Genomic DNA, 132,323 nt, shown 5'->3' on the forward strand with positions numbered 1-132,323 from the left:
CTATGTAGTTCTACACCTAGTCCTTGTTAGTCCCTTTTTTGAGACCAACCAATCGGAACTGCGTGATTCTAGTTAATCCCTCTTTTAGGATTACTTAATCACTAGTTGGATCCTTTCTTCCAATTCATATCAAAGGCTCATGGTATGTTGTTGTTGTTGTTGTTTCCTTTTTCTTTTCTTTTTTGTTTTTTTTTTACGCGTTTTTTGTTTGGTGTGGGATTTTATTATTTTGTTAGTTACACCCGTGAGTCCCGCCAAAGGCGGGGCTTACGCCCCGGGCCCCGTCAGAAGTGCAGTGAAGGTCAAATTTAGGGATAAATATAAATCCGATCAACTTTGACGTTTCAAGTCATTGATAAGCATTTTTGAAGCTAACACGTTTATGCAGTAAAAGTCGTAACGACTGCTAAGAAATTAAACTATGATTTAAACAATGGATGTAAAGCTAAAGCATCCTTTTAGTATACTCGTTAGCTGTTTAAGAGGTGCAGAGAAATCTGTTTTTTGCCCAAAATCTTATCAAATACAGAAATTATGTTTTCGATAAAGAGTTTGATAGAATATTATGGTTGATCACCAAGCATCAGGAAGATCTTTTAGAAAGGTTGAAGTCCTACTTTCAAACCGTAGAATATGTAATTGGTTTGCCCGCCGATCTTGATGAAATGTTCGACAAATCGAAAAACAATCTGCAAAGGTGTTTATCACAAAGTGATGACTTGAAACGTCAAAGTTGATCGGATTTATATTTATCCCTAAATTTGACCTTCACTGCACTTGTGACGGGGCCCGGGGCGTAAGCCCCGCCTTTGGCGGGACTCACGGGTGTAACTAACAAAATAATAAAACCCCACACCAAACAAAAAACGCGTAAAAAAAAAAACAAAAAAGAAAAGAAAAAGGAAACAACAACAACAACAACATACCATGAGCCTTTGATATGAATTGGAAGAAAGGATCCAACTAGTGATTAAGTAATCCTAAAAGAGGGATTAACTAGAATCACGCAGTTCCGATTGGTTGGTCTCAAAAAAGGGACTAACAAGGACTAGGTGCAGAACTACATAGTCCCAAAAGAGGATCATGTAAGACTAGATTTCTCAAGCTAGTCCCCAAATGAGGATTAGTTGGTCCCAAAGAGGGACTAGGTAATCCCAAATGAAGATTAGTTGATCCCAAAGAGGGATTAGGTAATCCCAAATGAGGAGTAGTTGATCCTAAAGAGGGATTAGGTAATCCCAAATGAGGATTAGTTGATCCCAGAGAGGGATTAGGTAATCCCAAATGAGGATTAGTTGATCCCAAAGAGGGATTAGGTAATCCTAAATGAGGATTAGTTGATCCCAAAGAGGGATTAGGCAATCCCAAATAAGGATTGGTTAGTTCCAAAGAAGGATTAGGTAATCCCGTTAATCCTAAGGATAATTAAGCTAGGACTATGCAGATACAAAAGAGGATTAGATACTCATGAAGCTTAAATTGGGTATCTTAAAAAGGATTTAGCTAATTCCGAAAACGATTTATCAAAACTAAGTAGTCCGAAACAGGAATGGGGTAGTCCTAATAGAAGTCTAAAAGGGACTATGTCGACACAAAAAAGGATTACTTTTTGCAGCCACCAATAATAATTGGTTGGTCTCAAAACAGGGACTAACAAGGACTAGGTAAAGAACTACTGGAGTCCCAAAAGAGGATCAAGTAAGACTAGATTTCTCAAGCTAGTCCCGGACCAAGAAACGAACGTGGACCAATAAAGACTAGGTAATCTGGAAGAAACAAAGATCTTAGAGAGAAACCAGGCTCCTAAAGAGAAACCCGATATCGGATTACTCTTGTGTTTTGCATATAAATTCGTAAGTAAGGATGCTACTTCTTCAAATAAGTTTAAAACCAGCGGGAGAAACACGATGTATGAATGCGACGATTGCGAAAAGACCTTTTCCAATAAAAGCAATTATAATCGACATGTTGCAAAGGCCCACCCTGAAGAATCTGAAGAAGAAGATGAAGAGTCTGATGAAGACTTTACAGACAGCGAGCCCATGTCCAGTGATAGTGAAGAATCTCAAGGTGTTAAAGAAACATTTAATATTTGGGAGAGCATGTTGAACGAATGTCAAGAGACTGACTTATCAATTCATGAGATTTATAAATACAAAATCCTTTTTCTTCGAGCAATGAAAAAGGATAAAACACATAAATCTGTGATGGAAACTTTACAAAGGGTTAGAGATGAGGAAGATATGGATTTTGAAGAAGCATTAGATTTCGCTGTTGAAAAACGTCGCTTTCTAATTAATCGACAAATTCCAAATGATGCAATGAAAGAATGAGATTTGATCCTTGTAAATGATAACATTGTTTTTATAAGCTAGAAATATATTACCATCAAGCAAAGAATATTTTTGTTTTCTTAGTTCTTTTTATTGCCTCTACGATTTTAGCTCAAAGTAGTGTTACATAGGGTTTTTGGATTATAGTAATAACTTAAATACATTCGTTTACACATCTTTTATTTGGTGTATCCACGTTCAATTTTGTTACCAATGTTGTTTTTTTCTTCTCAAATAAACTATTTCATTCATTCCCTATTTAACAATCTAAAATTTTTGTAATCTTAGATTTTTAATCCATCGATCATCAGCTAAGAGTTCCAACTTTATATACTCAATTTCTCCATCCATCCAGCGTACTATTGCAAATATATCGTTTGATTCCCGTTCATTAACAACTTTCGTGAAGTTCGAAAAACCATCTTCTATGAACACTTGTTTCCAGTGGCTAGACAATAGTGGTAATTTAATTGACTCTGGGTACTCCTCTGAGCCTCCTTCACGAATTTTCTTTGGACTTCAAATGTTGGGTCGTTGAATTATGATAAAAAATTCCTCCTTGTCTTTATTAAAGTAGTTTTCAACATCAAAATTTAATGTTCTTTTGTTCTTCCAATTTGAGAATTTCACTTTGATTTGCTTAATTCATCAACCTCGACTTGTTTATACCTGACTCGATTTTTACATGTGCAGCAGTGTTGCTTACCTCAAAAAATGTACAAGCTTAATAAATGTACAAACGCTTCAAGAATTTTCAATCAAATGCCTTGAAGACTTTCAAAAAACGAACGTTTCCAAATTCATCTTTTACAATTAGAAATAAGACTTGGTTATTTTCTTTAATAAGAATTGTTGCTATCTCGCATATGTTTCCTGTTACTGATAAAATTACCTATATATCAAATCTTTCACATGGTGATGGTGTTATTGTCAACAATGTACTCAGTTTTTATGATTTATGAATAATTAGACTAAGAAGCTCAGTGCTTTAATAGATAACCAGAAAATTATTTACCACTTGGAACTTATTCTTTAGGTAGTGCTGGAGGTGTTGAATTTGACCCATGTGTTGCAATTTTAGTAACACTCATTGGTCAAATTCCGGTGTTTTCGGGTGTTTCCGATAGGGAAAATGACTTTAGTGCTTTTGTACATAACCAGAAAATTATTTACCACTCGAAACTTATTCTGTGGTGACACTCACTTTCTGTAAGGTGTCAATCACGTTCTGTCGTGTACTCACTTTCTGTAGTGTCACTCACTTTCTGTAGTGTCACTCACTTTCTGTAGTGTCACTCACTTTCTGTATGTGCCAGCTCTATCATAAATCTACTACTTGATTGGACTGAGTAGCCCCCCGAAAAAGACTTGTGGAGCAGTGTGGGCGATTTTTTTCCTATAAACCTGCACTTTATACATGTGATATTTGCTGTGAATAAGGAACATACCTTAGCCACGTATGGTTCAAGCCCATTCTTGAACTCGACCCGATCAGTTTTGTTTTTTCGACGAACTTTGTGTTTCAATTGATTTTCTGAAAATTAGAAATATGTACCACAATCTTACAAACAGCCAAAAAATAGTTATGAAAACGGGGTATAGGAAAATTTCTACACCTAATGCCGTTCAGAAAATGCAAATAAATCTGTGACTTTAGAGGCTGGGTAAAAGATATAGCATCTTGAAGGTCAACCAGTATTTTGGAGCCCTAGAATCAGCATTGACAAAACCGAAAATTCTAAATATGAGAAAAAGCAAAAAATCTTGGAATTCTATTCCTATCACCTTGAGTTACAAGTTTAGAACAAACAAGTGATACTTTTATGGACCTACCTTGTTATGTATATAACACATATAATTGATATCTACGTGACGTGACCATTAAACAATCATTCAGAACATAAACAGTGACGAACTTTTAAAATTAGTCGTTTGTTTCTTATAAAAAAACGTTTAGAAAACAAAATTTCATGCTCTTGAAATATTCTTTCATATTCAAGACTTCGTGAGCAAAAAAAAACATCTATCTCATAAAAAAATTGAGTAATTTGGCTAAGAACATTGATGTATGCTTATTGATAGTGATTCTTATAGATAAACATGCGCTTTTTCAGCCAACAAAATTTTTTTGCAAAAATCTGCTTGAGTCATCTTTTACCTATGATAGTACCCTACTTTCATGCAAAAAATCAGAAATAATTAATGATCCAATTTTTCACAAGTGTCCAAAAAAACCCGTTTTTTAGCCGTTTTTTGGCCCAAATTTGCCCAAGAAAATTTTTTCCCGAAAATCGGGCTCCGTCACATTTTGGCCACCACTATTTTGCACCTTTGTACCAAAAATCAAAAGATTCCTATGATTCAATCCTGAGAAAAGTTGGTAACAGACGAACGGACGAACGGACGAACGGACGAGCTGACAAACGAACGAACACAGGTTAATTTATAGGACCTCCACCTCACCGGGGTAGGTCCAAAAATTAACATTATATATAAAATTTTTTGCAGAATCAGCAAAAACGGCAAATTCTGTCATTTTTTGCAAAATATAGGAGAAAAATATCTTTAAAGCTTAATATTTTCAGTTTCAGTTAAGCTTTTTTTCTAAAATTTTCACAGCTTATTCCATACATGAATGGAACTATTTTCAAAAGAGATTTGCTTTCAAAAACTTGATTAAGACGTTGTTAAATCAAAATTGTCATTTTGAAAATTTCTAAATTTTCAGTTTGGACTTTGCAATATCGAAAATCTTGAAATATTTCATAAAAATCATAAATTTTACATCCATCGTATTGCCTAACATTAGATTGCGACAAGCTATAGCTTCTCTTTACTTTGCAAAAGGATGTATTAACAGGCCTTTTGGATGTTGGCGTGCAATATGTAATACCTCTGTGTCACGGACCCGGTGGGATTCCACCTCACTGGAATGTTTTTTTCTAAAAAATTTTCCACAGTGGCAGAAGTACCCTACATTCAGTCCCACTGGGAAATTAATTAGCTTTCTTGTTATCCCTTTTTAGAATTCAATACCAGAAAAAATTGCGCTGTGAGACAGGGGTAGTAATGAATGTTATTAGGATTTTTAAACTAAATTCGAGAAGACCTATATCTCCACAAGGGGAGCTCCACGATTCTAGAAGGGTCAGATTGAATTATAGTGTTATAAAACAGTGACTGTCGGTGAAAAAACTGTCAAAAATGGCCTAATTTTAAGCCCCAGTGGGATAATGAGTAACCCGGTCAAAATTTATTGAAATTCTCTACTCCGGTCAAAACTTGGAAATTTTATCGTCTTACCCCGGTCGAAAATCGTGTAAATTAGAGGACCCGGAGAAAGTAAAAGAAAAAAAATACACATTAGTGAATAATAGGAAAACTAGACTCGTCAATTCTTTAAAATTAAAAATCGTTCCCTATCCCGGTGAAAATCGAGCTAAAAATTCTCACCCCAGTGAGTTTTTGAGATCTGAAATTCAAACCCGGTGAATTTTCTTTCTCTTCATAGCCTCCACGGGTGGATTTCAAGAAGTTACCGGATCACTGAGACAGGGATGTCTTAGAGTCACCTTCCTTCTGTTTATTTTTCACTTTCGGCAACCCCCCGTACGCGTTCATTAAGCTTTATAAATGTTAACAGTGGTAACAAGGATACCCCTAAGTCTAAATTTTGGGGCAGCATGCAGAAGTATACCCTGAACGAAATGGCCCAACAATGGTCTACAAATAACAAGATTTTACTTAGACTGTACTTACCATTTGAAGAAGAGATTGCTTTTTGTGTATAGGCTGTTAAATTTTGATTACACTGCTCAATTATATGTAAAGTTAACTTTAAAAACAAGGTCTAACCATACAAATTTTATGTACAAGTACTACCACTAACTCTATATCTGATACTTTATCTGATATTTTAAATGTATGACACGCCGTGTTGCCTTCTATCAATTACTTACAACCTGTATTAGAAGACTAATTGCTTATCCACAATTTGACTTGAAATCAATTCCCACGGGAAAGCTTCCATGTTCATTACACGGAAAGGCCTTTTCACATCACTCGAGTCTTATTTTGCTGTAGAAAAATTATCTAAATAGAAGTTGACAAAATTATTCATTACGACTTTAAATTTATTTCAATTCCCGAGTATGTCTCCGGCATTTTCGAATGCTTACGTCATAGAAATAAAAATACTTATCTAATCTCTACATTGTGAAAACAACCGCCCGCCTGGATCGTAACGTGCAGATTTACAGTCCTCGCGGACATCAGGGGAAAACGAAAGTGATTGATATTCTTCGAAAGAAGAACTTGCCAAAAAAAACCCTAGACAAAAAGATGTCTTTTGAGGTTGAGAATGGCTCCTGCGAAGATGAAAAATTGACTAGAGGTTTGTTTGGCAAGCCCAAAAACTCTAATTCTATTCTTCGCGCTCAAGCTAAAAAGGTTACGGGTTTTGGGCAATCGAGACACAAATCAGCAAAAAGCTGGTGTTTTCCGTAATCTGAGAATCGCGATAAGATCCTCACTGCTGAGCACGAACGTGCGTGAGTGCAATGAAAGTCCAATGTAATGAATGAAATTAATGAAAATCCAAGTTTTGAATAAATATTTGAAATGTCAAATAACTACTAAACTACTGCTTACCAGATTGCCCAAAAATGTAAACTTTGAATGTAAAATCAAATTTAAAGTAAAAGCGATGTCAAAAATTGTCAAAGAGCACAATCAAAAAAAATGTCCGTACCATACGTGTTTTCTCATAGCTCTCATGTAACTGATGTGACAAAACAGAAAATGTGATGATGGGCGAAAAGACTCTCAAGGGACGATGACGTAATGAAATGAACTAAAAAATGTATTAATTTTGCGTAATGAAATAATAAATTTCATTAACTATGCAATGATAAACTAATGATTTGATGTCATTTGACAGTTCTTTAACAGAAGGAGTCCCAGTGGGTCTGTGAGTGAGAAGTGGCTGTTAATAAGAAACCAATTTATAAACTTCGAGCTAATAATTATCAACTTTCAGTGGTTGCGTTTAGACCAACTGGCATTTGTAATTTGGCATTTGCTCATGAGGGATTCGATTTTAATAGCTTTTCCATTGTATTTTCTGTCATGGCATTTAAGGAATCGTCTTTTTAGAGCCATTACTGAAAAGGTGATTCCCTCAAGTTCAACTTTGACAGATCAAACAATGAAAAACATGGAATTTCTCAAAAACTGCAGTCATTAAGTTTAAGACTGAAACTTTTTGCCGTAGGGCTAGGCTATGGCAAATCTTGCAAATTTTACAATCTATAGAAAGAACTGAATAAAAAACGTGCAAATACTTTAAAAAATCAAAAATGTCATTTCTTCTCTTTGTTTTGGTTCTTTTGTTTGATTTGAAATGCCAGAAAAGGGGATTCCTTTGCTCAAAATGGCATTTCAAATGCCAACGAAATGCCAACACGCTGGCATCATTAGGCATTTGACAAACCGAACAATTGCGCGGGACAATAGAATTCAAAAGAATACTGCAAGCAATAGCATACCGTAGTGATTCTAAAAATAGACATCAAAATTACTATTTGTCCGACTTTTAATCCCATCATCCCTTGCATTAATTGCTTTTGCAAGTCAATTACACTTAATGACAATACAAAAGTAATAACTTGCACGCATTACGAATCAATATGAAAAGGATTGTGGGATTGAATTTCGGTCAAAAATCAAAAGTAATAATTATGACGTTTGCATACCGGTGTGCTATTACAAATGCCAGGCTGGTCTAAACGCAGCTAGTGACGTGATTTGTTTTTTTCAAGCGACTATGGGATCGTGCCGAGAGAAAACATTTATTTATTTAGCATATAGATATTTAAGCATAAGGATCCAAAAAGTAAAATAACGGGCCAATAAGGCGAGAAATCCACATCGCCCAGGCCACCAAAAATTTGAATTTATGCAGAAGATCCACTTCAATCAAGAAAATATATCTTTTTTAGCCAGTACCCGACTTTCGCAAGCTTTTCCCTCTCCAGACGGCAAAAAGTGTGTTACTGGTATAAAGCGCCGTTTCTACCAAAACGGACACACAGAAGGAAACACGGAAAAAAAATAGTGACACTCTCTTTAAAGGCCCACTCGCTAGCGCTGGGCCAACTATTATTAACTGTTTCGTTATTGCTGACTGTTAAGGAAAAAAAAATACGCAGAAAGATAGGGTGCGTAAAATTGCTATTTACAAATAACTTCATGCAAAATAGTTGAATATATTATCTCTATATTTGAACAAAAACCTTTGTATCTGAAATAAATTTTATTTGTGTTTTTTTCAGTTTTCTGTAACCGGTTTGATTCGCCTAACAAATTACAAACTGTATAAAAAGTGAAAGGCATTTGTACCTTAGAAAGGGTTAAAACAAACCGACATATTTCAACTTTTTGATAATACACCCCCTTTCCCACAGACCCACTGGGAACCCTTCGCACTGGAAAAAATGGTCAAAAGATTGTCCCCAGTGGGATATTATACTTTAGTTTTTGTTCCGCTGAAAGTTATCACATCAGAAAATCCTCACTGCAAAAAATTGTGCTATTTTTTACCACCTCAACTGAATTTTCAGGCTAGAAAACAATGTAATTCAAATCCCCAGCCATAGAAAACAGGAGTATATCAATCCCCATCGAGTTTCAGCCCGTTTTTTTATACCTGGTGGCTGAAAGAATTCATCCGGGTTTGTGAGGAGGGGGTGTGATCATGAGTAAATGATAATGAAAGCATAAACATTTTACCAAATCTAGTGGAAAGCTTTGTTAAACAGTATGAAAAATTATATATTTTAAATTTTTGTGATAGAAGTTTTTATAATATTCATCGGAATGGAGTTCTTCTGCTGTTCAATATTTATAACACTTCTTTGTTTAGGTCTTCCTCTCAAACTCGTTGATTGGTTAGAGCTTTTGTACGACCTTCGATTGAAAATCAAAAAAGCATACCGCATTTACTGGACAGTGACATAAAAAAAACAAGAGGCAGGTGTAGAATACAATAGCTCTTAGTTCATAATCGATTGAATCTTTATTAGGTACCAGAAAGTAAACGAGAAGATTCAATATCATTGGTAAACTGAAAATCACATCTGTCGTGATATACAAGGAAGCGAGTCTTGTCAACGGTAGTGCCTTTTTGTTCTTGAAAGCCATTTTTAAGTTTTGAACATATTTTCGTAAAATCAAAATAGATTTTCCATATAATACAATCACTATAATTAACATCAAAACGTTAATGGGTAGCGCCACAAAGATGGCCGACAGCTCAAAAAATCGTGACACAGCACTGAGAATGACTTGTATTAGAATCAATACGTATACAAAGGCTAGACTATTCTTGAAACGTAACCCTGTGTAAACTTGATTATACAAATTCTGGTACCTAATTCTTAAGTACCGGTCAAATCCGAGCATTGCAGTTAAATAAGTCGAGCTGTATAGGAAGAACTCAATAACCAATATAAAGAGCCTCATTTCTGTGCATCCAACCTCGCTTCCATCATTAAGAATCACTGCTAAAACAGGTTGGCCAGTGAGAGCGAAGACTACGTTTGAGATTGATAGATAGTAAATCAATTTTATTGATTGGTTTCGATTGTTCTTTGGTTTCGAGCGAATTGATTTGATGACAAGAATATTGGTGATAAAATTAAACACAGTGATAGAAATGTCTGATGCAAAAAGCCAAATCTTTTGTTGCTGACTCAGCATTATTATTGTGCCATACGTTGATGTGCATCTTCTTGTTGAGTCCATCTTAAATAAGTCTTGTTGATTGTTTCCGCGCTAAAAGATTAAACAATAAAACAAAACCTATTGTAAAAAGGGGGGAAGAGACTGTCACCAGAAACGGCGTCAAAGTTGAGGTGAATTGAAGAAGTCAGTGAAACAACCCTCCACAATATCACAATATTGACGGAATCAGTTGCAATTATCTAAAGTTGGGATTTTGGCACCCCCTTTGAAAGTAAAAGCTCCCCTGCCACCATGCTACTGAGAGTAATAGCTCAAACTTTAATCATGTACTACTCTGTACCAGAGTGTATCGTGGTGTATCTCACGTTTATTGTTTCGTAGTGCACTCTGTGTGCATTTTTTAGAAACCTCTGCGATGTAGATTGACTTATATCTTATAGACAGTAACACTTCTCTCGTCGTCTCCCCTCTCTCTCATCTGCACTCCATCGTAGTGGTTCGGTTTGAAAAATATCAAAGCAGAAAAGACATTGACAACAGACCATAATTATACGGTAATGAATTTTGAGCCATAGATATCAGATCTGTGTACAGACTAATCATGTGCAGGTTTTCTTAATCTGTAAACCCTCTACATGTGATTAAACCAACTTTTGATTACTGAACATTCATAGTATAGAAAACGAGCTTGTTGAATCGAGATATTGTATTGATAAATCCTTTGCTATATTTCACGTTCCCTAAGCATGCGTTTTAAGAAAAAAAGACCTGATACAGCTCATTATTTGCAGGTCAAAGTTCCAAACGAGGTAATTTGGGTCTTATGGTCTCATCCAGAGAAATTATTCAATAGTACCAGCAAATGACGTCATTAACATTTGAATACTTGGGGAAATGTTTGCCGAAAATATTCAAAGTTTCTTCTTAATTTATTGAAAATTATTTTATAGGTTCCGGGAATGGATAAGAAAATTTGTAATTTTGAAATTTGTCGATCTTACTCCCCTTTTTCTATTGTTTTCAGCAAACCAGAGGAAGTATTATTTTTAGAATAATTTACTGAGCTACTAATGATGAAAGCAAGTAATTTTCTCATAAAAGAAAATATAAACTGGGACGAGTGATGCAACCTTGAATTGGAACATTTTGAGAAATATGGAACCCCGGGGGGGGGGGTACTTAGGCAAAACGGGTGCCGGGTATGTGCGAGCCATAAGGATACCTTTTCTCATTCCTCAAAAGTCTCTCAAAGGGGTACAAATTCAAAAGTTAGTCTCTGAAAGGGTCCCAAAATCACAAAAATCTAAAACTTCTCTCTCAAAGGGTCACGATTTCCAAAAATTTTGACCAAAATTTGGTGAAAATCAAACCAAAATTTGGAAAAAATGGACCAAAATTTAGGAAAAAGTCTCTCAAAGGGTCCCAAAATCACCAAAATTTTGTCTCTCAAAGGGTCGATTTTCGTTTTTCGGCTCGGACATACCCGTCACCTCGCAAACCTAGTACCCCCCGGATGGAACCGAACATATTACCATCTCCCAACGTATATTGTATATTGTTTTGACAAAGTTTATTGTTATCTCGAGTTTGGCACCACAACAGCAATCTGTTCAAACTTGAAAAACTAGGTCACAATAAAGATTTCGAGAGCTTGAAACTTGAGGCGCTGAGTATTTTGAGCTGTACCGTTAACATACCAGAAGCCAAATCACACATGTTCTGTTCATAGTGGCCCTTCGTGGAAACAATTCTCCAGCTGCCTAAAGCTTTTGAATTTTTCGGAGCATGCCACTTAAAACATATGTTATGTTGTTTGCCAAAATCAAAATCTTATAACATTGCCTGCCCAGTTTGCTCAAATTTTAGTCGACGCTACTGCACGTTGTACAAACAATTAACCATTTGAGATTATATATAGGTCCTATTGGGAAAAAAGGCTAAAGGTGTGAAAGAAGACTAAAACCGACTAAGCTCCCTAATGAGAAAGATAAAAAATGAATAATCAAATGTTATGGCCATTGGAAAACTATATTGACCTGTCATCCCTTACAAGAAAGATTTCGCTCAACATCACTCATCCATTACTTCAATTCAAACTTGATATCATTTCAGGCCACTAAAGTCTATTTCAAATCAGCTGGCAGTGTTTTTTCAAACCTCAGTAACTTTTGATAGAATTTGAATTAGCTAGCGGTTTTGTGCTCGTTAAAAAGATAATCCGGAGTGGAATATTATCAAAAAAGAAAAAAAAAATCAAAACATGGAAAAATGAAGACGAAAAATGATGAAGAAGAAAATCAACTTCTTCAATCATTGTGCTATAATTATCATTTTCACATGAATGATTGAAAAAACACTTCCAGCTAATTTGAAATAGACTTTAAATTTTAAAATGTTCCCTAAAAGAATCTTAAAAAAAACAGGAAAGATGAAAAATGAAGTAGGAAAATGCATTTTGCATCATTTTGTTCTAAGAACTTCATTTGTTTCTAAGTACAAAAATATACTTTGAACCTTGCTGATCCCCAAAAAATACATTTAATGCTCCACTGCATCAAAAGTTACTTACAGCCCTTTACTAAAAAACTCCGTGTTCTTCCTGTTGCTGACCGTAGCGGGTCACCTCCTGGAGCACGTGCTGTAACTTTTAATTCAATAAAAATGATTTTGAAATTATTTTTTTTCAAAATGATATCGTGCTCTGAAATAGCTTTTCAACGTTATATAATATTTTACTGTTAGAATATATAAGCGTTAACTCAAAAATAGAAACCTCTTATTATTCTCATTGGATAAGGAATTAGCCTGGTCACTGGGACAGGGGTGTAATCCAGTCTGATGTGAACTAGATATGATAGATATAAGCCCTCCGAATGCATTCGGGATGGATCCTACCCACGAAGGAATAGGAATCACGGCGCTGACAGACACTGCGTCTTGACAGAGGTGAGCTGTCAAGCCATGGCGTAAACCATGACACTCGAACGACACTGGGAGAGCGATGCTCACGCGAGGCCGAACCTTATGAGTGCCACGGCACGTCACAATGTCTGTCTAGTCTACCCACACTCTTATGGATTGACCCGGGAGAAGGTATATTCACTTGCCAAGTGAATCGTAGAGACACGGTGGGTATCGAACTCGGGCCTCCCAGGCGGGAGTCAAATATGATAATTTGCGAAAAAAGTGACCCTGAATGGGACTGAAATTCCAAAATGTTCTCAAATTTTCTACTTTTTCCCCAAATTTTCCAAAAATAGGCACCCTACGAGGGACTGATTTTTCTATTTTGGTGTTTTTGCGACCCTACATGGGACTCGTGGAGGTTAAAAAAGGTACCCTGACCAGTGGAGCATCCCTGTAACCCATCTTGCCCTAGTACCCCCCCCCCGGGCGCCACGTTCTATAAATGTGAATTCATAAAACCTTATTTTTATCACCCATTGGTTTTCTGTAAATGTCATCACTACTTGGTCCCTGTTGAAATATTTATCTTTTTCAATTCTTTACTGTGGCACTGTGGTTAATTGAATTTGCAGACTTTTTTTCGAACTGGCAATATATTAACTGACAATGGATTTTTCAAGCACTGGAAAGCTTTTTTAAAGATCCAAATTTTCAGCCTTTTAAAAATGGAGCAACATTCTGATTTTAAAACCCTAAAGAATGGGACCCTTACAATACAGAAAAATTTTAACCAAATTTGAGTCTAAAATTCTACCGTTACGGCGCATTTTCTATAAATTTTGCACTTTCTCTCATTTTGAACCTCACAATTTGAACTCCTCAAAAACGCACCCTTAAGGGCTGTAACGCACGCCTACCATACCCCACCCGGGCAATGATCAAACCGAAATCCGAAAAACTCGTTGAAAAACATGAACAAAATATAATTGAAACCCTTTCAGGCAAATAATCAATACGACACCATATTGTACGAAACAATTTCTTTGACTACGTATAGTTTGACAAATGAAAGAACTAAAGAAAAAATGTGTTAAAAAAACTACATCCGTGTGTCAAGTACAGGGCTTGATTGACTCTTGCTGATTATTGTGTCATTTTGGTTATTGTAACTTGAACTATTATTCAGTGCGTCCGTTGATTTCCGTTTTTTCCCGACCAATCTTGATTTGGCTTTCTTGTTAACAAACAAAAAACACACAGCATTGATAGGACAATGACATAAGAAAAACAAAAAACATGTGTAGAAGATGATAGCTTTTAGTTCATAATCGATTGAGCTCTTCTGTATAAAATAGTAAGCACTCAAGGTTATGACCAAAGGTAGACATAGGATAGTGTCTGTAGCTATGTATAACGAAGCGAGTCGAGTCAATGGTACCTTTTTCTTATGTTTAAAAAGTCTTTTAGCGGTTTGTTCATACTCTCGCAGAATCAGGATCGATTTCCCATACAGGCAAGCGACGATCAAAAACATTATTACGTTAACTGGTAAATTAATCAGGACTGCTGACAGGTTTAAAAAACGTGACATTGTGCCTAATCCAGCCTGTAGAACGATCAGTATGTAAAGTATAACCAGGCTAAGGTTGAACCGAAGACGAGAATAGACTTTGTTATAAGTGCTTTGATAGCGTATGCGTATATAGCGGTCAAACCCTAGCATCCCAGTCAAATAGGTCGAGCTATACATAAAGAATTCGATAACCAGTAACAACAGCCTCATTTCTGTGCATCCAACCTCAGTTCCAAGATACAAAATGGCGGCAAAAATAGGTTGACCAATTACAGCAAACAGTACATTTGAGATTGATAAATAATAAACTAATTTTATTGATTGGTTTTTAATTTGTTTTGTTTTTATGATGATGATAATGACGCATAGATTGGTGATCAGGTTAACGAAGGCGATAAGGATGTTGGTGATCATGTATCCGATTCGCTGGTTCTCACCGAGCATCGCCAATGTCCCAAACGTGGAAGTGCAGTGTGTTTTATTCATCATAATGTTGTTGTTGAAGACAAAAAGCTTGAACTTGAATTTCGGTTATAGAGTTTTTGCACTAACTCTTTGACGAATAAAATCTTGATTCTGCTACTGTTGAATCATTCTCCTCCTCGAATAACGTTTTTCCTTTGTTTCTCTCTCTACAGAACTTCAGAAATTTGATTTCCAGCAAATTGTCATGTTGTCGCTAAGTGAATTGATAATACAATTTTTTTGCAAATACGTCTTACTATCCTCAATCAAATAAATTCAATATTTTGTGACGATTTCTTTTAGATATGTTAGACTTCCTCGAAAATTGATTTTCACCGCTTTATGTTAAATTCCAACTGCAAGGTCAAAACAACAAAGTGAAACTAATCGATGATTCTACTCCACAAAATCCTTTTTGTGTATCAATGCAGATATAGAGATTTACTACTACAATGTTTGCTCTGTGATATCTATAAAAATCAAGTCAAAAATAATCTGTGAAATGTCAATATGGAATTTGAGATAGCAGTGAATTGGTGTAGAATTACAATCAATCACATAAGCAAAAGGAGGGATGCGAAAAGCTACAAGAAGCTTATATTAAGGGATGGAAAAAAATTTTTTTGTGGTTTACTCATGGCTCAAGACAGGAAGATATAGACCATATATGTCAGTCGAATATAAAGTGGTTTGAAAATAGTAACATACTAGTACACGTTTTTTTTTATAAGGAACCTTAACTTTGCTCTGAGCCTGGAGTTCCTTATTTTTACAGAGAATTTCAGTCTCAAAGTTCCTTATCGAGTTCCTTACTACATAGGAAATTTTGAGCTTTTTGCCCCTTGAAAGATCAAAATTTGAACAAATTAGTCCCAATAAGGTACATTATTTTCAAATCCACTTATTCTCAGCCTGAGCAGTTCCTTAACAATTCCTTATTTTTTGAACCATTTTCAGCCTCGAGTTCCTTATAAACGTGTTCCTTATAAAAAAAAAAAAAAACGTGTATTAGACTCTCTATGTAACTCATGGTTTCAAATTTCTCCATAATTCGAACACGCGCAAAATTGCTTGTCAAAAACTTTCTTTTACTCGACCCTTCCATTGATAGAGAAAATTAAGTTTCTTGTGAGCGTTAAAGAGAATCCCCTCTTTTTATGAAGGTCGCATAAGCAATGTAAGAAAAAAGGTTCGCAACTCCTTATTATCAGACTCAACACACAGGCTAAATAATCAAGTGAAGATTGATAAAAATTCGAAAAAAATCCCAGCCAGATATCACTGAACTTACAGCTACCAAGTGTCTTAAAATTTAAAGAAGAATGAATGAAGTATAGCCGTAAACTGAGTACATAACCATAAAACTGCGAAACTGTTCCCTAAATGCGAAATACGGCGCACATTTACTTTATGTTGTTGTCATTTCCTATCCGCAAACAGTAACACTGATTCATGAAGTCTCGTGTCAGACTACATATGAAGCAAGAGGAAAATTCATAAATTGAATTAGCAAGCATCATCATATGACAATAACTTTGTTCTCTATAATAAATAGCTCTATTTTACATTTGTGGTTTCCCTCAATAACTTTTAAAACACTCAGCAATTATAGTTTTTATCGATTAGATGTTTACTTCGAAAACTAGACTAGAAAAACGTCATCGTCTCAGTCTAGCTGATTTTCTAATTGATAGACTAGATGATCTCTCTTTTTGTCTTATTCTAAGAATGCTGAGAGCATCAAGTTTCAAGCTATAAATCTCCGTATTAAAGATATAAAAGATTAGTAAATCATTTCCTTACTGATATTACAACAAATATTCAAAAGTCATTTTTGAGCTTTGCCAAGTTTTAGATACATAGAAAGAAAAACTACAGTTGACTTTCTCTAATTCGACCTTCAAGGGACCAAGAATTTTCTTCGAATTAGAGAAAGATTCGAATTATATAGAGTAATTTAAACCACTTTCTAGCTGAGGGGACCAATATTTCAGTTCGAATTATGGAGAGATCCGAATAGTAGAGGTTCGAATTAGAGAAAGTTGACTGTTAGAGGTATAAAAAAGAAAGTTTGAATCAAGCTTTGAAAGATTCAAAGGACCAATAATTTCTATCCAATAGACGATATCGGGTTTAAATAAATGCAATGCATTCTGGTTTCTCGGGGACTCTCAAAGGAATTATAATGTCGATTATATAAGGTTCTGGAATAGATTATAATTCCCTTGAGGGTCCCCGAGAAACCAGAATGCATTGCATTTATCTAAACGCGATATCGTCTATTGGCAACCCTTGTGGCCTCTTTTTGAGATATCAGAAGGACAGCGACCATAGTTTTGAATTCATTTTTGCAGTTGAAATAAAAATGGGAAATTGTTAGCCCCTTTTATCTTACGATATAACTAGATAAATAAAAAATTCTTCAAAATTGTTATAAATATTTATCAATTTAAAAAAAAAATCTTATTTTTAGACTTTTTTTATTCAAAAATACGATCTTCCTTATTGGAGAATTCAATCAATCATCAATATATTGAAGATGAATTTTCTCAGGACTTCAATCGATTTGAAGTCTCTATAGGAAAAGGTTAGAAAATAAAATTTAAGAAGATTAATACAGAAAATATAACCCAGACTTTGAGGGAATAGGATTCAGCCGTTTCATCCCATCTCTTACCATTGGAACTAAGGAGGATCCAAAATTTATTAAAGAAAGTGTTTTTTATATCCGTAAACTTTCTATGGAAGTAAACGATCATAATTATAGTATTTGATTTCGATGTGACATCCACCGTGATTTGTTGCCAAGCCCTAGATCGTGAACATGATACAACATGCGAATTTCCATTTAAGCAACTCAGTTATAGACAAACATGGTAACTCTTTAACAAGGTCATCGTTGCCAACCCGTACCCACAAAATGTTCTAACTTTGTAAGCCCTTGTAAAAATAGTAATCCTGAGTAACTTTCCTGAGATTTTTCAACCAACACTGGACTCAACATCTTAAGTTTTTCAATTATTTCTAATAATTCATTTTCAAAGTCCGGAACTGGAACTCATGCTTTTAACCGATTCAGGCGCAGCGGCGTTGACGTTTACGTTAGGTGTTTGGTAACGTGCAGACGCGTGGCTGCATTTACGTGACGTCCCGTAGTTAGATGATGCAGGACTTTGAGAGCGTTGCGGCGTATTGATACTTGGTACAGCGTAATTTTTACCAAGACAAGGGTGAGCGTGATGGAAAACTTCGTGTGATTGGTAGATTGGTTCGTGATGCACGGAACGTTGGAGAGTTCCGGCGCGTGACATCGTTGCTACGTAAAACTCTTTACGTAACGGACTGAAAGATTGCATGTTACGCTTCTCCACTTCATCACGGATACATTTTTCGGTCGGTAACAAATCTAAAAAAAGAGTGAAATAAGCGAGTTGACTTCTTGAAAACGTTAATTTTTGAAAGCTAGCATGAGGAAAATTAAAGGAAGAAAATTACCCTTGATCCCTGAGTTTTCACATGAAAAAAATTACAATTGATTGCCAGTTTGCATTTCTTAGAAATTTGATAAAAGTAGTGCTATTCGATCATCTTCTTGATATGAGACTGCAAATTCCTTGAGCGAGCTTCTATCCATAGTTCTGTCACCCCTTTTCATACAGGCAAGGGTGGGGTCACTTTCTCCCACTGGAAACATTAGACAAACTATCGTCCCCAGTGGAAAATTATACTCTAATTTTTTCTTCATTGAAAATAACTAAATAAACAAATCCTCACTGCAAAATATTGTGCTATTCTTCCCCACTGAATTTTCTGACTCGAAAGCAGTGGAATTCAAATACCCAGCTATAAAAGACATGGGACTTTATCAATGCCATCAAGTTTCAGATCGTTACTTTCATTTTCCCACTGGCTGAAAGATTTCTGGGCCTGTGAGGATGGAGTATCACGATCAGACTCGTAAAATAACTTCTCAACTTAGTCACGTCGTAATATTGATCCAGAAATGGGCTTTTCCAGAAAAAAACCATACACCCCCCGTTAAGGAGGTCTAACCCTCTGTGGCTGGAAATGCAACCCCCTGGAATTCCAGGCAATTTCAGGTTTAAACCCCTCTGGAATTCTGAATTTTAGTAGGATTTGAAAAGCTACCCCAATGGAATTTCAGTTATTTTTGACAGATTTTTGTATTCCCCTATGGAATTCCGCCATATATCAAACCTCCTTGGAACGGTAATGGACCTCTTTAACAGGGAGTATACGGTCTTTTCTGGAAAAGCCCAATTCATCTTACCTTCTCTTTCGACACGCATAGCGGTTTGTCGAAGATAATGATCACGATATCGTCTATGTTCTTCCTTACGTTTCTTGATATGTCGTACGACGAGACAAACGACGATCATCAAAACGATCAAACTGACGCACGACCCGACGATGATCCACAACAAGGATTTGGAATCTTCTTCATCATTCTAAATAAAACATCACGTCAGAACAATCAAAATCACTTCCATGACTATGTTCTCATCTAATGACTTAGAAATTCTCACATAGCCTTCTACTACAAAAATGCTAAATTTTTTAGAGTCTCTTACTCCTCTAAAGTTGTCGAGCTTCTGATTTGAAGTAGCTAAGAAGAAACAATCGTTTGCGCAGATTAAAGAAAAATTCAATTAATGACACTTCTGATGCATAGATTTATAAAGCCCGAAGGACTAGATCGCGTTCTTTGGCTGAAAAGTGTGCCGAGGTTAGGTAGGACATTCTACCTAGGTCACGTGACATTACAATAGTTTCAGCGCTTGGCCAATTAGAAGCTTCACGGGTTTTCGAAAACAATAGCAGTAATATTTTTTGCAATATTCACTTTCTTTTGCTTGGAAGAGCAAAAATGATGCTGATGAATTATTATGAGGTTTCTTCGCTTCGAAACAGGCCCCTTGTTGCTAACATATCTTTTTAGAATCTTCACCTCCAACAAAAAAGTCATGGGTACTAATGAACATACCTGTGCAGACAAAAGGTTACTAAGTGTCTTGTTATGCAATGTTTCGGTGAAAGTGTGTGGTGTAATGAATTCTTCTACTCGTGGTGTTGGTGTCTGTTTACTACCTATAACTGGAAGGGATAGTCGTTTCTCTCTAATTCGATCTTCAGTAGATTTCCTCGAATTTAAGAAAGTGTTTCATATGACTTTCCAGCTGAGGAGTCCAATATATAGGTTCGAATGATACAGGTTCAAATTAGAGAGTTAGTTGACTGTAGTTACTATATGAAGAAGAGTGTCGATATATTTATCTTCAAAATTATCTGCTTGAAATACTGTGTCATTTTCGTGTTTTATTTTCGAAGAGAAGCACTTGGAATATTAAAAACAACTAAGGGTGGCATAAGATAGCACTAAAACGAGAGTTTTTGCCAAATGGCAGTGGGGCTTGGGTCCCAGTGGGTCTGTGACACAGGGTTGTAATATAATTTCTGAGCGACCCCTCGTATGCATCAAACTAGAAAAATAATTGTAATTGTTTTTTTTTACCTGGTAATACTTTACAAGCGCCTTTCTGAAGAGATCCACCAAATAAGCTGATTGACTTGTCATTTGGTGAACGACTTGCTATGTTCTCCACAAGATCAAACTGTTTCGAAAATAGAGATAGATTTTCCTGATAAACTATGCAGACAGGAACCGAAAAGCTCAATAAGAAAATCCGGACACAAAAACCTGAGAATCTTCATAAGCCCAAGGAAGCCCAATTTTGACATCAGTAAATTTGACAAATTCTTAAAAGAAAAATCTGTTTGCTGGATATTTAAACGCCTAATTTGTCAGCGAAAAGGGGGCGTACAGCTGTAGAAAATCAGTGTTCCAAGACTTTGAAAAATACTTTTGTGTGACTTTTACCTGATTTACATCAACATTTTGAAGACATCCAATAAAATTGATTTTACTTTCAGATTTCCGAAGAGCAAAATCACCATCTCGAAGCTTGTCAACGCCACCAAAGTAAATCTTCTTAATTATGAATTTCACGTGAACCACTTTGTTCTCCAGTTGCTTGACTGAGTTGGTGTATTCATGAACACTAGAGAGAAAATGGAAAATTCTTTACAAGAAGTGTACAGTAAGTAAGTCTGCTTTCACAGTCGGAGACGACCCAAATGCTCTTCTTTGTACAAAGTCTTTGGTATGAACCGGCCGGAGAACCCACGAATTTGCGCACCGTAGCAGAAAACGTATCAGGGGATCAGGGTCAGAATTCACCGGAAACTTTGGCGTCGAAATAGTTCCTCGGTCGGCGGAATAGTCATCCGGCCAGCGGAAATGTTATCCAGACGGTGAAAAAGTGGCTGTCAGAATAATCATCCGGCCGTCGGAATAGTTACTCGGCCGCCGAAATAATCATCTTGCCTGCGGAAAAATTGGCCGTCGGAAAAAATTCGGTCCACGGAAATTGCGGCCCAGTTATTTTTTGCGAGTTATTTTCGACTAAATCAATGGAAGTAGGAGATGCATGGTAAGATAATTAAGGATACTGATATAGCCAGTCTATATTAGTTTGCGAACTAACAAAAGCAATTGTAGCGAAAAAAAACAAAACTATGTACTATTAAAGTTCTTTGGGGTACAGAACGACTGGTGATTTTAAATTTTGAAAAATCATTTGAAAAGAAATTCAATATTTTCAGTAAAATTTCTCCTTCAAATAAAATTTTGACCGATTTTTCAAGGACATTGCTTTTTACCCTGGGATTTTAGGAGGTAGGAAAAATTCCATGATTTTTACCTATTTTTACATATTTCTTACCCATCGTCCATTGCTATAGTGATGCTAGCGCCCATTCTTGAGAATGATACCATTTGCCAGTATTCTGCTTTCTCATTGGTTGATTTGGGGATTTTGAAAACTTTCTCATCGTAACCTGAAGGAGTAAGACATTGGAAACAGATGATCACATCGTCCGTTGAATACCATATTTCGAGGAGCGATGGCTAAGAAAATACCAAAATACCTTATTTGCTCAAAATTGATTTCTCAAAGAGAGCTTTACATTTTTTCTTGAAAAGTTCGGAGCCAGCGACATTCATCCAATCAACTACCTAAAGAAGCCCTCTCCAGCGGACCTTCAATTCACGCAATCGCGCAATGTTTTTTCGCAGTGAAATAAAAATATACCATTTATTTTGATTTTCAGTACCAAAGTACGTTCATAAAGCTCCAACAACATGAATTCACTTGTACTTTGTCCAGTGATGAATAAAATGATTCCTGAAGGTTGATTGCTTTTAAAGCGAACAAAAATATTGGTCACTAGGTTATTCATGCTGGTTTGTGGTACCCATGTGACGTACTGCTCACCAAAAAATGTGACTGCTAATTTGGCTGGAAATAAAAAAGAGTGATTTACAATTACTGGCTACATGTTTTTTTTTTTATAAGCATAACGCTTATAAGCATATGAAGGCTCAGATTTGCAGAATTCCTAAGCATAACATGAGCATATATGTCAGCCTAAAATAATTTTTAAGTGGTCATTTTTATCTGTTTTGTTTCATTTTTATCTGGTTTGGTAGAGGCCAAGTAAAAAATAAGACATTCCACGGCTAGCTACATATTTCCACTGCTCCCAAAATTTGAACAAATTTTTTACAAAATTTCTGAAATTTCATTAAAAAACTTGGCTCGGGGTGAATCATAAGCATAATTCTTAAGCATGTAATAAGCATAAACTATGCCTGGATGCTTTGAGAACTTAAGCATACACGAGCCTGACCAAGGGGCATACACTTGCTTATAAAAAAAAAACATGTATTTTCACAAGCAGGGATAGCTTTCTGTGTAATAAAGAAACCAAGCGTGATGTGCGTGATATGTGATTCTGGTAAATATTGTTGGTAGGTTTATAAAAAAATGTCATCGTTTATTTCGTCATAGAGCTAGAATGTGAAAAGATCACAGAGCTGACAACCATCCTGGTAATTAGAGAAAGACTTACGTTTTTGGCAGGTGGTTCCAGTGAAGCCAGTTCCACGACAGTCACATCCAGTCTTGATGTATTGGTTCAAACAACGTCCACGATTTGAACATGAAAACGATGGGTCTGTCAAACATCTATTGGTGCAGCCTAAAAAATTCAAAGATTGACTGACTTTTTGCGGTTTTGCTTGCGGTTTACCCATGATTTCGGAAAATACTTTTTTATGGATCATGTTTAAACCTTTAATAGTTCCAGACAGACAAAACACAAGATCAAAAGTTTCCGTTGCAGCGGTTTTTTTTCAAGTGGGATTAGATTTTTTTATACATTGGAAATAGGAGCCAAATCAGCTGAAATATAAGAATGACATGGTTAACTTTCCATGTATATTTCAATCAAAAGTTATTCTTTGCAAGCTATGCGTTGCTTCTGATAGCTTTTACACATTAGATTTGGAGAATGAAAAGTATTTTTTTACACCGCTGGTATTACTTCGAAATGACAAAATGATAACATGGTCGACCCTTAACCCATACCTTTCGTGACATTATACGTTTCAATGGGTTTGAAAGTTCGTTCATCCTCTTCACTCTCGGTGGACCATCTCAAACCACTAATACAACCTATGAACCTGCAAACCAAAAAAAATTTGAGAAGATATATGACAGTGGCAGTGTTTCAAATAGAAGAAAATCAGATGAAGAATTTGAAATATAATACAGTGTTAGTGAGTATGAATGAAATGTCTCAACAAGACCTTATTTAGAAACTTTGTCTTTGAAAGACCTTTTTTTGAGACAAAAATCCTTGTTAGAAATTCCAACTAGACGGGCAGACGGAAAAGTTACAACACGGTTAAAATCTTATCTTGTATTGTTCTGGTGTGACCTGCTTACAATTTTTTATAACCCGGTCCGTGAGAAAGAGGATTTTTCTTACCCGTTTTGGAAGCAGAAATAAGGATCTCGTTGAAGAGTACGTTTGGTAGGATCAGGGTGGCAACCTCCCAAGTACACTTCCGAATTGAAACGAACTGCTTTCGAAAAACTTCGTCTTGATTCGACCCCATCCACTCTAACAACAAAATGTTTGCCTATAAAGTAAAAAAAGTTACCTTGTTTAGCATTGACTACAGTAATAGGTATTTTCTATAAACCAAAAATCTCCCTTTATCCTCATTAACATGGTTACAGTATATTCGGTATCAGAAATTTTGCAGGCAATAATCATGAGACCTTTTGAGATTGAACTTGTTCATGTTTCTGAATTTGCTTGTCTTCTCTTAGGGATATCTTTCAAAAAGTTCGCTCAAAATTCAAACCAATTTGCCTGGTCATCTCTCATTCATCCTGAACCTTTCATGTCAAAAAAGTCCCGAAAACCCTGAAAACACTTTGTCGGAAACACTTTTTCTGAACCTTCCATGATTTTTTGGGTGTTTTTGGCAAAAACTCTTTCCCAAAAACACCTTGTAAGGGGTTTTATGGCAAATTTGGTCCAAAAATCACCCAACAATAGGGTCAATCATTAGATTTTTCTGATTTTTTTCCAGAAAGATGGTCATGTGTTCTTAAAAATGGTTGCAACCGGGGAATCTTGAGATTGAAACAACTTTTTCGTGTTTCTGAATTGAGTCGCATTGCTCAATCAGTGCTCGGAAAAACAATTTAAATGTTGATCTAATTCTTTTGAAATTTAAAATCTAGAACTTCCAGAGACCATTAAGACGATTTGGATAGGTCCTGTTCATTGAAGTTAAATTTTATACCGTTAAAACGTTCGATGACAACATAATGCTTGATATTATCATCCAAGTTGTGTCCAACTTCCTTGATATCCCCATCTCTATAATTACCTGAACAAAATGAAAGAAGAAAAGGAAACGTATCAGTTTCATGAGGTCTCGGTTCGACTCAATAAACAAGGATAATTACAGGTAAGTAACAGCAAAACGGATAGCCATTTTAACGACAAGTTGTGGTTTTTTATTTCGTCCCCTTGCTACTTCAGACTTGAACCTACAACCTTTAAATTAAAATTCAAGAGAATTCATCAATCTATTCGCTAAACTAATAACTAAATTCCTAAAATTTGTTATCCTCAAAATTATGTTTACCGTGTGTCAAACAGGCCCAGCGGAACAACCGTTAAAGTGGGAAGGCTGAAGGCTCAATTGAAATGAAGTTTGCTAGGAATTTGAGAAAAAAATCTCATTTGGTCAAAAGTGGGAAGGCTGAAGTCTACCCAGTCTTCCCGCTTCTGATGGGCCTGTCAAAGTCACGAAACCTTTCTAGTGTTTAAACCATGACCAAGCTCATTAAAATGATCTAGGTTTTAAATCATAGTTACCGTTGACGACATTCCAAGCGATTTTCAATCTTCCTGCATCCAACCAAACACGCATGGAATCGCCTTCCATCCCACCACCACGCACATTATCCACATACAATAAGCTTCTCTCTACTTCTAATGATGAGGTTTGAAACTCGAAAGATATTTTAGTGGTTTGGCTACTCTTCAAGATTGGAAATTTCGTGAATCCTTTGCCAGGGTATGTGTAAGTCACACAATGACAAATGTTGACCAAAAATAATACATTTATGAGTAAAATAGTCTTCATTTTGCCTATTTTACTATTGGGTACTAGGTACTGCTGGAAATGAATCTCTTTCTATCTCTCTTTCTTGAAAATCAGACTTCTATAGTTAACGAGTATTAATTTTTACCATTTTGAAAAAAATGATTAATACATTGATATGAATAGGTTTCACTCAACAGCCCTTTTTTTTAATAATTATACTCATTCATCTTCTATTTTATTTTTCAATTTTCTTTTTCATTACTCATTCTTTATTTGCCCTTAATGAGCACTTAGTCTTCTCTTAACATATCAACTATTATTATATATCATTTTCATCACAAAAATATTAAAACAAATTAATTCTAGCTGAGTTGTGAGAGCTATTTTTTTATAAGCATATCATATATAAGAACACCAAAATTTTTTTAAGCCTGCAGGTGCTTTTAAAATGTCCGCATTCCAAGAGTATTATAGAGTAATTTCCTAAAAATCGCACGTTTTAGAGTCTGCAAAGCCTAAACATAACCTGAGAGTGTTCTTAAAAATGTTAGTTCAAAAGCCTTAGACTTTGTTCTTATAAAAAAACACGAATCTCGTATAAGCAATATTATAAGCACACACAAGTTTTATCCACGCAAAGTAAGCAATGAAACAATATCTAAAATGCGACAGGCTTTTTGGAGATAGCACCTTTGTCTCTTTTATGGTTTATTCTACTATCGTAGAATATAGATTTTCAATGCATTCAATCTTGTCAATCTCATAATTCTCAAATGAAAATTCAACAAAATGTTAGGGAGAAAACATCAAACTTTTGCCGACGATTATTGCGACCGTGTACTCCACTAGGTCCATTTCAACACGCCAGGGTTTTAAAAAACATGAATTTAAGTAATTATCACAGTTAAGTATCTAATTAAGACTTAATTAGTGTATTTGGATCTCAAGATTGCTGAGAGCTGAAACTCTTTATCGATTCAGCAGGCTTAACGTTAGGCGTTTGATAACGTACTGAACTACTGTGGCTGCATTTCCGTGAAATTCCGTAATGCGATGACACCGGACTTGGACAATTTTGGCCCGGTTGTTCTTGGATACTAGGCACGGCGTAATTTTTACCAAGACAAGGATGAGCGTGATGAAAGACTTCGTGAGATTGGTAGATTGGTTCGTGATGTACGGAACGCGGAAGACTTCCTGCGTGAGACGACGAGGATACGTAAAAGTCTTTACGTAACGGACTGAATGTTTGTAATTTCCGTTTAGCAATCTCCTCGCGGATGCATTTTTGCTCGGTCGGCAACAAATCTAAAAAAGGTAGGTAAAAAAAATTTGTTATAAGTTAGTTGGAATGTAATTACAAGATTGAAATTAAACTAAAGAGTGAAATTAGAAGCAAATGATTTAGATTTAGATTGTTTGAGCTCTATTAGACAGCCGTTTTTTCGACCCATCCAAAAATACAATTGCTCTGACGCCAAAGAATAATGACCTCTCTCAAACCTCTACGATTGATTTAAACTAAGTTCACCTTCTTGTTCAATACGCATCGCAGTTTGTCGGAGATAATGATCACGATATTGTTGGTGACGTTCTTGACGTTTTTTCATGACATGTCGCACGACAATTACGACTGCGATCGTCAAAACGAGGAAGCTAATACATGACCCGACGATGATCCACAACATTGATTTGGAATCTTTCTCGTCGTTCTGCAATAAAAGTCACATAATATTTGAGAAAGCAGGAAATTTTCTGTTTAAAGCCCACTAATGATTAAGTGCTTTAAACTCTACTTCGGGAATGTTGAGTTTTAACATTAGAATTTAATCTTAGGACCGCAGGATCTAAAAGTCAAAAAATGTTCCAATAAGGCTAAGAATGTAGCCTGGAGTCAATTTATGTCAAAAGTGGGACGGCTGAAATCGTCATTCTCGTGCAAACTTTAAATTCTGGAAAGTTACAAAATACACAGTCTCGATATGATACACAACTCATTCCATGACCTACGTTGCCCAAGGTCGAGGGTTTTATCCACTGGCCGGATCATACCAAATAATTACTAAAATGGTATTTGATGCCTCTATGCTTAATGCCTAGCAATTAAAGAGAAGGATCGATGATGAGTTGAGCAATTCAGGAAGAAAGAATGACACCCTCCCCTACACTATCGGGTTGAAAACTTCCAAAAGAGAAGCCTTCGGGTGGCTTCCGACTGCGGTTGCATATAAACCAAAATGACTGTACCTGTACGTAATTCAATCTATTACTGAGTGAATTATTATGATGATTCCAAGATACTGTGGTTGGAGGCTTTGGAGTGATGAATTCTTCTACCAGTGGTGTAGGTATCAAACCATTGCCAACATCTAAAGATAAGTGAATGGATATCTTGGGATACATTTTTGAAAGATTATTTACATTCTAATTAAGATGGCTTAAATAGGCGTAGTGGTATAGTGATTATCGTGCTTGACTCCTGTCCAGGAGGCCCGAGCTCGATACCCATCGTGGCACTACGATTCACTTGGCAAGTGAATGCTCCTCCGCCCGGGTCAACCTATGCCATGTGAGGGGAATTGGGTACCATAACTCTGATAAAAGAGTATGGGTAGATGTTCCAGACATTGTGGTGTACTGAGACACTTAAGAGGTTCTACACCTGCGAGGACATCCGTTCTCCCGTGTAGTTCGAGTGTCGTGGTATACACCATGGCTCGGCAGCTCGCATCTGCAGGGTTGCAATGTCTGCTTGCGCTGTGATTCCTACTCCATCGTGGGTAGGACCCATTCCGATGCATCGGAGGGCATATCTATCTATCTATCTATCTATTTAAGATTGGCTTATAGCCTTCTCGGGAATAAATTTCCAAGAAATCATCACAATTAAGATCCTAGTTTGTAAACCAACTAAATATTTTTTACATATATTGGAAAGTCTAGGCAGCAAAATTCGATCAACTTTCGTATTTTTCATAATTATGCTCACTCAAAAAAGGTACAAAGTATACATCCCTGTGTCACAAAACCCCTACCCATTGGAACATTTGCTTAAAGTTTCGTCCCCGATCGGTAATATAATCTAACATTTCCGGCCCTGGAAAATTGAGAATGTTTTCATCCTCATTTGAAATTCAACGGAAAAAAATTAGACTCCAAAACTACCCTTATTGGAATTTTTCACTTGGAAACAATAGAATTTCTATCCCTATTGGGATTTCGACAATAATTTTCGCCCCTAATGGGTCCTTGAGACAGGGGTGTAAGTGGAACCTTACCTGGCAAGGTTTTGCAAGCACCTTTTTGAAGAGCTCCTCCGTTTAAAGTGATGGATTTATCATTTATTGACGAAGAATTTGTGATCTTCCCTATCAACTCAAACTAGAAGAAACAAAAAAAGACGGTAAAATTCTGAGAGCTTTCTTCTTCTTCTTCATCTACGAACGTTAAAAGGACGTTGTTTTGACAATAAATGTCAGCTGGGAAAGACAAAGATATTGATGCCATCATACTCAAAAGTCAAGATTCTTGAACTTTTCAGACATGTGTCCGATATTGACCTACATTGATTAAGAATGTTCACTTGAAAGCGTGATATGGTATACTCGATCGAGTGCTATACCTGGTTTATGTCAATATTCTGCAGACATCCAATGAAATTGATTTTACTGTCAGATTTCCGAAGAGCAAAATCACCATCTTGAAGCTTGTCAACGCCACCAAAGTATATCTTTCTGATGATGAATTTCACTTGAACCACTTTGTTCTCTAACCGCTTGACTGAGTTGGTGTATTCATAAAGCCTATTGATTTAAATGAGAAGTGATAAAAATTGATCCCATTTTGAGCACTTCTCATACTTCAATGAAAATAAAAGTAATACCTTTATCGGACGTAACCCGTTGTTTAAAGTCAAAGACCGTCTGAAGTTCTAAGGCTCTTCAAATAGACTGACATTGATTATCGATTCTAAATATTTTCAATAAAAATATTACAAAGAGAATTTAGCAATACCCATCATCCATTGAAATGGTTGTGCTTGCACCCATCCTTGAAAACGAAACCATTCGCCAATTAGATGCTTTTTCGTTCATTGATTTTGGTATTTTGAAAACTTTCTCATCGTAGCCTGGTCAAAGAGGAAGTAGTTAAAGTTTAGAAATCACGTTCGTTTTTTGGTTCCTTCAATCCTTATCCTAGTTCATTATTCGTTCGTTCGTTCGTTCGTTCGTTCGTTCGTTCGTTCGTTCGTTCGTTCGTTCGTTCGTTCGTTCGTTCGTTCGTTCGTTCGTTCGTTCGTTCGTTCGTTCGTTCGTTCGTTCGTTCGTTCGTTCGTTCGTTCGTTAGTTCGTTCGTTCGTTCGTTCGTTCGTTCGTTCGTTCGTTCGTTCGTTATCTAACTGGTAATGTAAGGAATTCCTACCATTAATCTTAGTCTTTAATATCAGGGTTCCTTTATGAAGCTCCAATAACATGAATTCGCTTGTGCTTTGTCCAGTGATGAATAAAATGATTCCTGAAGGTTGATTGCTTTTGAAGCGGACAAAAATATCGGTCACTAGGCTATTCATGCTGGTTTGTGGTACCCAAGTGACGTACTGCTCACCGAAAAATGTGACTGCTTGCTTGGCTAAAAATATAGAAAACCATAAAAGTAATGCGTCGAGTAAATATAGGCATTAATATTGTGCTTCTTAAAGCTTTTTTCATATCCGAACTCACAACTGATTAAAAAAAAGTTCTCAGTATCGAATAGAAAGAACTTCTATGTTTTTAAAGAATAATTTTCAGTCAAGGTCAAGAAATATTCTCCCATAATGCATTCGAAGGCTTAAACATCCTTTACTGGTGAGGAAAACGATTCATCATTGAGAACAATTTTTAAGCTATTCATGATATGCACCATTGCGATGTCTTCCACCAGACCCAACAGCTGATTGGTTGCAAGTGACGTATTGACTGATTTTGCGTCACTTACAACCAATCGGCTATTTGGTCCGTGATTTAATGTCAGAAGACATTGCAATAGTGCATATCATGAATTCTAGGCAATTCTAGTCAATAGAATATTGTGCCCTAATTTCAGAAACAGGGTATTACACAAAGACTGACAAATCCACGAAGAGCTCAAAACAACTGACGTTTTTGGCAGGTGGTTCCTGTGAAGCCAGTTCCACGGCAGTCACATCCAGTCTTGATGTATTGGTTCAAACAACGTCCACGATTTGAACATGAAAACGATGGGTCTGTCAAACATCTATTGGTGCAACCTTCAGATAATATGAACAATTAAACTATTTAGACCAACCTGATACAAACAACATGTTTCCAATGTAAAACCTGTTGATTTATTTCTGTGTCATTTTTTAATTGGAAACATCTCTTAACAGAAACAAAACTAGGAAAGGACACTAGACGAGCATTTCAGACATAGTAAGCAAAAATAAATGGCAAGGGACAAATTGTATTACAAACAGTACAGTACGACCACATTCGGAGACGATCCGAAGGCTCTTCTTTCGATAGCTATCTATCTGAAGGTAGGGAAAGGTGGCACTCTTTCTTCCTGGATTGTCCCGCCTATCCTTGATCCTTCTCTTAATTACTGAGCATCAAGTAGAGAGGAATCAAGTACCATTTTGGGAATCTTTGGTATGACCCAGCTGGAGGTTGAACCCATAAACAGATAATATCCCGCAAACACCCTAGTTATTGTATTACACAGATTATAAACGTATATTAAAGTCTAGGAAATGAGTGAATACAGCGTTCTTCAACCCTGTTTATCGGTTACAAAAAGCGTTTGAACCAACAACAAAAATTGAAGTTAAGATCTAGGAAAACATGGAAATCTTTAAGCGCCCAAAAACATAGCTTCATGTTAATAAAACGTAAAAATTGTGTAAAATCCAGACTGATGATAGGAATTGTTACGTGAGTTCTGATTCAGGCGACTGTGAAAAGGCTCATTCACGTAGTACATAAATTAGAACTTACCTTTAGCGACATTATCAGATTCAATAGGATGAACGATTCGTTCTGGTTCTCCTCTTTCAGTTGACCATCTTAAATTACTGATACAACCAACGAACCTAAACATTTTGAATGATGTTTCTGTTGAAATACTCAACTCTCTAATTAGAGGACATAGGAAAAAGGAGTTACAAATATATGTGTTTCATAATAAAAAAGCGTCCCAGACCCCAAAATAAAACTTTTCATAAAATTCAAAATAAACACCTTAACATCAGCCAAGGAAGATTTGTAATATTGTAATGTTATCGGCGATCCAAAAAATATCTGCAATCTGCTTGGTTAAAAAGAGTACAATATATCTTGTATTTACATGTACAAAATATAAATTGACGAAAAGATGTTGTTGCATTGTAGCGGTAGCAGCAATCTAACGTCACTTTGCTACAAAACTGCCCTGCGCTTTTTTCTAACACAAAAAGTGTATTTTTTGAGTCACCGATAAACCAGCTATCAGACATTTGCTCGTACAATATGGAAATATTTCACTCGTTCCGGATTTTCCGCATATTTTTTCAAAATTTATCTTGAACACGATAATCTCATATGAACTTCAGTTGGATTAGATTTTTGAAAATGTCTAACATGTCTATTTGTATGGACTTTATTCTGGAGAATTGGTTTTGGAGAAATTTTGACCAGGTCCGTGAAAAAGAGGATTTTTCTTACCCGTTTTGGAAGCAGAAATAAGGATCTCTTTGTAGAGTACGTTTGGTAGGATCAGGATGACAGCCTCCCAAGTACACTTCCGAATTGAAACGAACTGCTTTCGAAAAACTTTTACTTTGCACATCACCACCGTCCACTCGGACCAAGAAATCCTTGCCTGTAAAAATAAGAAAAGGCTTTAAACGAATAAAAGTAGTTAAGCATAGGATTTTTTATTAATCTGTGATGGTTTAAACGAAATCGTTTGCTACGCTAGTCAAATATATTTTAAAGGTATGAATGACTTTGAAAATCTGTTAGATCACATAAAAATTCGATGAAGACTACATCCTTCTTTCTGAAAGAAAATGTAACTTTTAATTTGTTAAGGTTTATACTAAAATGCGGTTTGATTATCTTTTTTCCTTTACGTTCTAGTTTATCCAAGGAAAAAAGCTGACGGAAATAAAAGCATTTCAATATCGGCACTCATTTTATTGTTAACCAATCCTATTCAATTTTTGGGAATTAAAAACGGTTTGGGCAAGATTCTCCTGAGCGATCAAAGATATTTACTCATGCTGCTTATGTATTTACAGTTAAACGATGCTTCAGGAGTGCTCTACGAGGGGAAGGAGCATGATACAATTTTCAGAAAAAAATACACAATTTGCTACTCTTGCTTCTTTGGTAATTTTATATAGATTGGGTAAATTTTCACTGATGTCAAACAGTAATCTTATCAAATGAAATTGTTATAGTTGAATATTTACCGTTATAGCTTTCGATGACAACATAATGCTTGATATTATCATCCAAATTATGACCAATGACCTTTGTATCTCCATCTCTATAATTTCCTACAAACAAACAATCTGGTAGAAGTCAGAACCGATATCAGTACTCTTAGGTGCCAAATAAACGGGCCCCCTCACTTGTTAATTTTTCGAAAAGTTTCCAACCCCCCCGGACCTTATTAGGACCCCCCCCCCCGTTTATTAATTTTTAGGAATATTTTCAGTTGGCACACAAAGAAGTCCCCTTTTTTTGCTTCGAAAAGCCTGATTTTAGCCTATATTTACCTTATTTTTGGGTTTTCAGAAGTACAATTTCCAACCCCCCCGGCTATTAGGTCCCTCCCGTTTATTAAAATTTCGAAAATTTTCCAACCCCCCCGTTTATTCGAACCCCCCCCCCCCCCCGTTTATTTGGCACCTAAGAGTACAGTGACATCACACAACGTTGTTTCAACGTTCATCTAACGTTATATAGACGTTGTGAACATCAAATGAACGTTGAAGGAGCGTTGTGTGCCAGTTGGGTTTCAGCCTACTTTTTTCCGCAAATGGGGTAATTTAGATAGAATTTTTAGAACGTAGCTAAATTAACACAAATGAATCCTTAAAAACGTCCTCTAAATTGAGTTGCAAATTTATATCAAATGGACAAAAGAAACCAAATTTTCGTTGCAATCAAGAGAAGTTTTTTTCCTTTGATTTTACGGATGGACGTGTTACAATCGTGACCGCTATCAAAATCATAAAAAGGAGACTAAGGGTCTGGGTTCGAGTACAAGAATAAAATGAAACATTTGCGTACCGTTACTAACATCCCAATGAACATTTAACCGGCCACGCTCCAACGTTACACGTAAATAATCTCCAGATTTACCGCCGTTCTCCACATCGTCCACGTACAAAATATTAATCTCCTCCCTTGTAGATGACGTTTGAAACTCGAAAGATATTTTAGTGGTTTGGCTACTCTTCAAGATTGGAAATTTCGTGAATCCTTTGCCAGGGTATGTGTAAGTCACACCATGACAAATGTTGACCAAAAACAATGCATTTATGAGTAAAATCGTCTTCATTTTTCCTTTACTCTTGATAAACACCAAAGTGAAGTTTTCGGTTCTAAAACACTAGGAAAATGGTTATAATGATATTTAAAAGCGACATTTCGATATCATGGTCTATAGATCTTCTATTACTTCTAAATTTACATGTTTTATTAACTGATTAAAATAATAAAATTATAATGCATTGATGGGCCTGTTTGGAAAAAATCTTTTTATGCAAAGATAAGATATATAACCCAAAATAGGCCATTCGAGTAAGACTATCTACCGAAAATAAAAATGATCTGGTACCTAATAAAATAACGATGTCTATTTTTAAGGGCTGAAATTTTCGCGCGAAAAATTGTGTAAAAGATCATATAATGATTGTTTCTTCCAATTATGCCATTATCATTCGATATAATCGAGTTTTCATGATATTCGTGACATATTTTCTACGGAAATACCCCGGTTTTAGCCAGTAGTGGCAAATTTAAACTAGGCAAAAGTTGTATGAAATTTGCCACTACTGGCAAAAACCGGGGTACTAATCTTATATGAAGGTTTATGACGAGGAATGGCATGATATTTTCATACTTATCAAAACACGAATTGCTACAGGAAAGGATTACGTTTCACTTTTAGGCGAGCTGATTCCGCGTTTTTTTAATTTAACTCAAAACTACTATAGTAGCATAGCAAATATAAGTTTAGAGTTGCTCTCAAAAAATTACTCGTTATTTTTGTTCAGAAGCGTCCTTTAAACTGAACTCAGAACTAATAAACCAGCATTGGCGAGGTAAATTTAATTTGTTGTTTTACGGGCCAAGCTACCCAAAAAAGAGGGTCGGTCAATCGGCGAAAAAATAAAAATAAAAGTAGAATTTCACCTATAAAATCTCCTAAAAAGACAGCAAAAACTACTACATCTTTGACAAAAATGCCAAAAAGAAAATTAAAAAATACAAGAAGTCCGAATTCATAGATAAAATGAAAAATTGAACATAAAATTCTCGAAATCTTGGAAAAACTACCAAAATTTTGAAAAGTTGGCAGTCTGTAAAGCAATGAAAATAAAAATATATTACCAAAATTAATTATTATTTTCATTTCGATTTTTGAAATTTCAGGGTCGGTCGGTTGGTCGGCCCCGTAAAACAACTGATCGAATTGGTCTCGCCATATACCAAACATAAATTTAGTTGATCTCAAAAATTACTCGTCATTTTTTTCAGAAAGAAGAACGAAAATTCTGATCAGCTAATCAGTCAGGGTATATATAAATAAAATTCTTCAAAAAGGATAGATAATCCTAGTGACATCCTCTTAATTCCCATTCAAGTGACATTCTTCAATTAATTTCTAATCGTCTTTTGCATCTGGTTGGGATAAAGTCAACCTCCTTATTTCAAAACTTTTTCTTTCTTTTTTTTGAGGAAAAAGAAAATTTAGTTCAAATTTCAATACTACTGTCAGTATTTTTCACTTTTTCTTTCAATTAAGAAAATAACTAATTCAAGATAATGCTAGGCGTGTAAGGTTACTTACCCCAATTATTAAGGGGTACGATAACAAAGTTCTAAGCTGGAAATTATAGATTTTAACAACGTTAGCCAATTCTAACACACTGCTAATTAGAAGAACTGACATAAAATGCAAAACCACTATATTATAATATCAAAGCTGGCCTAATTAATTATCTGCAATTTCTTTCTAAAAATTACTAAAAAGATTACAACAAAATGTTTAGGGCCACGTCAACAAGAAAAACATCAATAAAATGAACGTGATAGACAAATAAACACTGAAGAAATAAATAAAATTATATAAATGAGTCATCAAATCTTAAACGGTGAAAATTCTACATTTTTCCTGACCAGTCATTTTATAAAGGTTAAAAAACAGTCAAGTCAATATACTCTCTCTCCATGGAAAGTTGATTAATTTGCAGCTGACATTTTTACTAATACCCCCTTCTTCGGACCATTTTAACCAAGCTAGGTCCCAGTCTTTTTTGACACTTGTTTTTTTATTAATTTAAAAAAGGTGATAGTGGGTTTGAGACATTACTTTTATCAAGGGGGTAAGCCACATTATAGCACCTCTATTTAGCATCATTCAGGTATCTTTAATGATGGTTGAATTTTAAGATAATGGTTCTAGAGAGGTGTTAAATTTGGTTAACTTCAAAGAAAGGGGCCTGGAGACGAGTTTGTGTTTATTTTCCTTCTATTCTATATTGACATGGTGATCTTATATAAATTTGATTGTAGTGGTTTTTCTATGTGTGTTTTTTTCTACACGTCAAAAAGTGCGTCTTTTTTGACAATGAAATTAAAAAGAGGTTTTAGTTTAGTAAGAGAGCGAGTAAAAAAACTGGGTAAAAAAGAGAGATCCCTTATTCGTGTGTCTATAAAAAAGATGATTAATAAATTAAAGTCATGAAACTTTTGCCTTAAATTATTTATTTATTTGATAGGCTTTTTTATTTATTTTCCCTTTTTCATTCTGACTCTCATTGACTGAGTTCAAAGAGTGGTTTGCAATAGTTGACGTCACTTAAAAATTTTACTTTTTCCTCAATTCTTTTTCTTCAGTTTGAGACTCCTGCTAGGGACAGAAACATGAAATTCAGCAAATTGAAACTAAAACTCCTTCCCAAAAGAAAATACAATTTATCTTTTTCAATAAATAAAATATTTGGACTATGTACAAAAAAATCAATTTGTTCTAAATTTGATAATAAAGACCTAGAAATGACAGTAATAAGGTTGGTTCTAGACAGTTCTAGAGGCAATCTTTTATATAAGGGCTACATTGAAGCTGTAATCCAGAAATAAAGATATGAAATTATCAAGATGTGTGGGTGCATACAAATAAGATAGGGAAAACTAAAAAAATGAAATACTTAACACAATATCCTGTTAAAAAATTCAAGAAAATATGATTCATAGTGCTACTACAGTGCAGATTTAATTTTACAAAATCTCCATCACATTAAGAAAAAATCGGACAGTATTTCTTCAAAATCTATTCAACAGCTGATTGGTTGAAAGTGACGTATAGACTGATTTTACGTCACTTACAACCAAACAGCTATTGGTTTCGTGATGTAATGTCTATGGTGCTTTTCATGAATGTTGCTTTGATTTGAAACGTCTTTGGTGAATCAAGCATTCGGTTTTCACATGGGAATCTTTAAATCAGTGATGAACTTGCTTGATGTAATCACACGACCAACATTGTATCATTGCAATTAACACTAGGAAATGTTTTTTACATCTTATTGATATATCATTATTTCTTGTCCACCAGTCTGTTTTAATCAACGCCTGCATTTTGTTTTGAATGTTAATTTTGATCGACGTATAATTTTGATTCCATTTGATGTTAAAGTGCATTTTCCAACAAGACAGAGCAAGGTTATTAAAAGAATATTTTACCAGCGATGAAATTGAAAAATAAGATACCTAAGCATTTTTTTGATTCATACCATTACTACAGAGCATCAAAATGAAATTTGTGAGCTTCTTTTCGTTTTTCACGCTCGTCCTCTTTCTAAGAAAACAAATGAAAACACAACGTTATGAGATAATATAATATTCACTGTAGTAGAACATTCCTCTAAGGGTTTCATTAGAATTTTTAGTAAATTACATGTTAAAAAATAAATTAAAACTGTCCAAGATGATGACAAAATAGTATCAAAAGTCTTGATTTAAACATGGAAGTATGAAGAATAAATATGGAGAATTTTTCAACTTAGATAGAACGTCAAAATCTTTGACGCCTTCGAATATTTTAGGCCTAGACGATGCCTAAAAATTTATAGCATTCCGTAAGTATATCAGTATGATTTCCTAAGAAGTTGCATGCTTTAGGGTCTGTTAATCCTCAAAATGTTCTTAGAATGTTCTGCATACTTGTTCACATATAAAAAACGTCTACTTCTATTCATGATATGCACCACTGAAAAGTCTTCCGAGAACTTTTAAAATTTTCCAAAACAAACAGGAAAGTTGCAGTGGCGCATATCATGAATATGGTTCCTTTCAAAACATACCTTTTCTTTGATATGGAGTATCAAGATCAATCCAGCGATGAGGAGGCATGTGCCAATCAACACACCAGCTGTTTGGAGAAGTATTTTGCTTGGTGTTACTAACAGTCTTGTCACCCAACTGAAAAATAAACGAAAATAGAATGATAAAAAATGATAAACAATTGGTTCATTTTTCGTGTAAGTCTTCCATGTCTTTTTTTTCATAAATAAACTTTGGCACATTGCTTGGCTTTTCCAGAAAATGTCCGTACATGCCGTTGGGCGTGGAGGATATTATGTCCAGGGAGAGGGGGATAGTGAAAAATCGGTTGCTCTGTTTGGGGGTAATTTTGTTCAGTTGGAGGGTTATTTTGAATGTCCAGGAGTCAACTGATGCTTGTCCGGGGGGGGGGTCAGACCTGCTGTCTGGGTGGTCAAAATTCACAATGTCCAGGTAACTTTCTAAAAAATGATATATCCTCCTCCACCCATATTCAGTTTTTTTTCTGGAAAAGCCTATTATGGGTGTTTATACCAGGTTATCATTTCTAAGAAAGTCTTGAGAAAAGCTGTTTTAGTCTGAATCTTTAACTAGATTTAAAGTTAAAATTAAAAAATACGGGAAAATGATTTTGTATGTTATACGGTTCATAATGATTGGCTCCCTACAATTTTAAGAGGATTCTTGCAGTTGCAACGGTTGTTCACTTTAAAACAGAGTGACAACAACAAAAAGTTCTTCTGATTAGCTGGATGAAATGCAAAAAGGCAATTAAGTTTTCACCATAGTAATAATGTAATAACATACTCGGAAGGCGAATCCTTAGGAGTTGGTATGACGATAACTTGTGAATTTGGAATGATCGAGGCCCATGTTCGAACTCGATCGATCTGTGGAACAAAAAGTGACAAAATTTTGAAATATATATTAATGAAAGTGATGCAAAAGAAATAGGTTTGGGAGAAAACTGCAAAATATAAAACTGAATGAAAAAGAGGGAAAGACAACAGCCATTAAAAATTATACGAACTACAAAAAAAAACTACATGTATTGGGTAGTACTATTAACCTTCGGGTTATCACTTTGACAAACGCCGACAGTGATCTTCTCCACGAAATTAGGTGATCTACCAAGGCCGAAAACAACGTATGGTAAACTCAATGAAAAATAAGCTGTCTGCGATAATTGTGTCGCTGTAAAGAAAAAAAATTAATTAGACGAGTGAATCAAGCATCAGACAAATTTTTGAGTTCCATAAGCAAAAAGGCCATGAAACCCTGTGAAACCTACACAAGAATTCACTTCCAGCTCTACCGAGTGGCAATGGAATTCTTGGGTTCCACATTGACCCGTAGCTCAATGATAGAGCAAATGCCGACGAATGGCATGGTTAAGAGTTCGAGTCTCGCCGGATCCGTTGGTTTTCCAACGGTTCTGGTGGCTGGTCAGAAGACAACATGAAAACGACTGTATTATCCACTTCATTGTATTACACAAGATTGCATTATTTTTATTCTCGAAGTACACCTGAGGAGCGCACAACAAAGAATAGATCTTATTGAACGGATTGCTTTGAAGTTTAAAATATTCTTCTCTCTAAACATCTAAATGTCCTTGAAAGATTCATATACCTTATCGGCCCTTTTTACGCCGGCCTTAATTTAACGCCGGCCCTTATTCCGCCACAGCCTAATTTTGGGCTTACGCCAATTAGGGCCGTAAATAACGCCTTAACTTTTAAAAATCGCTACTCAGGGTTCAAAACAGTATGTATTAACTAAAATTTGCAATAAAATGTCATATTTCAGTATTAAACTGTTGAATTCCATTGAAAATAATTTGAAGTTTTAGATATTATAGACTAAAAAAATGGATAGTTTTCATCCTTTAATCATGCCTAAAATCCTTTAAATTAAGAAAAAATGGGCAAAAATTAACGCCACTTTTAGGTAAAAATTGCAAAATTTTGGCCCTTTCTACACCGGCCCTTATTACGCCACGAGCCCAAAAATAACGCCAATAAGGGCCGGCGTAAAAAAGGCCGATAAGGTACTTACCTTTTCTGACGAGAGCATTATCATCGGTATCTGTAGTTTGTATTATCACTGTTGCTCCAGCAAGATTCGACCCGTATTTCTACAGTAGAAGGAAAAAGTTTGTCACATTTTTTCGTACACGTTGTTTTATTAGAAGGTTGAAAAAACGTGAGAGCGTTCAGGTGTTCTTAACTTTTTTGGTTTTTCGCCTACTTCTTATTTTCAGCATTTTGAGCATCTTTTAGTGTGATTTCTTAACAAATTGCATGTTTTATGTTCTTAAATCATTTTAGCCTCGAAGCCTTATGTTCTTATATATTTTGCTCTTATAGAAAGTGTAGTGACAAAACACTAGAAAAACACATAAAAAAACTGTTCAAAAAAACTTTAGAATCGAGAATATTAAGGCATTATAGGTATTGAAGACGCCTGATATGTTTTATAGGGCAACTGTAGTTTATTTTTTGAAAAAAAAGAAAAACAACTTACTGCAGAAGTTTTGTCACCAGATAACACTTTAAAGAAAAACAAAAAAGAGTTAAATAAATATAGATTGGAAGAATTGGATGGAAAGTTGTCACAAACTGCTCGTCGAAACTAAGTGAACAATGAAATGTTATCTGAAAAACACAATTTGATACCTTATTGGAACTAATTTTCGCGGGAACTAATTTTCGCGGTCGAAAAAAAATATCGGAAAAATTGCATTTCGCGGGTTTTAATTTCGCGGTTTTTTTCATTCTGGAATTTTCGCGGTTTTGCCCTTTTTTGGACAAATTTCTTTCATTTTCCTAGGGATTTTTCAAATTTTTTGATAAAATTGGAAAAATTGTGTTTCGCGGGAATTAATTTTCGCGGATTTTAACTCTCAAGATTTTTTGCAGGTTCAAATTTTCGCGATTTTGACGAAAAACCGCAAAAAACGCTAAAATTAATTCCCGTGAAAATTAGTTCCAATCAAGGTAGTTAAGATTAAAAGTTTAACAGCTCTTTTGAAAGTTTTTGAAATAAAAAGTGATGAGTCAGCGAATAATATACCAGCAACTTTGAGGAAGGCAGCATCCGAGTTATAATCATTCCTTAACACCTGCATTCCTTTGATCGTTTTCTTCTGTGTTTTGATTTCATAAGAAACCATAAAATCCAATGCACCATTCTCATAAACATCCATCAAACTCACTGATGTTGGGTATCCTTTCGTTTTCTAAAAAATAAAAGGAAATTAAACTTTTGAAATTTTCAGCAGATTCAGCAGTTTTGTACTCCGCAGAATTAAATCACTGCTAAAATTTACAAAATCCATCGACCGCCAAATTAACATACACTTTAAAAAAAATATATTTTAACTTTTTACTGAATAGTACTATTGTTTATTGTTGCACTCTGATGTAAACATGGAAAGCTCTCATTAAATTGACTACTTTAGAAAAATCTTTCAACCCTGTAGTTAGAGGAGGTTTGTCATTTTTGAAAGGTCAACCTCACTGAAATTTACTAATCAAGGAAATCGGGAAAAACCTACAATCTTAGACAAAATATTTGTCACAGATTGTTTTTTCTTTACAGTTTTTGACCCTAGAAAACCCCTTCCCCCAATATTGGGGGAAGGGGTAAAATACACTCTTTTAAGGCCTTTGACATTATATTCTGTCAAAGATTGTAGTTTGCTGACAACAAAAGAAGATATCAAAAGTAACGAACATACTATTTCAGCGATACGAAATGAGCGAGCGCCATTGCACTTGTGAGAAGCTGGAGAACAAGGTTGATTGACGAGTTGCACAGCAAACGGTGTTCTGGAAAACAACATTCAAAAGATTATTTAAAACTTGTACATTTTTAACAATTTAAATCCCTTCGTCAGCTTAAAATGTTTAAAGAGCAGCGTTGGAACTCACTAAGAAATGAGTTCCACTTTGACGATTTTCGAAAAATAGAAGCCTTTCAAGTGTTTTGACGCAAATTCGATTCTTTTGCTACTGCAGGAGCTTCGATAGTTAAAAGTGACGTCAAAAAATCGAATGTTCGGAGCCCGAAAACCCGTAAAGTTTTAAAAAAGAGATGAATTTAAAGTGTTATTTTATGGTCACAAGAATAAAAAGGTAAAATGTGAAATAATTGGAAACAATAATATAAAGCTTTTCTCAGGCAACAAAAAAATAACAGACGAAAGTGGAAAGGATATTTGCTTTGCCAAAGCTAAACACGATTTCTAGCGAACCAAAATAAAAACTAACCCATCATCTTTCTTCTGAAGGATGGCTACAGCGTCAATCTTACCATCCATGATAAAGTCACCTGAAATAAAAAATAAAGAAATACAATATTTGTTTTGCCATTTTGCATTCTAGTCTCATTAAATGGGATTAGCTTAAATTTTAGGCTAATATTTCTCTCAAATTAAAGAAAACGAATTTCTATTTTGGTTTTATTTTCTAAATCCATATGCATTTAAAAGGTTTGAATTCAGGTAAAATATAACTATTTATAAAAATCATCTTAACAGATCAATTTGACTCACCAAAATTAAGCATGAATGGAATTTTTCCTTTAGTGAATGTCTCTGGATCAAACTTCCAATCCGAATTTTCATTTGAAAGCAGCAATTGCCACTAGAAATTTAAAAATGAGAATGAATTTTAAGCATCAGAAATATTGGATGAAATACAATATCATGACTTCGACTACCGAAAGATTGGATCATACTTCTTTATATTTCATATTCAAATGACACGGGCTGCTCTCACTCAAACCTGTTATGATTTTTTTCAAAATGGAGTAAAAAGATTTTTAGATTTACTGTGGTAATAAATTTGCCATTGAGCATGGAAAGTGAATGGGAATATATTTTGGAATGTTCACAGTCTTTCTTCAAACAAATTGGTACGATCAAATCCATTGTTTCATCATTGTCTTAAAAATGAAAATAAAGAACTTCATTTTTTCAACGGTTATGGAAGAAAGCGTTCGAACCTGTAGAGGCCATCCCTTACGCAAATTAAACATTAATCCAAGAAAGGAAATAAGGAATACTTCAAAAGAGTAAAATAAAACAATACATTATAAATAGAGGAGCAATAGAAGTTGTGATGAAAACGCTACTTCGCGTATTCAGACCTGTTGTATTACCAAGATTTTGTTGACCCTTTCTCTTAGTGTTGCTAAAGCATCAGCAATATGAACGTGTCTACAATTTAGATATAGTACCGTCAGAAAATTACCTATATCAGCAAAACTGACTTGACCAACCATTTCAATATTTTTGTCTTCAAACATTAAAAGTGTCCCAGCTAACTCCATATCTTTCTAAAATTTAGAAAATTAAGATATTTAGAAGGTGTTTTATTCTTATAAAACATATCAAAGAATTGTGGGATTTCCCTACCTTTTTATTCATGTGCCAAATTTGTAAAAAAGACCTTATTTCAGACTTTCAAGGGACATGACTTCTCTCACAAGAGAATAAAACATTTTTATTTTCAGTTTTATAAAACAGTACTAAAAAAATATATGAACTAAGACAAAAAAAATACTTCAAAATGTATTCTAGCGGTTCTGATGAATTTTACCTTATTTTGTTTCCAGATTTCGAAGACAACTCCTTTATCTTCAGCAGCTATTGATTTGACGACCAGATCTATGTAACAAAAAAGGGATAAATTAAGTGGAGGGGACTTCTTAAAAGCTTGTACTTCAGTATTGGGCTTAATTGTCTTCATCACGATATTTGGTCAGGGTTTCAGTATTCTTCAGATTTTGGTAAGTCTTTAAAGGAACCCATAACCTTTACTAGTTTTTATTGCACAACAATATCACTTAGTCAAGTAATGATATCCCAATATTATGTTGCCTTTGGAAGCCATTCTCAGGTACAAGAAAACAAAATGATAAGGATAACCAAAGAGATCTTACCTGGGTGCAAATCACCTGTTGCATCAACAAAGCCATTAGAATTAGGTATTGCTATGTCAGTACCCGTTTCTTGAGTCTCTGTTGAAAAGTGAGCGCTGAAAAAAGACAACGATAGCCAGGGTAAGCAAGATAAGATTCATTACAAGAGGGTAGGATAATTTTATTTCATTGATTTCACAGTCAACGCACTCTAATTCGAACTTCTTTTATTTAAATCTTTCTTTAATCGAACTAAAATATTGGTCCCCTCAGCAAGAAAGTGGTTTAAATTACTATCTGTAATTCGAATCTTTCTCTAATTCGAAGAAAATATTTGCTCCAATGAAGATGGAATTAGAGAGAGTCAACTGTATGATAATTTATAATTTATTTCATAAGTTAATAGAAAAGGTTAATAATTTAAAAAAGCCAGAGTTGACAAATTATCTTTAAATGTGAAAACACTGTACCAAAAAAGGTAAGAATCATACTTGTTTTTGTTTTCAGTTGGTACATACACCCAATAAGTTCGATTACCATTCAAATCTGTACCAAAGAGGTCTGGTAAGTAGTCACCATTCATACTGAAAACAATTCGAACATCAGTCAAAAGCTTTGTATTCAAGAGGTAGCATTACAGATATCTTACATAAAACACTAGATAGAGCCACTCTGCCTTTCCTAAGCAAGAGCTGAAGATGTCTCAATACAGTCAAGTTTTATATCGAAATAAAGACTGTATTCACGATATGCACCACTGCAATGTCTTCTAACATTACGTCACAGAACCAATAGCTCATTGGTTGGAAGTGACGTAAAAGCAGTCAGTACGTCACTTTGAACCAATCAGCTATTGGGTGGAACGGAAGACATTGCAATGGTGCATATCATGAATTGGGTTCTTTAATAAGGAATATAATGTAACAATCTCGAAGTTAATCATTTGTTCTTAGTTATTGAAGGGGATTTGATTCGGGTCAAAATATTACAAGTTCATAATGTAAAGATTGCTAAATTTTCCCATTTTAAGCAAAATATCCATGTTGCTATTTTTACAACAAAAAAATCCTAGTTACTTCAATTTGCTAGGTGGTTATCTCAAGGCATTTAGGTGTTGTGTAAGCATTTTTACGCAACAGAAAAATTTATTTTTGCTGGTATGCCTGGAAAAACAGCAGGGGGTTGCAGAAATACGTCAGAAATTTTTTCATAGGAATAAAAGAAAGTTTAGCAACCCTACAGTACACTTGAACAGCCTAATAATAACTTACTCAAAGACTGTTGGTTGATCTTTGGCCTCAATCTTCAGGTCATCAGCTATGGATTTAGACGTTCAAGAAGGTCATTATTCATACTAAACCCAAAATAAAATATTTTCTAAACTCATGTAAGTTTAAAACAGAAATCCACTGATACACTATTTGCAAAGAATAAAATGCTTTTTTTCAGATGAAATGGGGTGAGAATTAATGGTACACTTTATATAGATTTTATACATCAGCGGTTTAGATGTATTTGTCCCCATTAAATGTTAGTCAAAACAGAAAACATTTATCCACAATCTATTCTTTGAAATAAAATAATTCACTCACATTTAGTCAATGATTTGCGGTTTCCAAAATAAACTTGAGAGATGACTGTTTTCTTTGATGATTCAGTGGAGATCAATAAATCCATATCACCATCACCATTAAAGTCTGCTGGAACGATGTTGACTATATTCTCACTATGTAGAAAAAAAGCAATAATTATAGTCTACTTTATACATTTCAAGGATATAATACCTGGTCATACACAAGGATGTAATACCTGAAAGTGCCTTACAAAATACCCCTTATTCAATTTTTAACCCGCGTGTCTTTATTGAAGATAGATTTACAGTATTTACTTCAGATCAAGTCGATTTTTTCATTGTTCACAGGTTTTACTAGTTACTTTCCCTCTATACATGGAGCAATACCAATACAACGCTAAATTTTTTGAGTTCAGCCAAAAACTAATTGTTTAAGTCAGCAATGTCAGTCAGAGAAGTTGATGAAGATAAAGAATGAATAATAAAACTACCTCTTTACTGTCGCATCTCCTTTTGTAAACTTTTGGTTCCTCACATTCCAAAGATAAACATGAACTGTTGCCCCTGAAAATAAAGGAATTCAGAAGTTAAAAGGGTGTTTGCCATAGTGTTAAGTACGAACTACTCCACTGTCGAGTCTTTTTTCACACAATCAAAGTTAGGTTTTAGTTGTTGCATTATTGTTGGTATTTTAGGGGGTTTACCACAAGTGATAGGTTACTGGAAGTATTTTTGGCAACTTACAATCCTTTGAAATGACAAAAACATCTGTTGCTTGGTCGGAATTGAAATCACCATACCCAGCAATAACTCCTTCTATATCTGCTAATCCAACTTCTGACGTTTGATCACTGACAGATGATAAAACATCATGGCAAGTCAAGAAAACCAAGAACAGAGCAATGGGTTTCATTTCGTTAATATGTAATTAGATCATTATTTTCTGTGATGAATTTTTTTAGTTTTTAGTCTGTGAAAATAAAAAGTATTTACAAAAAAGACAGACATAGAGTAAGGTCGTAAGTATTATGGTCGAAAATGAATTGTACAAGACTTGTTTAAAAAACAAACAACAAGTTTAGTTATCTGTACCAGTGAACATTGAAGACAAACTTCTGTTACTGACAGGCCAGTGATTTAAATCTTGTCTACAGAAGACACTCATTACTGACAAATTTTAGCTACAAGACAAAATGAAAGAAAGAAACTTAGAAAGTTTATCATTCCAATTGAACTATTTACAAAATTCAGAAAATAACAATAAAAGATAAACAATTATACAAGAATATTGAAAATACGAACAGTAATATAATATTTTTTACATTAACGATATGTAACTGATTTGCATAGCTTAATCATGCAATAAAAATTTTACAAAATTAGTCTATAATGACATATGCATACAATTAAAAATGATTGCAATTATGAGATTATGCTTATTTACATTATTTTCACCTTAATTCTATCTCTTGTAGTTTAAAAATCACCACAAAAAAAATCACACAAATTTTGAAATAAAATTGTTTAACTTGAGAAAATGCGAGAGAACTTGCAAAATATTTCAAATGAAGAAAATTTTGCTAACTATAGTTCCTCAGTAGCATAATCAAAGTTAGCTCCTATATGCAGCAGAGAGGCTTGTCTTGGCTGTAGCCACGAAATAGACAAAAAGCCAAAGCAAATTAAAGAAGCACAATAGAACAATGACACAAATAAACTCCCTTTTTGCTGTTTTGTGTCTAAAGAAAAGCATTCCAAGAACAGCACCAACGGGACTTCCAAAAAAGGTCATGTAAAACAACACCATTTCTGCAACCCTTGATCCTTCATTTCTAGCGCAACATTTATCAAGACCAAATACAAAGAATGTAATAATGTTGAAAAATATCAGCATGATACCAATAGCAAGCCTAATATCTGTTTTGTAGAGTCTCGTCAGCCCACCAACAAACACTATTATGGTTCCAATTAGTGTTATCATTAATGGCATTATCATTTGAATGAATTTGCTGTGACACCTTCGGCATTCTGGCATTATTGATTTAAGTTTAAACTGAAACAAAAAGTTGAATAAGAAATAGTATTGTAAACAAGAATTTAATTTAAATGTGCATGTATGTGCAGTTTTACTTTACTTTATTTACAATCAATTACTACACTAATGACAATCTTTAAAGTATAGCGACATTATGATAATATGATAAAATGAAACCAAAATCAAAAGTTTAGTCATGATCTTTGAAAGTAAGTGTAACTATAATGGACAAGTGCAGAATAAAATTATACAAGATGAAACACAAAAAACAACACACGTTTACAAAAATGTAACAAACATATACATTATCTGAGTTTAAAAACAACAGACAAGGTTTGCTGAAATGTTATGCTTTCATGAAGATTAAGTGGCTCAGTTTAATTAACTAAAGTTGGCTAGAAATTATTTAGAATGATAATTTTTAAGGCTTCTAGGGCAAAAAAAATGTATAGCCAATTTTAGAATATTTGAAGACATCATTGTTAATTTTCATTTCTCAAAGTTTCTGAGTTTCTGATAGTTCAGCCCCCCCCCATAAAGCTGTGAAAGTATAAATTTTTCTTTTCAAAAAACCTTCTCATAGTTAAACTTGCTCCATTTGCATTCTATTGGTGAAGATAAACAGTATATAAATTCACGAGTAATACATTAAATATATAAAAAACATTGATTGCATTATCAAAATACAAAAATAAGTGTCATGAACATCATGCTAACAACCATCATAATTATAATGGTGCAATATACATACATACATACATTTTCTATACCAATACTTTTCTTTTCTACAATGGCAGATATAACACGTAATCACTTTATATTTAAATTAGTTATCTTTCCTATAATTTTCAAATCTCAGTAACTGAAAGATAATGAAATCTAAATAAAGTGCAAAAAAATGAAATAAGATACGGAATATCAATCATTGTACCTGATTGGAATGCAGTAAGAATTCAGTTGTAGATTCCTCCGCTGACATCATGCAGTATATATTGTTGTCCTCTACCTTTAAATATGTATTTAAAAGAATGTTTTAAGTTAAAAGAAAGAGACTATTAATTATTAATTTAGAACTTTAAGTTTCATGCCGCCTGTATGGACGACAATCATCAGCTAAAATCAATAAAAAAAGAAAAAAAAAGAATATTTTACAAAATGTTTCAAAAACCTTTTTGCCAAAAAGTTCCTAATTTCCAGAGGTGTGGTAAATCAAAACCTAAAAAAAACGTTCAATTTTGAAATTTTTCATGAGCTTTTGTATGTTGGCAAATATGGAGAATAGAAGGAAAACTAGAATTCACCCCCTGGAGAATATTTAAATTGTTTAATTTGATCAATCCCAGACACTTGTGAACGCATTTTAAATATTTTATTATCAAATCACTGCAATATTGATTACCTATTTTATTTTTTTTCAATCAAAAAGTTGCTGTGCAATTGTATCCAATCAAATGAAGGTTGCTTTCGTCCAATCAGAAAGGATACTTTAAAAATCAAACACTAGCATTAAATTCCTGCTTTTGTTTGAGAACTAAAGAGAAGAAAACATTCAACCCTTAATAACACCAACTATTGAAACAAAAGTTATAAGACAGCTTGTCATCCAAAGTGCCAAAAGCCATTAGCGCCAAAAATTAGGGCCAGTAGTAAACCTTCATCATAGCCAGCAATGTCATTGGTTGAAACAGACATTAAACAATTAAAAATTCTACCCTTCTAATAAATATTTTATTTGAAGCTTTCAATAATGAAAGTAACTTATGAGAAATTACCAGAATTTTGAGACATAGACTAAAAAAAATACTCCTTTAGGAAAGTTCTATTGCATAACTAAATACTCCATACTTCAATGGATGCAAAAGTTTAGAGCTGGTCAGAGGACACAAACCAAACTATCAATTGGGCCTGGCCTACTGCTCGCATAGTTTACATTAAAAAAATAACGGAGATAATTTCTAAACTTTTTTTCCCCAAGAATCCCGGAATTTTTCATCTCCGTAATATAAAGCGACAGAAAAAACCGGCAGTCTACAAGAATTTGTGGGTCATGTGGGCCGTCAAACAAAGAGGACCCGAGGCATAAACATTGGTTCGTTTGTTATGGTTTTTGAAACAGCCAGAGCGATCAATCAAAAACAAACATGGCGAAGTAACATTAAACTTCTTGGATGAATGAACTTAATTAAAAGGGACCCCTCGCTTGTTTGTGATCTTTAGGAAATGAAACTATATTGGTCCAAAAACCCCTAACAACATATCCAAAGAACTTAAAACTTACTGCTAGTTCCTGTAGAGATATCGAAAAACTCCTCTGAAAACAGTATGGCGTCTCCGTCTGACTTAAACCAACACAACCGGGGCTCATTGGGAGTTCTGAAGCCGACATCGATTAACCATAAACCTGCAACTCGACTCCAAGCAAAAGGTTTTTCTTGGGAGGAGAGCGCGGATTCTAGACAGTTCGAACACACTCGGAAAGTAGCTTTTCATATGATTATCAAGTGAGTGTCTTGTTATCATTTTTAAGCGAAGGGTCCCTTTAAAAAAGAAGAAACTACATTGGGATCCTCGACAAAAAACTTTAGAATTTTTTATCAGCATTGGGCCTATAAGGGGGTGGGAGGGGGGTCCAACTACATACCGATAAAAAAACAAGTATTGGGACGAAAATTTTTTCAGCCAATTTCTTTCTGATTTTGTCCACAAACTCAACTGAAAGCATACAATTTCACTTGCTTTCACCTTCGCACACAAATTTGCAACTTTAAAAATACAGTTTTGAATTAGCTTTGATAAAAAAACTCTTTTTTCATTGGCCAGCGTGCTGCCATTTCCTTCGAAATGTTGCGACTTCATCGCGTCTTTTTAACTTTCGTTTTGATTAACAATACCAATGCAGGTATGAACAAACTCAATACTGGTGCAAATAGACAAAAACTCAACAAAGACGGGTGGGAAGGCAAGATCAACGCGATGGCGGACATGATTGGAAAAAATTGTGTTTTCGAAGATGTAAAAATTGGTTTCGAAAATTTTGGCCGATAAGAGCAAGGGGGGAGGGGGTCTGAACACAAGTGTTACGCGTACGCCAAATCGTGTATTACGAACAACCTCTAAATTGCCGAGTACCGGAGAAAAAAAATCTAAATTCAAAATGGCGGCCAAGCCCACGCTGATAACTATAAAAAATCTTCGTTTTTCAATCAGCTATTGCAGCTCAATAATCAATGAAATAATTTGAAATAAAAAGTAAACAAACCTTGAACCTTTCATGAATCCAAATAAATAAAAGTATTCATCTAAAGTGAAGATTACATTTCAAAATTAAACGATTTCCAAACCAACCTAAAGTCAGTGTCTGCCGACTAAAAATTTCTCTGCGGGGTCACTGGCAAGGAGTTACGACTTCAGACTTTAGATTCCAATTCTTGTATAGGCTGCTACAGTAGGATCGTCTAATCTCGACATACGTCTTCCAATCTCGACATAGCTGTAGGCTGGTCTTCGAAATAAAAAATCAAACATAAACAAATACATACCAAAGTTATCAATCAATCACTAAATTGTACTCTCTCTCTCTATCACGTCATAGATTGTTAATATAATATGAGAAATGTGAACTGTTATTACTTATATTTGAAAAGAACACTTTAACGATGTAGTAATCACTAAAAACTAATTAGCATGCTAACAACGAAGATGCCCAAATCACAACAACATTTTGCATGTGAGGAATTTTTTAGTAGACCTTTTTACCGTGACCCGAAAATAATTAAAAGAACCCGGTTTCCTTATGAATTTGAAAAGGGACCGGGTGTGCTAGGTGCGGCGCCTAGAAGTTTAACGTGGCCTCCTAGCGCCTAGAGCGTGTGCTTGCAATAAATAATAAGGAAATAGAAACCAGGTCGACTAAGCGCGCAAATTATTTTTATCACGTGACTTGAAGTGTAATAAAGTTGTAAAACTTTAATGATGGACTTGAGAAAGTTACGAGGAAGTTTGCATGCGTTTCGCGTGTTGTGTAAAACTGCTTATAATTTGGCTGTTTTTTTAATTGAAAGGATGGCAATGTTTATTGAACTTCTAGTTTGATGGATGAACTTGTTTGATAAGAATGATACCAAGAATTTCATTCAAGGTTTGTTTTGATTATTTTACAGATCCAGTGTCGAGATTGGAAGACGTATGTCGAGATTAGACCAACTTACGGTACTACACTGCCAAATGATCTGTATTACAAAAATACTTCCAAATGGGTCCATAAGTTAAGAAAATGAAATTATCATCTAGCACGGGGGTTTTGTTTTTAAAAACAAACTTCAAAATAAAATTGTTAATGAACTTAAATATATTACTTAAAATATCACTTACTTACATAATTTATTTATGATATAACACCTATTTCTTAAATAAATTGGCTCTCTTTTTTATGTTTGCCGCAAGAAGGTAGAAAAATTTAATTTGACCCCCAGTTTTTTTTCTAGCTTTCTAGCTAGTTCCCGCGTGTTAGTGTAGACACAACTTTGATCCGGGGAAATGAAGCGTTTTCATTGGTCTAAAATCACGGATGGTCACGTGACCAGAATTTTTATCCAGGGAAATGCCATGGCGGCAATGTTTTGCTTTAGTGAGTTTGACCATTTTGTTGTTTTGATTTGAGCGGGCGAAATTTCTGTACAAACCAAAATATGGCTTCGTTGGAATACCGGTTGAAACATTTGTGTGAAGCTTATCGGCCCAATGCCGATAAAAAATTCGAAAGTTTTTTGTCGAAGACCCCTTGCTGCGCTTTGCAATGAGCAAAACTCGAAAAAGAAAACAAAAAAATGGACGACAAGAAAATATTTACAAAAATAAACAGGTTAGTAAAACGCTAAAGTTCTTATAAAAAAGACGCTTTTTTAGTGAAAAAGCACGTGGTTTTGAAGAGTTAGTGAGTTAAAGTAGTACCTGCGAGCGAAGCTCTAATTTTTTCTGGTTCCTCGTTCAATCGCGGACTGTGTCTGAATAGCGCTCGCTTTAGGCCGATGGAATTTAATGTTATGTCTACTGTAAGCTGCCCGCGTGTTCAAAAACCTGCCGCATCAAGTTGTCATTATTTGCCATTTTCTAGTAAAGTTGTCATTATTTGCCATTTTCTAGTAAAGTTGTCATTATTTTTCCTCCCACTTGAGCAGAGAACAAAAGTTTTCAAAGTTGATATCAAAACAAACGGCCCGTGGCTTTTTTAGATTGTTAACAACCCGAACGGCCCTCTAGTAGTCTTTACCGTGTGAATTTAATTTTGTCATATTGTGGAGATAACATTACGTATATAATTCTCTAGCGGGAAGAAAAAGATTTATCTCTTTAAGCTCGTACAAACGGGAACCAAAAGATTCAATAAAAACACGAGAGTTCCGGAGACACAAGAGGAGATTGTGTATCTACAGGTGTTTGCCCCTCAGAATGTACGTGAAATTTACTTTTGCTCTAATTTTTTTTTTCTGTACTTTTTTAAACTTTTTTTGGTGTTTTTACAAGGTCTTCTATTATAAAATTTCTTCCCAGGAACTTAAATCTCAAAGTTTTAGGTTTTTGGTATTTTTTTCTCAAATTGAACTTTTATACTTTATTTAGGGGGGACCGCAGAATGTCAGTCTGGAAAATCGCATTATCTGGAGAACAAAAAGTCATCCATTGATGAAATTTTGTGTGAATGCATTTATTTGAATCCTTTTTAATATGTAAAATTTATGTTGACTTATTTTCAAGGGAATCCCACTTTGCTCCACAAAGTGCCAGTGATAGGGACCTCAAAATGCCACCTTTTGCAGATGATTTTTCAAAAAATCCAAACTATGTAGACCAGTTTGATTAAAAGCCACCCTTTCCTATTGCTTTGAACTACCTAGAAAAGCCATATTGTAAATGATTAGTTAGACTGTGTGTAAATTTGGACTAGTTTGATTTAATAAAAGTAAAAATTAGGTTTTATCAAAAAGTAATAAAGTAAGACATTAAGTTGGGCAAAAAGGTAAGGGTAAGAAAGGTATTGGCAAGCTATTATATGGCTAAAGTTAAGTTATCAAGACATGAAGACTTCTTTTCTGATATTGATGATGATGATGATGATAGTGAGAGCTACTCAACTACTGATGATAAGGCTGATGCTAGGTCTACTGCTGATGAAGAGCTGGAGGAAGAAGACGAAATTGCCACAATGAAATCAACTTGGAAAAGACTAAGCCCTCCAAATACAGAAGGCTAGTCTCATTGGTTTGGTGTCTGCTGCAAAGGCAAAAAATCTGAAACACTCTTCATCACAAAGTTTGTCTCTCGCTTTCTTTATGATATGGATGGCGATGTAACTAATGTTGTGATGAGATTACTCAAACCGAAATTTGGATCTGGCACTGTTTTGGAATACACACCTTCCCATCTACCACCTGACGAGTCAACCTTTGAATTGACTGATGTAATATGTGGGCCTCTAGAAGTCAATCCTTTAAGAGGAGCATCTAAATTTAATGTTCCTGCATATGAAAAAGTAAAACAGATCTTCGATATTTTGAAAAACAAAGACAGGACAAATGTAAACTTCCAATCATGCAATATTTGATGAAATCTAAAATTGTTCCTTTTTAATATATTTTCCATTAAAAATGGTTTCTACAATTTTTTAAATAATTTTTTTGTAAATTGTGTTTCATAGTAGTTTATTTATAGTTTATTTTAAATTTGCATTGAAATCCTTGTTCCTAAAAATATTCGATATATGTTAAAGAATGAAATGAAAACTCCGTTTCCAATTAAGGGGGACCCGCAAAATGCCAGTCTTGTGATGTAAGAGTTTCTGCCATCATAGATTTGTCTATGGTATTGGGAACAGCTAATTTCTACTTAAAATGTTTCTACTATGTTGGGGCTTATTGAAAATTGCTACTTTGCACACTTATATTCAGATCACAGGATTCAAGGCCAAAAACCAAAAAAAAAGTGAAATTTTTTATGTGATTTTTTTTTACTGAACCGGTCCTAATTTTTTTTCACCCATTTCTAAACACATTTTTTCAATTGAAATTGAGGCCTTATACTTTCATACACATGGAAACCACAAAAAAGTTTGGTTAAAATGATTCTCAAAGCCTGTAGCTGCCATTTTCCAAACACTGACATTCTGAGGGGCAGTGGCATTCTGAGGGGCAAACACCTGTATAAGGAAAAACGAAAAATCTGGTAAAAATAAATGTTTATGGGAAAATAATGAATAATGAATAATGAAAACTTGGCCGCATCAAATTCTGAAAATCGTCATTACGGTAAACATATCATTAATTTCCATCAGCCTTAACGACTTATTATTCTAAGACAAGAAAAGAAGCCTTCAAATATATATAGTGAAAACAAACTGAAAGAAGGACTTCAAGCTTGTTTACGAGATGGTCAAAAAGGATTTATGTAAAAACCAAAAGTAAGTGAGAAAAGAGAAAAATAAGTTTGCCGTTCGTGCACTGGGCACCCCCAAATTCGATCTAAAAATTATTGTAATTTTCAGTTTTTGAGACATATGCCATAACTTACCCGAGTGCCAGGTCTGGCCAGGTCATTTACTGAGTTTGATAAAATAAAATATCTATACTTATTCCACCCAATAATCAGTGCCTTTGCGCAGCAGGTGAAACCTTCAAACGATCAGTAAAGAAAAGGCCAGAGGGCCAGAGACGGTGAAAAAAAATTTGTTTGGAAAGACGCCATTTTGAAATTACTATAAATTTTCGAGATGCTATTTCACATCCCTACCGCGTGCATTGCTAAAGGCCTTTGCACCATTGAGTTTCAAGCCCGAAGGGCTAGAGGTCAATCTCTAACCTTTCTCAGGCAAGAAAAATTGAAGCCTTAAAATATGCGCCGTATTTTTGATGACGGATTGAATCTAGCAATTCCTTTGTTTTGAGTGATATATTTTTCGAAATTAAGCGGTAAATTTTAGTTTCAATCTGTCATTTGTGTAAAAACCAGGCGTGTCGCTCAAGGCCGCGCAGCTTTGGTAGGATTTGTTGGCTTCAAATCCTACCAAAGAGATTGACCTCTAGCCCTTCGGGCTTGAAACTCAATGCTTTGCACATCGCACGGGTCAATAATAAGATTACATCACTTTTAGAAAAAAAACTTCACTTTCGGTTTCATTTTTGGCTTAGCAGGAAGATTTCAGAAAAAACTAAAACAACCGCTAACCACCATACAAACCATGCTTCTAATTGTAAGACCTGCAAACTGTTCTTTAAAAAGATATTGTGGAGTCTCCTACAGAAGAATCACAACTTCGATTTCATCACTGAGTCATGATAGTAATCACCCTGTTCGATCAGAAAAGATAGAAAATCGCAGAAGAAAAATGATGTTGTCAAAAATTTTGCGTGTTGATCATGCAGGGGAAGTTGGTGCTGACAGGATTTATGCTGGCCAAATGGCTGTTCTTGGAAAGACAGAATATGGTCCAGTTATACAGGTTTTTAATTTTTAAATTGTTCTAGCTTTTTGTCTTTATTCTCTTGAGAATATATATCTGCTGAAATCAGTTTTTTAACCAGGTATATTACACTTCTGTAACAACTCTCATATTATTACGTGAATAGGTTACCCTTGCGTTAATTACAAACCCTTGGGCCAAGGTAATTTTCATGAAAGTTCAGACCACAAAGATTTTGGCCATGTTCGGGTTTTCTTTTCAGGAGTTCAAAATTGTCCAAGTGGCCTGAGAAAGTTCGAGCCATATATGATACATATATATTTCTATTTGGTTGAGTTGCAGGAGGCTTTGAGGCTTATTTTCGCAACTATAGACGCTTTCAATGAGCGCCCCTGCCGCCCCGTCAGCACCTTGGACTGACTACCCAATTCTCCTCACATGGCATGGGTTGACCCAGGCAAAGATTAATTCACTTGCCAAGTGAACCGCTGCGAGTGGGAATCGAACCTCAGTCGCCTGTGCAACAACCAGAACCAAGGTCAATGACCACTATCAGTTAGTCACACTAGCGTCCCGCCAAAATGCGTATCAAAGATTAATGCTGCGAAAGCGCTATATCGTTTACTTGACTCTCAAGTAAAAAAATGCGCCGCAAAACTTCTAAAGGGATTCATGAAAAAATAACCCGGCGCTTTTTAATGAAATTAACATTTTCAAAAACTTTGAGAAATTGCCTAAAATTTGAGCCATAGATGAAAAAATTTGAGCCAAGCCAACCTTGAAAACTAATTTGAAGATCAACTTCACAAGAAAAAGATCTACGGGGGAGGCGAAACTCACCTAGATCCGCGCACCGCCGGATAGGCTATTTCCCGGAAATTTTGCCGGACCTCAAACAATGACCCATTTACATGTGCGGAATTATTTTTACTTTAGCGTATAAGCAAGGCCTTAAAAATCGAAGCGCTGTCTCGGGAATTGAACGACAAAATTTGGTTGGTTGATATTTGGCTGCTGCACGTTTTATTTTGTTTCAAACTTTCAAGTTTTAATTAATTGTCTTGCAAACTTGATTCAGGTAACTCTCATCCTTGTTGTGCAAATACATCCTGTAGATGACTGATGTTGTTTTTTCTGAAAGCTAGATTTCCTAGTGTGACTAACTGACTATACATACATGGGTCGTGCCTGAACTAATGCCTGAACTAATAAAAAATAACAGTCAGTATAGCTCTAAGTTTTCATAGAAAATTTACAGAAAACAGATATTTGGACTTGACCTGATGTTGCACGCGAGCTTTTAAGCTAAAGTTCTGAAAAAGCGGGACTAAAGTCAGTTTCTGAAGTTTGCCAAGAAAAAACTTCACATAGAAGATCTTTCAAATTCAGTATGTGATTAGAGCAGTAAAAAACACTAGTACTATCATAAGCAAGCACTAGGCACTATTGTAAAGAAAGAATTGCTTTGTGTACTCTAGGCTTGAGAAAATGATTGACAGATTGAAAAAATTTTCACCAGTGATGGAGATTGCGGGTGTTCTAAGGGGGTGGCTTTTTCTACTTGGCTAAATCCTCAAACAGCGCAAAATGGTAGAACTTAGCTTTGGCAGATCATTTCAATGGAAGTTGTTGGAATGTTTACAAGGCTTGACAGAAAGTTCTTTGTTTGATTGTCAATAGATGTTTTGGAAAACCCGACAGTTTTTTGAATAACTAATTACTCTACATCCATTATTTTCCCTCAGCCAATAAAAACATGATAAATTATCTTGTCTCTAGGTAACTGCTGTGGAGTAATTAGTTATTCAAAAGACTGTTGCGTTCGCCAAAACATCTATGGTGATAGTGCCATTATTAATTTTGTTAGGTCTGACTTGTAGTTTTGATTTCCATTGAAAAATCATATTCTGATGGTTTTCATGTATATATACTAGATGCTGTTTGAGAGCGCTTAAGCTAAGCCTGAAAGAAAGTTGCAACCAGCACCTAAGATTCAATAAAATTTATAGCATTAAATTATAAAAATTATAAAATTTTTCAACATTATGTATGACAAAAAATTTGCTGATGGATTTTCAACATTATGTATGACAAAGAATTTGCTGATGGAAAAGGGTAGAAATCTTCTCCATATATTGCATCTTTATCCTTTTAGGGTATATGCCAAAATTTACCGTAGCTACAATCAGTTCCAAAATACTTAGCACAAAAGGAAAATTCCGCACAAAATTTTATAACCACAAACAATTTGGAAGCGCTCTAAATTGGATTGGAATGGTACTTTTGACTCTGAGTTTTAACGCTAGACTTAAGACTTAAGGAAATGGGGATCCAAAAGCTCAAAAATGGTCTGGTTGGGCTTGAAATATAGCCTAGAAACCAATAAATCCCTCCCAGATCGAAATATTCGATGAAATTAAGTTGAAGGCCCGAAATTGACATTCTCGCTCAATTTTCGAAAAGTGGTAAAATAGCCAAAATTGCCAATATGACAGAATAAAAGGGATTTTGCGATTAGACCGTTTTAGTTACACTATAATTACACCATAATAGATAATCATAAAATTTCTATTTTGTTTTCAGGAAATGTGGGACCAAGAAAAAGCACACGTCAACAAGTTCAGAGAGCTGCTACCAGAGTATAAAGTTCGGCCAACTATTATGTTACCGCTATGGAACATTGCAGGCTTTGCTCTTGGTAAGAAAATTTCCGTCTTATGATCATAGAATTAAAAGAATCATTGGATAACACTCATGTTTTAATTGAAACTGATAGGGTGCAGGATAAAGAATGAATGACTGTAGCAAAAAAGATGGAAGTTCTACGAATTTCGGTACTTTAAAAATTTTAAAATATGTGAGAGGGTAAAATAAAAACATCTTTGTTGCGTTGTGTTTTGAAATTAAGTCTTAAAGATTGCTTTTTCAGAGCGAAGTAATTTATAAGAAACATCTTTACATATTTTTTTATAAGAACAAACTATATAAGAACATCAGGCTCGATGGCCAAAATGTTAAGAACAAGTTAAGAACATTTTAAGGCTTTGCAGAAATACTTGCAAAATGGTGAAAAAAGGAAATGTTAAGAACATTTTTAGGCTTTAAACTCAAAAAGTTAAGAACATCAAAAGGCTTTAAAAATTTTGGATGTTCTTATTAAAAAACACGTTGGCGAGTCAGCGATAATTGATTATTAAAAATGGCAACTACAGCAAAGTCTACTGTTACCAATCTTTCCAAGCCATCTCTTCTATCTCAATTACAATAACGTTATATATAAAATTTTGAGCCATTACTAATTCCATGGTTAAGACCCTATATTTTATAAAGTATGTATTATTGATTATTTATTAAAACGAAATGGTTAAATTCCATACTGAAAATAGAGCCGGGGATGTAATTATACCATTCAATTTCAATTCCTTTCTTCAGGTGCAGGAACAGCATTGTTAGGAAAGGAAGGAGCGATGGCGTGCACCATAGCAGTTGAAGAAGTCATCGGTGGCCATTACGATAGGTATGTATTTCATTTGCAAACAACTTCATAAAGGAACTATATGAAGGAAAGGTGATTTAAAGACAAATATTTCACAGTGTATGATACATTCTACAACCAATGGTTTCGATTTCTCTTTTTAAAATATTATTTATTGTCTTTGGGAATGGAATTACCTAATGAAGTGATTCCAATGACAGATCTAATGTTAAAACAACGTACATTAAAAGTCGCCTTTTTTATTGAAAAAATCTTGAAAATATTTAGTAGAGCCCCCCCCCTCCCGCGGTAACTCTGATCACGATATCACGCAATTTTTTGTCTTCAATCACGGTCACGCAAATCAGCAAAAAAATGGAAAATCACACATCCCTTTGAAAAAGTACAAATCATGTATCACGACTCAAAAATCTTTCAAATCACGATCACGTTTTGACCACTTACAGTATCACGCAATCACGAAAAAAAAATCTAAATCACGTAATCACGCTACAAAAAAGTCCCAATCACGTTATCACACAAACTGCTTAGAAGGCTTTTTAGTAAATGCAACAAATTGAAATGGATTCTCTCGACTTATGAGAAATTGTTTCTAGAACCGTCTTGAAGTTTCCTTACTTCTTTTTCTTCCTTTTTTTTCAGGCAGCTCCGTGAATTATTGAACGAAGATCCTGAAAAATACAAAGAATTACTCGAGGTAAATGAATTTTTAAAAAATGTAGTAAATTTATTTGGCTGGATTTGAAGACTTATCGTGGATGTTTAACCTGTTGTTGTTAATGACAACTTTATATCTAAATATAATCTTTGTTTTCTTCCTATCTGACAAGGATTGATATCAAATATTTACATGTTTTATACACATCTTAAACTGGTATCCTTACTATGGGTCAGAGGCTGGGAGGCTCTATAATTTGTTTCTAGGTTTTAGATGGTCTCATTTAAGTATTCCCCAAGAGGTGTTTAAATTTTTCACAATTTATAAGTGTCATTTCTTAAGTTTGAAAGTACTACAAAATACGATTGAATGTCAAATGTTTCTTTACCACAGGTGATCAAGCAGTTTCGCGATGACGAGCTAGAACACATGGAGACTGGAATCGAGTATGACGGGGAAAAGGTAATAAAATTCTTCCCACAACATCTGCCCGTTGTGAATGATAGCCATACGTTCTTTTGACGATAAGTCCAAGCCGGTAGAACGTTTTCAAATACTTTTATTGGTCATTTTCTTTCAGCATAGGAATTTGTTTTAATCTTTTACACGGGAAAAAATCACCGAGTTACTTTAATTGGATAAACTTTCGAGGGGATTAAATTTCGCAGTTGGGCTTATCCGCGAAATTCAAAAATTTGAGTTTTGTTTAGAAATATTTCGTGGATGAGACCCTTCCAAATTTCCATTGGGACTTCATTTCGCGGATTTTCGCGGATGACACCCAAATCCGCAAAATCTGCGAAAATTAATCCCCGCGAAAGTTTATCTCATGAAAGTACATGCATCACAAACCATGTTTTCTCATTTGATTTTAAAATCACAAACGGGATAAGTGCTTCTTTTCGGAGAGAATACATGGCTTCTCATCCGTGTGATTTACACAGTGTGGAAATCAGATTTCACAGCATGTTTTCTCACTTGATTCTGAAGTCACAAACGGCTTTGTAAAATTAACCATTTAGATACCACTTGGAGATCTCTTTTATTAGACAATTTTCAATGTATTGTTGTTTTTAGGCACCTTTTTACAGCTTGCTCAAGAGCGTTATCCAAGTTGGTTGTCATGGAGCTATATGGGTGTCGGAAAGGATTTAATTGCTACACATAATTCGATATTGATAGAATAAATGGATTGTGGTAATACGTTTGAACGACATTGACCAATAGGCAGCGTAGTTCAGCTTCGTGCGATAAATGACAAGTTGATCAGAATGTGTGCCCTGGTGTGTGATTTCGTTGGATCTTATAGGTCTTCAACCTCGTTCCCTGCGTATTATCAGCTTTTTGATTCTTACTGGTAGCGCTAGATAACACCCTGGCATTGGCTGGTTTTCGAACGTGTAAGATTTAGTTGCATTGCAGTGTAACTTTGTAACGTCAGAATATTTTATGACGTATCGTTTGAGAAGTCCCCCCCTCTGAGAGGGGGAACTCGCATCAGCCAACACCAGGGTATTCTCTGGCGTCAATCAGTAACGTAAATAAAGCCTGGAATACACGGGGACGAGGTTGACAGATCTTCCTAATTGTGATCGAAAAGAACGCTTCATTTTTGGAGTTTTAGGAGGTTTAGATGCTCATTTCTAACACTCTTTAACACCTTGAGGAAAACCACTTCAATCACATGAAAGTTAATATGGAATACTGAAATTGTACTGAATAGATGTATCGATGACTTATAACGAGTAAAACAAATAGCGCACAAGGAGAACAAATTTGTTTGTCTTTTGAATATAGTATTTAATTATTTGCTTACTTTACATATCCTTATTTTATATATTTAAGGAGGGATTTTTTTCGATTAGATTTGTACATGTTTTATATCGCAATGTTTGGTGAATGCAAAAACTTCTCTTCTTAATTATAAAATCAATGGATGAATTCTAGAACATTCTAGAAGCTAATCTTCTTATTTTATTTCCAAGTTCCTTTTGTCTTCAAAAATGAAGAAAAAGCCCTGAAGGCCTTGGAACAATGCACTTAAAGAACAGGATTGACAGGAAAGCCTTAGCCAAAGCTGCTTACTGAAGAATATATAAAAGATTGAGATTTAGAAATGGGATTGGGCACATCGGTTGAGCGAAGGAAATTTAACGGGGATGCTAGCAAAATGTTTACCTTTAGAGAGACAAAATTTGTTAAATACATAGTGATACATTAGAGACACAATAGACACCCACCGGAGCCCATCGCGTAGAGACGGTTTTGTAAAACAATTTCTTAGAGTTAATTCTATGGTGAGATTTCGACTTTTTGAACCTTTAGAGAGGTTTACATGTTAAAAAAAATAAGAGCATAACAAATCAAAACTACTCAGAAAGATTAACCCCTTCTAAGTTTAGTCCCGCGGTCTGAATATGGTCCGATGCCGCCTTAGGTTAGGTTTTTCGAGACCCTGGAAGGAAATGCACTGTAAGGGTGCTCTTTTGATAGAGCTAGAGGGTCTACTAGTCCCGCTGCTGAGATCGAAAAAAGTGGCTAGAAAACAATTTTCGTGACACACATCTTAGAACTAACTTTTTTGGTGTAAACTCACGAATTAGTATATGAGTTTCCAAAATCAGCAAAAAAGTGTATTACACCAAAGTCCCAACTTCTCTAGATCAAAAGTTATGGGCCTATTATGGGCCTATTTGTGGTCAAAAAGTTGTTTAATTTTGCATAAATTAATGCAGATTGTGGGAAAATTCCCTGTTTTCCATCAGTTTTTTACCACAAATAGGCCAATAAATTTTGATCTAGAGAAGTTGGAGGGACTTTGGTGTAAATACACTTTTTTGCTCAGTTTGAAGAGCTCTATCATGTGATATAGGTCTTTTTTTAATTTGAAGACCCCCCAAAAATCATGAATTTCCTGGACTTGAAAATTTGCCTGGAAACGCAAAAAATCGCCAATTACTCGTTACTTGCACGATAATATCGTGGAAACTTTGTCACGAAATGAAACATTTATCGACCTCAGCAGCGGGACTATACAAGGGCCTTCTTTTAGCTGGATCCCCTGAATACACTGTAAGGGTGTGTTTGCTAACTGCTGAATTTGCTAATCTGACAATAAAAATATCCCGGGGGGGGGTACTACCCTTGTCGACCGACGGGGGTGCTCCGCTGAGGTTCGAAAAATGGACCCTACGTGGGACTCGAAATTTGCGAAAAAAGTGACCCTGAATGGGACTGAAATTCTAAAATGTTCTACTTTTTCCCTAAATTTTCCAAAAAAAGGCACCCTACGAGGGACTGATTTTTCTATTTTGGTGTTTTTGCGACCCTACCTGGGACTCTGGAGGTTGAAAAAGGTACCCTGACCAGCGGAGCATCCCCGTAACCCATTTTGCCCTAGTACCCCCCCCGGGAAAAATATATAGTATATATAGTTTTAACTCCATTTTAATTTGTTTTGCACATTGTGTTGGATGTCAGGTTAATTTTCAAATGGCTTCAGCGAAGTAAGATATCAAGTCAAACTACACTGTAATGGTCAGAAAAGTTCGGTTGAATCCACTGTAACTAAGGGGGGTTCCTTCTGTTTCGTTCCGTTTCATTGCACTGTAAGGGTGTGGTCCGATTTTGGTTTGCCTCCTCCGCCGCCCTCTTGGGTGTGCCGCCATAAATTGTCGCCTCGCCGCCCTTCTGTAACGGCCTACTTACACCGCAATTCAGGTTTTTGTTTTGAAAGCGTAACGGATTGGAACTTTACCGCCTGTTATCTGGGATCCCCTGTTATCTGTTTACCTAGGAAGTTTACCTACAAAGCTAACAACCAGAACTACCAAGTAGACACAAGCTATCAACAAAAGCTTGTACAATCTACTTTTTCAGCTATTTGTAGCATGTTTATTGTCTGAGGGTGATAGGTAGGTCTTGATTTTGTTTCAGATACACCCCTCCTCTAATTCCGACACCCTTTTTATTGTTTATCACCAGACGACCTCAATCGAACGGAATCGACGATCGAACCAGTTGAACCTAATCGAACGCAATCGACCGATTGAAATTCGATTGTCGAACGCAATCAAATCTCAATCGATCGTCAAAATTCTGGTTAATATTTGATTGGTTCGATTGTTGTTCGACTGGTTCGATCGTTGACTCAGGCAGTTACATCAAAATGCCTCGAAAATGTCAATATGAAAATTGCGTAATCAGAGAACGTATGTCTCGCTCATTATAAAAAGGCCGAGACAAACTTTCAATAATTGGATTGTAACATCGAGTTAAGTCTCTTTTGTTAAGTCACCAGGGGGTAAATAAAACAGACCTTAATACATTTATCGTTCGTTTCAACTTGACCATTTGTTTAAAACTCAGCCTCCTAAATATTTGGGGTAGGTAAAATATGTACAAAGAAATTCATACTTTTCCAACCCGTTCAATCTTAAAAAAAAAAGCGAACAATAAAATGTAATTACCCTTTCCAAATAAACCTCTTCGGTGGCGAGCGTAGTCTACTCTGACGTAATTGTAAAATTTATGTAATGGGAGTTTGACATAGTAATGTAATGTTGTTTGGGGAATTATGAAGTTCTCTGGGATTTCGATTGCATTTATTCAGGTTGATTTTTTATGACTTCTAATGGTACTTTTTCTAACGAGTTTGATTACTCTGTTCTCACACTTATGTCTTTTTTTTTCACGTCCTTTTCCGTGATTACTTTTATTTATATTTTTAAAGACAGGTAAGAAGGCATATTGATGTAACTGTCAGGTCAGGTGAGTTAAGGGCTGCTATAAGGCAAGCTCCAAACATATTTTGCGTGACACGCACCGCTTCCCATTGTTCCTTAACTTTCGTATATAGCTCAAAAGAAGCATATTAAGGAGAGGATTTCGGAAAGTGCTGGGCCAAAAATTTAAATTAAGCCAATCTCAAGATATCGGCCAAAAACTGATTTTTACATTAGGAAATATATACGTCGAAAAATTCTTAATTTTGAAATTATTGCATGAAAATAATTTGAAAATTTTTGATGATGTCATCATTATTTGACGTACTTTAATTTTTACCGACAGTAAATGACGTCATCTAAAGATTTTGAAAATTTCTCTACAAATATTTTAGAATCGTTAATCTACGTCTCCAGTCAAAATTTGGTGTTATTTGAAACAATGTAATCGAAGTTATCGCTGTTTTTAAATATGACGTCATTCAACTTGTCTTTTTGACATGTATTTTCGACGTATTTCCTAACGTAAAAATCAGTGTTTGGCCGATATCTTGAGATTGGCTTAATTTAAATTTTCGGCCCAGCACTTTCCGAAATCCTCTCCTTAATACGCTTCTTTTGAGCTATATACGAAAGTTAAGGAACAATGGGAAGCGGTGCGCGTCACGCAAAATATGTTTGGAACTTGCCTTAACTCACCTGAGCGATTCCGTTCGATTGAGATCGAGAATATTTATCGTTAATTGGTGTACAAAACCTCATACTTTGAGATAACATCATTATTTACATAATAGACCTTTTTTTAAAGAGGCTGTCATATTGAATAATTATGTACTCCAGCATAAAAACAATGATACAGCCATGCATAATTACTGTATCATGTATATTTTAAAAATTATGCATGACTGTATCATTGTTTTTATGCTGGAGTACATAATTATTCAACATGGCTGCCTCTTTAAAAAAAGGTCTATTTAAGTGTCATTTGTATGGAGAGCCGTTTGTAGAAATATTCACTCGATTATTTTTTTGATAAAATTTAACATTATCATTCGGTAAATTCAATTATCATTCGGTAAATTTAATATTATCATTCGGTAAATGCAATTTGCATTCGGTAAATTCAATTATCATTCGGTAAATTCAATTATCATTCGGTAAATTCAATCATCATTTGGTAAATTCAATTCTCATTCGGTAAATTCATTTTACATTCATTTCAAAGTTTTCATTTGATTTCTTTCATTTGGTTTGGTAGAAGTTTAATCTCATTCTGCAAGAAATTCAATATTTTATTTTATTAATTTATTCAACCATTACTTTTAAAGGCAATACGTCATTTTTCATGTGGGTTAGAATCACGACAGATAAAACCGACGTTTTCGTGACTTTTTTAACACGGAGTAATATCCCCCATGATGCAACGGGTGGGTAGGGTAAAAGGGAAAACAAAATGGCAGCGCCAAACCTGTGCACTTTTTGATAAATACCCGGATTGCTCACAAGAATTTTTTGACCCGCATCCCACGCAATCGTATTTAATCGCCCGCTCGTGTATGCTGTGTCCATCGCAAGAACAAGATTCTCCTCTCTTGAGACTTTAAGAAGATTGGAAAGTGTCTTAATCACCCCAAATGAAAATAAGGAATATTTATGTAATCAAATTTATGGATGTAGTAAGTAAGGGTTGCTGAGTGGTTATAAGGCGATGGTTTGAAGTACAGGCAGTGATCTGTTTTGAGAGTTTGAATCCCATACGGTGCGGTGATGTTTGTGTTATTTTGTCAGTGTTGAACAAACTTTTCTGGTTTTATAAGCCATGACTTCGTGTTGGATACGCACAAATCAGACGGATTAAAATGTCGTTCTTTCTCCAAAAAGGAGATGGCTATGAGGTAGAGACGGCGAGACACGCTCCGCACTGAGACATGATGATCGATGAATCTCCATCAATTTAATTTACAGAATGAGAATAGAATGTACCAAATGAAAATAGATTTTACCGAATAAAAATAGAATTTGATTGATAATAATAATAAAGAATTTACCGAATGAAAATAGAATTTATTTTGAATAATAATAAAATTTACCGAATGATAATTGAATTTACCGAATGCAAATTGCATTTACCGAATGATAATATTGAATTTACGGAATGAGAATTGAATTTACCGAATGAGAATTGAATTTACCGAATGAGAATTGAATTTACCGAATGAGAATTGAATTTACCGAATGAGAATTGAATTTACCGAATGAAAATATTGAATTTAATCGTCAAAATAATCGAATGAATATTTCTACAAACGGCTCTCCATACATTTGTTTTCAATATTTGGGGTTATGATTTGTCGTTTAAGTCTTCTTAAATAACATATTTTGATATTACATTTCCATTACATATAATATTTTCAGGAACTTATGTTATGAGTTGTATGTTACGAGTGCGTTACAGTTTTCCGGTCTGTAATTTGTATGACCTGTGACATGTGACCTGTGACCCGTGACCTGTGACCTGTGTTTTACACTAACCGAAAATAGGGAAATTATATTGTTCAAAATATTGTGGGAAACAATGTGGAAATGTCCAATGTATGAGAATCGGCCCCTCTGAAAAATTATTTAAACATTAATAGTCACAGCAGGGTGGCCACTAGTCCTGGAAAGTCCTTGAAAGTCCTTGAAAGTCCTGGATTTTGTTTTAGTCCTGGAAAAGCGTCCTGGAAAAGCGTCCTGGAAAATTCAAGAAAGTAATGAAAGTCCTGGAAAGTCCTGGATTTTTTTTCTCTTATTGTCCTGGATATTTTTAATAATAGTCCTGGAATTTCTTATTGTTGTTCAGAAGTTAATTCTTTATCATTTTCTTTTTCAGTGATCAACCAAGAAATTTGTATTTTGATTATTAGATTAGAACTAGCTTTCATTTTTGTCTTTTATGGCAGTTTGCAAAAGTCACATTAGTTTTTTTAGATTTGTATTCTGATCATGTTTCCTTTTTGTTTTAGACTAGAATAATGAGTAGTAAAAATAAATGTAACTTTAAATTAAAGAGTCTTGGTTGACTGATTCCAGATTTTCGAGATGGATTAAAAATACACATACTAAAACCAAAGCTTATTGTAACTTATGCCAGAAAGACTTTGACATTTCTAACATGGGGATAGCAGCTTTGACCAGTCATGCAGCTGGAAAGAAACATAAAGAACTTCAGAAATCAAGAGATTCAAATGTTGGAGTATTTTTTCAGAAGGCAAAGCAATCCAGTTCGTCTGAGACTCCTCAAAGCAAGAGTAAAAAAACAGTTGAGAGTATGATCGTTCCGGTTAGTGCCCTCCGTGCAGAAATTCTTTGGACGTTGAAAGTGTCAATCAGTCACTTTTCACTTAGATCTTGTCTTGGTCTGAATGAACTTCAATATTGTTTTTGTTGTTTATAAGAACTCAGGAGGATTTTTCATATGCGAGTTACAAGTTACGAGTTACAAGTTGCACTTAGAACCACGAGTTGCGAGTTACTTTTTACAAGTTACGAGTTGCATTTTAACAAAATAAAATCGCGAGTTGCGAGTTACTAGTTGCATTTTAACACACAAAATTTGTGAGTTGCGAATTGAAAGTGCGAGTTGCAAATTAAAAGTGCGAGTTGTAAATTTAAAGTGCGAGTTGCAAATTAAAGTATGAGTTACAAATTAAAAGTGCGAGTTGCAAATTAAAAACAAGTCTGAGCCTGTTATAGTTATCATAAATAATAACAGCACAAAGCAAAGCATGGAAAAAACCCAGCCAAACTGTTTAATTTTTGTGACTAAAGTTGTGTAACCACTCAAATCACAGGAGTTTCTAAACTCTAAACATCGACCAGAAATGGCGACCACAACCACCGACCACTATCTATTCATACTAAAGGCATCTCATTCAGTACAATTAAAATATTTGGTGTAATAAAGTTTACAGGCATCACACTTAATTGCCCTGTCAATATTTTTGTCAAAAAGTGTCACTTTGTCTAGAAAATGACTGGTAACATCAAAAGTCACTTTTAGTATTCTCTAGCTAGAGTAATTCTCAGCCACGTGCTCAGTGGTTCATTTGAAAGCCACATCAGGACTCGATTTGGATGTTCTCTACAGGACATGTTCATTAAAAACGTCAAGTTTTGTGACACCTTAAAAAATGGTAAAAATCACTTTTTTGTTAATAAGTCGTGATTTTGTGGGATTTAAGTAAAGAAATTTTGTGGATAATTCCGTAACAATGTCTCTTAAAAGCTTGTATGGTCAAAATATTGAGTTTTTCATTATATAACAAGATCTGGATAATGATGTAACTTTTTTATCCACAGCAAGCAGGCAATAAGAATTTTGACTTTTTCAAAACCCAACCTATTCTATACTGAAGAATAAGATGTTGCCTAGCAACTATTGTTATTCGCAAGAGATTACACAAAGGGTTAACTATATATTGGATAATGAAGTAACACATGTGTTAAATAGGTGAATGTTGATAAAATAAGTTAGGAACATTACTAAGAGCTAAAAATTGAATATAGTACAACCATAATCATCAATTTAATGTTAAATTCTCTTTTTTGATCAGAAATTCATTATTTCACGCTCTATGGATAATATTGTAACAAAGTACAATATGTGACCACGCAAGGATATTATAGGCATCTATATTTTACTTTATTGCATTGGTTTTAAAGCAATGGAGTAAAGAAATATTAGTCAGCTTATGTAAGTATACTTCATCCTTAGTTAATAGACAGTACTTGGATAACTTGTAACATGTAGCAGTCCTCTCTAATGCCAGTCTTAAAATTGCTGAAAATAACTCTTTATTGAACTTATTAAAGGTATATTATATGAAACTATATATGGCATATAGTAGAAACTCCATAATATTTTATCCACTCTAAGGTCTATATTTTATAGTCTATATTACTAAACGTAGAATGTGAGTGAGCCGTGAGGGGGCCATTATGGATTGTTGAGATGGGGGTTCGAGAGTTACGTGACCGATTTTTTGGTTGGGTGGTTGACTGGGTGGTTGAAAAAGAAAGCGAAAGTGGTCAGGGGAAGAGTGTGAAAATTAGCGTTTTTGTAAGAAGTCGTTGCAGTGCAAATCTTTCGCAAATTTAAAAACCCACTTTCCCGTGGAAATAATTGACGTTTTTTGTTTTTTTTGGGACCCTTGGGGCATAAGCTACCCGTTGAACGCAAAAATTTCAAAATTCGCGAATTGACCGTTGAAAACATTAGGGGTAAAGGGACCCAATGACGTCACAAATTTGGGAAAACTTCAAAATGCGATATCTCGAGTTTGAAAAAGAGTTGGGAGGTCGGTGACCCCTCATTGGATCGAGAATTTTATGGAGAATAAGATGGGAGGGTTTATATGGCTTGAGTGCGACTTTGAAATTTGGCTGAATTTTTAGGCGTTTTCAGTTGATGACGTCATCAAAACCCGAAAAATGCGATATCTCGAGATTGGAAAGGAGTTAGGAGATGGTTGACCCCTCATTGGATCTGAAATTTAATTAAGAATAAGTTGGGAGTGGGTATAAAGAAACTTTCGAAAGTAAATATATTCGAAATGAGGCATTTTGGGTCCGATGACGTTATCAAAAACGGAAAAATGCAATATCTCGAGTTTGAAAAGGTTTTAAACAATGATTGACCCCTCATTGGATCGGAAATCATCAAGAGAATCTACCCTGTCAATGAAGAAATAGTTTCAGTCAAGTGAAAAATTTATTACACTTTCGATGACGTAATTTAGGGCCTTAATGACGTCACAAAACATAAAATATGCCATTTTTCGAGCTTTGATCAGTTCCAAGTGGTAATATTTCGTTCTTTGGGCTTACAAATCAGATCTTAATACCCTCCCCACCATCCAAAGGGCTTATGATGCGTTCAGCTTAAATCTACTCCTCGGCGGGTGCGACGCCGGGTGACGGCTAATACTTAAAGTCTAATGTGAGTGAGCCGTGAGGGGGCCATTTTGGATTTTTGGAATGGGTGTTCGAGAGTTATGTGACCAATTTTGGTTGGATGGATGGATGGGTGGTTGAAAAAGAAAGCGAAAGTGGTCAGGGGAAGAGTGTGAAAATTAGCGTTTTTGTAAGAAGTCGTTGCAGTGCAAATCTTTCGCAAATTTAAAAACCCACTTTCCCGTGGAAATAATTGACGTTTTTTGTTTTTTTTGGGACCCTTGGGGCATAAGCTACCCGTTGAACGCAAAAATTTCAAAATTCGCGAATTGACCGTTGAAAACATTAGGGGTAAAGGGACCCAATGACGTCACAAATTTGGGGAAAACTTCAAAATGCGATATCTCGAGTTTGAAAAAGAGTTGGGAGGTCGGTGACCCCTCATTGGATCGAGAATTTTATGGAGAATAAGATGGGAGGGTTTATATGGCTTGAGTGCGACTTTGAAATTTGGCTGAATTTTTAGGCGTTTTCAGTTGATGACGTCATCAAAACCCGAAAAATGCGATATCTCGAGATTGGAAAGGAGTTAGGAGATGGTTGACCCCTCATTGGATCTGAAATTTAATTAAGAATAAGTTGGGAGTGGGTATAAAGAAACTTTCGAAAGTAAATATATTCGAAATGAGGCATTTTGGGTCCAATGACGTTATCAAAAACGGAAAAATGCAATATCTCGAGTTTGAAAAGGTTTTAAACAATAATTGACCCCTCATTGGATCGGAAATCATCAAGAGAATCTACCCTGTCAATGAAGAAATAGTTTCAGTCAAGTGAAAAATTTATTACACTTTCGATGACGTAATTTAGGGCCTTAATGACGTCACAAAACATAAAATATGCCATTTTTCGAGCTTTGATCAGTTCCAAGTGGTAATATTTCGTTCTTTGGGCTTACAAATCAGATCTTAATACCCTCCCCACCATCCAAAGGGCTTATGATGCGTTCAGCTTAAATCTACTCCTCGGCGGGTGCGACGCCGGGTGACGGCTAGTCTATATACTTAAAGTCTAATGTGAGTGAGCCGTGAGGGGGCCATTTTGGATTTTTGGAATGGGTGTTCGAGAGTTATGTGACCAATTTTGGTTGGATGGATGGATGGGTGGTTGAGAACAAAAGCGAAAGTGGTCAGGGGAAGAGTGTGAAAATTAGCGTTTTTTTAAAGAAGTCGTTGCAGTGCAAATCTTTCGCAAATTTAAAAACCCACTTTCCCGTGGAAATAATTGACGTTTTTTGGTTTTTTGGGACCCTTGGGGCACAAGCTACCCGTTGACCGCAAAAATTTCAAAATTCGCGAATCGACCGTTGATAACATTAGGGGTAAAGAGACCCAATGACGTCACAGATTTGGGAAAATCTTCAAAATGCGATATCTTGAGTTTGAAAAGGAGTTGGGAGGTCGTTGACCCCTCATTGGATCGAGAATTCTATGGAGAATGAGACTGTAGGGGTTATGAGGCTTGAGTGTGACTTTTGAATTTGGCTGAATTTTTAGGCGTTTTCAATTGATGACGCCATCAAAACAGGTAAAATGCGATATCTCGAGATTGGATAGGGGTTGGGAGGTCGTTGACCCCTCATTGGATCGGAAATTTAATGGAGTACAAGTTGGGAGGAGTAAGAGTAGCTGTATAGAGACTTTCGAAATTAAATATATTCTAAATGAGGCATTTTGGGTTTGATGACGTCATCAAAAACTGAATTATCCAATATCTGGAGTTTGAGAAGGATTTAAGCAATGGATGACCCTTCATTGGATCAGAAATCATCGAGAGAATCATTTGCGTAAATGATTAATTCATTTCAGTGAAGTAAAAAATTTATTACCCTTTCGATGACGTCATTTAGGGTCCAAATGACGTCACAAAACATTAAATTTGCAATATTTTTAGTTTTCAACCGAACGTAGTCAAAAATAAACCCCTGTTTTGTGACATTTTACATATGCTATCTTTGATAAAGGATACAGAGGTGAAAAATTGTGGCTGACAGATCAAGCTTTTATTCTAGAGAAAGAAGAAAGATTGATTTACCAAGTGCAGAAAAAACGGCTTCTTGATTCATGTTAGATCTTGTGCAAATTCACTTTGAATCAGGTGATTTTTGTGGCTTACACCAGAGCTTGTGGCTTACTATAATGCCAATCTTTGGGAATAGCTGTGGCTTAATGCCTTGGAGTTTTCGAGTGGTGGAAACTTTAACAAGCTGACAAAAGGCTGAATTTTTATTTAAGAGGTTTATATTTTGTGGCTTACAGAAGTTTTGAGGTGAAAAACTGTGGTTTACCTCATAAAATACTCGAATCCTAAAATTGATCACCTGGCATAATGCCGCTTGCCTGAGAGAAATGAGGATATCATTCCTGTAATTTTTACGTGGCGAACTTCAAGTGACAATTAGTGGTTAACATTTCCAACTATCTCGTTATTTATTCAAGTAAGCCACAAAATATTACCTCTGGGGGGATTTCAAACTACTTCAGGCCTAGGTAAAGGGTTAAAATGCAAGTTTGGAAAATTTCAATCCATAAAATTAGTGTCAGCCACAATTATCACTCAAAATGTAAAAAAATCGAAAATCAAGTGATTTTAAAATGTCACACTATTTTTGACAACGTTCAACCATTTAAAGTGGTAATTTTTGGCTGTGTGGGCTTACCAACCAGATCTTTTTACCCTCCCCACCATCCAAAGAGCTTATGATGCGTTCAGCTTATCTACTCCTCGGTGGGTGCGACGCCGGGTGACGGCTAGTTATTTTCTCATTTTGGATAATCATCGAATCATAAAGACCGAGAAATCAGAAAAAATCAGTGTTTCTAAAATTTTGTTACAAATTATCCATTTATTGTCAATTATATCAATTCCAAGGTCTTTTCTATAGTTTGTATTAAAACTTATAACTCATCACCTGTCCTGAGACAAGGTATCAGGTTTAAATATGAAGTAATAAACATGTTAATAGATTTTGATGTTCCCCATTAATTAATAGGCCCTTTGGAAGGATCTTGAAAATGACCTTGTTTTGATGTTACAATGTTATCCAAGACAATGAAGTATACTTGAAATAAACATTAGAAACCATACACTTGTTTTAATGATGAAAAATTGGTATCCTTATTTTAACAACATGTATGACATTTATTGCCAAAAAATGGATAACTTAACCCTCTGTCTTCAAGCTTTGACCCATTTTACAACTTATCCGGTAGCTCTTGTAACAATATTTCTTGAAAATTATATGGGCGAAAACCCCTTAATTGATTGCAAAAGGTTCCAGTACCCCATGTCAAAGGAATATTAAGTTCTGGGTACCATTATCCGAAAATTTGAAAAATTTAGATGTTACATCATTATCCAAAGCTTGGCAAGCTTCTTTCAATCGTTACCTGACTTAGGTAAAGAGTATAGAAAAACTGTCACAAGATTATCCACCTCCTGTCTATCTACTTAACCATCATTTAGGTTGATTTTCCATATCATATAGTATTAAAAAGTTATGGATAATTTTGTAACATGACTTAAAAATGTCTCTCCCTCAAATCACACATCTTTTCGCTCATTATTGTATGAACAGTCTTGTTTTTTCCACGAGAAACATTTTTAATGACCTGTCATTTACTTTACAAAAATATTTATATGGTGCTTAAGTGGGATACCTGCTAGCTTTATTACACCAAATATTTTAATTGTACCAAATGAGATATGCCTTTGATATAAATAGATGAATATCGTCAAGAGGCAAACACTGGGGAAGGGGCAGTTTTAGAGATTGACAATTCTAATCAAGCTTCTTTAATTAATTCAAGCTTCTTTAATTGATTCCAGCAAAGGTTTTGTTACTTATAAATTTGATGCTGATAATACAAAAGGATAGAAATTGACACTCTATTCAAGCTTCAATAGCTTTCAAATGGCTGTTCTACACGTTTCGCACGTGATCTTATAATTACTGTAGGCGAAAAAGGGTTGAGCTTTATTCTTCAATTTTTCACCCCTCAGAGCCCCCATTTTTAGCCCGTTACCTTGTTACCCATATTACCCTGTGTTACCCTGTGTTATCCTGTGCTAACCTTTTTAGTAACAACGCTTCCAAACCTTTTACCCCCGCCTGGGAGCACTTTTCTCTACAGTACTTTACACTCATGCAATGTAAATGCATACTTTCTGTACATTTTTTTTCTTTCTCCCACAAATGTTTGCTTCTTTTATATATAATAGTGAGCAGCAATAATCATTTAAGAAATATCTTTTCTTTTATCAATAGAAATGTTTTTCACCCTTACTCACTTTTCGATTTGCAACTCGCACTTTTAAATTGCAACTCGGACCAGCTCGGACTTTCAATTTGCAACTCGGACTTTCAATTTGCAACTCGCGAATTTTGTGTGTTAAAATGCAACTCGTGATTTTATTTTGTTAAAATGCAACTCGTAACTCGTAACTCGTAAAAAGTAACTCGCAACTCGTGGTTCTAAATGCAACTCGTAACTCGTAACTCCTAACTTGCAACTCGCATCTTATCATATCACCTCATTACTTAACATTATTTCTTCAAATTTAGGGAAGAATTTGGTTAAAATATTCAACTTCAAGATGGGAAATGGAATGAATAAGGTAAATAAAATTATGTTGAAAGATCTTAGAAAAATCAATATAGAAAATGCTTTATTGTCTTTTTTTTATCCCAGACATGTTCAATATTTTGTGGAAAAAACACTTTATTTTCTTTCTCCCAACTCTTTTAGATAAAAGTATGATAGGATAATTCTTTAAATATTTTTTTTTGAATCTTTTAGATTATGCCTGGTCTTTATCTGGGGAATTTTAGAGGTGAGAGAATTCATTGTGTTATCCCTTTCACAGAATGGCACCACTTTTCGAAGTTAAAAATTGGAAGCAATAAGTAAGCGTACAGCCTTTTTTTAAGGATGTCTATATTAAACAGGGCCCCCTGACATTCTATCCATACTTATTTTACTACTCCCTTAATACCATCTGGCTTGTTAGGGGGGGGGGTGATCAAGAAGTAATTTTGTGGAACTTGTTGAAATTTTCATTTAAATTCTTGATTTTTCTATTTCAGATGCAAAAGACCAGAAACAGTTGGATGAGAACAAGATCACTCACATCGTGGCTATTCATGACCAGCCCAAACCTATCCTAGATGTATGTTATGTTTTTACTGGAATATTGAATTATCACTTGCAGGGGGTCCTTCAAAGTCCGGCTAAGGGTCGTAAAATGTATGTTTTCCATTTCTGAAGCGTATTAGGTGTCAAGGTTGAACATCAGTTGCAGCGCTCCTGGTGCCTCTAGGTCCCTACTGGCGGTATCCAGTCAATCATTAATGTGACATACCGTACTGTAACTTGGTTTAATGTCGACACCCCTCCTCTATTTCTTCTTTTTATCAGCTGAATTTTATAGAAAGGTTGAAACTGTTTTTCTTTGCTTAGTGGTTAGAGAGGAATAATCCTTTTTCAATCAGTGATGCAAGCTTTCGTATTATTCCTGTCTCTAAAGAAGGGTGTCTGAATTAGACGAGGGATGTCGATATTAGACCAACTTACGGTACCCTTTCCTCAGGAATGAAAAATTCCATCATCCTTTACCAAAAGAAATCATTTTTTAAACAAAGTTTTTGAATTTTTGATCATTCGATTTCAGAATATCCAATACAAAAACATAGATGCTGCTGATTCTGCTAATGAGAAATTGTAAGTATTAAAATTTTATGATATGTAATTGAATGATTGTCTACTTTGAATGCTATTTTGACACAGAAAAATAATGACTATATTTCATTGTTCAATTTAGAAACATATATTTTGAAGATTGTGCGCAATTCATCCATCGAGCAAGGTATTTAAAGCATAATCTTAAAGCAAGCTTTTTTTAATCATCGATTCAGACTTGATACACTGTCAATCTGACTGTAACGTTCAAAAATAGTTTGGTTTTTTATCGATTGCCGTCATTTTACTGGCCCTAAGACGACATTGCTGTATCAATTTTTGATTGAACTGTATACTTTAATTGGTTTAGTTTTACAAAATTTAATAATTTAGGTTTCGAATCATTAATCTGATTTTCAAAATTTTTGAGAGTACTTTGCATAACACTTTGATAAGAGTTTGGGAACTATTAGGTCAGTTGAAAACGTTGGGTACCCAATTTGGCACCCAAATTTAGCTACTTATTTGGATACCTGGAAAAATTTGCAGACCGGAATGGAAAGCTGAAAATTCGCTGTCACAGCCTGATTTGAAGCTGCTAAACCGTTAGAGAAGGAAATAAAAGTCAAGGTCAGTGCAAGAAAATGACCGAATATTCACGCGTCATGGCTATGGTTATGGCATATTATAAAGGTTTAAAATTTGAACAAATTGATTTTGAAAAATATTAAATAGGCACTGATACTTATTTGCAGAAGTGGTTCAATTATTTCGCTAGTTTGGTGCAGGCTAATATAAATTTTAATGCTAAATAATCGCTTGTGGTTTTTTCATAAACTGTTGTGTTGTGTTGTTAAATCCTCGAAAAATCAGTTCATTTTGCATTAACAGATCCTGAGATATGAAGGAAAGTGGTCTAAATCCATATGATGATATTTTTCCACTGCAATATAAAACAGGAGAAGATATTGAAAAATACGAAAACTGAAGAAAACTTGACATTCTTCGTCATACTCAGTAGAGTTTGTTGTTACAGTCATTATAGAAAATTTTAGAGAAACATTGTTTTGATCTCGAAAATATACTTTGCTTACAAAAACACACTTTCAGCCTAATTGACTCCAATTCTTTGAATTAAGTCACATTTACTCTTACACTTTGGTGTAAGTTTGTAATTATTAATTCCGGTCACAGATATCATATTCCAGTACAGTAGATCAGTGATTCCAGTCCTTGAATTTTCAAAGCCGCAAAGCATCATGGATCCCAGTCAACCCAGGGCAAACAGGAGAATCCCCCGTAAATTTTAGTTTAAAAACTCCTTTATTTGACGTCAAGTTTGGTGCCTAGAGTATAATTATTAATATTTTTTGGATTTCTCAATCTAAATTTCCCCCGTAAGTGAAAATTATACAATATTTTCAGTGCTGATTTGCCATTTTTCTAGTACCCAAATAGGTAGCCAACGTTTTCAACTGACCCAAAATATTTCAATATAAGTCTTTTAATGATTGCTTTTGTCTTTACAGATTAGAAGGAGGCAATGTCCTGGTACATTGGTATGCATTATTGTTTTTCTACTATTTTTCCTTTAAGACTTATATTTCACAATATTTCAGAAAATCCAAAAAGAAATATTTCACATATATTCCTCCCATATAAGAAACTTTTTATTATTTTGTACAATTCTCTCGTGAATTTACAAATACTAGAGGCCTAGAGAAGAAACCTTTGCGCTGAATTTCAGTTTTATCTGATTCCGTTTTAATGGGGAATCTTCCTTTTGCTGTTTTTCGAAATTCTATAAAGTAGCTAGTACTTGTTCTTTAAAAACTTGGCCGTTTTAGTTTAAAATACAAGCGACCGTAGTGCAGAGGTAGAGCATCTGATTACGGTGCATAAGGTTGTGGGTTCAATCCCCAGCTGGATCATACCAAAGATTCCCAAAATGGTACTTGATTCCTCTATGCTTGATGCTCAGAAATTACGAGAAGGGTCAAGGGTAAGTTGACCAATCCAGGGCGAAAGAATGGCATCCTCTCCTACCTTCGGGTAGATAGCTATCGGGTCGGCTCCGACTGCGGTCGCAAACTTACTTATTAAAGTAAAAATAATAAGCTTCGTTTTCTCTACAGCATAGCTGGTATATCTCGTTCGACCACAATCTGTTGTGCTTACATCATGATCATCTCTGGTGTTCACTGGAGTGACGCCATCTTGGCATGTCGTAAAGCAAGGTCACAGGTCAACCCAAATTATGGTTTCCAAAGACAACTGCAAGAGTTTGAAGCGAAAATCACAAAGGTAGAAATGATTTATAGAAATTTAGACTTTCCATTAAATATCTTCTTAATTGTTGGATCTGTCAGGCGTTACTGTAAATTGACCGTAGTCCTTTCATTTGGCCGTTCGTTCCTCTGTTACCAGCTTTTCTCGGTGTACAGCCCCAAGATGTGAAACCTGCCCCAAGATGTGAAACCTGCCCCAAGATGTGACCCGTTTGCCCCAAGATATGACCCCACTTGCCCAAAGATGCGACCCCAAAAAGCTGCCCTAAGATGTGACCCACTTGCCCCAAGATGTGACTGGGAAATTATAAGTTTTGGTAAATGTACTAGTGGAGTTGATGGTTCTGGTGAATCTGCTGGTGGAATTGAAGGTTCTGGTGAACTTGCTGGTGGAGTTGATGGTTCTGGTGATTCTGCTGGTGGAGTTGATGGTTCTGGTGAAACTACTGGTAGAATTGATGGTTCTGGTGAAATTGCTGGTGGAATTGATGGTTCTGGTGAAATTGCTGGTTGAATTGATGGTTCTGGTGAATATACTGGTGGAGTTGATGGTTCTGGTGAATCTGCTGATGGATTTAATGGATCTGGTGAATCTGCTGGTGGGTTTGATGGTTCTGGTGAACTTGCTGGTGGAGTTGATGGCTCTGGTGAATATGCTGCCGGAGTTGATGGTTTCGGTGAATCTGCTGGTGGATTTGATGGTTCTGGTGAAACTACTGGTAGAATTGATGGTTCTGGTGAACTTGCTGACGGTGGAGTTGATGGTTCTGGTGATTCTGCTATTGAAGGTGATCGTTTAGGTGAATATACTGGTTGAGTTGATGGTTCTGGTGAATCTGCTGATGGAGTTGATGGTTCTGATGAATCTGCCGGTGGATTTGATGGTTCTGGTGAATCTGCTAATGGATTTGATGGATCTGGTGAATCTGCTAGTGGAGTTGATGGTTTTGGAGAATCTGCTGATGGAGTTGATGGTTTTGGTTAATCAGCTGGTGGATAATATTTCAACTTTGAGGACCTTATTTTTGGTGAATAAAAAAAACATCTTGAAAAACTTTTTGCGTCTTGTCGTGTATTTCTAGACCAACTAAAAATAGATATATGGTGTATTTTTAGCCAAACTAAAAATAGATTTATGGTGCATTTTTAGATGAACTGAAAATAGATTTGCAGAAAAATTTTTTAAAGCATCTTTGACTCAGAATCTTCAAACTGGTGGTTTTTGCCCATTTTCTCATCAGAGTTTCTCAGACAAACTGCCATAACTTGTGATACATATATTTAGAAACATTTTCCTCAAAATTTCAAATACAGTAGACTCTCGTTAATTTAAATCCTCAAAGGGGAAAAATTTTGATTGAATTACAGAGAGTTCAAACGATATAAAATCACGATAATTCGAATTTTGAAGTTTTTTGACATGAATGATCGAATTAGAGAAAACTTATCATTTTTACAAATATTTTAACTCGAAAGTGTGTACACATTCTACTTTCCAGGAAAAGTTTTGGGGGCCATTCATAACAAAGTGAGAAAAATAGTGTAGTAGTTTGTCCATAAGTAAATTTTCACATTTCCTTTCACATAACTCTTTGAAAATTCTTTGCATCTTTGGATTCAAAATTTGTGATTGTTAACCTATAAAAGCTTCGAAAATGCCTGACAGTCCACAGAAAATCGAACTAGGAAGACACGATTGCTGAAAAAACAAAAGCAGACCAGCAGAATCACCAGAACCATCAACTCCATCAGCAGAATCACCAGATCCATTAAATCCATCATCAGATTCACCAGAACCATCAACTCCACCAGCAATTTCACCAGAACCATCAATTCTACCAGTAGTTTCACCAGAATCATCAACTTCACCAGCAAGTTCACCAGAACCTTCAATTCCACCAGCAGATTCACCAAAACCACCAAATCCACCAGTATATTCACCAGAACTATCAACTCCACCAGTACATTTACCAAAACTTATAATTTCCCAGTGATTTTTTCTGGGGTCACATCTTGGGGCAGCTTTTCGGGTCACATCTTGGGGCAAACGGGTCTCATCTTAGGGCAGGTTTCACATCTTGGGGCAATCGGGTCACATCTTAGGGCAGGTTTCACATCTTAGGGCAGGGGTCACATCTTGGAGCTGTACACTCGGGATTAGATTTTTTGATATTTTGTACAAAGATGTAGAATTTTGAGTCCCAAAATATAACCAATCCTGAACCTGATAAATTCCTCCCACTTCTTAAGGTCCTTGAGCCTCCTTCTAAATGTTTCGCTAAGCAAAAAAATAGGTCAACGCTCTGTGGTGGGTTGCCCATGAAATCAATCTCATTGGAAAAAATAAATCTTTTTTTTTTCACCCAGGTTCGTCAAGACCTGATACAGACCGTTGGTCCTCTCAACGAAGAAGACAAGAAATTCTTAACAGAACAAATCGCGTCCTTTGACGAAACGCAGGATTTGAAATCTGAAATTGACAAGGACAATTTTTTAGGTACAACTTCGACTTTTGGTAGTTATGAGAGGAAACGTGTCGATAATAATCAACTGCCTGATGAATAATGTCTAAATATGGTCTTAAGGTATTACTAAATGCAAACATAACTTCGGCTGGGGGCTTAAACGTTTTCCATGAGAACATCCAAAAAGATTTCTGCTCTTTAATAACTTTTTGAGTTAAAGCGTAAACAATTTCTTAGTATGTCCTTAATTTCACCATTTTGTGACTAATTTTGTCTATTTTTCTAAAAAAATGGAATGATGTTTTATAGTCCGCGAAGCCTTAAAATGTACTTAACTTGTTCTTAAAATTTTGGCCATCGAAGCCTTATATTCTCATATACTTTTGTTCTATTAAAAAACGTGTTCTCATTCATCTTCGTTATATTGTATTGCGAGATGTGGATCAAATGTCGTTATAATTTTCTTAGCTCAATGGAGGTTCGAAATAAATTAACAAGTAAGTAGATTCACTCGATATTTACTTACACCATCATTGAGATAGTTATAACGGCACTTGATCAAAATATGTCAAAACTTTCCCTTGACAATATTTTGAACGTCTTTTGTGGACTTCTATGTGCTCGATACAGTGGAAAGAATTGTTAAGAAGTAATAAATACCATTGCAGTAAACCATCTCTTACAAAAAGAGATATTTGAAAGTAATTTCCACAAATATATTGTGAGGTTTTCCTTAATTATTCATCACAGACTTTTTTAATACCTCATCGTAGACACTTTTATATTGAACTTTTCATAATTTTATTATCATGTATATTTATTTCAGAACTATCATCATTTAGTAAGTAGTGTTCAAGATGTAATCATTTAACATTTTGATATTTTCCAATTTTTATAAATTTTATTGTACTTTTAAATGTTGAAATATGTTTTGCTCCAAAGGAGTGCATTGAAAATATTTGAAGAATTTCTTTGAGTCTGCAGTTGAAAGGCTGCCTGAATCTCTCGGACCCTTGGGGTTTTATTCGATATATTTTTAGAGTCTTAGACACAGTATTAGCTGATAATATTCTGATCTTTTGGCTATTGTGGGACGTTTTTCATGCAATTTCTAATATTTTTGAAGGATGTGTTTTGAAGATTTTTTAAAATCAAAAATGTTTCACTCCCACAAAAATTGTTAAATTATTTATCCAAAGTTGTTCAAATCCAATTTATATAGGATTGAAATAAAACGGTTTTGAACTGTATACAAATCAACTTTTGATGATGAACCGTGACCCTAAAGACAAAAGAAGAGTGGAAAAGTAAGGAAAAAACTGCAAATAACATTAAGAATTCTATTGAAAAGAATTCAGAAAAGAAATCAAAAAATATCATTTTTATTGTGAAATTTTCAAGAAAAAATATATTCAAAGAATTTTTCATACTTTTAAAATGGCTATAAGAAAATTAGCGAGTCGGAATAAGGGGAAAATGAAAAACCTCAAATTCCATATAAAAAAATCACGAATAGTGAGCAAAAATCATTGGACTTTAGTTTCACTAATTCCCTCTTCAAGTTACATTGTATTGTTTCACTGTATTGATGTGAATCCCAGCTTCCGAAATAAAAGGATAAACTTCACTTCATATTCAACTGAAATAGCCTCCATTATTTTTTAATCAAAACACTTTTGCAAAAAGTTTTAAATCTATTACTTGAAAATTTGTATTTTTCATTATTCTTTTAAAGTGTGAACTATGTTTTTGTAATTTTCATTTTTCAAAACAATAGACTAAAGAATTTTATGATTTATTTCACACTAGGACCAATTTTTCAAAATCAGATTTCATGAATGAGCTTATCCAATGACAAATTCTATCACTTATCAATCACATCTGGGCGTGGAATCTCATTAAAGCAGATTTTGTTACTTCCAAAGGGATATCTGTTCCAAATAAATGTTTGTCCCGTTTTCTTCATAATTATTGAAACCGGGTCGAGAATTTATCATCGACCTATCCAATTATTGAAATGGCATTGCTCACAGCTTATGTTACCATTTTGATTATATTCCACACCGTAACCATGGTAATGTGTAACCAACAATCAAAGGAACCAATAATGAAATTTAACGGAGAACAAGATCTGACCTACTTACCAAGTAGACGGCAAGTTTATCAGAACCCGTACGTCAATAAATTGGAATTCAAGTTCCGGACCATTCACCCGTCCGGTGTGCTATTGGTAATGTCCGGTATCAAATTGAGTGTCGGGAGTGTCCGACAGGGCAACGTTCTTGGTGTTTACTTGGTTCACGGTTATCTTCGGTAAGAATGTTTCATTTTTTATAGCTTTTAGTTAGAAAACTAGCCGTCACCCGGCGTCGCAACCGCCGAGGTGGAGATAAGCTGAACGCATCATAAGCCCTTTGGATAGTTCATAATTTTATCATTATTATTTTATCATTATGATTTTAAGTGACAATAAGTCAAGAAATATTTAGCCAAAAAGGTCAATTACCTGAAATGAAAGAATTGCAAATAGGAGAATATTTTACAATGAAAAACCAAAGGAAATTTTAAATTTTCAAAAAAAGATGAAAGAATTGGAAAAAATGTTAAACAAGGTTTTTCATGTCTTTCCGCCATCATGGAAACAAATATTCGAATCTGTCGAGACGATCACTGTTGCAAATCGAACGTTCGCTTCCATAATGGCGTTTCTGCCTGACTTTAGAACTTCCTCGTGTAAATTATGTACGTCAAAAGAAGCGTTAGTGTATAGATTTCAGAGCTGCCTGTTATGTCTATTATGACTTCACAAAGTACTTTTTCCCTAATTTCTTAAAAAAGCCTATTCTTATTCTATTAAAAGACAATCTGACATCCGTAGAGTGCAGACGTGTCAAAAATTTTTGGCGCGTAAAAAGTAGGCGTTTTGTTTCTCGAGCCATTTTTTTACAATGAATGTGACAACTAGAAAGCAGCAAAAGAACATCGAAGAAGTACTTCAAGATATACCTTTATACACTACTACACAAGATTCTCCAACACAAAAAGACACTCAAGACACCTCATCACACCAAGAAAAAGACTCTCTTCAAACAAAAGACACAGATAAAGACTTTGTGACAAGTCCTGGTGGTGATGTATCTTATTCTTTTTCTCAACCTTATAATCTTCATAAATCATTCGTGGAGGAACCTATGGAGGGGGTTACACTTGAAATGATCCTTTACGAAATGAGGGTTATAAAGTATGACATTGCATCAAAGATAGAGAGTGTAAAAGAAGATATTACAATCAAGCTCTAAAATCAAAACTTGGAGATGAGAAGAGAACTGGACGAAATTAAGCAGGAACTTTCTTCGAAAAGCAAAATTATTGACGATTTGAGAACTGAACTGGATCAAGTTGGGAAAGGAAAGGTTGATTTGGACGACGTTAGCACAGTAGAGAGAGAAAACAGTGAACTTCAACAATACATAAGAAGGAATAATATCGAAATTGCGGGTATCCCTGACTCTGTGAAACAAAACGAGTTAGAATCGAAAGTGATCGAAATAGCTAAAGCCGTCAACATTGATATTCTTCCCAACGAAATCGAAGCTTGTCATCGCCTGTTCCAAAGAAAAAATCAAAAAGGTCCAAAGCGCACAATAGTGAGATTTGTAAACAGAAAACTTGCAGAAAAGTTAATCAAAAAGGCAAAGACTTCAGTAAACGTGAGGTATTTGAAAAGCAGATTTGACAAATAAAATTTACATTAATAATAACCTTTGCAGTTACTACAGATTTCTCTGGGGAAGAGTTAAAGCGTTGTATGGTCGTAATGCTATTGAATCGTTTTGGGTGTTTAATGGTTCTATTAACTTGAGATTTAATGATGACACAGATGAAGTCTTGAAAGTAACACATTTAAATGATTTAATTGAATTCTTTCCTGATTATAAAGATTTCTTTGTTTCTAAATAATTTTTTTCATTCTGTAGCGTTTCTTATTTATATCTTAGTTTTTGAATGCTCTGTTTTTTATTATACTTTGGCTCGAGAAACATTTCTCTTTTGCACACTGATATTCCAGTAATGACAAACGATGATTGCTCTGTTTGCTCGAAAAAAATTACTTCTAAAACCTTTTTTTTGTCCCAAGTGTGAAAGACGATCCCATGCAAAGTGCTTAGGCGTTGAACCAAAATACATAAAAAACATTTGGCTCTGTAAACTTTGTAGGCATGATGCTCTACCTAATCTTGAATCCGATGAAAAATTACCCATTGGTAAAGACATAAGTCACTTAAAAAATTATTTTAAACATCTAAAATTCTATCTCGAATTCTTTTTCTAATTTTGATTCACAAATCGACGATCAACTTGATAATATTACTTATGATGATCACGTTAATCATTTCGACTGCAAATACTATAGTACTCAAGAATTTGCTTCTCTTCCTCTTAAAAAACAAAATTTTTCTTGCTTTCATCTCAACATCTGTTCTTTAGAAAAACATCATGACAATCTTACTACTTTACTTCATAATCTCAATCATAATTTTAGCATTCTCGGTATCAGTGAAACCAGACTCAAATCTTCTATCGAAAACACTGAACTTTCTATCAACGGCTTTAAATCCTTTGATACCCCAGCGTCCTCATCAGTTGGGGGAACTGCTCTCTTTATTTCTAACTCTCTCAAAAGCAAACCTCGCACAATCTTTCCAAGATAGTGCACTCAGCCTGTGGTAATCTTGAGTCAACTTTTGCTGAAATCGTCTTAAAAAATAGGAAAAAAAACTAGATCGTTGGTTGCATCTACAAAAAACATCCAGACCTTGACGTTGATCTTTTTAATAAAAATTTTTTATCTCCTTTGCTGAAGAAAGCCTGCCAAGAAAACAAAAATCTTAATTTTATTAGGCGATTTCAACATAGATCTTTTGACTTGTGACTCTGTAATCTCTCACTCTAAATTTCTTGATATTCTTGGGCTTATCAGATTCTTTCCAAACTATTACCTGCCAACACGGATCACTGATACCTCCAGTACTCTTATCGATAACATTCTTACTTCGCCTTTAACTGTTCATCAACTTCTGGAAATCTAACTGTTGCTATATCTGACCATCTTCCTCAATTTCTAGTTCTTAATACTGATTGTGATTCTGACTACAAATCTGAACTTCCTTTTCGTCGAGATTGGTCCAAATTTGATGAGGCTACTTTCAAAGATGAATTCGACAGCGTTGATTGGAAAGATCTTCTTAAAACTGAAAGGGGGGATGTTGACTTATCTTTTGATTCTTTTTTGACTCGTTTTCTTCTTTGTATGATAAGCATGTTCCTCTGAAACAGTTGACCAGACGTCAAGCTAACCTCCTTCTCAAACCCTGGATCACCAAAGGCATTCTTGTCTCGATGAACATCAGAGATAGCCTCAAGACGACTATTTGAAAGTTCCTGATTCTTCACCCGATCTTAAGAAATTCTTCGTGAAAGATACAAATTTTACCGAAATCGCATTGTATCTCTTATCCGTGCTAGTAAAAAACTCCATTATTCTCGCTACTTTTTTCAAAACTCAGACAATCTTCGAAAACTTTGGCAAGGCGTCAGAGAGATTATATCTTCTCCTTCTTCTTCAAACTCTATTTTCTCTTAACATCAATGATTCTTTATCTTCCAACCCTGAAGAAGTATCTAAAGCTTTCAACGATTTCTTTTCAACCATTGCAGGTGAAGTTCGTTCAAAAATTCCTTTTACGCGTCATCATCATTCTCAGAGTGGCTAAAGAACGAAAATCGAAATGCTAATGACTTTTTCATTGCTCCAGCTTCAAAACCAGAAGTCATCAAAACTCTCATGTCTCTCAGTGAAAATAAGGCAACTGGTCCAAACAGCATCCCGTATCGAATTATTTCTTCCAACTTGGACACGCTTTCTTCTATCTTCACTGATATTATTAATCTTTCTTTCTTTACTGGTATCTTTCCAAGTCAGCTGAAAGAAGCGAAAGTCATCCCTGTCTTCAAAAACAAAGGTTCTCCATTCGATGCTGCTAAGAACTATAGGCCAATTTCTCTTCTTTCTAACATTGACAAAATCTTCCAAAAACTCATGCATTCACGACTGATGAACTTTCTCGACCAATCAAACTCGATCTACCCATTACAGTTTGGATTTCGATCAAACCACTCGACTGAAACAGCCCTTCTCTATGCTATCAACAAAATATCAAATGCTTTGGATGAAGGTAAGTATGGATGCTCTATTTTCATCGATTTACAAAAGGCATTCGATACCGTCGACCATTCTATCCTACTATCAAAGCTAGATTTTTACGGGGTTCGTGGAAAAGCTCTTGATTGGTTTCGATCATTTTCTTACTGATAGATCACAGTTTGTTTCAGTCTCTGGTAAAATTTCTACTTCTAAAAATATGAAACATGGTGTCCCCTCAAGGCTCTGTTTTAGGCCCACTTCTTTTTCTCCTTTATGTGAATGATCTCCATATTGCACTTCGATATGCTTTGGTCAATTTGTTTGCTGATGACACTATGCTTTTTTTTGAGAACGAATCCTTGAAACCGATCGCTAAGCAAGCCAATATCGATCTAAAGCTTCTTATGAATTGGCTTAAAGCAAATAAAATCTCTCTCAACACTAGTAAAACTGAGCTTTTGTTGTTTCGTCCTGTCCGAAAGAAGATCGATTATGACTTGAAAATCAAAATCAACGGACATCGGCTTAGACCCAGCAAGGTTGTAAAGTATCTTGGTGTATACATCGATGAACATCTGAACTAGTCTGAATCGCAGACCTCTACAAAACCCCAGGTAGTATAGGTCTGCTTAATAATCTACCAGCCGCTTTCCGGTTCGCAAAGGAAATCTTGGCGAGTTAATAATTTGATTGACATTGATGTGCACGCAAAAAAAGATTGTTTCGAACGTTTTCAATGGAATGTTTACATTCGAAATTCGAATCCCAGACCAGAAAAACAAAACAGAAAAAAGATGAAAAACAATCTGATGCGCGCATTATCTACAGTCTGTAGATTTATTTTTGACTTTTGCTTTTATAAGATATCAGGTCTGTAAATTTATCAAAACTTTTCCATCAGCTCTTCGGTCGAATCTCAAAAAATACAAATATGAACACAAAAGTGAAAGAAAACAACCAAAAACACTCGCCAATCTCTTCAAAGAATTGAAAAAAACAAAGGCCACACAGTATTAAAAAGTGAAATGCCAAAGCTGAAGAAAAGTTCTCTCTTTGTTTTAATATTTAAAGGCCCTTGTTGAAGGAACAACAACACTCCCTTTTGTAGAATCATAAAGAAGTAATGTCAGAAATATTCAATATTCAATATGACCCCCAAAATGTACTGTATATACATAACTAGAATACCTTGAAATAATCTGCAACATATCTGTAGAACTGACAGAACAATTATCTGGAGCCAAAGTGATCAACGAATCCAGTGTGGTAAAAAATTATACACTTATACAAGCCCAAATTCAAGCATCGAAATGTAGTTTTATGAAGCAAAATTTTGTTGGTGCACACAGAAGATACATCAGGGCACTTAAATTCAATTAATCTAATTTCTCATCTTTTACAAAATCTCCACATTAAACAAGAAAGGAGGAAGAAAAACAAGCAAACTTCCTTCCGCCTACTTTTTTTTCGAAATCCAAATATATTTTCCAATCTATGATTTGGTGCCTAACAGAAAATTTAAACATTACGTAATGTTATATTTGTAGACACTCGCCAGCTAAAAATGTCTTTAGCCGTCTATCGGCTAAAGGCGGCAAATCTCTGGACAAAGGAAATATCGCTTATTAAGCATCCTCTATAAGGAGCACGAATCCGTTAGTGGATGCCAGCAGCCTACATCTGAACTGGAAACACCACATTGATTTTGTCTGCAATAAATTGAAGCGAGCTAATGGAGCTCTAAGTAAACTTCGGCATTATGTCGACAAGAAAACACTAGCATCATTATATTTTTCCCTTTTCCAATGTCACGCCTCTTATGCAGCCCAGATTTGGGGGCAACGCCAAACAATCCACGCCCGTCGAGTTCTTATTCTTCAAAAACAAGCTCTCAGAATCATGTCTTTCTCTGACTTTCGTGCACATACTTTTCCTCTGTTTTTAGAATTTAAACTTCTTCAATTTTTTGACTTTGTCAAATACCTTAATATCCTCTTTCTTTTCAAACTTTTGAATCGAAAATTACCTCTTCCTCTTTTACAAACTCTTGAATACAAACGTCTTAATGATACTGACCGTCATGAAGTAATTCGTTGTAAGTCTGGACTTCTAAAAATACCCGAAGTAAAAACAGTGACTTATGGTAACTATTCAATTCTATACCAATCCATCTTGGTTTGGAATGAACTTCAAAATTTCGTTTCTCTCGATGATTTGTCTACACTAGCATTGGATCGTCTTAAAGATTTGAGCAAATTATATTTCCTCTCGTCGTACACTTGATTTGTGTTTTTTTTTTCTTTTTCGAGTTTGATTTTAAATTTTAACATTTTCCTTTCTTTTCTTTTCTTTTCTTTTTCTTTTTATTCTTTTGATTCTCTTCTTTTTTAAATCTATTTTTTTTTTCTGTTTTTATTAAAAACGAAATTAAAAAACGAAAATTATTTCACTTTATTACCCTAGTATGATCGTTTTATAAACTTAGTATTTTTTTTCACTTGTTGTTGTAATTATATCGTGCGGCCACCTCCTTAGTTTAGCATTATGTCTATGAGTGTGGTCGCTAGTCTCGCTTTCGTTGACAAATAAATGATTTACCTACCTACCTACCTACAATTCTGAAATCTACATCCTAATAATACACTTCTTTTGACGTATAAATGTCCATGCCTTAGGGTCCCCAATTTTCTGCGCCAAACTTATGTCCTTTTTGGGCATACCATAAGTTACACGAGTCCGTTCAAAATTCAAGTTTGATTCATTTGTACAAGTCAAGATAGAAATGATCTCGGTAGAGTCGTGTAGTCAGATAACTTAGCATCTTTGAAATTAAGCTATCTCGAATTTATGATCACCAAATTTTGTTAATAAATTCATTCGTTTGAAGTATAAACTTCAATTTTGAAAATTTTCGAACTTCTTTCTTTAGAAATTATAGTACCCGAAAACCCAAAAATATCTTCTCAGACTGTTTATTGAGATTGAAACCTATAATTTCGAATTAATCAGTCGATTGATTAAAAGATAAGAGGCAAAACAATAATTTTTTTGTACCTTGATTTTACTTTTAGTTATTCTTTGACCAGTTTCAACCATCGAAAATCAGATGCACTAATGGGCAACAACTTAAACGATAACCAATGGCATCACGTCTCGATAGTTCGAACCAAATCGTTAACGAGAATTCGTCTCGATAACCAAACGAAATTACACATCGCTCCACAATTGTTCCAATCCTTTTCTTACGATAAGCAAACATTGATTGGAGGCTCTGGCGATTCATCAAACCGAAAACTCTATCAGAACAAAATATCTGATTCAAAAAACATTGAATCTACTAGTATCCCAAATTTAAACGGATGTTTACAGCTGCTCTATATTGATGGTCGTGATCCGGTGGCTTATTACAACCAAGGTAGCAACAGAGTTTCCATACAACCACCTGGTGAAAGGCTCCAATATTGCACCATCAATGATGAAGTTGAATCTATCGTTGGTCTTCCTAAACTATCCTCATCGCTTAAAATCAATCTTGGAAAATTGAATGTGACATTTTCTAACTCATTTCTTATTGAATTCTCGCTAAGAACATTCACTCAACAAGGAACGATACTGAAGACGATCAATGAAAATGAAGTTACTTTTGAAATCTATCTTAACCTCAACGCTGGCAAAGTGACCTGTTCTCTTGGTGAAAGTCTTTCGTTACCTTCAGAAATTTTGGTAGCGGACGGCTCTTGGCATTATATTAGAATCGAAATCAATCGAAAGGAATTCCAACTTCAAGTTGATAAAACTATTCATAAAACAACGATTGCTATACACTCAAACGACATTCAAAACTTGGCAAATATTGTAGAATTAGTTGGAATGGTTGGTTGTATCAACTCGATCAAAATACAAAACAAAAGAGTGGATTTGAGCCATGATGAAATAATCCAACGGAAAAACATTCGTGATGCGTGTACGCTTTTGAACCAATGTTTCCCAAATCCTTGTCTCAACAATGGTGTTTGTCGGCATGAAAGAACGGATACAACTTGTGATTGTACACGAAATGAATTTTACGGTAAACATTGTGAGAAGCCTCTTTACAAACCGTCTTGTGCCGTTTACCAAAAGTTCGGATTAAACGAGTCTTCATATTGTCTTATTGATCTAGACGGCTCGGGTCCTTTAATGTCGTTTACAAACTTATGCCAAATGTCACAACAAAAGGGTCAAATAGCTACTATAGTGAAACACAATAAAGCAGATTTTTTTGAAGGTGCCTACGGAGACAGCAAAGCTTTTAAAATGACATACCATGTTTTCAAGTACGAAATCGATGAAACCAGCCTTAATCTCTTGATCAAGAACAGTCAAACTTGTCGTCAAAAAGTACTTTTTCAATGCCGACGATTTGCGATGAAATTCAAGTCACCAGGAGATCCACCTAATTTGACATGGTTGTCTAACAGTGGAACACAACGTTTCTACTGGGGTGATGTTCCCCCAAGCACTAGAGGCTGTGAATGTGGATTATCAAAATCTTGTACAGATACAAGTGAAATCTGTAATTGTGATGCACTCCAAGAAGACTGGGCACAAGATGGTGGGTACATAACGAATAAGGAAGACCTTCCAATACGTAGAGTCACTTTAAGAGGCATTAAGGCGGGACATTCGAATATTACTATTGGTCCTTTGGAATGTTTTGGAGATACTTCCGTTAAAGTTTCTGAACAAGAATTAACCGAATTTAAAATAAGGGAATTACTTCCTAAAGCTTGTTACTCACTAAATAAGAAAGATAAATTACTCAAAGCAGCAAATGAGAGTATCCAATTGAAGTTACGTAGTGAAGAACCGTACGTAACAACGCAAACATTGACGCCGTCGACCAAACCGTATTCCGTTTACGTTATCTCCCATGCCGCACTACCGGTGTCGAATATATTCGAATCGGAAAATCCAAACGATGAAAACACATTCTCAATATACGAAGTTATACTTATTATCATCGCAGGTTTTTCCACAATGATCCTAGTAGTGAAATTCATTCTGTGTAATATTTTTCGTCGTCTTCACGGACAAGTCACGTTAAATCACGAACATAATAGATACGACGAACCCGCCATGTTTCCAACTACACAGTCAACTGGAGAGATTGGAAATTCATCATCTTTAAACCGAAATTATGGTGGTATAAACTGTACCAAAACATGTGTTAAGTCGCCAAGTAACTATTGGGTTTGATACGCCTACCTAAAGTATCTCAGATGTAAAATTAAATTAAATTTTTGAAAGTATAAAATTGTTTTTCTTGTTTTTCTCTGCACAATGAAGAGTGCTCGATACGCGAGTAAAGATTGCTATATGAAAATTAAAGAAACAGATTATATGTTTTCAATACTTTAACTTTCTTGCCTTAACTCTTTAAGTGACACGGCAATTTTTTTTTAAGTTTTTCAAAGAAAATCGTTAATTCAAGCTTTAAAGGCTTATATCTCAAGATCTAGAAGGAGTTAGAAGCTTGTTCATAGCTCGTTGATTGGATAGCTTAGAGTCTCCTTTTTCTTTTAGGCGCCTTCGGCGCCGCCCGATTAAGGAAGGGCGGGGTGGGCGGTTGCTGAGGGAAGAGGAGCAGGTAAGGGAAATTAAAGCTGCGCAGACCTGCCTGAATGATAGAAAGGTGCACAGTTGTAAAACTTCAAACTAATTCGCTGGAAGACATAATCAAGTAAAACAGGGCCAAATTTGGAGGTTCTTGGATCACTCGTTGACCAAAAATGGTCAAAAAAAGGTCAAAATCTTAAAAAAGTGGAATTTTTAAAATTTTTTGCATTTTTTCGACTTTTTAGCTTAAAATCTCGCTGAAAAGACTCGCTTTTGATTATTTTTTGCTTGATCATGAAGTCTAATTCAATTCCTACGAGTTAGATCAAAAGTGACATTTAAACTAGGGATTACAGGAGGGCTTAGCCCATGACCAATATACTCGTCATTGGCACTTAAAGGGTTAAGCATTGATCAGTTGATTATAAATTGGTTTTTTACTATGATATCAAATACAATATGGCGGAAAACCTCCCCAATCCAATAAACTCGAAGAAATTATCGTTTTGTAAAGAGATGGACTATCAGCGAGATTGGTTTGAATGTGAATCAACTTACAGAATGTTAAAAGGCCAAGCATCTTTTAAATATGAGTTTGTAGATGACTTTTAGTTTGACCGAAAAAAAGAGCTTTATCAAACTATAGAGCATTGAATAAGAGGGCGTCCCCGAGGGAGTACTACTAGGCTAGCAAGCTGACGGGGATGTGCCTTCCGACTTTCAACCTTCGTGCCTTGGATGGGACTAAAAGTTTTTGCGAATTTCACGCCCCTTATCGGAATTAATTTGACCGAATTTCGATGTTTTTAGGGACAAAAAATTTAAAATTTTCTATTTTTCCGACCCAATGATTTTCTAATCTTTCTAACCCTTAGTGGAACTTTTGGAAGTCCAAAAAGGTACCCTTAAGAGCGGTATAAACCGGTACCCTCCATTTGCCTAAGTACTCTCTCCCCGAGAGGGCGTCAACCTGCGTCAACTATAAAAGAATGTTAGACGGAGAAAATGGAATTTAATATAAAGGAAAAAAAACTCGAACAAAGCAAAAAATATTCTATATGTAGAGTGAATTTTCATTTATCTGTTAGCTCTCTACACTCTTTGTTTTGTGTCATGCAATATTTATAGTGAAGGCTCGGGTCCCGGGAACTCGATTCAAAATCGGCCCAAAATAAGCCTTTTTAAATTGGACCCCTACAATGCAAAGAAAGTTTTGCAAAATTAGAGTATTTTGTGCGAAAAGTCGATGCATTTTCTTGAAAACCTTTTATTTTCAAGCAAAGTTCTCCAAATTTTACCCCCTCCCCCTAGATTGTAGTTTTTCTCCTCTTTTCTCATTAAAACCCTTACAGTGCGTTTTGGAAAGCTTGGAAAAAGACCCCCCCCCCCCCTCCGAAGTCTAAGTTTGACGGGACATAATTTTGGTGGGATAAAAATTTCTTATCGCCAAAATTTCTTCCCTTTCAGGTAAAATCTTAAGGTTAGGAAATACTTTATTACATGAACATTACGGCACATGTAACTATGTAATTATATCACGAATGGAAGTAATTTTCGTGTTAATTTCAAGGCCGTTAATTAAACTAGCCGAGGTGTCATAGAAAAGTTATTTGTGTTAATTTTATGCCGTCTTAATTTCAAGGCCGTTAAATACTTGTCTACTTATTTTCATATTATAAGGTAGGTGTCATCTTTGTAATAGTCGAGGCTGCTCCATTGACTTCCAAGCCTGAAGGGCTAGACTCAAGACTCCTGAATGGAAAATGAAGCCACTTATTACCCACCCAGAACGCCCGCGCGTGGTTTTTACACAAACGCCAAATTGAAAGTAAAATCTATCGCTAGATTTAAAAAAAATTCAGTCCTCAAAAACAAAGGAACCACTGGATACAATCCGTCGTCATGATTGTGGCGCGTTCTATGCGTTTTTTTTTAATGGGAAATAAGTGGCTTCATTCTTCACTTTTTCCTGCCCGGGAAAGGTTAGAGATTCTACTCTAGCCCTTCGGGCTTTAAACTCAATGGACTGCTCCTCGTGCAACTAATATTATGATATGCTAGATGCTGGGGACATGTGCGTTTACCCATCCCTGACACATCCCTGGAATCTCATAATTAATTGCAAGGGAATATTTTTGATAGCCTTTCTTTTGTTTAGCGCGGCTTTTCGTACATGGAATCGTTTTCTCTTAATTCGATGTCAGAAATAAAACTTTTTCGAGTCACCCAAAGTTGCCTTTCATGTGTTTTTTTCTGTGATTGTTATTCACAAGGAGATTGAATAATTACGCTAACAAGAAAATTAAAAAGATTATAGCCAATCAAAATACTATCATCAAAACACATAAAAATAACAGAGATTTCTACGTCGAGGGACGTGTTGAGATTTAAATTTTTATATATTCAAAACAATTTTATATTTGGCAAACCTTTGGGACATCAAAAACCTATGGCATTAAAGCTATAAATTAGAAATACTCGATCATGTCAAACACAAATACAGCTCCACTTGCGGTACAGTTCGACGTGTGGAATAAGAAGATCTAAGTGTGCGAAAAAAGGGAGAAAGCATCAGCCTTCAAAGAGGTAAGTTCTTGCAAAAGTTTCTATTTTATGAAAATCGTTCTCTTTCACTTAATACCAAGCATTTTGCATTTTATCAACCTAGCAAGCCTTAAAGCAATTTAGTAAGCTGTGAACGAGATAGGTGAAAATAACAATACCATAACTTGGTCTAATGTCGACATCCCTCCTCTAATTTCGACACCCTTTTCATCAGCTGAAATTGATAGAAAGATTGAAACTGTTTTTCTTTGCTTAGTGGTCAGAGAGGAATAATCCTTTTTCAATCAGTGATTCAAGCTTTGATATTAAAGAAGGGTGTCGGAATTAGACGAGGGATGTCGATATTAGGCCAGCTTACGGTACAGGTTTATGATGAACTCCGTAATAATTCATAGGGCTGAGACGGCAAAAGTATGATATTTTGTGCTTGTTTTTCAGAAACATGACTGGTTTGTGGTTGTCAATCATTTGTATCTCGTATTTGTCGATTGCCGTCCAAGCTGAAACAACTGGTAATTATCTTGAATATATACACCCCTGTCTCAAAGCACCGGTGGAACTTTGTTCCTCAGTGGTGATGAAAATTCCTGGGGATATAAATTCTATTGTTCCAAGGATAAAACATCCAGTGGGGATGATTTTAGACTGCAGTTTTTAAACATTGATTTTCGGATGGGGATGAAATCAAAGTAAGCAATGACTTTAAGTTTGAAACTATCTATTTACAAAGCAAAGGTTACGATCTACAATCGGAAAATCCTCCAGACAAGAAAAAGTAATTTACATTTTCGACTGTTAGTTTATTGTACAAAAGAAGAAAAAAGCCTTATTTAAATCGTTCACTGTTTTAGATGCAAGAGCCGGGGGTGAAGATTTTTCGATCGAATGTGATACCGAAAAGATGACGATTTATATTCTTAAAGACGAAATTTCAATTCCTGAAAGCGATATTTCCAAATACAACATCTCATGGAATGATCCTACTTGTGGACCAAGTGAACAATCAAATGAAACATATTTGGTTTTGGAGGCTGGTTATTCGTCTTGTGGAACCAAAGCTGTTGTTGAAGGCGATCATGTTATATTCAAGAATAAGGTAAATTAAGTAAGATTGTTGATGTTTTTATTCGGCATTGGAAATAGTCGTGATTAGGGACACTCGATACAACTGAGAGCATGTTTCGAAGCTATGACACTAAAATTCTTTTTACAGTATATAGCCCCCAAAACGGAGGCTGCCCCCAAAACGGAGCTTTTCATTAAAATTAAGATTCTGACTTGTAGATTTATCAGAATTAAACGATTTTTGTATATTTTGAAAGAATGATGGTTATACTTAAAAATGAGCATGTTTTTGCTGGTTTGAGACAGATTCAAAATAACATATTTGCGTCTAAAGGAAATATTTTAACACCAAAATGAGACAAAAATTGCATATAACTCACTCTAGCTCCTTGGATATTGAAAATAAGTTATGAAAACGGGGTATAGGAAACTTTCTACACCTAATGCCGTTCAGAAAATGCAAATACATCTGTGACTTTAGAGGCTGGGTAAAAGATATAGCATCTTGAAGGTCAACCAGTATTTTGGAGCCCTAGAATCAGCATTGACAAAACCGAAAATTCTAAATATGAGAAAAAGCAAAAAGTCTTGGAATTCTATTCCTATCACCTTGAGTTAGTAGTTTATAACAAAATTAACATTATATATAAAAATTTTTGCTGAATCGGCAAAAACGGCAAATTCTGTCATTTTTTTGCAAAATATAGGAGAAAAATATCTTTAAAGCTTAATATTTTCAGTTTCAGTTAAGCTTTTTTTCTAAAATTTTCACAGCTTATTCCATACATGAATGGAACTATTTTCAAAAGAGATTTGTTTTCAAAAACTTGATTAAGACGTTGTTAAATCAAAATTGTCATTTTAAAAATTTCTAAATTTTCAGTTTGGACTTTGCAATATCGAAAATCTTAAAATATTTCATAAAAGTCATAAATTTTAAATCCATCGGGTCGTAAATTTAAGGGAAAACACAAATATGTTCAAGTTTTCCACCCCTATTACAACTGGGCTTAATAATTTGATTTTAACTACACCTCCGTTTTGGGGGCCCCAAACCTGCATTTTGACAACCAGGGGTATACTGTGAAGATTTTATCAAATAAATTTATGCCCAAAACCCTCTAAATCATATTTCAAAACTATGGTCAAAATTTTGTATTCATATCTTAAAGATATCTTGAGAAATTTTTAAGCGATTGAAGAATATTGTTTAAATTGAAAATTTTGAAAAAGAACTTCCAGGAAATAAAGTAGAGATGTTAAAGGTGTTCATGCAGCAAAATTTTTTGTAAAATCTCTTTTCCTCTAGATTTGAGAGAAATTTCAAATTTGATCGCCGTTTTGGGGGTCACATACTGTAGAGAAAATTACACCCCCTTCTCACAAACGTAGTAGGAATTTTTACCCATTGGAGTTAGAAATTACGTTTCTTTATAAGAACATATATAAGGACATTTATATAAGAGCATAGGGATTCGATAGCCAAAATGTTAAGAACAAGTTAGGAATATTTTTAGGTTTAAATCTGAAAAACTTAAAACGGGCTTCAAAAACTTTGGATGTTCTTATAAAAAAACGTGTAGGAATTTATACTAATTCTATGCTTATAATAATGTGATAAATTTCTTTTACCAGGTATCCATCAATTTGAACAAAACAAACGCATATCAAAATGATCTATTGGAAAGGATTGATACCTTCGCCACATATTCCGTTGAATGCAATATTCCACAAGGTGTGAATGTAACACATGAAAATGGAGTGAATATTACCAAAACAGCAGATTTGGTTGAAGGTGTATCAAGTAAGTTAAAGATATCAGCAATTAAAAATTTCTATGAAACAACTTACATGGGACATAACGCAGCATGCCACATAAATCATATTAGTGGAGAAATCTTATAATTTTCTCATTTTACTGAGAACTTAAGAACAAATTGAGATTAGTTTCAGACTCAAATCTCGGAAATAGCCAAAAGAATACTGAAGCAAGTAAGTTTATAGACTAAAAATATTTTCGATATAAAGCCCACTTTGGTTTTTGAAAATTAAGGTTGGTCGAATTCTCCATAATTTTGTGTACAGGTTGATGCATTCTGAAAATGATGGTATTTTACTATATCTACTTTATCTTTCTAGGTTCGACTGACGAATTCACTGTCTCGATAAATCTCCATAAATCATCAAATTTCAATGAAAGTCTTACATATCCTGCAGTTATTGATAGATTGGGACGTTTTAATTTGGAACTTGAAATTGACACTGTTGCAAATTTGTATATTATTCCACGAGATTGTCATGGTACTTCTACATCTGATCGAGATGACGTCATTCGGGAAGCTATTGTCACTGACGGGTAATTCTTTTTGATTACATTTTCATTCTCAATCTTTAAATTCTGCTCTATTGAATAATGCAGGTTCCATATGATTTGACCATGATTGATAAAAAATCACTCGCCGTATTGAACATTTCATCAAAACTTGTCATTTATACCCTAATAAGCGATAGGGAGATATGTGGTGAAAAATTAGGTAGCTAGATTTCAGCATATGGCTTGAATCTTTACCCGTAACATTAATACAATTTTTTGCCATTTCTTACTTTCTAAATAAACAAACTTGACAATTTCAACACTGTTTTAGATGTCCCAATACTGACCACGTTTTCAAGGAAGAGTCTACCGCTGACAATGGAAAGAAATTCCGATTTTCATTGAACGTATTCCGATTCAAAAACTCGAACGGTATGGTCTACATTCATTGCTCTGCTCACGTCTGTTTGGAAGGAAGTAATACCACAGAATGTCAATTCGGTTGTGAACAAAACAGCAGACGACGAAGACGTTCAGTGGAGGAGAATGCATTGACACTAAATGATGATCTTTCCAAAGATTATGACATTCGAACTGGATTGATTATCGTAACAGAAAATTCTAAAAGTAAGTTCCTGAAAATTTATGCTAGAAGTACTTTGGATAAGCAATGCTAAGCTGTCTCTTTTTAACAATTTCCATAAAACTTTAGAAAACAGATTGTATCTACTTATTATGATCGAGTTGTGGAAATTATTACGGTATAAACATGAATGGTACAAAATTATAATAATTCTAGGCTCAATATAAAAACATTTTCATTAGGAAATTTAAAATAAAAGAGCTATCGTCAGTTACCACATTTCCAAATTTGTATTATCTTTCTAGATGACGACTCATTCCAACAAGACACCCAAGAATCACCCAACAATACTCAATTCTTTCAAACCACGACCAATATCATTCTCATTGCAATCATCTTGGTAATGTTGACTTTAGTATGTTCTCTCTTGGTTTTTGTTGGCTTACGTCGCCGTCGAAGTGGTTCAAAAAGATATAGTGTCCCTGGATCTCCTTCGAAGATGGAAATGCATTAAATTGAAGTGACAGTACTATGCCATGCAGTTAAATTTTCAATAATTTTTCAGTTGAAGTTGCTCTTCGCTTTGTATTAAGCTAAAAATATATATAAAAATGGATTTTAAAAATTGTAAATTAAATCATAAATATGAAAAAGATTTTAAACTTCAAATTAATTATTTTATTACACACCTTCTCAAAGACTCGCTAGGACCTCTACCCACTGGAAAAATTGGCCGAAATTTTGTCATCAGTGGAAAATTATCCTAAATTTTTGTCCCCATTGAAACTGCAAAGCATCATGCTATTTTTCAAATCCCCACTAAATTTTTTGACTCGCAAACTAAAGAATTGAAATCCCAGCCATAGAGAAAATGTGGAAATCAATCCCCATCGACTTTTGTCCGTTAGTTTTACCCCCACTGGCTGAAGAAATCCCACCGGGTGTTTTATTCGATTATATTCGATATTCATATCCTGATTTTACCCAAATTATATTGAAAACTAGATACTCTCACTACAATCGATGATGTAGAAATTTTCATGGGGTTTGATTTATATTGTTGCAAATTAAGTTAAAACTTTTAAATTGAATTGTCCTCCTTTGACAGAATTTTACTGTGGTTACTGGCGTTAACAGATAGAAAACAACGTTTGGAAGTCTGACAGATTGACTAGAACAACAGTGGAGTATTATTAGATTTAAATGATTAATAGGGAGCAAATAGATTGACTATTTAAAAACTAACTTTAAAACTCACAAGTCACTCCGGTGACTGCTTAGTAAGTCGACGCTTGCAGTGAATAAATTCTACAGAATAGCTTTTTGCTAGACAGCATAATTTTGTCAGACAATTATAATATAACAAAGTTCTAGGCGCACAAGGGCCTCTGGAGCTGATCGTGATTATACGTATTTTACAATTGTCTTGTGTTGAATCTTTTCGGATGCTTACTCCATGCAGTGTTGAGTCTTTATTTGAAAACTTTGACTGTTTTGCCTCAGGGACATCTTTCGGCAATTTATTCCAGGTTGGTATAGTTCGATAAAAGAAGGAATTCGTTTGTACACACCACGGAGTCCATCGCTTCCAAAGTTTGGAATCATCTCAAAGTTGTGCCTTCTGTTTGGTCGCGTTCGACGGGCTATCTTGTTTGGGATGGTATATTATCATTTTCGTAATAGTTAATGTGCTGGCAAAGTTGGACCATGTCTCAAAAGTGTCTTCTAAACTCGAGCGTAGGAAGATTTAATTCACACAATCGTTCTTCATAAGACATATTACGAAATTTTTGAACAAGTCTTGTTGCCCGTCTTTGTACTCCTTCAATCAGATTTACGTGTTTACGTAGAAACGGAGACCATACTGACTGAGCGTACTCAAGATGCGGACAAACAAACGTACAATACAATGTTTTAAATGTATTTGTACTCATATTTACAAATCCTCGATTGATTATGCCAAGTATCGCGTTTGCTTTTTGACTTGTTTGCAATGTGTTCTTCAAATGTAAGTAAGTTCTGAGTCAATGAGGATTCCAAGATCTCTTTCTTCAAAGACGTGTTCCAATTGGCGTCCATCTAGGGAATATGGATGAGCATGTTTGATGTTTCCAAACTTTCCTAGCGTCAGAACGTGACACTTTTCAGGATGGCATAGTAATAACCAGTCTTTCGACCATTCTACAAGTGTGTCTATATCATTCTGAAGGGAAACAGAGTCTTCGATGCAGTTGAAAATTTTGGTATCATCAGCATACAATAGGGATCAATAAGATGACCTTTTCAGGAAGATCATTGATGTATAGCACGAACAGTATTGGTCCCAGTACACTACCCTGCGGAATACCACTCACTACAGGGTCTGTAGTCGTGAAGGATTGGTTCACTTTTACTGATTGTGTTCGACCTGTTAGAAATAACGTTATCCAGTTTAAGATTGAACCGTTGGTGCCATATGCTGATAGTTTCTTGCATAGTTGACGATGGGGTACAATGTCGAAATCCTTAGCAAAATCAAAGTAGATACTATCAACAACGTTTCCATCAGAGATGCTCTCATAACATTTATCCAGCTGGTACAAAAGCTGTGTCACGGTTGAACGGTTGTTAATGAAGCCATATTGTTTGTTCGATAAAAGATTATGATCAAAAAGGTGCTTCATGATGTTTCCTCAGTATTGATTCCATTAATTTGCACACTACTGATGTCAAACTAACAGGTCAATAATTGACTGCCATATTCTGAGGTCCCTTGTTTTTGTAGATTGGTGTGACATGTGCCACCTTCCAATCTTGTGGTAGTGAGCCTTCAACTAAAAATTTGTTCATGATTACAGCCAAGGGTAGAGACAGATGGTCAGATAATTCCGCTAGTATCCTAGAGTGTATTTCGTCTGGACCGAATGACTTATGGTTGAGCTCTTTCAATTGATTCTGTGCCATCTCCTCAGAGATATGAATATCTCCGATGGATGAATCAGTTCTCTTTTCAAATGTAGGAAGCTCAGCTACTGCTTCTTTTGTGAATACACTGCAGAACTGCCGTTGAAGTATATTGGCTTTTTCGTGATCTTCATGCTTTAACGATGTTTTGACATTTGGTGATTCAAATAGTGATGAAACTGTAATAGAAGATTTCATCTTGTTACGCACATGTGACCAAAAGATCTTCGGTTTGGTCTTTGTGTTATCACAATTTTTTTGTTCGTAGTTCCTGTGAGCTTGTCTCATCAATTTGTTCACTCTTTTTCTTACAGGGGTGTATTTTGCTCGATTCTATTCTTTTTCTTCGGGCGATGATTTCATCCATTTCCGATGGAGGCGTCTTTTCTCTGATATTTCTTTCCGAAGCTGAACTCCAATACCTTTCTTCTTCCAGTTCTGACCACCGATGATTTTTATGGGTACAAAACGGTTTCGTATATCCAAAATCTTCTTTTTGAAAAGCTGCCAAAGATCCTCGGTTGACTTAGAATTAGCCATCTCGGGGAACTGATTGTACCAGTCATCAGAGTTGAGATCTTGTTTCATTGCTTCAAAGTCTGCGTCCTCGTAATTGTATCTTTCTGATTTAGGTTTGAATACAGCTTCACATTTGATACTGACGGTCAAGCAACTATGATCGCTTAAACAAAAAGGACTGAGATACTCTAGACATAGAGCTTGGTTAGACCTGTTAAAATGAGATCGACTAAAGATGGGTCGTCAGTCCCACAGCATCTGGTTGGTTCGTCTACACTTTGGTGGAGAAAGGAGTCACGAAGGACATCAAGAAATTTTTCTTCTTTACCTTCCTCGAGATGTGGCGTCGTCCAATTTTTCCAATTGATTGTTGGGAAGTTAAAGTTCCCGACAAAGCATTTATGAGAGTATTGAGAGTTGTTTAATGCGATATCTTTGATTAGATGATTCAACTTGTTGTCATTTTCAGCTGACGTGTCATTGTTTGTAGGGGAGCAATAGATACAGGAGAAGACCAGGAGACTGTTTCCGGATAGAGGAATTTCGACTGTGGATACTTCATTGAAATTGACTTGGTTCATTGATTGGTTGACATCGGTGACCAAATATTTGATCGATGAATGAGCAAGAGTAATTATCCCGTGACCGATGCCAGTGGTCATGTTCGTATGACTGACACATTTATAATGTTTAAGCTCGTGTTCGTGTAGCTCTCGCAGTTCACCGTGCTTTGGTTTCACCTCACATATCACAATGATGTTGGGATGATGTTTCTCTACGTCAAGCACAAGTTGTCGCTTCTTCTCGGGTGTTAGCGTGTCGGCGTTGTAAAATATCCTGAATTCGTTGATCTTTATTTCAACATCATCTACTACTTGATTTACGTTATGGTTTTCTTAAATTATTTTTCTCCGACTGTTTTCGTTTGAGTAATATTCTTAGCGAAAATTACATTCTTCGTATCTGTCTTTTTTGTTTAAGATCTGATTTTGACCTTGATGACGTCGAATCCGTTTTTTGAGTCCCCTCGAACTCTCCATTTATAGATATCAGAGTTATCATTCTCATTTCTAGTTTTAGCTTTGAGGGATAGTTCCCTTACGTTCTTTCTTTCAGCTGGTGTTAGATCTTCAGTTATACTCGCTGTCTTGTATTTTTGGACGCCCTTGAGAGAAGGAAGGTTTCCGAGAAGTGAAAATTTTTCTTTTTGCTAGATAGACAGATTAATAAAGGGCGCTTCTTTTCCTGAGATGGTTTTCCAAGGTGACTGACACGTTTGATAGTAGCTCGTGTGTGAGTGTCTTTGACAAGACGTTTGACCCATGAATTGTCATCATGGATGACGACGTTGCGAGATCTTTTGATTTTTTCACGCCGTGCATCCCTAATAGCTTCTCTGATAGTTGTTTGCTTGGCAGATACCTCAGAGGTCTTTGTAGCGTCAGTTTAAGACTTTTCCGACTATGTCGTTCATTTCTGTTTTGATAATAAGTTCTTGCATACTGTGCTTGAATTTCTCCACGTTGGTTTTAATCTTTTGTTCAACGTATTCTAAAGTGTGTAGTGCTGGATTGTTGTCCAGTTTCTTTTTGAGGTCAGCGAGTTCTTGTTCTCAGGAATCGGCCGCAATTTTGTCTGCTTTGAACTTCTTTAGCAGCTCTGCTTTTTTCTCAGCTTTGATCTTGATAATGTTTTCACAATTTGTCACGTCCCTCTGCAGAGATTTCACCTTTTGGTTTGGGGAAGTATATGCACCAATATTCTTGGTCATAGTCACGCAGTTTACGTAAATGAACTTTATTCCTTTCGTCTTTCCAACAATCAGCTGGATGTAGTATGGAGGAAGTTCAGAACACGAATTAGTCCGGGAGCCAAATCCTATATCTCCTTAAATAAGCACTTTTGCTTAACCAAAGATTCTACAGGATAAACTATGCATTTTTGGAATTTCAACTATCCTAGTTTTGGAAATGGTCGGGTCCCCAAAGCTAACTCCTGGTCAATTTTTCATACTGGGCCCGAGTTTAGGGGGTACTTTTTACCCTTTGTAAGGATTTGTTAAGGAAAATGCCATTCCAGGGATGATATAATTTGCTGTATCTAGTCAATCAGTTGACCAATTGCTTTGAAACTTTGCAAAAAGTTTCAAGGTAGGCTGATGATTATTTTCGGAAAAAAATTTTATGAAAAATTATTTTTATAGGTTTTCCTGGGAAAAAAAAGGGAAAATTTGGGTATTTTAACTAAATTTTGACCCTTTTTAAGTCTGGGACCTACCCAAACAACTTTTAACGAGACACGAACTAGGTGTTATGATAGACTTTGATGCAATACATAAGAAAAATTTCAAACAGACAGTATTTAGTATTATTTCAGGGCTGCAGGGGGTAAAATTGCCCATTTTTATGGGTTTTTACCTTATTTGAGCAATTTTCACCACTAATCTTGGTTAAAACGTTATCAAAAATAGTTTTAACTTCATTTTCGTGTATTATATCCTGAAAGATTACAATGCTGAATTAAAACTAACAAAACCAGGGTGCAAATGGACAAACCAGGGGGTAAAAATGCCCATTTTAGGCGATTTTTATCGTTTATGGACCTATTTCACCCATAAAGTGGTTTTATGGTGTACCAATTTTATTTCTGACCACTGAAACAAGGATAATTTTGTAGTAGGAGCAATGGGAAAGTTATTTGTGGTTTTCATTGTCAGGTCAAAAGATAACATTTATTTGACGTAATTTTGTTAGTTTTTGCTTTGAGATTCCACTATATTGCTATTCAGAGCTTCCAAAAATGGTCCCTGTACTGGTTTTTAAGTAGAATAGTTATTTGGAGCCTAATAATTTGTAAAATTTGTAAAATATTGTTAATTGGGGCCCCCCCAGCGGTTTGCGTGAATGCGTGAATGGGCTTTTTTGGTTGCGTGAATGCGTGAAAATCGAAAAAAAATTGCGTGAATGCGTGAATTGAAAAAACTTGCGTGAATGCGTGAATCTGCCCTGTTTTTGCGTGAACGCGTGAATTTTCCCTTTTCACAGTTTGTAGAAAACCCCAAGGTGCGCACCTATTCCAAATTCAAGGGATGCCAGGTGAAGGTGTACAAAAAAATCAGCAACTTTCAAATTCTCTATTTTATAAAACGATTCATGATTTAGATGCGCTTTCTAGCAATCTAGATACCTTAAATTTCCAGATTTTTTCGCTCGGGCCAAACATGTATTGGCCCTCGAATCTTAAATAACTCTAATTTGCCCCCTTGAAAGTGTTTGTGTGCATGATGAGTGATCCAGGGCCAGGGCCAGGGCCAGCCAGGGCCAGAGTCACTGGGGGCAGGAGGCGGCCATGACCTCACCACGTTTTTGTAAATAAAAAGAAACTTATTTCAAAAAAATTTTTACCAATGATGTAGACTTTCGATAACCTGATTTATTGGCAAAATTAGTCTGAAATGGAGTCGTATTTAAGCACATCAGAGGGTTGCAATAGAAATTTTCTCCTGTCGGCGCAAAACATGGTTGCGGCTCCTTAGTCACTATGTTTTCGGCCCCTCCACGTTAGGAAATTAATTCGCGAGCCCTTAAAACCTTTCTTTTTAATTTTTTTTGATCGCTTCGCTCGCAACAAATGTTCATTCTTTTACCTCATTTTACAAGCTATCAAGCGATCGTACCTTGCCTCTAACGAATTTAGACTACATATTCTTTTTCAATGGTGTTAAAGAGAGCATTTTTAGCCAAACGCGAGTGACAGAAATGCAAAAATTTCCTCTCTGCGTAAACCATAGTTGCGCCTCCTTACCCATGAGCTAAGCATCATGGTGTCATACTCGAGTTTGTTTGATCTATTTTTGATAATGTTTAAGCTATTTTTTGTACAAAAATTCGCCTGTGGCGCATATCTTTTCACTTACTATCGCGATACGTTAACTGCAGAAGCTTCACCTTTTCCAAACGATCGTGACAAGTTAGAAAAATCAAATATTTTGCTTGATGGCATGCCCGATGGCATGTGATTAAAGTTGAAAAATTACGTAACGCTTTCTATTTGGGGGCTTCTTATGACGCTACCAAACACGGTGTTTTATAGTCAGGTCTACACCTGTACAGGAAAAAATCACTACTGAGTTAAGTTTTTCTCAAGTGCATGACCAGATGCGGTCGAATAATATCTCGAGTACAGCCTTGTCATACTTTTTTATGCAAATCGAACGTTTTACTCCATAATGGCGGAGATTACGTAAATTACGTAACTTAGCGAAATGTGAAAGACCTCTATTTTTGACATTTTCCCCGATTTTTTCCGAAAATTTCCCCGATTTCCCAAAAAATTGGGTTTGCGTGAATTTCGAGAAAAACTTGCGTGAATGCGTGAATTGCGAAAAAATTTTGCGTGAATGCGTGAAATTTGGGTCCGCTGGGGGGGCCTCTTAATTTGTAAAATATTATTGTTAACTTGGGTAGAAATGAAAGTGTTGTGTCATTGTTAAGGGGGTAGTCATATGAGAAATTTGAAATGTCATTTTTTAAACTTTTTGTTATATCTTGTGAAGTAGTAAATATTTTTCAATGAAACTTTCCACAATTGTAGCACAACTATAAAGGATATGAAAAATTAAAAAAAAATTCTAAAAATAGCAAAGACGGGGGTAATATCGTCCAGGGGGTAAAAGCTATAAAAATATTGTGTCAACCTTTTAAGAAAAGCTAAGAAAGCTATTCAAAAAATTTTTTCTGGTGAAGGTCAGTATTATGAAAGTCTCCAGAATGAGTGGAAAAATTTTTCAAAATTTCAAGCCAGGGGGTCTGGAACCTAAAATTTGTACTTTTTCAGTTTAAAAGCCAAAAAATGATTTGTTTGAAAAACTGCTTCATTCATCCTGAGGCTTACCATAATGGAAAAACTACCCTGAAAAATTTCAAGTCAATAGCTTTTCTCAATCTGAGAAAAGGCTGACAAGGTGCGCGATAACCCCCTAAAACGTGTTTTGAGGGAACGGCGGCGCAGAAAGGAAGTTGAAAAAATACGGTTTTTCTCAATTTTTCTGCGATACATAGACCGTTTTACAAAATTTTTGCTGTGGTTGACCAAAATGGATTGACACATAACTTTTAATGTTGAAAAGGTACTGGAAATACTAAATTAGTCCAAGTTTTTTGAAAAAAATGGCCTTCCACGTGCTCCGGGAATCTCCAGGTATTTTGCGTCAACTCTGCGTACAACGCACGTAAACATGGCTTTAAGTCAATAAAAGTGCATTTTCTCATCAAAAAACATATTGCCAACAAAATATATCATCCTTGTGCTCTCTCAAATCTGTTTATATCATTTACAGTTGAATTTCAGTGTTGATCTTAGGGAAACGTGTCTTCAGGTTGAACGTCAATCATGCATAGTTTTACTTAATTTTCCAGGATCGCCTCTGGCGCCATGACTCATGAAAGACTAGATTTCCACTGGACTTAAGAATCATAATGGATACATCATTGAATGTGTTTGGTTCCTTGCTTCAAACTTTATTCAAAGTCTATAATCCATCACTTTGAAAAGTTTTTTTCGGTGTACAAGTTTTACTGTTCGAAAACATCAGTTCGCAGAATCAAATTGTTGCTTTCACTTAAATCATAGGCTTCCAAAGCTTTCCCAGATGTGAGAAATGAAATGAAACATTCAATAATATCATAATTCAATCCAAAACAATACATAAGCTCAGTTTCCATGTCAAAAACACAGCTGACTGCCCCCAAAATGTGAATGTTTTTTGCAAATACCACTTCTTCGGTTACCATCTTTAATTACGTCATATTAAGAAATCCCGGGAAAAAAAGGCGGTATTGACTTAGACGCCCAAAAAGGGCGTAAAAAGAGCTTTCATTTGGTATGTCATGATGCTATGTTTAGAGCAACCATACGGAAATGAGGCCCTAGCAACGGATGCGATTTCCCGTTGCTAAGGAGAAAATTGTATACCAGGGCTCATAAGAAACCCAATATATCGGCAGATATTTATGCTACGGCCTTGAAATTTTCAGGGTATGTTCAGGAAGGATAAAGGATCCTAAAAAGCCCTAAATCCCGAAATTGATGAATTTTTCACCAATTTTCAAAATCTCATATGACTACCCCCAAGGCCTGTTTTGATGAAAAATTTCTAAACGTTTTGTGAAAACAAAACTAACGGTCCCCTGCATACTCATAATGTACTACATACTCATAATTTGACTGATCATTTTTGCCGTTTTACTGACCTTTTCTTAGTAGCTAGTCTCAAGATAATAATTCTACAAGTAGCTGGGACCATTTTGGGAAGCTCTGAATAGCAATATAGTGGAATCTCAAAGCAAAAACTGACAAAATTACGTGAAATAAATGTTATCGTTTGGTCATAACTTAAGTTTTAAATCCGTCATTATTTTGTGTAGTTGTCAACAAAAGTACTAAGAAATGACTGAAGGGTATATAACTGGTTTCCATCTCAAAATTTCATAAATTTGAGGCTACCATACAATAAAAACATCCAAATTCAGGCAACAACTACCAAGAAGTGGTGCATTTTGATTTGCCCACAGTGACCCTGATTACAGACAATGAAAACCACAAATAACTTTCCCATTGCTCCTACTACAAAATTATCCTTGTTTCAGTGGTCAGAAATAAAATTGGTACACCATAAAACCGCTTTATGGGTGAAATAGGTCCAAAAACGATAAAAATCGCCTAAAATGGGCATTTTTACCCCCTGGTTTGTCCATTTGCACCCTGGTTTTGTTAGTTTTAAGTCAGCATTGTAATCTTTCAGGATATAATACACGAAAATGAAGTTAAAACTATTTTTGATAACGTTTTAACCAAGATTAGTGGTGAAAATTGCTCAAATAAGGTAAAAACCCATAAAAATGGGCAATTTTACCCCCTGCAGCCCTGAAATAATACTAAATACTGTCTGTTTGAAATTTTTCTTATGTATTGCATCAAAGTCTATCATAACACCTAGTTTGTGTCTCATTAAAAGTTGTTTGGGTAGGTCCCAGACTTAAAAAGGGTCAAAATTTAGTTAAAATACCCAAATTTTCCCTTTTTTTCCCCAGGCAAACCTATAAAAATAATTTTTCACAAAAATTTTTTGCCGAAAATATTTATCAGCCTACCTACTTTTTGCAAAGTTTCAAAGCAATTGGTCAACTAATTGACTAGATACAGCAAATTATATCATCCCTGGAATGGTATTTTCCTTAACAAATCCTTACAAAGGGTAAAAAGTACCCCCTAAACTTGGGCCCAGTATGAAAAATTGACCAGGAGTTAGCTTTGGGGACCGATCATTTCCAAAACTAGGATAGTTGAGGATTCCAAAAATGTATAGTTTATCCTGTAGAATCTTGGGTTAAGCAAAATGCCATTTTTTGGGTTTGGCTCCCGGACTAAATAGTGAACACTTCTCTCGCACTCGGTGCATTTGAGTCGATCTTTTTTCCTATCGGTGATACATCGTGATGGTGTACAAGTCTCCAGATTTTGTGAGCTTGCACTCAATTGTTCCAATGATGATGGTGATTGCAATGGTGAAAGGTGTGACTGCTCGACTGCTCCAAAGAATTCTCTTCATTGTGATGGATATGAATGAGATTTCCGTTTAACATAGTCAAATATGTTGTTTTTTTGAGAATTTTTGAGATTTTCTTGAAAAAAAAATCAATAATCCAGTTTATTTATTTAACTCGAATTGGAAAAAATCTAGGTCTAGACTAACATTCATTAAAATAAGTGCAATGGAAAAGAACTGAGAAAACTATGAAACAGTAAAAAGATCATACGGAAGCCCGTGGGCACGGCATGTACCACCCTTAAGGGTAGGTTTTTCGAGACCCTCAAAATGCATTGTAAGGGTGTACTTTTGATAGCGTGGACTACAAGGGTCTTTTTTTTGCTAGATGTGTGTTTGGGGACTGCTGAACCGCAAGTCTGACACTAAAAAGCTGATGTATCTTTATAGTTTTGACTCTTCACTCAGCGCTCGTCTTTCTTTGTTATGCCATCAAACTACACTGTAAGGGCTCTATTTCGAAAGCGTATTTTATGGCGGGAATCGGGTTAATCATTGATTGAGCATCACACTATGAATTTCTAGGTAAAATACATAATATTTTATACATCGTTTTAAACGTTATAAGGGCATTACAATTACAAATTACAATTTCTGTTAACATACCCATTATAAAATATTATAATAGAAAAATTGCGGTCAACGTCTCTGAGACTTGAAAAAATAATTATTTACAGTTTGGTACTTAGGTACCGAGTGATAATGTAGGATTAAACTCAAATTCTTTAGAAAAACATAATATACAAATTTCAATTTTTCAATTTTCAAAAAATGAAAAAACACAGTTCTCAATTTTTTTTTGAAAAATGTGCACTCTTTTTGCGTAGTAGCATTAAGTTTCATTAACTGTTCTTTGTTTAATTTCGGTTGTAGCTGCCACACCCAATGACAGCAGCTCTTATTTCTTGAATCTCGAAGTCCTTCCAAGGAGAAAACGTTCTGTGTCATTTCCAATCTTCATTCATAATTTATCGCCAACTTGCAACAAAAACACCACCACCAAAAACGGAATTCTTCATATCTGGGAAATCCCTCATCATATCCATATGAAAACGCCAATAAAAACATCCTCAATCAAGATCATTAATTAACATTATCTTCATAGCTTCGTATTGACCAGCATCTTTGAACATTGTATAAGCGTTTTGAACATCGGAGAGATACAGTCGGTGTGTAATCAAAGGTTCAGCGTTTAATTTCCCTTCTAGGATTGCTGACATCAGAGATGGGATTGTGAATCCATGCATCATTCCTGATCAAGGAGGAGAAAGCGAATAAAGAATCAATATAACGCGTCAAACTAAGAAAAATTTTATTCAAAAATTCACACTAAATACACCTTTTCGACCGTAGTCGCGCGGGTATATTTTTGTCCACTTTATCCCACTAAAACCGTCCCAATCCTATTTTGACGCATTTTTCTATTGTCTATAGGAGCGAAAAAAGGACTGGGAGGTTTTAGTGGGATAAAGCGGACAAAAATGATCCCCGCGCGGTAATTGGTGGCTACGGTCAAAAAGGTGTATTATAACAGACTAAACCTGACTAAATTATGAACTCACCAGACATTTTGCAAAATGATTAAAATAGTGAGTTTAAGTATTTGCACTTTTGAGAACGGTGGAGTGGACTGAAGTGGAAAAACCTGCAGCTTTGTTGACCCGCAAAATCCAGGACGGTAAAAGTGCCGACTTAAGGCGTTCTCGGTAAGCAGGATGTTGACAAATTAGAATCTTAACGTCTCCGTTCTAGAAGACCACAGGTACATAAATTCGCTAATACCGAGTGTGTTATGTATGTGTGTTTTTCAGCGACGGAGACGGTAAGGTTCTAATTTGACTACATCCTGATTGGCTGAGGACGACGGTAAATCAGCACTTTTACCGTCCTTGTTTTTGCGGTTCAGAACTGCGGCTTATTCCAAATCGTTAAAGTCACTTTACCGTCCTCAAAAGTGCAAATACATAAACTCGTTGATAAAAGCTCGATGGCGGTAAGGATCAGTTCAATGATTCTGATTATTTTGTTGCAATCTAAATTCGAGTTTCATTAACTTGAACGCGAAAGGGGACTGGAGCTAGTAATTCATTATGTTGCATAATCCTTATCTATAGCTGTAGCTGATCACTCTAAATAGAGAATTTAGTGAAATTTAGTATATAGTATATAAATAAAAGTTCATACCTGCAGTAAAAGTGAAATTTCTGTACCACATTTTCTCTAAATTGATAGTAGCTGGCACTCCGTGAACGCCTAACATAGCAATACGACCCCCTGATTTGACCGAATCTTGGCACATGTACCACCCTTCTGGTATACCAATAGCTTCTACAACAAGATCCACTCCTTTACCTTCGGTAATCTCTAAGATCTTTTCTGTTGCGTCACCGTTTCTTAAATAAAAGGAAGAAAAATAGTTTCTAATTATGAGAGCTCTCAAATAAACAGACAAACTTTTCTTTCGTCTTAGCCAACTAAACGCTTCTTAGGAGATTTTTACTTTAATAAAGGTTTCATAAACTTTTACAGTTTCTATTTAGCGGAAGACTATCTAATTGCTTTAGATGGAGCAAACTTCATTGTGTGAGCTTGCGCAGTTCAAAAGATACAAGTAGAGCCATCGAACAAAAATATTGGGAAATATCTTTCTGTTTGATGGGCGAGAAAGGTCAAACTCGATTTTTTGGGTTTATGTAACGTAACGAAATAGAATATGATTTTAACAGTCTGGAGTAAACTGTACACCATGTTATAGACTGGAAACTCGTTTATTGTATCATCACTTCTAAAATCTTGAAACACTCAGATTTCTTGTTCTGTTATATTTTAACCTTCCTAATTTTAGCACGAGTTTCCTTGACAACCATGTATAAGGCAACTTACTTATTATTGATGATGTGACTAGCCCCGATATCTTTTGCTACATCCAGTCTAAAATCGTTGACGTCAACAACAATGCTGTTTTGAGGATTAAACATTCCTACTGCGCATGTCAAAGCAGCTAAACCAACTGGTCCAGCTCCAATGATAGCAATGTTTTCGTTTTGTTTGAGAGCTCCATCTAATAATCCAACTTCGAGACCGGTTGGCAAAATATCGGAACACATCACTAATGCGTCTAGAATTGAAAAAGAAGGTGATTAGACGTCATTTGTAACATTTCATAATGTGTCTCTAAAGACCAGTTATCAAGGCAATCCTTTTGTTTAAATGGTGTCTTAATTTAATGAAAAAGGATTTTCTTTAAAAAATCTTTGAAAATTTAACACCGGTGAAGCAACGTGTATCAAGTAACAGTATAACATAAAGTATTACTATTTTAGCTTTATCCCTCTCCCCCTTGTGTTATTTCTGAAAGCATATTCTGATCGGCAAAAAGGGAACTTCTTAGTTAAAAGTTTAAAAAGAGATCAAAAACATTTTATACTAACCTTCCATTTCTGTGTCATGAACATGTGGTGGCACATAATGGCAACTTGTATCCGCATGCGGAATCCGCGCATACTGTCCTTGCATTCCATCAATTGTATTCCCTAACCGCCATCCACCATCTTCACAATGTCCATAAAACTTATTTTGACAGTGCTGGCATTCACCACAGTTTGTGATACAGGCTACTAGAACACGATCACCAACTTGGAAATTCTGGACTTGCGAACCTGTTTCGACAATCTCTCCAATTCCTTCGTGACCTAAGCGACGTCCTTCTGTAGCTGTGAAAACATTGCCACCTATAAAGTTTGACATAAAAAAAGGTAACGAGATTTACATGCAAATTCCTAAACTCGTGATAATTAAAGGCCCGAGAAAAAGAAAATTTCCACCAAAAGTTTATTATTGAGAGTGATTTTTGCGTCAAAATTAGATTAATTCAGTGCGATAGATTTCACGCTATATTTAGTGGCGATGTTTCAATGGATAATTCCTGTTTATAAACTGTGGAAGGCGGGTTGATTTCTTATCGATTCTAACTTACCAAGGATATGTAGGTCTGTTCCACAAATTGTTGTTTTGAGCACCTTGACGATAATATCAGTCTCTTGTTGTATCGTTGGCATGGAAACTGTCTCCAGAACTGGGGGTTTGTTCTTCCCTTTAAAAATGGTAGCCTGAATGTGGCTTGGTACCTCAACAGGTGGAACATCATAGTAGATATCTTTTTCCATAAGGGCGGCAGTGGCTTTTGAATTTTCACCAGTCGATACTGATCGACGGGCGTTTTTTGTAACAACGCCACTTTTGGGCAGGGTGGTTGTTGTGGTACTTTTGAAACGTCTTTGCTGAGATTCAAATGTATTAAATCGGTTGAAGATTTTTGGTGGCATGTTGTTACCAGATGTTGAAAAGCGACGAACTTGTTGCTTTGAAGATTCAATTCTTGCGTTCTGTTTTTGTTTTAGAGCTTGAATGTCTGTTGCCTACAAAAGAAAAACAACTTGAGCTATTCTTCAAAAATATCAATTTCGCTTTTTACCCCGGTGAACCCAAAATTCAAAACATTCATCCTTACAGAAAACTAAAGACCATTCGTTTCAATTGCACACATCTTTTGCCACCATGTAGAAACCATGCCAATGTCATTAAAGTAAATCCCTTAAGAGTAGTTTCTACAATGTAGTAAAAGAGTGTTCACGTAGATAGATATCTAGTAAAATTCTTATGGAAATTACCTGATGATTTCGATGATTGCTACCAAATGTCGAGCATCTTTGGATATTTTTCGTACATTTGCTGCATTCCTTGTGTAATGGTCTTTTAAAGATCTTAGAAACAACGAGTATGTCTCGTTCACAAATTTTTCGTAGCATCTTCGCGTTGAATTTATCGTTCTTTGGTCGTTGCAGTGTGTTTTCTTGATTGATAAACCAACTGGTACCTTATTGGAGTGAGTTGATTTGCTGACTGTTCTGTTCGTCTGGTTGCTGGTCTCCAATTCTTCGTCTTAGACGATGAAGCTTTCTTGTTTTCTTGGGTCTTCTTTGCTCTTCTCGAAGCTGTCTGTTGGACGGTCCAAAACGTCCGCCATATTTAAGCAGATGAGCGTCTAACAAACTTTGAACCCAGACCCTTAAACGCAACAAATTTCAAACAATAGAGATGGACCAAAATTTAACTTAAAACATTAGAGGTACGTCTAATATAATTGAAAGTACATCACTTTCTTACCCAGTCCTTTTTGTCCAAACTTCCATTGTTCGTATTAATAACAAAATAAACAAAGACTGACGGTGTGAAACATTAGACTACTGTACCAACAGACCTTTGAGATTTTTGATATGAAATTATGAAATTTTATTTTTTTCGTACCAGACAAACCTGTATTTTAAAGGTGTGACGAAACTTTACACATAAAATGTCCAATAAACAATAGATATGTCTATCCGTCTAGAACAAAAAATTGAAAATACAGAAAAATGTTACATAATGTAAGAAAATTATCAAAAAAATATGAAAATTTCGGAATCAGGTTTTACGGGCTTTACGGAATTGAAAATAATTCATTGTTAAAAGAACAGTAACATGTTCCGTATTTCAAAATAATATTTTGATTGAAAAATATTTTTGACCTTCATCAATGACCTTAATGAAATTAAAGGTGTCTAGCTGTACGGTGGTCTATCAGACAGTCAAATCTAAAATTAGAAAAAAAAATTGCTTATGATTGAATTTGAACTTTTTTGAGCATTGTCTACATAGAGTGTGATGGGTCTTTGTCCTAAACGTTGTTACGTAACTTATCCGATTTGAGATCCTGGGAATGGTACTAGACCCTTAGAGGAGCTTCAAACACCTTAATCCAGAGTATACATTGTTGAAGAAAAAGTTGAAATCTCTCTGATTGGTTATTGGTTAATTTCAATTCCTCTTTGGGTAGATAAAATCTATTTTCAATTGAAAACATCACGTTATGTTAATATCAAGCACCCCTAATTTGCCTCCAGAGTTTTTTCTGGATTCGAACTTTTCCCGAATGACCGGGGCCTGGAATTCCCAAGTTATTTTTTCCCGAGTTATTTTGCATGTGTCGTTACACGTAAATTAACTCGGAATAATAACTCGGGAAAAAATAATTCGCAAAAAATAACACGGGAATTCCAGGCCCCCGAATGACCTGCTCTAGGAAAATTCCTAGAAAAGATTTTCTTGTCGAATGAGAGTGAGGGTGGGCTCCTTAAAGAGAGACGAGCCTTAAAGCTAAAAGTCTAGTTAATTGAGGCGCGAGATCGATCATCATCTCTAGTTCGGATCGTTGGAATGAGATAGAAATTCGAGTGGGGGAGCGTGATTGATAAGCTTGGGAATGACTATTGAATATTGACCTACTAGTTCGGATTTAAAGGTTAATTAAATTATTTCAATCTTGTACCCAGGATTTATTTACCTGCCACTATTTGATTTTAACGAACCATAAAAAGCGAACCAAAGGACTGGGTTTGAGTTTGCATGAGTTTTGTCCTTTGCATATTGAAGGAAATGTAGCCGCTTTGAAATACACCTTTTCGACCGTAGTGGCGCGGTCAGGTGCGTGTCACTTAATTATTTGATTATCCCCCTAAACTCGATCCAATTCTTTTTTGACACATTTTTCTATTGTCTATAGTTGTAGGACTGGGATGGTTTTAGTGGGATAAATCGGATAAAAAAATATCCGCGCGACAATTGGTGGCTACGGTCGAAAAGGTGTGTTGTCTTTCAACTAGCCACAAGAACTGGCGGAAAATCGAAGGATCCGGCTATAATTGAACTTATACATTTTTTTCTTTACCATTGAGCTACGAATCTATTATGTGAAACCCATGAACTCGAATGTAACTGGATAGAGATAGAAGTGAATTTTAAAATTCTGACTGGACAGAGACAGTGGATTGGAGGAATGAATCCTCAAGCTATCATGCTAACGGAATAATGCATTTTTGTTATACTTCAATATATTTTTAGGAAGATTAGATTCAAAATGAAGTGTTTATCATTCATCTTTATTTGGAATCCAAAAAAAACAACGTGGTACAATCAAGGTCATAATATTTTGATAATTTTGGTTATTTTAACGTTTTTCAAGATTTAAAGTTCCGGCGAGAAAGTCGATTTTGGGCCATCTCTTTAATTTCATCGAATATTTCAATTCGGGAGGGGTTGGCAGACTTACAGGCTATATTCTGAGCCTTATTGGACTATTTTTGAACTTTTGAATGCTAAGATCCTAAGGTCCTAAGTCTTAAGTCTCATGTTAAAACTCAGAGTTAAAACTCTACCCTTCCAACCTACTTTAGAGCACTTACAAATCGCTTGTGGTTCAAAAACTTCCCGGTGTATTTCCCTTTTTTCTCGAATATTATGACCTTGATTGTAGCACTCAACTCATTCAACTATCAATGATAAAAGGTCATTGAAAGTCCGAAAAAGATAGATATGAATAAGAAAAAAAATGGCTGACAGACTGACAGACTTTATTTACGCAATACAACTTATTGTTTCGAAAGGTCATCACCTCGATATCTGATCGAAAGTAACGTTGATATTAGGCAATAACATCATATCTGGGACATTATATGAATGTTTTTAGAATGTATGGTCCAGTTTGTGCGCGGTCTGTCTGATAGACCATTTCCGTTGAATAAAATTTTGTATAGGTGTGATGTAAGTGTGATTTTGCTTGCATTCGGTACCTTTAATGTGGCCCATTTTTCACAAAAACATATTTTAAATCGAATAAGCTGCATCGTGACCACAAAAAATCGAATAAAAATTGCATGTAACAGATTCACGAATCCTGTGAAATGGGCTAATGCACGGAAACTTTTATTGGTCAGATCTGGTCATATATCAGTTGATTTCTAGAGAGTGATATCTAGTGTAGTGTAAAAATCCCTTTTGGTAAAGATATTAGTTGATTTCTAGAGAGTGATATCTAGTGTAAAAGTCCCTTTTGGTAAAGATATCAGTTATGATTTGTAGAGAGTGATATCTATTGTAAAAGTCCCTTTTGGTAAAGATATTAGTTATGATTTGTAGAGAGTGATATCTATTGTAAAAATCCCTTTTGGTAAAGATCGTAATATGGCGAAGATGTAAAACAAAAACTAAAAGACGAACCACCTCTTACCGTGAATATCACAGTTAAGCTTTCTTTGAAGTTTAACCTGTGACGACCTACAGCAATTTTTTCGCGTATGACTCAATGTAATTACTGTTAAAAGAATCGTAAATGTCGAGCACATATCCTCATAACAGGCTGTCCCGAAAAAAAGGATCGAGTTTGAACATGATTCTGAGTAGAAGGTTGTTGCGTGTGTTTAACAAAATGTAAGAAAATATACACCAACACAATAATTGTTTTTACAACATTTTTATCAAATTAATTTGCAAGATATGTTTACAATGTCTTGAATCAAAGCAAATTTGTTAAAATATTGCCTGTATTTGCACTTAACACCAAAATTTGACATATAAAACGCAAAAACAAAGGTAGTACAAGATCCAATCCTTCATTCGAAGTGCGACTCAAACTTATAAGGTATCACGTGGCTTTTGGATTTACCCCGAATGTACAGTACTGTAACTGGTTATGTATAATATCTTTCCTTTTGAAATATTTTAGTCTCTATGAAGAATATATTTTTCTAAAAAAAAATGTTTTTTGTCGTGACCAACAAATATTTTTGACTAAATAATTTTTGGTTACATTGGTCGTTAAACAAGTGACGAAATTATTGGCAAGTGAATTTTTCACGGACGGTTTCAGGTAACGCTACTTAGGTATTCCGAGGACATGGGTAAAATCTCATACCTTATCGGGGAAAAAAATGTCGTGGGAAAGTGACGAAAATTTTGAGGGGGTGACGATGAAATTTTTCCCCGACAAAATATTTTCCCGACATTTTATCACTCGGCCAAAACTTGTAGTTGTACTCGATTTTTTTATCCCCGACCAAAACATTTACCCCCGAAATTTCTTTTTTGAGCTAGTGAAGGAAACCATTTCTTTTGGACAGTTTAGTCGGGTGAATGAAAAAGTGACGAAAATGCCTCTAGGTGACGAAATTTTTCCCCGACTAAATAAAACTCCGACATTTTTTTCCCCGATAAAGTAATCTCAATCTTGGCCAAGCTCAACAGGGATCTTTCACCCAGGAAAGTTAAAATCTGCTGCCCTTTTTGGATGACGGATCAAATCTAGCGCTTGTTGTTTTTGCACGGCACATTTTCAAAGATCTGGCGACAATCGTTACTTTCAATTTTACATTTATTTGAAAACCACGTGAATGGCGCCACTTCAAAACTAACTAAGGAGATTTCCTCTCTAGTCTGTACAACCCCGCCGCCACGGGCGTTTTTTATATTTTGGAAAAACTTGCCGCTCGTATATATCTTATTGCGTATTTTTCTTTAGGGTGGGCAGGGGGTAAAGTTCTAAACTAGAGATATTTTAGAGCCAATCAGCTAATTTAGCTAAATACGGACACTTTTTGACTTAATTATGGACGATAAATTGGGACCGGAATTGGTTGAAAAAATTAGAAAAAATCATTCAATTATATTTGAGGTTTTTCACGAAACTACGATAAATTCTGTTTTCTTTTTAATTTCGCCGTATTACGATAGGCATGGTGCGGCGGCGGCGATATCGGAAGAAAATTTATAAAACGAAAGTACTTGATACGGTGGACGAACTCACTAAAATCAATTTACAAATTACACGCTTGTATAACCACGGAAGATCTTCGCAGGTTTTCTTTGGATTACGTCATTATATCTTTGTGTCTTTAGCTTCACAGTTTTGATTTTTATTTATTTTCTTATAAGCATATATTTTATAAGAATTAAATCAATAACTCTTGATAGACGGTGATATACCTTTCGGTAATTAGTTCTTACAAAGTGAACAAGGTATGGGGCACAATATGAGCATATTCATTTTTCTTATAAGCATATACTTTATAAGAATCAAATCAATAACTCTTGATAGACGGTGATATACTTTTCGGTAATTAGTTCTTACAAAGTAAACAAGGGATGGTGCCAAAAAAGAGCATATTTATTTTTCTTGTAAGCATATATTTTATAAGAATCAAATCAATAACTCTTGATAGACGGTGATATACCTTCCGGTAATGAGTTCTTACAAAGTAAAAAAGGGTTGGTGTACAATATGAGCATATTTATTTTTCTTATAAGCATATACTTTATAAGAATCAAATCAATAACTCTTGATATACGGTGACATACCTTTCGGTAATTAGTTCTTACAAAGTAAAAAAGGGTTGGTGTACAATATAAGCATATTTATTTTTCTTATAAGCATTTACTTTATAAGAATCAAATCAATAACTCTTGATATACGATGATATACCTTTCGGTAATGAGTTCTTACAAAGTAAACAAAGGACGGCGCACAATATGAGCATATTTATTTTTCTTATAAGCATATATTTTATAAGAATCAAACCAATAACTCTTGATAGACGATGATATACCTTTCGGTAATTAGTTCTTACAAAGTAAACAAAGGACGGCGCACAATATGAGCATATTTATTTTTCTTATAAGCATTTACTTTATAAGAATCAAATCAATAACTCTTGATAAACGGTGATATACACTCCGGTAATTAGTTCTTACAAAGTAAACAAGGGATGGGGCACAATATGAGCATATTCATTTTTCTTATAAGCATATATTTTATAAGAATCAAATCAATAACTCTTGATATACGGTGATATACCTTTCGGTAATTAGTTCTTACAAAGTAAACAAGGGACGGCGCACAATATGAGCATATTTATTTTTCTTATAAGCATTTACTTTATAAGAATCAAATCAATAACTCTTGATAGACGGTGATATACCTTTCGGTAATTAGTTCTTACAAAGTAAACAAAGGGATGGCGCACAATATGAGCATATTTATTTTTCTTATAAGCTTATTTTATAAGAATCAAATCAATAAACTCTTGATATACGGATGATATACCTTTCGGTAATTAGTTCTTACAAAGTAACAAAGGGACGGCGCACAATATGAGCATATTCATTTTTCTTATAAGCATTTACTTTATAAGAATCAAATCAATAACTCTTGATAGACGGTGATTAGTGGTGATATACCTTTCGGTAATTAGTTCTTACAAAGTAAACAAGGGACGGCGCACAATATGAGCATATTTATTTTTCTTATAAGCATTTACTTTATAAGAATCAAATCAATAACTCTTGATAGACGGTGATATACCTTTCGGTGATTAGTGGTGATATACCTTCTGGTAATTAGTTCTTACAAAGTAAAAAAGGGCTGGTGTACAATATGAGCATATTTATTTTTCTTATAAGCATATACTTTATAAGAATCAAATCAATAACTCTTGATAGACGGTGATATACCTTCCGGTAATTAGTTCTTATAAGGTAAACAAGGGACGGCGCACAATATGAGCATATTTATTTTTCTCATAAGAATTTACTTTATATAGTGAGGTCTGTTAGCACAAAAATACTTCAGATGGTGATTAAAGCATAACTTAATTTTAAACAGTAACACCAAATTTTGCCACCTGGCCACCTGTCAGATGACGTCATCAGGTGGCTTAGCAAAAATTTATTTTTTTGAAAATATTTAAAATCTGATGGTATCAGCGGAAAGAGCATGAAATGCTGATGAAAATCGAGGTATAAAACATGCCTTCAAAATCTTCCTATCAAAAGTTATGAAGGTTTAAAGTTTTGTGGATGGCGTGTAATAAGAGCAATCTATTTTTTATAAGCATATACTTTATGAGAGTTTTTAAAAATTAAACAACAATTGTTCTTTGTTAAATTGGTCTCATTTTTTTGGCGATTTTAAGCCTCGTTGTTCTTGTTGTAAAATTGTTTCATCAAGGCTCGATGTAAAGTAGATTTCAGATTAGCTTAAACATCTACTTCTTGTTTTTCCCATGTAGTTCAAATTCTAGGCGAAATTTTCGACTTCAAGTCGTCTTGTTCTTTTTCTTTTCATTTTTTATCTTCATTTGCCAAATGCTTTTGAATTTTTTATTTTCGAATAATATTCCACCCTTTGAAAAGCTTTTCAACGGCGATTGTTTTGAGCCATACTTAACAGTTAATTTCAAGTATTTTAAAGATTTTTTTTATATCTTTTTTGTATCAAAAGTAAGAGCCCTCCAAAGTTCTTTTGTTATGCCCGTTTTTAAAAAAATTTCCAAAATAGAAAATATAGGACGGAGGCCTTGTGGTTCTACAATATAAGATAAAAAAAGATAAATTTTGGTTTAGATTGTATATTTCAATTCAAATAAGACATAGTACATCGATACACAAACAAAAAAAACAAATAAACAAAAAAAAGGTTGAAATTCATATCTAAAAAAATGTTCTACGTTTTATAGATTTTTTTTAATTTTAAAATTTCTAAACGAAAAAGGTATTGATTGACCCATAAATAAAAAATACATTTTGTTCACAATATAGTTTAGCTCTCGATTCTGATTCGAATTACACCATATTATATAAGTCTTGGAATTGTAGAATGAATGATAGAAATTCGAATCAAAGAGAGCCATCCCACTGTAACTACTTCGAATGAAAAGTTTTATTCGAAGGATTTTCCATAAAAGGATCGATTTTTTTTGTATAAGAGAGGGCCCATTGTAACTAGTAACTATGGAACGAATAAACTTTTTCATTCAGAAACCCTATAGTAGAAAAAAATCTAAAAAGTAATACTTTACTATCACCCCGTGCTTGCTATGTGAGCAAATAATAAGAACAAGTGAAACGTCCCAGAAAAGTGACGATATCAAAATATTATTCAAAGCAAAGGGCACGTTATGCAAATCTTATAAAAGTTTTTTTATGTCTTCTATAGCTGGACGAAGTTTGAAAAAAAGTCCCAAAATGGAAAAAAAATTACGTTATTTGCACTGCTTGTATTATAACCACTTCACTGAAAAATATCGTCAACAAGTGCATTCAAAAACCTCTCACAGAAAACAAAATAATAAATTACTGAGTTGATATATAATTGGAAAGAGAAAATAAATTTTTAGTGATGTATACATAGTAAAATATATAACAGGATTTACTACTAACATTTTATGAACTGGCCTCATAGAATATGTCTGACCTAACGTTTAAAATGCTCGTTTATAATGCAAAAATTCGTTTGTTTTCTTCTTCGGTTTTACTTTTGGAATAAATAAGATATACCTTAAGGGAACTTATTTTGGCAGGAACTAATTTTGGCGGATTTGGCGAATGAATTTAGACAAAATTCGCCAAAATTAGTTCCCGCCAAAGTAAGTTCCCTTAAGATAATTACGAAAACAAAACTTGAGAGATGTAAATTCTGCAGTTGCAGTCACTAAGGATTCCTTGGGATACTTTTTTTGATATCACAGGGGTTCAAAATACCCAAGTTTAACTTGAAAGATTTTGCAAGTAATTAATTTCATTTTTCGCTCAAAATGTCTTGCATATGTAATAAAAACTAGGTGGTTAACATTAAAACTTAATTTTCATAATGTTATTACGATATTCTCTTTGGATCACACTCCAGCAAACCATCGCTGGTATTAAACAAAGTTAATCCTTGTGAAGTAAGCAACAAACCTTGTAGTAATCCCCAGCACGACTGATATAAGATAGAAATATAAAGTATATTAATTCTGCACGAAAAGAATGAAGTGAGAGAGAAGGAAGATCAACAACAACCACCACCTTGTTGGCCGCCGGCTCCGCCACCCATCGGTGAAGGACTAGCCGCTGAATGTTGTGGTCCGATCTTGATTCCATTCGACTAAAAAAAATAAAGAAATTTCAATAAGTCTTGAATATTTTCAATAATGAAGACTTTTCACTTTAAAGACTGATATATAATTGACACCTGACTTGAATACAGTAGGAATCAAGTACAGGAACGAGAATCTAGATTCAAAATCAGCATTACAGCAAAAACGAATTAGTTTTCTTCATCATCATTCGTTCAGGAATTAAAGAATACGCCACAAAAAATACTACAGGTAAAACATTACAGGTGTTTTCATGTCCACTAATACACAAATCTGATTAACTGTATGTTACCCTACTCACTTCGTTATTTAAGTCAAGTATTCCTTCTTGTATTTTTTGATAGATTTCTTTTGCAGTTCCGATGAATGCTTCTTCAACATTGGCCGCTGTCTTTGCGCTTGTTTCCATGAAGATCAGACCGTGTTCACGAGCGAATGCTTCACCCTAATTAAGTAATAAAACATCCACAATAAAATTTGATCAGCAGTAAAGTAAAATTTAAAACAGATCAACTGTAGAAGTCTATAGATTCAACTTCTTGTTAACTTGCAAAAAATCAAAAACGAAAATGCTGAGAAAAAGAATACTGTCAGTGCCTTTGCCAGTCAGTTGAGATGAAATTAAAGGAAGCCTAAACAAGGAAAACTGGAGTGCTAAAAAACACACGGGTTTAAAAAGCTCACCCAAATAGTTAAGTAAGATTTACGAGGTGAAAATATGACCAACGAGACATACCTCTTCTTTTTTAACTTCTCTTCGGGCTTCTAAATCACTAAAATAGAAAGAAGAATTTAAGAAACAATTTACACATTTACAAGAAGTTTAAGAACAATAAACTACAACGCCATGTAGAGGGGTTTGGTTTTCAGGATCGTATGGCGAATTCTAACGAACTTCTATAGAATTTCTTCTGACTTATTATAGGTCATTGACGTGAATCTGTGAGACATTTTTTCATCACCACTATATAGATGATATTGACAATCTCTGTATTTGTCTAGTCATATTTCATAAGACCAAAACATTGTAAAGAAAACCAATAACAGTTATTGCTGACAAACCTTTTGTTTCCGATAAGCATGATGACCATATTGGAACTGGAATGTTGTCGAGCGTCTTCTAACCAAGTCGTCAAGTGGTTGAATGTGTCCCTCCTGTGAAGAGAAAATATTTCATTACTTAACTATCTATTTATTAAAGAACATATTTGTAACAATTTGTGAAAGTATGAAAACTTCTTGTTGACAGTGTTTTAGGATTCCTATACATATTTCATTCATTGGCTATATGAGTGCTTAGTAACCACTTAAGACATAACAGCGATACTTTAAGGCTCCTAACAATGTAGAACAGTTTTAAAATAAAAGCTAGCAACCCTTCTACCAGTCTCCCAAAAAATCTTTACATGATTTCAAACAGGTATAAACTGACGTTTTGACTTCTAATCAACACAAAATTTTACACAAAGGAAATTCAGGGCATTTTACATATTGTGTTAAAATCTTAGACATCAGTTTGAAATATAATTTGTTCTATAAGCAAATATGCAAAAAAAACCACAAAAAACTGACATATAAAAAGATGTGTTTTAACAAAATTACGTCAAAATATTAGCATTTGGAGACATGTAAATTTTTATTGGGACACCCAGAATTATTGTGTGGTGAACAAACCTGGTGATGTCGTATACTAGTAGTGCACCGGCTGCTCCTCTGTAATATGATCTGGTGATACTCCTGAATGATTCTTGTCCTGCCTGGAAGAAACAATGAAATGGTTGGCAAGAGTTGCACCCATATATTTATAAAGCCCGAAGGGCTAGATGGCGTGCTTTAAGCCATCGCAGGCAAAAAAATTGAATATCGGAAAAAATATTGTTGCTATTGTTTTCGAAAACCCACGAAGCTTCTGATTGGGCAAGCATGAAATTCTGCTGTAATGTCACGTGACCTAGGTAGGATTTCCAATCCAACCACAGCATACTTTTCAGCAAAAGTACGACATCTAGCCCTTTGGGCTTTATAAGTCTATGTTTGCACAAAGAGGTGTGGATAAAAGCAATGTTAGGCGGTCATCGAAAAATTGTTCTATTCGCGTCACCCACCCGCATCAAATTTTCCGCTGATTTTCCGGTGCGGAGATGGGGAAAAAAATCTGGGAAAAGCAATTTATTCTTTTAAAGTATAGCTTTTTCTCAATTGCTCTGACGACCATCGAAAAATTGTTTTGCTCGTGCTACCACCCGCCCCTGAGTTACTGGCGTGATTAAAAAAACCTGGGAATGTTTTTGACCGCCCGTCCGCCCGCATGCATTTTTAACACGCGTTGCGACGCGAACAGAGCATTTTTTCGATGACCGCCTTATACATTTAAGATAATTTTCAAAGTGAAATTTATCGAACCCGCATTGACATCGTAAACCTCAAATTAGACCTGGTCGCTGGAGTGAAACCCGCCACTGTTCCCAAATGTATTTGAATTGTAGAGTGGATGAAAGCAGCTGCATTTGTAATCCAAGATCCTGATCCTGATCAATTTCCTATATAATAGAAGCTAAACAGAAGTTTTGGTTTGTAAATTAAAAACTTCACTTACTGTGTCCCAAATTTGAAGTTTGATTTGTTTTCCGTCTATTGTGATCATTCGGGCACCAAATTCAACACCTGTAAAGAATTTTATACAACTTGTATAGATTTTACAAAAAAAGTGACATTAAAGGTACCCACCATAATTGAGACTGTGGAGTGTGGTAACTTTGATTTTAAAAGGTGTCATTGAGGCATAAACTTACTGAAAAGACTAATAGAATTGAAAAGACTATTAGAATTGAAAATGACCGGTGATCAATATTTAAGTTTGAAACAAAATCCTAAAGGGCTACTTAAAAGACTACACAATATATTGGTGAGCACTATTCGAAAATATGTTTTTCGAACCGTAATGTTCGGATGAAACAACAGGTGATCTATTAAAAAAAGGAATTTTATTTCTGTAAACAATCCTCCTGTATTGTCGGAATATTTCAAATTGAGCTGACAATATATTGTGGACACCTTTTCAATATATTGCCGGCATTCAGCAATATACTATCAATATATTACCTGAAAATATATTGTGTAGTGTAGGTAGCCCTTAAAATCCAATCTCCAAACCTAGTATATTCCGAGTGTGAAGAAACTTTGTGGAAACTTTGAAAATTTTATTATGTTATTTCAAAAATATATTTTGTCAGTAATCTTAATAATAAATACCTACCGATCGTTAAATCGTGAACTGGTTGGAAACGTTTGTCAGTAAATTGAAGGAGTAAACATGATTTCCCAACACCTGAATGAATAATAGAAATAAATTCATCATTTTAAATAACTGGGTGAAAGAGAATTAGTTGGAAGTTCACTGAAACTGTCGAAACTGCTGAAACTGCAGAAACTGCCGGCGAAATTCCCAATGAGATGAAATATTGCATAACAGTCTCGAAACGAAAAGGAAAAAATCCAATGAAAATCTTTAAAAACTGCGATTTCTGGCATATTTCTTCTCCAAAATTGGACTCAAGATTTTAAGGCCTCTCATTGGTATTGATTACTTGCTCTAAGTGGTTACCAAATTGCTGGAAACTCAATTTCTAATCTGAAAAACGGCCAGTGGCAGAAGTACTTGGAATTTTGCCTGCCAGTAGTATTTAATTATTAATATCTTTTATCATTAACATGAAAAATATAAGCAATCCGATTAAGAGGATTCTCCACGCCCAGGCTGTCTTATGGAATCATCTTTAACAATTCAACTAAAAAATGGAGCAGAATTTCTGTAGCAAATCTTGAAATTTGACTGGATTTCTGATTTTTTTTGTCTGAAAATTCCAGTTGTCCAACCCCTTAGGGTATCTACCAAATTTTTTCACCATACATTTTCAAGGTTTCCAATGTTTTTTGGATCATTTATTGGCCATTTTCAAGGTTTTACAGTAACTCAAATCTATTTAAATAGTAGGATATCACTGTGTGACAAGATGCACAAGGGACTATTACCATTATTGCGTTTAGAAAGTTTGCAAGGAAGAAAATATTTTGAGCTTTAGCATAGACAAAAACTTCAATCCAAGCCAAACCAAGACAACTATACTGTCATAATCATGCTTTTTCAAGGAATTCTTTCACGTAACATCACTTCTCCTGTAGACACAAGTTATTTGTGATTGTGGCCTCGCCTTATGAGTTTTTTTATCATCCTGATCAGTTCATATGAACTTTGATATTCCTTGGTTAAAAAAAGCTCTGCTTTCTTTTCTCTTTACAGATTCACTAAGCCATCAACATCAACAAATTCCACACATTTCCTCACCAAATTGTCTGCCATTATGACTTTCTTAAAGCTGTTCCAAAATTAACCAATCGGGTTATGTATCAGCATTCTTATAGGAATTCTTCTCCGAGATTTGTAAAATAGCTAAGTCGGCAAAAAAACTTTTCCCAGGGGTTAGAGAAAAAAAACAGAACTGCCATCATTTGCTTTTTATTTAGCCTTTGTACATAAATGCTGTATTTCATATTGTACCGTACAAATGCAAAACCGCGTTCAAAAGAGGGGTCTGGTAAGTGAGAGATTGTATTTTAAACTTTCTTGTTGTATTTTTTACCCAAATTTATTCCCAGAAATGTTTTTGTTTACCTCTCAAATCACAAAAAAAATGTCAAATAAGAGTGTTTTGATCTTTTCATGAGCATTCAAATAATTTTTGAATGTTTTTATCTTGATTTCATCAAAATAAAGTAAGTGAAAACAAAACAAAACATAGAGACAAATGGAGAGAGATTGTTTGTTGATATTTTTCAAGTTGACAATAAACCAGTTATCACACTTTCACTCATACAATATTGGATATTATATTTCTTGTTCAGAGTTTTCTATATTAAATATTACAAAAATTCTGAACTGGAAAAGTGTATCCCATATTGTACTCTGCACTGTGTGATAACTATTACACATATTAAAAGTTGCGCTAAAAAATACTTAAATGAATAAGTTAATAATATTCAATATAATACGCATCTCACAGAAAAGAAACACCCCGTATTTGGATTATTCTATTGTGAGCGCAAAATAAGCGGAAACTAAGTAGCACCCTCTGCAAAAGATTGCCACCTCATCTTTATTCACCCAGCTAATCCTATTTTCTCGCACGCTCAAGGGAAAAACAAAAGTGATCCATATTCTTCGAAAGAAGAACATCAGAAAAAACCCATTGAAGACCAAAAGATGTATTTTGTAGTTGAGAATCGATCCTGTTTTCTGCAATGCATTTTTTTCAGAACATTGAAAGACTCTAATTTTGATCTGCTTTAGGTAAAGAGGTTACAAAATTTGGGTTAGTGAGGCAAAAATCGCTAAAAAGCTGGTAAAATTGTAATTCTCAAATATCTAAGTTCCAGTTGCACTGAAGTAGAGCACTGATTTTCTCTTTTAAGCAATCAGTCACACACTGGTACATCAATCAGGAACTAGGCACTAGTACTGCTCCTCGTAGCCTGGGAATCCAAGCTCATAATTTTAGAAAAACAAAAAATACCTCACCTCACAAAGTTCTAAAATTATAAAGCTTGGTGCAGGTAGTTTAGTCTGACACAGAATGTTATAAACAGTTTCTTGACAGACTTTCTGAACTTTGGAAACCCAGGCAAACAAACATAATCCACTTACCATAAAAACTCTTTCAAAAGCTCTAAACACGTGTGTTCCAAAAGGCAAAACAATGGAAATGCATCAATCTGTTCAGCTGACCAAAATGACACAAAAATGACAAAATGGTCTGTCAAGACTTTTCAATATCTTTTTGTTTGGTAAAGCAATTAATCTCAAATAATCTTGACATTACCCCAGGGCTCGAAATAACGGTCGGACATCGGACATTGTCCGACCCAATTGCTGAAATGTCCGACCCAAATCGATTCTAGTCGGACATCATGCCCGACCCAATTACTTTTGGTGCCTTCGAAAAATTTGTCAGATGCGTTGTGAAATTTCCAAAAGAAATTGTAATTTACATAGAATTAGTAACTTCTTTATTTACACAAAAACTCTCAAAGTTGCGATCATTAGTGTTAGATATTCATTTTGTGTGATGCTTTTTCTCAACAAATGAAAGCATACTTCAAGTAAAAATCATGGGCTTCTGACCATTAATTGACATTTGTTTAGCTTCTTCGTGATCAATGTAAAATTCTATCAGAAGCTTGCATTAGACTTGAAGAATTCAGTTGATTTAAAGGTTTTAATTGTTTCTTTTTTCTTTTGCCATGTGTACTAAGAGATTCTACAATGTTTGGGGAACTTAAATATCTGAAAGTTTTTCTATTTTTCATGGAAAAATGAGCTATAAAGGCAATTTCTTTGCTTAAGGTTTGTTTTTTCTTCGTGAATTTTCATCTTCAATCTTTAAGATCTGATTTCAAAATGCATGTGTCAATGTTTGATTGAAGAAATAAGTTTTCACCACAAATTATCTTGGTTTTTTCAGGGTTCATTCTAGAACTATTTGGGAGTAGAGAGCTTTTTACAGATCTTAACAAAATTTATTAATTCTTTAGATATAGTCAAAAGCTTAACCATTGGTGAAAACATATTTCTTCGATCAAACATTGACACACGCTTTTTTAAATCAGACACGCGTGTAAAGACTTTCAAAACTACTAAAAACCACATCAAAACATCAACCACATATGTACAGCCTAGAACAATGTTAAATTTTGTTTCCGCGCAAATTCGTCACATTTTGTCTCGATATGCGATAACCTCATAACTACGGAACTTATCGTTAGAGGCAATCGAGCAAGAACAATAGAAAAAATCTTTATTTGGCTCTGTAGAAAAATTGCAAAATAGAAACTTGCTTAAATTCGCAATACTGATTCTTTACCCCAAAACGAAACTTTTGATTGCATTCAAAAATAGAACCCCAAAAAGTGAGGTTTTCAATCACAACCACTTTTTAGCCCACAGCGTTGACATTCTTGTGGCTGCTGTGTAGTACAAAATTCCATAAAATAAGGAAATTGACGAGCTTTCCAAAAATGTGGCCCTCTTTGAAGTTGAGTGATTCAGTCTTGAAATATAAGATGGCAAAGTGAGGGCAGGTTTTGTGGCTGTATGTCATGTGGCTCACTCAACAGGTTGGCTTATATGTGCTGTCCTGCTTTAAAACTTCAATATTTTTTAACCGTTTTTCTTGAAATTGGTAGTTTAAGGTCTGATAAAGATACTTATGGGTTTAATTTGTGGCTGCAGGGTTTTCAATAGGCTTAAAATGTGGCTTCAATCATACTTCAATCACTAATTTATCAATTTACACATTCCAGGTTGGGTTTTGTTTTCGAAACATGAATATTTGCAAAGCCTAAAGCAAAACAAACACAATCTGACACAATACAGTGTTATTTTAAGAAAGAGTGTACATTTTGTGGCTGCAAATACCATTTTTTGTAACTATAACCTTCTGAGCTGTTACATTTGGTATTAGTTGGCATTTTTAGGGTTGGCTTATGTGCTGTCCTGCTTTAAGATTTGAATATTTTTTAACCGTTTTTCTTGAAATTGGTAGTTTAAGGTCTTAAGACATACTTATGGGTTTAATTTGTGGCTGCAGGGTTTTCAATGGGCTTGAAATGTGGCTTCAATCAAAGCATATATGAAAAAAATCGTCAACTTTGAGCCGCA

At 35.1% G+C, this 132,323-nt stretch overlaps 9 protein-coding genes and 3 long non-coding RNA genes across 14 annotated transcripts in view; 4 read left to right on the forward strand and 8 right to left on the reverse strand.

Annotated features, from left to right (window-relative positions):
* LOC136816644 (uncharacterized) overlaps nt 1-4,941 on the reverse strand; it is an 11,265-nt gene extending 6,324 nt beyond the window's left edge. Inside the window, exon 1 of the long non-coding RNA XR_010847951.1 lies at nt 3,782-4,941. This is a non-coding gene — a long non-coding RNA (uncharacterized lncRNA). The remainder of the gene's footprint in view (nt 1-3,781) is intronic.
* Nucleotides 4,942-17,599: 12,658 nt separating this feature from the next.
* Nucleotides 17,600-25,778, reverse strand: LOC136815982 (contactin-associated protein-like 5). Its single transcript, XM_067072405.1, has 12 exons — nt 25,345-25,778; nt 24,764-24,850; nt 23,935-24,088; nt 23,532-23,626; nt 23,014-23,142; nt 22,194-22,400; nt 21,825-21,939; nt 20,921-21,101; nt 20,555-20,654; nt 20,027-20,136; nt 19,313-19,490; nt 17,600-18,427 (listed from the first exon to the last, which is right to left on the reverse strand). The coding sequence occupies exons 1-12, from the start codon at nt 25,613-25,615 to the stop codon at nt 18,060-18,062; spliced, it is 1,995 nt and encodes a 664-aa protein (XP_066928506.1). The 5' UTR covers nt 25,616-25,778; the 3' UTR covers nt 17,600-18,059.
* Nucleotides 25,779-25,804: 26 nt separating this feature from the next.
* On the reverse strand, nt 25,805-27,287 carry LOC136816651 (uncharacterized). Its single transcript, XR_010847953.1, has 2 exons — nt 27,108-27,287; nt 25,805-26,884 (listed from the first exon to the last, which is right to left on the reverse strand). It is a non-coding gene; the product is annotated as an uncharacterized lncRNA (long non-coding RNA).
* Nucleotides 27,288-27,606: 319 nt separating this feature from the next.
* On the reverse strand, nt 27,607-34,173 carry LOC136815989 (neurexin-3b-like). The gene is made up of 11 exons (XM_067072415.1): nt 33,856-34,173; nt 33,030-33,116; nt 32,278-32,434; nt 31,573-31,667; nt 30,717-30,845; nt 29,999-30,205; nt 29,591-29,705; nt 29,199-29,379; nt 28,855-28,957; nt 27,824-27,945; nt 27,607-27,672 (listed from the first exon to the last, which is right to left on the reverse strand). The coding sequence occupies exons 1-11, from the start codon at nt 34,124-34,126 to the stop codon at nt 27,607-27,609; spliced, it is 1,533 nt and encodes a 510-aa protein (XP_066928516.1). The 5' UTR covers nt 34,127-34,173.
* Nucleotides 34,174-36,748: 2,575 nt separating this feature from the next.
* On the reverse strand, nt 36,749-46,609 carry LOC136816659 (T-cell immunomodulatory protein-like). Its single transcript, XM_067072991.1, has 19 exons — nt 46,382-46,609; nt 46,129-46,201; nt 45,657-45,790; nt 45,336-45,381; nt 44,556-44,648; nt 44,086-44,180; nt 43,743-43,810; nt 43,395-43,479; nt 42,974-43,086; nt 42,695-42,785; nt 42,411-42,471; nt 41,879-41,969; nt 41,212-41,377; nt 40,663-40,688; nt 40,195-40,273; nt 39,206-39,330; nt 38,944-39,026; nt 38,157-38,274; nt 36,749-37,651 (listed from the first exon to the last, which is right to left on the reverse strand). The coding sequence occupies exons 1-19, from the start codon at nt 46,548-46,550 to the stop codon at nt 37,592-37,594; spliced, it is 1,776 nt and encodes a 591-aa protein (XP_066929092.1). The 5' UTR covers nt 46,551-46,609; the 3' UTR covers nt 36,749-37,591.
* Nucleotides 46,610-46,833: 224 nt separating this feature from the next.
* LOC136816670 (uncharacterized) lies at nt 46,834-55,415 on the reverse strand. Of its 3 annotated transcripts, none has more exons than XR_010847965.1 (3): nt 55,236-55,415; nt 48,604-48,678; nt 46,834-47,690 (listed from the first exon to the last, which is right to left on the reverse strand). It is a non-coding gene; the product is annotated as an uncharacterized lncRNA (long non-coding RNA). The 3 variants fall into 3 exon arrangements; XR_010847966.1 differs by lacking the exon at nt 55,236-55,415 and adding an exon at nt 49,072-49,351; XR_010847967.1 differs by lacking the exon at nt 55,236-55,415 and adding an exon at nt 48,841-49,063.
* A 405-nt stretch (nt 55,416-55,820) lies between these two features.
* On the forward strand, nt 55,821-62,227 carry LOC136816684 (5-demethoxyubiquinone hydroxylase, mitochondrial-like). Its single transcript, XM_067073014.1, has 6 exons — nt 55,821-56,163; nt 58,708-58,822; nt 59,557-59,641; nt 60,263-60,317; nt 60,672-60,740; nt 61,356-62,227. The coding sequence occupies exons 1-6, from the start codon at nt 55,903-55,905 to the stop codon at nt 61,431-61,433; spliced, it is 663 nt and encodes a 220-aa protein (XP_066929115.1). The 5' UTR covers nt 55,821-55,902; the 3' UTR covers nt 61,434-62,227.
* Nucleotides 62,228-64,083: 1,856 nt separating this feature from the next.
* LOC136816694 (dual specificity protein phosphatase 22-like) lies at nt 64,084-81,785 on the forward strand. Its single transcript, XM_067073025.1, has 9 exons — nt 64,084-64,192; nt 75,561-75,613; nt 75,796-75,829; nt 76,083-76,165; nt 76,667-76,716; nt 76,817-76,861; nt 78,204-78,233; nt 78,810-78,978; nt 81,330-81,785. Exons 2-9 carry the CDS (start codon nt 75,593-75,595, stop codon nt 81,525-81,527), a joined length of 630 nt encoding a protein of 209 aa, XP_066929126.1. The 5' UTR covers nt 64,084-64,192; nt 75,561-75,592; the 3' UTR covers nt 81,528-81,785.
* A 1,505-nt stretch (nt 81,786-83,290) lies between these two features.
* Nucleotides 83,291-93,024, forward strand: LOC136816707 (contactin-associated protein-like 5). Its single transcript, XM_067073031.1, has 2 exons — nt 83,291-83,740; nt 90,704-93,024. The coding sequence occupies exons 1-2, from the start codon at nt 83,445-83,447 to the stop codon at nt 92,868-92,870; spliced, it is 2,463 nt and encodes an 820-aa protein (XP_066929132.1). The 5' UTR covers nt 83,291-83,444; the 3' UTR covers nt 92,871-93,024.
* Nucleotides 93,025-95,707: 2,683 nt separating this feature from the next.
* LOC136816717 (ZP domain-containing protein-like) lies at nt 95,708-100,426 on the forward strand. The gene is made up of 7 exons (XM_067073039.1): nt 95,708-95,816; nt 96,234-96,307; nt 96,647-96,891; nt 98,496-98,664; nt 99,000-99,216; nt 99,506-99,801; nt 100,063-100,426. The coding sequence occupies exons 2-7, from the start codon at nt 96,238-96,240 to the stop codon at nt 100,269-100,271; spliced, it is 1,206 nt and encodes a 401-aa protein (XP_066929140.1). The 5' UTR covers nt 95,708-95,816; nt 96,234-96,237; the 3' UTR covers nt 100,272-100,426.
* Nucleotides 100,427-111,349: 10,923 nt separating this feature from the next.
* LOC136816728 (uncharacterized) lies at nt 111,350-115,828 on the reverse strand. The gene is made up of 6 exons (XM_067073050.1): nt 115,496-115,828; nt 114,802-115,243; nt 114,257-114,556; nt 113,709-113,943; nt 113,010-113,218; nt 111,350-112,077 (listed from the first exon to the last, which is right to left on the reverse strand). The coding sequence occupies exons 1-6, from the start codon at nt 115,631-115,633 to the stop codon at nt 111,896-111,898; spliced, it is 1,506 nt and encodes a 501-aa protein (XP_066929151.1). The 5' UTR covers nt 115,634-115,828; the 3' UTR covers nt 111,350-111,895.
* A 7,256-nt stretch (nt 115,829-123,084) lies between these two features.
* LOC136816738 (ras-related protein Rab-2) lies at nt 123,085-127,937 on the reverse strand (the record flags this gene model as incomplete). The annotated part of the gene is given in 7 exon segments (XM_067073060.1): nt 123,085-124,617; nt 124,911-125,054; nt 125,346-125,382; nt 125,672-125,764; nt 126,284-126,366; nt 127,206-127,273; nt 127,866-127,937. Coding segments are annotated over 7 exon segments (593 nt in total), but the record flags the coding sequence as incomplete, so codon positions are not given.
* Nucleotides 127,938-132,323: the final 4,386 nt, after the last annotated feature.

This window comes from Clytia hemisphaerica, unplaced genomic scaffold (genome assembly GCF_902728285.1).
Source record: "Clytia hemisphaerica strain Z4C2 unplaced genomic scaffold, Clytia hemisphaerica genome assembly, whole genome shotgun sequence".
Lineage (NCBI taxonomy): Eukaryota > Metazoa > Cnidaria > Hydrozoa > Leptothecata > Clytiidae > Clytia > Clytia hemisphaerica.

Excerpts from the sequence above, each read along its gene's own strand:
- LOC136816717 (XM_067073039.1), top strand. The coding sequence starts at position 96,238 with ATGACTGGTTTGTGGTTGTCAATCATTTGTATCTCGTATTTGTCGATT. Across the intron at positions 99,217-99,505 it reads GAAGCTATTGTCACTGACGG|ATGTCCCAATACTGACCACG; the intron begins GTAATTCTTTTT and ends ACACTGTTTTAG. Across the intron at positions 99,802-100,062 it reads CGTAACAGAAAATTCTAAAA|ATGACGACTCATTCCAACAA; the intron begins GTAAGTTCCTGA and ends TTATCTTTCTAG.
- LOC136816659 (XM_067072991.1), bottom strand. The coding sequence starts at position 46,550 with ATGAAACCCATTGCTCTGTTCTTGGTTTTCTTGACTTGCCATGATGTT. Across the intron at positions 45,382-45,656 it reads CCGCAAATCATTGACTAAAT|CTGATGACCTGAAGATTGAG; the intron begins GTGAGTGAATTA and ends CTAAATCCATAG. Across the intron at positions 43,087-43,394 it reads AGTCAGTTTTGCTGATATAG|ACAATGATGAAACAATGGAT; the intron begins GTAATTTTCTGA and ends TTCATTTTTAAG.
- LOC136816707 (XM_067073031.1), top strand. The coding sequence starts at position 83,445 with ATGGCATTGCTCACAGCTTATGTTACCATTTTGATTATATTCCACACC. Across the intron at positions 83,741-90,703 it reads TTGGTTCACGGTTATCTTCG|TTATTCTTTGACCAGTTTCA; the intron begins GTAAGAATGTTT and ends TTTTACTTTTAG.
- LOC136816694 (XM_067073025.1), top strand. The coding sequence starts at position 75,593 with ATGGGAAATGGAATGAATAAG. Across the intron at positions 76,166-76,666 it reads AGCCCAAACCTATCCTAGAT|AATATCCAATACAAAAACAT; the intron begins GTATGTTATGTT and ends ATTCGATTTCAG. Across the intron at positions 78,234-78,809 it reads GGCAATGTCCTGGTACATTG|CATAGCTGGTATATCTCGTT; the intron begins GTATGCATTATT and ends TTTTCTCTACAG.
- LOC136816684 (XM_067073014.1), top strand. The coding sequence starts at position 55,903 with ATGCTTCTAATTGTAAGACCTGCAAACTGTTCTTTAAAAAGATATTGT. Across the intron at positions 56,164-58,707 it reads AATATGGTCCAGTTATACAG|GAAATGTGGGACCAAGAAAA; the intron begins GTTTTTAATTTT and ends TTTTGTTTTCAG. Across the intron at positions 58,823-59,556 it reads CATTGCAGGCTTTGCTCTTG|GTGCAGGAACAGCATTGTTA; the intron begins GTAAGAAAATTT and ends TCCTTTCTTCAG.
- LOC136815989 (XM_067072415.1), bottom strand. The coding sequence starts at position 34,126 with ATGAAGACGATTTTACTCATAAATGCATTGTTTTTGGTCAACATTTGT. Across the intron at positions 30,846-31,572 it reads ATCTGATAATGTCGCTAAAG|GTTGCACCAATAGATGTTTG; the intron begins GTAAGTTCTAAT and ends TATTATCTGAAG. Across the intron at positions 30,206-30,716 it reads AGGAACCACCTGCCAAAAAC|CCAAGCAAGCAGTCACATTT; the intron begins GTCAGTTGTTTT and ends CTATATTTTTAG.
- LOC136816728 (XM_067073050.1), bottom strand. The coding sequence starts at position 115,633 with ATGCTACGAAAAATTTGTGAACGAGACATACTCGTTGTTTCTAAGATC. Across the intron at positions 114,557-114,801 it reads AACAGACCTACATATCCTTG|GTGGCAATGTTTTCACAGCT; the intron begins GTAAGTTAGAAT and ends CAAACTTTATAG. Across the intron at positions 113,944-114,256 it reads TCATGACACAGAAATGGAAG|ACGCATTAGTGATGTGTTCC; the intron begins GTTAGTATAAAA and ends TTTCAATTCTAG.
- LOC136815982 (XM_067072405.1), bottom strand. The coding sequence starts at position 25,615 with ATGAAGACTATTTTACTCATAAATGTATTATTTTTGGTCAACATTTGT. Across the intron at positions 23,143-23,531 it reads AACGTATAATGTCACGAAAG|GCTGCACCAATAGATGTTTG; the intron begins GTATGGGTTAAG and ends TGAATTTTTTAG. Across the intron at positions 22,401-23,013 it reads TGGAACCACCTGCCAAAAAC|CCAAATTAGCAGTCACATTT; the intron begins GTAAGTCTTTCT and ends TTTTATTTCCAG.